At 36.7% G+C, this 144179-nt stretch overlaps 1 protein-coding gene across 3 annotated transcripts; it reads left to right on the forward strand.

The window, feature by feature from the left end:
• Nucleotides 1-13402: 13402 nt before the first annotated feature.
• On the forward strand, nucleotides 13403-63659 carry GPR63 (G protein-coupled receptor 63). Of its 3 annotated transcripts, XR_013992815.1 has the most exons (5): nucleotides 13403-13563; nucleotides 54304-54870; nucleotides 60687-60760; nucleotides 63253-63412; nucleotides 63536-63659. XR_013992815.1 is itself a non-coding variant. In XM_081040973.1 (2 exons), exon 2 carries the CDS (start codon nucleotides 54454-54456, stop codon nucleotides 55711-55713), a length of 1260 nt encoding a protein of 419 aa, XP_080897099.1. In that variant the 5' UTR covers nucleotides 13403-13563; nucleotides 54304-54453; the 3' UTR covers nucleotides 55714-60155. The 3 variants fall into 3 exon arrangements, 1 of the variants encoding a protein (XP_080897099.1); XR_013992816.1 differs by lacking the exons at nucleotides 63253-63412; nucleotides 63536-63659 and having other exon boundaries at nucleotides 54304-56180; nucleotides 60687-60698; XM_081040973.1 differs by lacking the exons at nucleotides 60687-60760; nucleotides 63253-63412; nucleotides 63536-63659 and having other exon boundaries at nucleotides 54304-60155.
• The last annotated feature ends 80520 nt before the right edge of the window (nucleotides 63660-144179 follow it).

The raw sequence follows: 144179 nt of genomic DNA on the forward strand, positions 1-144179 counted from the left end.
TACATATGCAACTATGTTCACTCTTTTTACTGTTTTTCTTGTACTCCTTTTGGTGTTTTTTCAAAATGAGGAGCTGATGTTTATTACTTAATTTACCAATTTCAAATTTTACCTGTGGGCTTGAGAAAAGAGAATTTAATTCAGTACACCCACCCTCCGATTTTTCTTCCATGTTCCAACACAATCCATCACCATCTATTGCCACTATCTACCTTTCTGTGCAGAGAGCACTGTGTATATTATGTTGTCTTTATCTCAGATCGCAGAGCATTGTTATATGCCTTTTTCCTTTATTGTTTTAAAAAATATATTATTCCATATGTAATTATATACCTCTGAATACAGTTTTGACACATATGTGTCGATGCTTAAAAATACATCATTCAGTTCTGCTTTTTTTTGATTCAATTCTGCAGTCTTCCTGGACTCTCTTCTCTCAACATTATGTTTCCAAGAGTAATCAATTATGTGGCATTTTGTGAGTTCATTTTAATGTCTTTATGATATTCTATTATGTGAATACACCACAATGTATCCATCCATTCTCCTGCTGTCTCTATGAGCATTTGTTTTTTTTTCCTTTTTTCTTTTTTTCTTCCTGTTATGTATGTGGAGGTGAAGAGCATTCTTGTGTCTCCTGGTGTGCATATGCTCAGAGTCTATCTTGGGCACATTGTTAAGAGTGGGGCTGCTGGGTCACAGGCTTCAGCACTGTTCAACTTTTAGGGATAATGCCAAAGCAGTTTTCCCTCTTGCCAGTGATGCATGCTTCCATGGACCCAATCGCTCTCCACAACCATGAAATGGTATGCTAATGAAGTTGAACTTCTTGTGTGTTTTCTTCTTTTATGAAACGCCTACTTATATCTTTTGTTGATTTTTCTATTAGATTGATTATCTTTTTTGTATTGATTTGTTGGAGTCATTTATGTATTACGAATACTGATCTTATGTTTGTTGTATGGTATAACCAGTCAGGGTTCTCTCAGGAAAAGAAACTGCACCAGTTATTTGAACAGGGAAAATGTAATATAAAGAATTGTTAACTAATAAAAGGTAGTTATCTATTAAGAGGGTGAAAGATGAACCTAAGAGGTCTAGAGTAGCCGGTGCAAAGACCCTCACCTTCCCCCTGCCAAGGCTGAGATTCTGACCTTTTTGAAGAAGGAAAGTCCTCTTCCAAAGCATGCAAGGGCTGCAGCAGAGGTAGTCTGTTAGAAGCAGCCAGCCAGTGCAAAGGATGTGGTCTCCAGAAGGGGCTCACCATTGCTGGAGGGTGTAGGAGGGTGAGAGCTGGTCTGCAGAAGCAATCTACCATTGCAGATGATATGAGTGATTGGGTCTTAAGGATTGAATAGATTTAGATTAAACATTGTTGGCAAGAGACTACTTCATAGGTGATACTGTATATTTCTTATTTGACCACACCAGGAAGCAACTAATGATAAGTTGCATCACTTGGTTAAGGTGGTATGTCCTAGAAATCTCCTTGATAAGCCCACATTTCCCCCCTTGCTTTTAGATGACCCGTGGGATGAAATTTTGCACTCTAAGAACATACTGTTCTTCAATAGTATTTTATCTAATGGTTTTCAAATTCTCACTCAGAGCAAACAGTACATTGGCATTGAAGAATGGTGATTATTCCAGTTCTACAGTGCCATTTGCATTTATTAGCCTGTATTCTTCTGTAAAGTACTTTCTTTTGATCTTTTCCTTTTTTCTTGTGACAGAAAGTAGGCAAACACCCAAAGACTAATTGGATAATGTCAAAAGATGCAAAAGTCAACCAGAGGAATGCCCTACGGGTCAAATTTGGGACAATTTGAACACCAAAAAGAATGATGATATAATTATTTATAATGTATTCCATAAATAAAAACCATAACTCTATAGCCACACAGAGAAAGATCTTTTAACTATTGAGTTTAATCCATTTACATTTTTGGTTATGATTCCTGATATATTTGGACTTATTTTTACACTTTTACTTTGCGATATCTACTTTTGTTGTATTTTTTCTGTGCTCCTAGTTTTGTATTTATTTGTTTGGGAGAAATTGAGTTTAGTTGTTGTTATTCATTGTTTTTGCTTTTTACTTATTTCATTTTTCCCTTCCACATAGTCTGAATTTATACACTCTATTTTTTTTTACATATTTTATTTTCATTCATTTAATGTTTGTATTTGAAAAATTGCCATTTATAATTAGATTTACAAGTCTAATGATAAACAAATCTGTGCCTCCCTCCTGGACATGCAAAAAACACTAACTTCAAAAACCACACTCACCCCTTACCTGGTATAGTATTATATAGTCCAGCATTTTCATTCTGTTTTATTAAAATTTTTATTTTAAAGCATTTTAAATTAGAAACTACCAGCATTATTACTTTATATAGAAGCCTTTTGTTTGGATTTATATTTACCATTTTATTAATTTAGCATTCTTTGCAGAATCTTAGGCCATCTTTCTGGGATCATTTTCCTTCTTCCTAAATTCCATCTTCCTGTAGCTCCTTTAGTGATAATATCTGGGTAGAAGATTCTCAGATTTTGCTTATTTGCAAATATCTTTATTTCACTTGCTTGCTTAAAAATTTTTTTTTGAGAACTAATCAGAAACAGTTTTGGAGACAAAGAGGAAAAACTGAAGGTTGCTATGGGAGTGGGGGTGGGGATAAGGGGGAAGGTGAGGGGATTAGAAAACAGTCAGTAACCACAAGGTGGCCATGGGGTTTTGAAAATCAATTTGGGGAACGTAATCAATAATGTTGTGAAGATTTTGTAGCATATCCGATAGACACATGTCGCATTTGGGAGACCACCTCAGGGATGATGTAGATGCCTGGATCACTGCACGGTACACCTGAAGCTGAACAATAATGAATGTCAAGTATGATTTTATATGTGTGTGTGTGTGTGTGTGTGTGTGTGTGTGTGTGTGTGTGTGTGTATACTTACAAGAAGTGGAGTACAGCATTAGGAATAGAAACAGTGGAAATGTAATGGCTCTGTGCGATGTCAGAGGAATAGTGGATGGGGGGAGGGGGGTTCACACAGTGTGAGGGATATAAATGATAAACGTCTAAGTATTACTTTGTCTTGTGCACCTGAAACTAATAATAATAATAAAAAAGATATGCATAAAAATAAATAAAAATAAAATACAATTATAAATTTTTTTTTTTTGCTAGGTACCCATTTCTAGGTTGATAATTATTTTCTCTAAACACTGTGGCAATATTTATTATCCCACTGTCTTCAGAATCCATTGCTGCTATTGAGAAGTCTGTTTCATTCTAATTGAACTGTTCCTTTGTGAGTGAACAGTCTTTTATTTCTGCCTGTTTTTAAGATCTTCTTTTTGTTTTTGGTGTTCTGAAGTTCTACTACCATGTGGCTAGGTGTGGGTTTCTTTTGTTCATAATACTTGAATCCCAGAAATCTGTTTTAAAAATCCTTCTGAGATTCATTTATATGCCAAAGTTTGAGACCTAGTGCTATAAAGTTCTGAAAGCACACCGTGTAAGGAGTCCACCATTCTGAGGTTACCATCCTGAAAGGACTATGTAGAGAGACTTCACAGAATAGAGAATGATGCCCAAGGAACCCTAGCTGATCCAGCCCCTGGCTGTTTGATGTTCATTTCTAATGTTTTTAATGCATCTTTGAATAGATATGACTGAGAAGTATGTAGTGTTGTTTGTATGTATGTGTTTTTGGTTGGATAAGTAATATTGTCTTGTACTGTTTCTTACATTTTTGCTTAACAGTATGTTTTCATGTATTTCTCACCATGGCATGGTATTTCATTGTGTGTATATAGTACACTTAGCATTTATTTTCCAAATGATAGGCATCTAGGTTGCCTTCAACTCCCTGCTACCACAAACTGATCAACATCCTCCTACATGCCATGCCCACTTCACGAAGCTAAAAGTTTCCATGAAGGATATACTGGTGGATGAAAACCTAAATTTCCATTTTTATTTAGAAATAATTTTATTAGAGGACAAGTGTTTTTGTCAGAAATTTTAAAAGACTTGTTGGAAGATAGTCAACACAAAGAGCTTTGATATCTATCTATCTATCTATCTATCTATCTATATATATATATATATGTATATATAGATAGATACACACATATATATATATGAAAGCATCAAAGCTCTTTGTGTATATATACATATATATGATGCTTCCATATATATGAATATATATATATACACATATATATAATTGTATATATATAATCACACACAAACACATGTTTCCATATACTTGGTTTTGGGTTGAAACACAAAAAGTCACACAGTGACACATTAATAACTACGATATTTTCCACCGAACTCTACACTAATTGATGCTCTCCTTATACACTGTGTACACGTGAAGCCAGCTGAAGAGTGCAGTTCCCTGTGGGATGTGAATTCCCTAGATGGTTGGCAATAGCATAGTCTTAGTAAATATATCACCAGTTGTCAGTGGAGGAACCATGGGTTAGCACCACGTGCTTTAAGAATATTCATGGGGTTAACTGCTATCTTAACAACAGTCATTCTTCAGACCTTCTGTTGGTATCTGTTATTTTGTGAATTTCTTAAATATTCAGAAACAAATGTTGTTGTAATGTCCTTTGAAGTGAAAACAGTGTATATACTCCATAGACTTCTTGAAAGCACTTCTAGTGTATTATATATTACTTAAATTGTGGGTATCTTGTGCACATGAGTTAAGTCTCTATTACCCATGCTTAAAGGAAAAGAATTAGGAGTAACTGTTGTTGTGAAGTTTCCCCAAATTCCACCACTCCCCTCTCTTCCCCTCTGGTGTTCCCTTGTTGATAGAGTGGTATAAAGAGGGGTAAGCAAAGGAACACTGATTAAGCTCATTGATTAATAACCAGAAGTCTATGTAATACCTCAGGTAAAGATCGTGGTAAAAACAGAGTTGGCTAAGCCAGAGAGGTACCTGTGAAATACTTGAATTGAATATATCCAGGTGCTGGACCTCCTGACTTACCCAGAGGAGGACAGAGGAGGATGTCCAGGACTGATGGGAAAACTGCATGGCAGGTTCACCACAGGAAGCTGACGACTGACCCACTGGTTACAGGACAGGACCAAAGGAAATGATTGGTTTGTTTTTTTCCCTTTAAGGCACAATAACCTTGTACATTAGACAATTGTAGTCTAATGAGGGTCGATCCATTCAATAAGTATTTGCTGAGAATATATTTAACCAGATACAAAGAAGAACACACGTTACCATTAATTTTTTATTTTATTGGGGAATATTGGGGAACAGTGTATTTCTCCAGGGGCCATCAGCTCCAAATTGTTGTCCTTCAACCTAGTTGTGGAGGGCGCAGCTCAGCTCCAAGTCCAGTTGCCATTTTCAATCTTAGTTGCAGGGGGCACAGCCCACCATCCCATGCGGGAATTGAATCTGCAACCTTGTTGTTCAGAGCTCATGCTCTAACCAACTGAACCATCCGGTCGCCCAAACACACTTTATTTTTAAGAGTTCACAAAATAGAACACTCTTTCTCAAAATGTGTATTCCAAAAATCAGGTGCTCAATGCAGAAGATATCTGTGCTTAGGAAAGTTTGAGGAATGCTGGGTTGTTTCGGTCTGCTCAGGCTACTATAACAAAAATGCAAGAGATTGGGTGACTTAAACAATAAACATTTATTTCTCCAGTTCTGGAAGCTGGGAAATCTAAGATTAAGGAGCTGGCAGATTTGTGTCTGGTGAGGGTCTGCTTCCTGGTACAGAGCCTGCTATCTTCTCACTGTGTCCTCACATGGCAGAAAGAGAGTGAGAGAGCCCTGTGAGGTCCCTTTGAAGGGCACTAATCCCGTTCATGGGGACTCTACCCTCATGACCTAATTATCTCTCAAAGGATCTGCCACCTGATACCATCACCCTGGGTGTTAGGATTTCAACATACGAATTTTGGAGGGACACAAACATTCAGTCCATTGCTTGGGTTATAAATGTTAAGCAGGTTGCTTTCGGCAGGACTTTTTAGAGCATTTACTATTCAGGTGACATTGTGATTCTACAAGGGGGACAGAGACTATAGTATTTCCCAAACTGACTGAAATATTAATATTCCATTGGAACACATTTTAGTAAATATGGACCTCATCTACTCTTCTCCCCCTTTCTGCAGTCACAATGGTCTCCTGGCTGTTCTTTGAGTATTCCTAGCTCTCCGCCTGGAGGCTTTGCTTTGCTGTTACCCCTGCCTGGGGTGCTGGGGTTCCCAACAGGCACTGCCCTGACCGCTCTGTGGGGTTTTATTAATTGCTCCTCCAATCTTCTTAATCTCCTTTCCTGTTCTTCAGTGAAGTCATTTTTTATATTGAAGGTCTTGCAAATCTCCTCAGGAGTTAGCTCCTTGATCATATGACATGGTAACAGTCTGGCATGTGACATCAAGCAAACCTTTGAGGTCTAAGTAGTTTGCAGCTAGAATGAGTTCAAAAGTGTTCTTCACTCAGCATTCAGGAATTTTTGGTCCCAAACAGGAATATCAGTCTGTTCACTTTTCTTTGTTCTCAGCATCTTCAGGAGGAGGAGGGTCGTTCATGTAGTGGGTGTGCCACTGAATGACTTTTTTAAATATCGAAAACATTCATGCTGAAAAAAAAGTTCTCACGGTTTGTAATACCGATATGGGATACTGTTAATTATATTTCTCAATAAAAAAATTTGAAATCAGCTGTGTAGTATTCCACAACTTTCTAAAAGTGAATGAGGTAAAAGAACATCCAGAAAAATAAAAACCCAATGTCATTAGTGATGACTGTAACACACATTGACATCCATTTTACATTCAGCACTATGTTAAGTGTTTTCGATGAATATTTTATTTAATCTTCATAACACTTCATTCTTATTCCCAATTTACAGAAGAAGAAACTGCGGGTTGAAGAGGTTAAGTAACTGCCTAAATTCCCACTACCGTGTTGGAGCTAGAAGTAGAACTTGTAATTTTGAAATGCCAAAGGACTTACTTATCTACTATGTTATCTTGCATTTCTAGTTAAGGAATCTGCTGAACTGGGCTAGTAGTGTGTGAACTATGAAGTCTCTTTCTGCTTCTAATGGCAGAATTTCAAAACTTTTAGTCTTATATGAAACACCTTTGTGAATTTTGTCATATTCTCAAAATAGCTGTACTTTTATTCACTTAATATTTTTTTAATTGATGCATTTAAAAAAATCTTAGCCTCATCATAGGAAGGAATATCCATGAGATTGATCTGCCAGTTATATTGTCTAATTCATAGTAAATTAAATAGCCATATTACAGGTTACTCTCTCCTAAAATTCAACAGTGCCAATAAGTGGTCCAGATACCAGTGTTGGAGAATCACCAGACTATCACGTGGACTAAGCAGACTGAATTGCTGCTCTCCATCTCTTTTTTTTACTGGTCTTGGCCATTTGGATTTACCACTGCCGCGTTTATTTAGTGTGTGTATATGTGTGTACATGTGTATGTGTGTGCGTGCTTGTGTGCATGTGCCAGTATTTGCTTATGTGGGGTGTAGTGGGGTAAGGTTGGGGAAGGAAAAGGCCAAGATACCATGTTTGCACTAAGGTTTACAAAAAGAACAGAAGCAACCAGCCAGTTAATCCCTCACTAACAGACTTTACCATTGACATTCTAGGGGGAAGGCATCCAAAGCTCATCATTGGAGACCATCACTGGGGCACAGAGATACTTGGAAAGTGGGCACCTGCAAGACAGAGAACCAGGCATGGGGCGGTTGTGTGCTCTTCCCACAGAAAACTTCACTGATGATTTTCTTGGTCCAATCTTATGCCACTGAAGGGTTCCGCAGAAAAAGGGTTAGCATTAGAGCTTTGTCCTCAGCATCCGGTGAATTGAAAGATGCCCTGAATGTGACCAGTAAATATTGACCAAACATATTATAGTAAAAGACTTCTAAGCCCGAAAGCTTGTTTCTAAAGCTACTTGAGATGCAACCAGGCCCAAACTCACGTGTATTTATCACTGTCCTATCAGCAAAACCAAGAGAAAGACTTTGATAAAACATTAACTAAATATGAAATAGGAAGTTTTTTTTTAAAAAAACTAACTCTACTATGGACCTTTCCAAACATACATAAAAAGAGTGAGTATAGGATGGTAAACCTCTGTGTATCAATCTACCTTTAAAAATGATCAATTTTTAAAAATTGATTCCTACTTCCATTTTTTGCAGGATTATAAAATTCATCAGTATGTACCTCTGAAGATATTGTGGTTTAATATATAACTGTCATGCCACTATCACATCTAACAAAATTAACAATAATTCATTTATAGTATCTAATATTAGCCCATAATCTGATTTTCCTGATTGCCTCAAGGGTTCCTTTCACAGGTGGTTTGCTCAAAACAGGACAAAGTCTACACATTGCATTTTATGATGGTGATTCTTAATTCTCTTTTACTCTTTTACAATCTGCCCCGTTTTTTCATGCCATTGATTTGATAGAAGAACCAGGCCATTTTTCTCATTGAATGTTTGACATTCTGGATTTGACTGATTGCTTCCTTGGGGAAGTTTCAAAATTTGACTCTCTGTCCCTGTGTTTCCCAGTAGATCTGAAGGCTTGATTAGATTCCGATTCAGTTTCTTAAACAAGAAGACTTCATATTGGTTGTGGGTACTTCTGATTTTGTCATATCATGACAGACATATGTCTTGCTGTTAGATGTTTAGGTTTTAGTTTTTTTCTTTCTTAGTTGCTCTGTGACTTTGGTGAGATTCAGAATTGTGCTACATTCATTATCTTTGCCCAACCAAATTAAAAACAAAAGTCAAGATTTATACAGACAAAATGATTAGGCAGATGAGCAGTGAGTGGTTCTGAGTCTCTTAGACTATTTGTATTTGCGGAAGCTTTTCAGGCTTCATACACAAAGGGACTGACGATATAGGGGAAAACTATATATGAACACTTAGAGATTACTGAATGTAAAATTACAAAAAGTACATCACTAATTACTATATTTCAATGCTACACTATTAAAAGTCAGGATGAAAACAGCTGAAATTTAATGAATTATTTGCTAATTAGCTTATGGATTTCCAATGCCATTTGCTTCTAGCCCCTTTTCTCTTCCTTAGGGAATTTTTGGTGGTGTTTTATTGCTTTTTAACACCTTCAGAAACTACTGTATGCTGATAACTAACCATAAATTGTACATGTGAAGAGACACATAAGAGATTATGACTCAGGATCCATGCTGTGTTACTGACTGAGATAAACCATGAGCAGTTTGCACCACAATTGAAGATTTTCAGAGCAGAAAGTACTTAGAATTCTGCTGACTACCTAGCGTGTTATCTATTGCTTGGTAAAGAAATAGAAACATAAATCATGAAGGTCAATGTGCCCACTAAAGAAAGAGACAGCATATCACCATGCTGCTCAGGTACTAGATGTGTTCTGCTATGGGTCTAGCAGAAGGGTTTGCATTCATGACTGCACCTGGAGAGCTTTTAAACTCACTGATGCCCAGCCTCCACCTGAGAAATGAGTCTGGGTCTCTGAGGGTGGGACCCAGGCATGGGATTGGTATTTTGAAAAATCTCTTCAGATGATTCTTATATGCAATCAGGGCTAAAAATCTCCAATCTGGCCAGCAAATAAAAGTCACCATTTATAGGTCTTACTGTGTGCAAAGGATTGTGCTGGAAATCTTTTTCACATAAGGAAATCGATGCTTGGAAGTCGATGTCTTGCTACAAAACAATTTCATACCCAGTCTGTATGGCTTCAGAACCAGGGGCTTTTGAACTTTTCTTGAACATGACCCAACAAAGTAAGACATGAAATTTACATCATAACTTGGAACGCATAGCAATGAAACACAAGTTTAACAAGTGATACTTAATCTTATTAAATATGATGCTCTCTGATATTTTGCTCTATTTAATTAAAAAAAAAATTTCTGGTCAAAACCCACGAGAAATGATTTCATGACTTGCAGTTTGAAACACTCTTCTAAATCATGACAGTATTGATTTCATTTCTGTTCCAAACATATGGCAAGATCTTTTCCCTATCAATGCCTTGTCCCTTTGTTTGTTTTATCATCTGGAAAGTCCATGCTTTTTTCCTCATTTTTGTAAAGGTCATCAAGATGGTTCCTGGCTAAAAAGCATTTTCTAGACGACTCCATTTCGTAGTATCTCTTATTTCAGTGTCTACAGTTAAAGCACAGGGTTCATCACACGATTTTTTAAATACTAAATTATATGATATATTGTGATGCTCTGTAATTATGTCCTACATGGTTATGTCTCCTTGACTAAATTTCACCTCTTTGAGGATAGTGACCGTGTTGTATGCTTTTGCTTCTGTACTTTTCAAAATGTCTAGTACAGAGCTGAGCACATCACGGATGCTAAGAACAGCTGCGTGATCTTAGACAAAGCAATGTTTTTAAGCATTCATTTCTTTTTTTTAAAATTTCATTAAATTTATTGGGGTAATACTGGCTAATAACATTATATAAGTTTCAGGTATACAACTTTATAACACAACATCTGTATACTTCATTGTATGCTCACCACCCAACGTCTAGTCTTCTTCTGTCACCGTCTATTTGACCCCCTTACCCTCTTTGTCCTTCCTGCACCCCGAGCTTTCCTTTCCTCATGCCTGAAATGCAGGGGGATTTTAAGTTAATTATTAGTCTCTTTCATGTTTTGAAGTCTCTTTTTCTATAATAGCTAAGAACTTTTATAAAATACAGAAATGAAGGAAGAAAATATGAAACGTTTTTATGAGCAACTATAAGAAAAGTTCCTGTGTGGGAAGGAAAAAAAACACTGAAATGGTTGGCATTTTTGGTATGCAACGTATAAATTGTGTGCTATCTCTGAAAAGATTAAGAACAACTTATTGGAGTTTGAAAATAAAGCTGGGCCCTGTGTCACTTGGATACTGAAATGTGATTATTCATAGGCCACACTTCAAGTTGACTGAATATATATGCAACAAGTAATTTCCACAGACTCTTATCAAGTTGAATTGATTATATGACAACACAAGGGTTAACAATGAATGTGGGATTGGCGACATGTGGGGCATTAGTATGATTTAGAAAAAAAATTATTGAATACAATTATTGTTTGTTTGCAAGTGGTTTGTTAAACACCCCGGAGGACCTTCCCAGTGGCTTCTGAAGCCAAAGGATGTGGCTGGCTGTTTCAGTTACTTGAAATCCCACAACCATCAGCATTCTCCTGCTCATGAGGCTGCTGGCAGAGGAGACAGAGAGGTAGTCTATCCCTTTGGTGGTGTGTGTGTGTACGTGTGTGATGGGGAGTGAGGGGCTGTGGGGAATGGGTCATCTCTGGTCTTTACCTACTCAATATTCATTTCCTTTTTGTTAACAACACTGATTTTCCTTTGGGTAATCTTCGCTCTCCCACTTGGTCCATGTGGTTTGGGTGTGTATGGGGATGGGGGGCACTATAGCTGCCTCCTTTGACCTTTTTGAGAAATACACAAATAACGCCAACCTGGTTATGCGTATTCCAGCCCATGGTTGTAATGGTTATAAGCATGGTTGTAGATGGGCACAGAATCCAAGTGAGTCCAATGAAACTCATTCTTTGGCCTGCTCTCTTGCTAATGGGATCAATTGCTAAGGAGGTTGGAGGAAGAGATAAGCCTGAGCCTGTGGGTCTAGGCCCAGATTAGAGAAAATAGGTGCAACAAAAGCACAGACATGGTATGAAGAGAAATTGAGCGATGACACTGAGTATCTGGTGAAAAAAAAAGTTTTAAAACACTTTTTTTCCCCCCAGCTCTATTCTTGGGATTTATAAGCACATGAGGTAATACATTCCAATCTCCTCCACTGTAGGTTTTCTTGTCAATTTGAATTGGGTGCCTGTTACATCCAACTCTCCTGACTAAACGGGTTTATCATAAAACCGGGATATCGTCACTCTTGCTCATTGCTCACCTCCTCTCTCATCTTAACATTTGGTCTAGGCAGGACGATGCCTCCTGCTTTTTCAGAGCACAAAGTTTATTTACTCTACATCTTGTAACAGAAGTTGCTCCAACCTTTTACATATTGTCTCTCTGCCCTCTTCCTCCACAAGTCCACATATGTTTATTTCACAGCTGTAGGTGGCGGGAGAGAAAGATCTGAGGTCCAATCTCCAGCTAGTAATGCAAGTAAGTGCCTTTGTACAAATTAGAAGACACCCCTTCCTCTGAGCCTCACTCCACCCCGTTGGAACCCAGGCTGGAACTTCACCTCAATTGCCTGCCTACCTCTACCTCCACCAGAGGACAGTGTGCAGGGTACAAATGACACAGAAGAGCTGCAGCCAAGAGGAGGATAAACAAGCCCTCTGATGCCACACCCACTGTTACCGTGCTCTATTCCTAAGGTGATGAGAACTGCTGATGCTATGTGCACATCCCCACACTGGGCATACCTCACTGGGGCCTCAGTAGGTATCATAAATATTGATGATAGCTGGAAAAACAATATCACTTGTCACTTGAAAGCAGCATTTCCCTGTATCATTTATATCTTAAGGCATATAAATGCTTTTCTGGAGGCCCTGCCTGAGTTCAGTTTGGAGATCTTTATTGTCCCATCTTTGTTGATGAAAGTCAGTCGTTCAAGAAATCCAAGTTGGAGGCCACCTGGCGATTGGTCCTTGGAAGAGATCAGAACACTGGGTAAAGCAGGGCATTTGGCAAGTCTCCCATGCCACATACCAGTGACACCTTCAAGGGTCAGTCTAGGGGCCCCAGCTGGGTTTTAGCTATTCAGTCTCCTGCGCTCCTGGGGGAGACCCTCATCACTGTGTTGGAGATAGAGGAACAATAAGCAAGAAACAAGAGAGGAAACGCAATTCCACTGGGCAGTCGCCAGCAGCAAGTCCTGGTTTTGGGGGCGCGGGCCAAGGCTGCGTCGCGGGGGTAGAGGTGTAGAAGCTAAGATCCTGTGAAGGAGAGGGCGGTTAGGAGAAGGCGAGGTTTGGAGGACCGTCAGGGAGCGCAAGCCATCCGCGAGGGCGGCCCCCAGTTCATGGGTCCGAGCGCTTGCCCTACCTTTGCCCGGGGTGAGGGACAACCAGACCTGGCGGGGATCTGGGCAGTGGCCCCCCCGGAATCACTCCATCTCGGCTCCCCTTGTTCTTAAATTGCCTCGTCCCTCTCTTTCTGTCTCCCTACCCCCTCCCCTCCCGCCCTAAATCGCGGCGGGCGCCTTTAAGAGGAAGCTTTGGTTACCCTGGGGGCGGGAACCCCCGGCAGATCGGGAGGCGGCGGCGCTCGGCCGCGATGCTCCTCACTTTCTGCTCCAGCTCCCGCCACCGCCGCCACCGCCTGGAAAGCCACCACCTCCTCTCTTTCCTCCTCCTCCTCTGCCTAGAAGCGTTGTTTTCTGCAGCGGGGGAGAGAAGTGCTATGTCAGGAAAGTTCCGGGAGGGACTGGATGGGGCCATGCTCGCTGGGCTCTGCAGGCGCCCGCGCGCAGCCCTTTGTATAAGGTGAGACTTGGGGTCCCCGGGCCCCCGGGGCAGGTAGTGGCGGGCAGGGAGTCCTGCGGTCCGCCGCGTTGGGGAGGGTGTGTGTGGCGCGGAAGCAGGCTGGTTAGACCGAAGTTGTGCGGGGGAGCTCGCGTTTTCGGGAACATGTTTGCAGCTGGCTGGAGTGATGGCAGCAGCCAGCGCCACACGGTGGGGACCCAGCGGCGGGACTCGGTTTCCCCGGGCGCCGCTGTCGCCTGGCCTCCCGGCGCCCCTGCCCCATCCCCTGCCCGCCAGAGCAGTTGGGCCTTCTAGGAAAGCGGGCGGCTGCAGGTTGGCTCCCACGGCCGGCTGTCTCACCGCCTGGCACGCTCCTCCAGACGCTAAGTGCTGGGCGTGAGAATCCTCTGGAACTTTTACATTGTGGTCTCGTCCCTGTGTAAGGGAGAAATCCACCTCGATTGCTCCAGTGGGAAGGCTCCTCGCGAGCTCCAACAGTTGTGAGAGGTTGCTTCTTCCACGTAGGTAAGCGTGAGGCTCCGTGTGTCTTTCAGCCCTGGTGGGTTTGCGGCGTCGCCCTGATTGTCGCCTCCCCGCCCCCCCACCTTTTGCTTTTGGGAAATTTCTTTTTAATATCCTGGAGGCTCAGGATGCTAAAAACAAACAAACAAACAAACACCCCCAAAGCAATACAAAAACTACCCAATAATATATCTTTATGGAATTTGTCTCCTCCCGCCGCCCCAGGGCTGACTCAAATTTTCAAAGTGATCATTTAGTCCCTGATTAAATGTTTAGACTTGGTCTCTACGCTAAGAAAATACAGGTATCCCTGTAATAGGTATGCCACTTTTTTCCCGTGAGGTAAGATGATGTTTTAACCACATATTTTAAAAATAGGATTTTCTCTTTATTTGTTGATTTTCATTACGTCTTAGATTAAAAGGCTCCAACAAATTTTAGGAGTAGTATTTCTATGGATCATGAATAAAACCTGATGTTTCTTGCATAATCTGACATTGCTTCTGACAGTTTTACCCTTGGATGAGGTAGGTAATACGTGTAATTATTTGGTGAAACCTAATATAGAAGTACATTTTTACATAAATGGGTGAGTTTTCTTTTTTCATGTGTCCTGTGGGTGAATGAAGCCCATTTTCTAACACCCCCCTGTGTCTACCACACGTCAATTTCTGTTTCTGTCTTTTCCACTTATATTATGTGTCTGATGTCAGCTACAAATCAAAAGTGCTGATGAAAAGTCCCTATATTTTGGAAGTGTTGTATTAGCCAAAATTTTAATGATGTAATTGATTACGCCATCCAGATTATTTTGAAAAATAAAAATAGAATGTGGGAGCTTGTTAAAGAAAAGAGTATCATGAAGTATTTAATCAGGTATATACTGTACATACACTTTTGTGTGTGAAAAATATACTACCAAAATAGGGAATATTGTAAGAAACATCTTATTTGCAGTGGGGAAGTTTTGAAAGAAAACTATTCCAGATTAACCATTAATATTATAACATTTTGTTTGGGATATAGAGTTTCATCTCAACACAGTTTTGTCACTCTGCTGTCAAATATACCAGAATTGAAACTTTACAAAAACAATTCACAGTCTCAAGCATTTTCTGAACATTTACAGCAAACTGAACATTTTGGGGAAAAAAAAATTTGCTTAGAAAAGTTCACATACTTAAAACTCTAGCTACAGTTCCATTTTACCTTAAGTTTGCTGGACTCCAGGCAAGTAAGTACTGCCTTAAATAAAAATTTGGGATCCTAAGGTAGATGTATCTTAGTTCCTAGAATTGTATTGATTAATATGAGTTAATCAATTGAAATTGAGATTTTGTGTATGGTTCATTTGATTTGAGATGATTGCTTTGTAAATGATTCTTTTTGCAACTAAATATATGTATCGCAATATATATCATAAATCCATATCAATCAATAGCTAATATGTATATATCTATCAGGGAAATAATACATAAATATATTATATGTAGCATGTAATATATATATAATAAATTGTATTTATATGTGTGTGTGTATATATATATATACAGGCTAAAATATTTAGACTATAATACACATAGTCTACAAAATCAAAAAAATAGTTACCATTGGAGCTTGTCATTTCTTAAGCATTTTTGTCAATATCAGAAGTTAAAAATACTGTGTTATCCAAACATGTTCTTAGTCTTGCACAAGGCTTGGACCAGGGAGCATTATGCCAACAATCCTAACCACATATTTATTGAAATGGACTAAATTATCCCACCGATGATTGAATCAGACCTTTCTTAAGTTTCAGTAATTTATCTTCAGTAGAGAAATCCCTAGGTAAAATTTAGTCAGTGTATTCTCCTTTTAACATTTTAAAAATGACTTTCAGGGCACTCCCCATTAGTCTGGGTTTAGAGAGTTCTGCACCTCAAAGGCATGGGGACACAAACCTTGGGAAAGTTTTGGTATTCCAATTTGTGAAATGATTTCCTAAGAATTTGATTTGAGAGAAGTACCCATTAATCCCCAGGAAAGTAATACCTATAATACAGTGCTCCAATCACTACAAGCAAAGCTTTGAAATATTTCTTATCACATTGCACAGCTGAAGTTGCTACATTTCAGCATATGTATGAAAATTAGAAATGACATAATTTTTTGTATTGATTTTTGCTTTAATTTGCTAGGCATTTATCAGAAATGTGTTTTTTATTTGCTGCAAATGCTCCTTTATTGCATGTAGCTTTGTTTTTTTGTTTTTTTGTTTTTTTTTGCCACTATGACATGTGCATATTTAGGGTGAGTTTTTAGTGTTTACTTGAAACAGACAATAATATGTTTCCCAGAGTTTATGTTGTGTCTCTTGGGTTCTCAAAAAATACCATTTGAAATGTTTGACTATGAGCCTGGGATCACAGATTTCAGAACTGATGGGATCTTGGTCAATTTATAGTTTCAAGTTTCCTGGGAATTTTCTGTTTAAGGTCAGATGTGGCCCCAAATTGAACTGGATTATCCACAAAATAGGTACTTTTGCAACCACAAAACATGGAGAACATTCTAAATAATTTGCAATGTGGGCAGCCCAACATGATTTAGTGTTTAGTTGGCTTGAGGCAGTGTGCAATGCTTGTAAAAAATGGTTTCTGAAGCATACAGACAGCAAGCTGTTTCAGTCTTTGAATTTGACACATAGGATAAAGTGCCTTTCAGTTTCTATGCCAGTAAATGTGGATGGATTTGTAAAAGTAACTTATTTCCATTTTCTGTCCGTATGACAGAAGATTCAGAAAACTCAAGCATGAAACTCCTGCTTAATATACTGAAAAGCTCGCTCCTGTTCATTACCAATGTAGTAAAGAGTTGGAAGATTGGATTTTAACATACTTTTCAGGTTTTGTGCAAGAATGCATGTACATTCACAGTTAGGAGATTAATCTAGTGGTTACCTATTGAAATTAATAATAACATGATTATTATCAGTATTTCTTTATAGTGATAATGCTAAAGAAATTATATCATCCCAGGCCCAATTTAGATTAACAAAAACATCCCCAGCCAGATACTATGCCAATCACCTGGCATAGATGTTAATCAATTCTTAGACATTTTTCAGTGAAACCATTATGTGTCTTATAGTTGTAAGCTTTGCATACCTTTTGAGGTTTTTGACCAAAGCTTCTTAGTTAACTTCTTTTTTCTCAATTGACTTAAACCAAATCTATATCACTAAAGCATTTGAAAATATTTTAGGTCAATTTTTTATGTGAAAACTTATAAGGCTCTGTCTTAGAGAAGTGGATATGATTATTTTAGCTGTCACCTTTCAAAGGGAGGTGTTGTCACCTCTTCTGATGTTTTTTAAACAAAAATAAATGCATAGATAATTTTAGAGAATGAACATTTGCAGGCATTTAAAGATGCCTGAAGTTTGGATCAGAATAAGAATTTCAATTAAAAGTTACACATGAAACAGTTAACATCTATGCCAGGTATCGGTACAGTATATGGCTGAAGGGTGTCTGCTGCAGGGTTTTTTATCTAACTTGGTCCTGGAAGGACGTAGTTGGAGTGGAAAGGGGCTATTCCAGGTATAGCATCCATTGTTTTCCAGAGGGACAACTGTTTGCCTAAGTGTGTACTTACAATAAAATTTATTCTTTTCATCATTTGAGCTTATTTGTTTTCACTTCCTGCAAGATGTGTATGAAATAGGCCATCTTCCTGCTCTGTTTTGATTAACCTTGCCCAAACTGTGATGCCTTCTAAAGTTTCACACTATTCAGCACTAGCAGAAAATCTGTTCTTTAATTCTTTCAGCTCATTCCCTCCTAATACTTCTTCAAACATTTTTCTTTCTTTTGAATTATTGAATTCTTTAATGATATAAATTTTGAATTTGTTTCTCTCAATTTCCATAATAGGATTTGGGTATATTGACTCCTGCTTATAGGTATAATGATATCAAAAACTTCTCTTTTTTGTTTCCTTATTTCATGTGTACTTGCTGTTGTAAAGTTTTAAATCTTTGCTGTTTATTCTTATGCTATAATAGATGTTTTTTTCTTATTTAGGAAGTAACACATGTTCATTATAGAAAATTTTGAAAATCCACACACGCAAAGAAACCCAAGCCAAAAAGATAGCAATGACAAAAGGAAAATAGAAAAGAAAGAAAAGGAGAATTATGCCAGAGATAATTATTGTTAATATTTTGGCGTATATTTAAAACACTATAATATTTTAATTTCTAAAGATGACATTTTACTAGATATGTTTCTTTCTAATTCTCATACAAAGATGAACCAAATTCCATATCATGGAATGATCTTTTGTAACACATTTTGAATACTGAATATTATTTTATTCCATAGGTGTATCATAATTTATTGGGGATAGCCACCATAATATTAGACAGATTTTCCTTTCTTCTTCTTCTTCTTCTTTTTTTTTTTTTTTACTATTATACAGCAGTAAATATCTTAGCTCGGTTTTTATATACCTCTATTGTTATTTCCTTTGAGTAAAACTCTAGCAGTAGAATTTTTGGGTAGAGATAAAGGGCGTTGATATTTTTCATTGAACTCAAAGCACTTTATTATTCCCCATATAAAATCTATAGAGTTAATCATAGTTTTCCTTGATTACTGTCTACAGTGATTTTTATGTTTTTTTTTTGGTCTGTGTAATATAAAAGATTCAAGTCAGTAGGATTTGAACCCAGACCTGACTGACTAGGGCTTTATGCAAATGAAATAACCCTAGATATTTACAAAGACTCAGCTATAAGTTCCCGCCTTAATACCAGTCATAGCTGTAAATGCTGTTTCCACCTAAGGAGGTACAACAGTTGTTAGTTTGCACTGAGAATGTTCTCCCTTTTTCATTTTCATCTCCTTCCTATATTACCATCTGACCTCCTGCCCACATATCCTGATGTGTACATAATTGCTGTATGGTTGAGTGAATAAATACTGTTTCCTGTGTAGTCATCTCTAAGATTTAAAAATATTCTGTTTTCTGCCCTTTGCTGCCAACTCCTGGACTCTTAATATTTAGAAAAATATTGGAAAATTTTAATTTATAGGATTCAGCTTACAGCCTTATCTGGGCGTATGTGTCTAATATCTACAAAGCTGTATTTTATAGATGTATTTATATTTTTCTCCTTTTCTGTCAAAAATACAAAACTTCATTTTAGCCCCAAATTAGTTTTTGAAACCAAGTAAGTATCCTGGCTACCACACAAACACGATCACTTCTGGGAACAAACTACATGTATAAAATAGACAAAAACCAGGAAAAGGACATATGTGAAAAGTGAAGGACTGATCGTTAAATGTAGAGAGAAATTCTCCCCTTCATTTTATAACTAAAGTTATCTTTAGCCATCAAATATGACCCTAATGAATGCAAGGTCACATTTGTGTTTTCATGTACAGTTTTCTTTTTAGAATTTGGTGCTGGCTGTAAAAGGAAAGAGAAAGTAAACACTCACACAGAACCATATTTTCTGGGCCGGTATTCTTTCTTCAGACATTGTCTTCTCCACTGGCAAAGTCTTTTTTCTTCCTTTCTCTAAGTCAGACTGAGGCTGCATGTTTTCTTAGGACCTGAAAGCTGACCTCTGTTTTAGCACGTGCTATTTGACTTAGTGTCTTTTTCCTTTTATATTTTTATAGCAATATAGGGTTCTCTATAAATTAAGATCTGCTAGGCATATCTTTCTCTACTCTGACTTTCAAGTTGGATCTATGTTCTTACGGTTTTAAATGTGTCTCATAGCTAGCATATAGCTGGATCTTTGCTTTCAACAGGAGAGTTTAGTCTCATATTTAGAATGAAGATTGATATATTTGGATTAATTTAGTATCATACTATTGTGTATTTTTCTGCTTCTGTGTCTTTTTATTCTCCTTTCTTGGATAGATTGATTTTCCACTTTTGTTTACTATTTTTGTTTTGAGTCATATGACTGGCTACAAGCTTTACATGTATTTTTTCGTGGATACCTGATACCTAGGCAATTTTGCTATGCATACTCAGCTTAATCTAGTGTTAATTTAGTCAGTATGTTTGACTTCTGTTGTGAACTGAATTGGGTCTACCCCAAAAATGCATATGTTGAAGCCCTAACCTCCTATGTGACTGTATTTGGAGAGAAGGTCTGGAGGTAATTAGGTTAAATGAAGTCCTAAGAATGAGGCCCTAATCCGATAAGATTGCTGTCCTTATAAGAAGACGAAGAGATTCCAGAGATCTCCCTCTCCCTCTCTGTGTAGTATGCATAGAGGGAAGGCCATATGAGGACACAGTGAATATTTTTGTTCTAGCCCAATTTAACTCTTAATAAGTTAGATATTCCTTTCATTGTGGTATACAGTGCCTATTATATTTAACCATGTATTTATCAATATCTTTTCTAATATTTTATCATGATATTTTATCATTATCTAATATTTATCTAATATTTTAAATTTATCTAATATTTTATCATTAATATTTTATCAAAAGATATTTTATCAATATCTTCTAATATTATCTAATTCTTTTCTAATATCAGACCTTCTAACTGTGATCATTTTTTTCTGCCTGAAGTACATCCTTTCCTTTTCCTTTTGTGTGTGTGTGTGTGTGTGTGTGAGTGTGTGTGTGTGTGTGTGTGTGTGTGACAGAGAGAGAGAGAGAGAGAGAGAGAGAGAGAGAGAGAGAAAGAGAGAGAAAGAGAAAGAAAGAGAAAGAGAGAAAAACAGATTTTGTGACAATTACTTTCTTTTCTTTATATTAGATATTTATTTTTTTCTTTACCTTGATAAGCTCTAAAGCAATGGCAGTAAAGTCTTTAAAATGCTTTGGTCATTTTAAATATTTTTAATTTTTTAAAATTACATTTCAATATTGTTTAAAAAGTTAAATAGGTGTAGAAGGCTTATTCCTGCTCCCTCTTTTGGTTCCTCTGCTGCACACCACTGTTTTATTTTTATATACCCCTAAATCTCTGAATAACATTCTTAAATTAACGCTCTGGGTTTTTCAGTTGTAGGTGATTCCCAATATGAAGGATAAGAGTTAGGTCTCCTTCATCCCAACTGCACTTCCCAGTACCCTTACCCCCACTTCCCAAACACACATAATCTACATCACTTCCTATCCTCTTAATATGGCTAATCTTTTTTTACCTTTCCCTCCCTTTTTGAATTTTTCAATTACAGTTGACATTCAATATTCATTCATATTAATTTCAGGTGTATAGCATGGTGGTTAGACATTTATATAATTTAAGAAGTGATCCTCCTGACTATCTAGTACCCACCTGGCACAATACCTAGTTATTTCCAAATCATTGACTATATTCCCTTTGCTTTATTTTATATCCCATGACTATTTTGTAACTACCAATTTGTAGTTCTTAACCCCTTCACCTTTTTCACCCAACCCCCTCCTGTCTGGCAACCATCAAAATGTTTTCTGTGTCTCTGAATTTGTTTCTGTTTTGGTTGTTAATTTTGTTCATTAGATTCCACATGTAAGCTAAATAATATTGCATCTGTCCTTCTCTGTCTGACATACTCCACTCAGCACAATACCCTCCAGGTCCATCCGTGCCGCTGCAGATGGCTAGAACCCATTCCCTTCCATGGCCGAGCAATATTCCATTGTTTACATGAATCACCTCCTCTTTATCCATTCTTCCATCGACAGACACCCAGGCTGCCTCCACATCTTGGCCATTGTAAACAGTGCTGCAATGAACATATGGATGCACACATCCCCTTCAAGTAGCAATTTGGGCTTCTTCGGATAAATACCCTGGAGTGGTATTACTGGGTCCTTCATTGTCTCTTCTGTAGCCTTTGTTTTAAAGTCTGTTTTGTCTGGTATAGGTATTGCTACCTGCCTTTTTTGTTGTTGTTTTTTTCCATTTTTGTGAAATAACCTTTTTCTATCCCTTTACTTTCTCTGTGTGTCTTTTGATCTGAAGTCAGTCTCCTGTAGGCAGCATATGTAAGAGTTTTGTTTTCTTATCCATTCAGCCCTCCTATGTCTTTTGATTGGAGCATTTAATCCATTTACATTGAAGGTAATTGTTGATAGATATGTAGCTAATTGCCATTTTATTAATCATAATTTTGCGTTTTTTTTCCCGTCTTAAAGAAGTCCCTTTAACATTTCTTATAATACTGATTTGGTGGTGATTAACTCTGTTAGCTTTTTCTTGTCTGGGAAGCTCTTTTTCTGTCTTTCAATTTTAAATGATGGTTTTGCTGGGTAGAGTAGTCTTAGTTGTATGTCCTTGCTTTTCATCACATTGAATATCTCATGCCAATCCCTTCTGGCCTGCAAAATTTATGTTGAGAAATCAGCTGACAATCTTATGGGAGCTCCCTTATGAGTTTCTGGTTGCCTTTCTCTCGCTGCTGTTAGGGTTCTTTCTTTGTCTTTAATATTTGCCATTTTAATTATAATGTGTCTTAGTGTGGACCTGTTTGGGTTAATCATGTTTGGGATTCTCTGCACTTCCTGGGCTTGTATGTCTATTTCCTTCACCTGGTCAGGAAAGTTTTCTGTCATTATTTCTTCAAATAGGTTCTCAATCCCTTGTGTTCTCTCTTCTCCTTCTGGTACCCCTATGATGCAAATGTTGTTACTCTTGATGTTGTCCCAGAGGTCTCTTAAACTGTCCTAACTTTTCTTGAATTTTTTCCTTTTTTCTGTTTTTTTGGGGTGTTTTTTGCTACCTTGTCTTCCAAATCACTGATTTGATCCTCAGCTTCATCTAGTCTGCTAGTGATTCCTTCTAGTGCATTCTTCACTTCAGTTATTGTATTCTTCACTTATGACTGGTTTCTTTGTATGGTTTTATGTCCTTTTTTATGTTATCTATTTGTTGAAGTTCTCACTACGTTCTTTGAGCATCCTTATAACCAGTGTTTTGAACTCTATCTTTGGTAGGTTGCTTGCTTCCATTTCATTTAGTTTCGTTTCTGGAGTTTCCTGCTGTGCTTTCATTTAGGATGCATTTCTTTATTTCCTTATTTTGGTGGCTTCTTTGTGTTTTTTTCTATGTATTAGGGAAATTTGTTATGTCTCCCAGTCTTAACCCAGTCACCTTATGTAGTAGGTGCCCTGTGGGGCCCTGGAATAATCTCCCTGGTCACCTGCTCTGGGTGCTCCAGGAGTGTCCTTATGTGGGTTGTGTGTGCCTTCCTGATATAGTTGAGCCTTAATTGCTATTGGCACATCAGTGGGTGAGATTGATCCTCAGGCTGATTGGCTGTGTGGGATTTGGCCATATTCACAGCTTATGGACTACTATGTGGGGGGCTTAACCCACTGAGTGGGATTTACTCCAGCAAGCTCTGGTGCCTGTTGAGATCGCTCTTTGTGTGTGCTGCTTTTGGCGCTAATTGGTTGGTGCTCTGCTGTGGTCTGAAGCCATCCTCCATGTATGTTGGTTCTGGGGCCTCTTGGATGGCTTCAGTACAGGCTCAGGTCTGTGACTGGCCAGCGGCTACCTGATAAGAGCTATAAAGTGATCCACAGTTGTTTGCTGCCTGTACTAAACCTAGAGGCATGTGGGGGAGGCTACTCTGTGAACTGAGAATGTCTGCCACCAGTAAAGAGCCTGGGGTAGCTCTGGAAAAATCCAGGACATCCCAAGGCCTGTTGCCACCTGCCAGCTTCCTTAAAGTTCACCCGGTGATAGAGACTTATAACTCCAATTTTATAATTTATCAATTTCCTCTGCTGATAAATTTGAAAATTTTGTGTAGGATATTGATGTCAGCACTTTCGCATCCTAAGCTCTAAACTTCATCATATTTATGTTCATTTAGCGTTTAGTTTTGTATTTTGTTCTTTAGGAAGTTAGTGTGGCCATCTTATTTTCAATTATTCGGTTACTCCTCTTTACATCTTCCAGCTTGAAAGACACTGCTGATTACATTTAGTTTTCTGTTTCTTCAGATTTCTGGGGTTTGCCTTTTAAATGATAGTAGAAAATGTGAAAAAGCTACACATGGTCTGCATTGCGCTTATTTATACTCTCAAAAGCAAGTTAAAGATGACAAACTGCAGGCTTTTTCTGGGTAGGTTCACTTTTGTAAAAGAGTAATTCTGTGCTTTTTTCCACATGGTTACATCTTAGTTAACATTTTTAAGAAATGTTTAGTTTTTTTCTTTTGTGATTGTAACATATACAACTGTTTCCCCTTCATCCCTACATCATATAGATATATGATGCAGCATTGTTTGTGATGAACAGTTACAGTAGAAACAGTTTAAGAACCTCAGCTTTTATATCTCTCAATGCTCAGTTGCTGTTGTTGATGAGTTATAAAAACTTAGATACAATGGTAAAATGAAGCAAAATACAAAAAAGAAGATGAATTTACTTGATTACTTCTGGGTAATTATTCCATGTATCGTGATAATTATCCATGTCATAAATTAATCTTTTACTATTTTCTCTGTTCTTTTTATGAAATAATTTTTCTTTTGCATTCTAAGCTTTAAAGTCTGTCTTTTTGTACTATTTCTCCACATCTTGCATAAAGATGTATCAGAATACAAATGATCTTTGAAGCTCACATACTAGAGTCTCATTCTCGAAAGGTCTTTGTTCGTATGGACATTCAAGGTTAGAATAAAGTTCCAGGACAAGATCCTTCAGGTAATTTTTTTTTTTTTTAAGAAAATAGACAGGGAACACTCATATGAAAAACCACATTACATAAAGCATCCATTTAGTTTGTGGCCCTTGTTTAAAAGGGATTTTTAAATATATTTATCTAATTAAACTTGAGACTTGGAGTGATCATTTCACTGAATGCTGCCCCTCCCAGAATCTGTGTTAAATTCAGCTTCTTCTACTCAATTCCAGCATAATAAATATTCTGCATATAAGAAGAATTTTCACATTTGTTTTATCAACGATTAGACAACTCTATATTTGGGCCGTTCAAGTGCAATGATTCTTGCCATTGAATATTGAGTACACACACACATGCATGCACATGTACACACCACTTTCTGGTATCACTTTTTCATAGGCCATTTCTGCTAGGAGAAATCAAGTGAGAAGTAGTCATACATGAAGTATAATAAAACTGAAAAAATTCCACATAAGTATAAGCAGTGGTGTTTATATAGCAATATTTACTACGTTTCTTCCCCTCTCCCCCAGTTTTCTGTGTAAGAGAAAATCCAGGAATAGCAATTCTGACTATTGTGTGTACAGTTGACATTGGGCCAGTGAATTCCCTTGGGTCCTTGGTCTTACCAGCTGTATGTCAGTTGCATCAGCACCTTGTGAACTTGCAAAGCTTTTCCTGATGCTTCGATCTTTGAGCAGAGGACTAGCAGCAGGCACCTGACTGATTGGCAGCATCATTGAGACACTATCAATAGGGAACCCAGTTAGGAACAAGCAGCACAACCTCACCCCAAATTCTTTGTCCCTTGTGATTTTGTGATGCAAGGTAAGAAATTGTTTGGTGTTTAGAATACAGCCATTTTACATCTTGATTCTTTTTTCATTTCTAAAGTTTCAAAGTGAATATTGTAAATTTTCTTTAAAACATTTGTTTACTAAGGCATGATTTTGAGGGGCTAGGAAGCAGGGTGCTTGTTGGGAGATGGTATGTGTAACACTTTCAGTGACAATTACGTTACCCTCTTTACTAGAGCAATTCTTTCCCATTGTTAAATACACTGCCCACTTGATTGAAAATTAAAATTTAGAAATAGTAGAAGTGGAAGTAAGGTTGGGTTACAGGAGATAATCATTTTTATGTACTCTGCTTTATGGCAGTATTTAGTAGAGTCCTTTAGTTAGCAAGCTTTCAAGAAACGTTTTCTTGAATTTAAAATTATTTGTCAACAATTTGATTTTAGAAAACTTTTTTTTCAGGAACACATACATTTTGTAAAATTTTATTTATTCTTTCAATGGAAGATTGTTGCTTTGAGTCTGTATTTCTTTTATTTTACCTCTTACTCCCTATGACCTACTTTCTCCCACCCCTTCCCCACCCCCCAAAAAACAAAACAGAATGTAAAATAAACTACAACTTCAAAACCAGATATAGCAGTCTTCAGCATAATACTTTACGGTTCATCTTAGTGGATAATGTATTGTCATAGAGCATGAGAATTAGAGAACGTTGCAAGAGAACGTATATATATATATATGAGGAATTATGCTTTCTTTGTTTTCTACCTTTGGAGTATCTTGAGTTTTTCTTCCAAGCACACATAGCATGATGTAACCCAAAGGTTATTTTTTGTTTGTATGTGTGTTCATACATGTTTAATATGAGTCGGGATTTGTTAGAGAAACAGAACCAATAGAAGATATATATGAGTGTTTATAAGGAATTGTCTCATGTGATTATGAAGGCTGAGAAGTCCCATGATTTGCCATCTGCAAGCTTAAAGACCCAGGAAAGCTGATGGTATAGTTCTGAGAATTGGAGGGTGTAAGTACCAGTTGAGGGTAGCTGGGTTTGTTCCAGCTCAAACAGTCAGGCAGTGTGCGAATTCCCCTTTCCTCTACCTTTTTGTTTTATTCAGGCTTTCAGTGGATTAGATGATACTCACACTGTGGGGGGTGGAGGTCTGCTTTATTCAGTCTACTGATTCAAATGCTAGTCTCATCCCGAAACACCATCACAAACACACCCTGAAATAATGTTTAATCTAGGCACCCTGTGTTTCACTCAAATGAACACATAAAATTAACCATCACAATGAGTCTCTCCATTAGATTTGTGAGTTATGTAAGATCAGGAGATATATCCATTTTGTTCTTCATTGTATGTCATGTTTATTCAGAAGCTGGTTTAGAGCAAGTTCTTAATAACTATTAAAGGAAGGAAGGAAATAAATTTAAATAAGTGTACAAGGCAAGTTGAAAAGTATATGTCAAAAATTTATATAACATACATGGATAGTGTGGTTGAAGACTGAGTAGTACTGCAAGATATGCAGGTGCCATCAGTTGGCACGTGATGACTCTTGAAATTTCCTTTGTCTTTATCTGGTGACCATTTTGAATAGTAAAACTAAAGTCTTACTTCTTAGATTTTTGGACTCTTAAGTATTTTAAGTATGGCCTTTAGATTTTTCAGAATCTTCTGAAGTTAACTAGAATTATTTTGATCATGTCAGTGAATTAAGGTCAAAAGAGATTTGCGTTATTTCTAAAGTGAGTCAACGCTGCTCTTCAGAAATCCTATTTTAAAATGGCATACTAAGAGCAGAACAATCTTTAAGTCTGCACTGCTTCTCTTATATTACTTTCTAGCTTCCCACTCGTGAAAATATTTAGTACAATAGTTCCCCTTACAGAAGGGGATATGTTCCAAGACCCCTAATGGATGCCTGAAACCACAGAGAGTTATGAATCCTATATATACTATGTTTCTTTCTGTGCATACATACCTATGATAACATTTAATTAATAAATTAGGCACAGTGAGAGATTAACAACAATAACTAATAATAATATAAAACAATTACAACAATTACTATAATAAAAGTTAACGTGAATGTGGTCTCTCTCCTCATAATATCTTACTATGCTGAACTCACCTTTTCACTTAAAGGAAGCACTTTATGGTTTCTCTGGCATGTCTGACATGTGTAGTGGCATTGCCAGTGTCACTACTCTTGTGCTTTGTGGCCATTACTAAGTAAAATAAGAGTTACTTGAACACAAGTACCAAGATACCACAACACTCACTCTGATAACTGAATGGCTACTAAGTGACTAATGGGTAGGTGGCAAATACAGCGTGGATATGCTGGACAAAGGGATGATTCATGTTCTGGGCAAAATGGAGATGGATGGTGCAAGATTTTATCACGGTACTTGAAACAGCATACAATTTAAAATTTATAGATTGTTTATTTGGGGGAATATCCATTTAATGTTTTTGGATCACAGTTGACTATGGGTAACTGAAACCATAGAAAATGAAACTACTGTAATTTCATATATCTTTTATGTTTACTGGAATTTGCTATGGTAAGGAATTACATTTACAAGCACAGGACCAAGGGACCAAGGATTTTAGCATATATATGTATATAAGACTATTGTATACACAACCAGGAGGTTATTTGAGGTCTATGGTGATCTTATTAAGGTCTTTCAATTCCACATTCTGTAAAATTTCTATTATACTACAGGAGAAGATGTATTTGGCTCATGCAGGCGAGGTGAGGTGGTAAAGTGGTGAGGTAGGGAGTCTTATACACTCCCTGTTTATGCCAAGGGAGGATGCTTGAACCATCTTAGGCAGTGATGTTACCCAGATGTGTAGGAAGAAAGAGGCAACCTTGGTGTAAACATATCTATTCTCCACTTGTTTTTAGTAGACATAACATGCCGTATGTATGAATCTCCAACAGCTAGCACAGTACCTGGCACACGGTTGATATCCTAGCCATTTTTGTTGAATTGACTTGGCTAAAGCTCTTAGAGGGCAGTTACAGACAACAGCAAAAGGTATTACTATGAAAAACAACTCAGCTGTACTACAGTTGCATCTGGAGACATAAGAATACACTGCTCACGATTGTAGTGGACTCTTCCTAGAAGGTCTATAAAGGAATATATAGACTTCCACCATGTTTGAAGCAATGAAAGACCATGAGAAGCTGCATCTTTTTTGTTCTGAAAGTAACTTTTCTGAAATAAAAGGGCAGCAACTGGAGTGGAGAAGGTCAGAGGAAGAGAAGCAAAGGTATGTCAAAATCACAGGGTGGAATCTTGAAGTGAGAAACAGGTTTAAATTCAATTTGGGGTGAGATATGGAAAATAGTCATTTACAAGGGTGACAAGAGTAGACTCCTAAGTGTCAGTGAAGTGCTGGTGTAGAGGACATGGTTTTCTTTTCTGGCTGTGCAGAACTACTGGCTCGTACTTACTCAGACCTGATTATCTGTCAGAACTTTGCATTTGCTCTCTCATTTAACCCTTACAACAGCTTCATGAACTAAGGCACACTATGGTCATTTCCATTTTTCTGACCAAGAACCTGAGGAATCCAGTGATTAAGTAACCTGCCCAATGATACCCAGCTTGTAAATGGCTACCAGATCCTCTGACCAAAGTTAGGGTGGACACAGTGGGGGTCTGGAGGAGGAGCATGAAAGTGCTCAATAGAAAGTTTATTGTGGCCCTGACGACTTTACTCACTGCAAAGGACATGCCAAAATCATTTGTAGTAAGAGGCTATAGAGAGGGGAGCACTGGCATTGTTAGAAGAAATACCAGTATGATGGGAGAAGTCTTTAGGTTTTATTAGATAAACTTATTTTAGGGCCCTGGAAGCTTTCATTGTGCTGACTTTATGACTATTAAAGAAAAATTAGTCTAATTCTCATGGAGGTAGGTGTGTGGGATCAGATGGGTCACAGAGTTGCTAAAGGGAACAGGTTTGAAAAATGGAGTGGAAAGCTGGGCTGTACTCAGAAATTCAGATGACTCTAAAGTGGATTTTAAAAAAAAACACACTTGCAGAATAGAAAAAGATATGCAGGTTTTTTGTTTTTCTTTTTTCTTTTTAAAAATTTGCATTGATTCCCATGGGGTGTTTGTGGGAAACAGAAAGGTGATCTAGAGATTAATATGAATAGGAATGCACTGTTTTTTTGTTTTTTTAGATTAGTACATAAATAATTGGAACATGGAGTATTTTTAGAAGTAGTGACAACATAAATTATGGTATTTAAATTTTGTGCTTTTGGGTGTAACAAAATTATATTTTACTCATAAGTCTGTTATGCCCTTTACTGATTAGAGTACATTTCCTGCATAATAATACCAGTAACACTTGCCTAAAGGATAAGGTACATTTGAATAATTCCTCCTGTCATTAGTTTCCAAATTTTAAAATATTGTATTCTGTTCTACCCATGAACGAGAAGCATGATGAGATAGGCAGGAAATGCTTATTTTGCTTCCTTAATGTATTTTCTAAGGAGTAGAGTTTTTTTTAAAGAAGGAATATATATCTTATATTCATTGAAAAGAAACATTAATGTATATATGAAAATGTTCTCCAAAAATAATTTTTGTCGAATATAAGGAAACTACTCAATTTACAAGATTTGGAAAATACAAAAAAGTAAGAAAAAAATGTATCATCAATAATCCTACTAGACAGAAACATCTGTTAATATTTTGATGTGTTTCTTTCCATTCCCTTTTAAGAATTAAAAAAAAAAAGCAAGAGCATACTGTACATACAGCTTTGTAGTCTGTTTTCTTCACTCAACATGCTCACATAATATTGTGTCAATAAAACTCTTCAAAAACACCCTTAATGGGTATACAACATCCCATTATATATAAATTATATAATTAATTCAATCTGTTTCCTTAATGTGAACCTTTAGGTTGGTTCCATTTTCTTGCTATCATGTACATGAACATGTTTAACAGATTTATTGAAATGTAGTTAATCCCTCTTCCATCTCTACTCCCAGAAAACCACTAATCTACTTTCTGTCTCTATACAATTGCCTTTTCTGAACATTTCCTCCAAATGGAATTATGTAATATGTGGTTTCTTGTGACTGATCTCTTTTGCGAACTGTAATATTTTTGAGGTTCATCTATCGCAGAGCATGTATCTGTACTTTATTCCTCTTTATTGCTGAACAGTATTCCATTGTAGAGATATAATACATTTTGTGTATCCATTCACCAGTCGATGGACATTTGGGTTGTCTCCATCTTTTTGCTATTAAGAATAATGCAGCTATGAACATGTGCATGTCTCTGTGTGGACATACATTTTCATTTCTCTTGGGTCAATACCTAGGAGTAGAATTGCTGAGTTGTCTGGGAGTTTCATGTTTAACTATTTGAGAAACTGCCAAACTTTTTCAGTGTTTCCACCATTTACGTTCCTACCAGCAATATACTCGTATGAAGGTTCCTATTTCTCCATATCCTCGCCAACATTTGTTATTGTCTGTCTTATTTATTATAGCCATTCTAATGGGTATGAAGTATCTCACTGTGACTTTAATATGCATTTCCCCAATGACATTGATGTTGAACACCTTTTCATGTGCTTATTAGGCATTCATATATCTTCTTAGTTGAAATGTCTATTCATATCTTTTGTCCGTTTTTTGATTGTGTTTAAATATTAAGTAGTAAGTGTTTGCAAATTCTGGGTACAGGTCTTTTATTTGATACATGTTTTGCAAATACTTTCAATCTGTTTCTTGGCTTTTAAATTTTTTAATTAAGTCATCTGATGTGCACAAATTTTGAATTTTGATGAGGTCCAGTTTGTCAACATTTTCTTCTTTGGACTGTTCTTTTGGTATCATGTCTATGAATTCTTTGCCTAACCCAAATCTGGAAGATTTTATCTATAGCAGTTTGATTACTTGAACTTTTAAAGGATATTTAAGAATATTTCTTAAGGATGGATCCTGAAAAGTAAAAGTTGTAGAATTTGTAATATGTTTATTTTTAGTAAAATTTTTGAAGTATTACATCAAACAGGAAGATGTAAAAATTATAAGAGCAAAGCTCAGCGAAATTTGGAAAAATGAATGCATGTGTATAACTACCCCACAGATTGAGAGAATGTTACCAGCATCTCAAGAAACCCTCAGAACCTCCCAGAAGCACCTTTCCCAGTCATTACTCCTACTTTTCTCCAAAGGTAACCAATGATTACTAACCCCATAGATTAATTTTGCCTATTGAATTTTATATAAATGAAATATTATGTATACATTTTATCCGTATCTTTTGCTCAGTATTACATTTGTGAGATTCACCCATATGGCGTGCTGTAGGAGTTTGTTCATTTTCATGGATGTGTAATATTTCATTATAAGACTATATCACATTTATTAATCAATTCTATTGATGGACATTTTTGCCTTTCCAATATTTGGCTATTTTTAATGGTGCTGCTAGAAATATACTTGTACTTGACTTTTGGTGCACAAATGCGAACATTTCTGTCCAGTGTATACTTAAGACTAGGATTGCTGGTTTATCGAGTAGTCATAAGTACAAATTTACTATAAATGGCAAACTTTTTTCCACAGTTACCATATTCCACTCCCAAAGGAAATTTTGAGAGTTCCATTTACACTCCATCCCAACCAACACTTGCTGTTTTCTGTCTTTTTAATTTTTAGCGCTTCTGCTGGATTTGTGTCTTATTGTGGTTTTTATTTGCATTTCCTTGGTGAGTAGTGAGAGAGAGCACCTTGAGTGTATGAGTTGGTTGTCAGTTATGAAATTGTAAATGCCTTCATCTGTCATTTGGCTTGCCGTTTTATTCTCATGATAATGCCTTTTGGTCAACTTATAAATCTTTCCTTTATAGCTCGTATGTTTGATGTCTTATTTGTGTCTTGAAAATAAACTTGATTTGGAAACTTAATTAAGATTAGGGAACAGAAAGGAGCTAATTAGAGGCTGGTGTTCAGTTGTCATGACGGCTCTTCAATTTCCTGTCCATGTTTATTCCAAGAGGGAAGTTCTTCAGAAGTTGTTTCCCCCATCCTCCCATAAACCCTGAACACCAGCTTCCAGCCCATCTCCTTGAGACATACAGACTCTGCTCTGCTCAGCTTCTCAGCCTCCCAGCTGCCTCTCTTAGTCAACTTTAAGCTTCTCAGCTGCTTTTAAGCCTTTCAGCTGCCACTTTTCAGGCTCTCAGCTTCTCAGCCGCCTTGAGAAAACTTCCAGAGCTGGCATTTTAGAATTGGCTCATGCTTCCAGGGGAGAAGTATCATCGAATGTAGAGCTACTTCACTTTTCCACATTTCCATCTTTCTGAGATCTTGGCCTCTTAGATTCTCACTGCTTTGGTAGCTCTTAAATGCCTTCAAAAAGTTTTATAAAAAGTTATCCACCTTTTTTGGTTGTTCCTGGTGGGGCATTGGTCTGCCACTACCTCTTCTTTCTTTGCCTGGAAAGGAAGTCCCGAGGAATGTCTTTTTAAGGCTATTGACAAAGTTTGTTGAATTACTTACTATAAGGTTGCATTTCCATTGATGGAGTATTAGCTTGCTAGAATTATTTTCATCTTTTTTTAAACCTTTGAAAATTTGCAAGGCAAACAAGAACATCGTAATTTTCTTTTAATTTTTGTTTTTATTCTAGTGAGCCTGAACACTGTTTCGAATGATGGCTGGTCTTTGGTATCTTCTCTTTCTGATGTACCTCTTCATCTTCATTATTTTCCATTGATTTTTGAGAACAGCGTAACATTGCCTGTATTAATAAATAAGAATGTATGCATCTGAAGAAAAAGGATTGTTACCTTAATGAACTTAAAAATAATTGTTTTTTCCATTGATCTTTATAATGTGTGGAGACTTTTGAAGGCAAAGGTTGTATCTCATGTACTTTTGTATTCTTTCTTGGTTATCTAGTGCATGGCATAGTCCACGTGAACATGAAGCAGATTGCATTAAAAATAAAGCAGAGATAGGAGCAATAAGCTCTTGAAGATTGTTCCCCATGTCATGCTACGTTCAGTGATTAATCACTGTGAAAAATTTCTTTAGTTATTGATTTATATTATTTCATTTAGGAACACGGCCTCACGTCTGAGGTCATGAGGCATCCCATTTTGAACTCATTACCTTCTTTCTCACATCTATCCAAATCACGAATGTAGGATCAAATTGCTCTTTCTGATGTACCACAGTCATTGGGGATAAGTATCTGATTTCATAAATCTTCACCAATGTAAAAGGGTAATTAATTCTGTGTTTTACCGCTTCACAGGAAGTTAAATTGTCATTCCCAGAAGCATCATATACATGCTGAACAGCAATCTTATCAGTTGCCTTTTGAAGGAGTTTAAGGGTAAGACAGTTTTAGACTGACTTCAGAATTCTAAAACACACACGTAAAAATTTTAAAAATCTAAAGCATTCTCCATCCACAGAGTTTATCCACCACTAACCAAGTGTTTGGATTTCAAGAAATTATCTAGACAGTTTAATTTTTAGTGAACCTTATGAAAATAATGTCTGAGAATGAGGGGTAGTGGAATTTTCCTTATCATGTTAGGCATACTTTGACTCTTTTAACTGTGGAAATATAATTTTACTCCCAGACATATCCTTGTTTCAGTCATTGCCCTACCTTTTCATTGGTCATTTTAACAACTCTTTATAAAACTTAGTATCTGCTGTCATGCTGCCTCTGGCGCTCAGGGAATGGATTTTTGAAGAAAAATTGAACGCTTTGGGGAAGTCTAGTCTAAAAATAAAATCCTCAAGGTGTTAGACCAGAGGTGTGTGCCAGATCTAGGGACAGCATGTTTCACATTGCAGGTTGCTATATTAAGTGGAATAAAAGTCCCTTTCTCTTTCCTTGGTTGATGAGGGAGGCAGCAAAGTATTTTGGAAAAAGCAGGGACTTTGGCATGAGTTTCCAGTTCCAGCTCCCCCACCAGCTGTGTGACTGGGCATACATGCTCTGGGCCTCCATTTACTTATCTCCAAAATGGGAAAAAATAACTTCTATTTTTGGGGTGGTTTGTCAGGATTAGCAATAATATATGTGAAGGTCTGGTACATGGTGGATGTTTAAAAAATTGTAGCTATAACTGTACATCTTAATTTTTTTCATTCTGGAGTGAGACTTTTTCTTCTTCTTGATGTGATAATGATTCACAAACTAGAGCCAGGTTTTCTAGATACTAATCCTAGCTCTGCTATTTATTAGCTGTATGACCTTGCGCAAGTTACCTAGTTTCTTTGTAGCTCAGCTTCCTCATCCTTAAAAGAGGATAGTTATGATGTCCATCTTCTAAAGTTGTTACTAATATTAGTGTCTGTAAAGTACCAGAATAGTGTCAGGCTAATATGTAAGCATTAGGTTAGTATTTGCTCTATAAAAGTAAACATTCAAAACCAATATTAATTGGTTATTGTCATTAATAAAGATAATAGGATTAGAGATGGAGCTACAGACAGTATTGTCAGATGATAAATGATGGCCCAGAGGTAAGAGAAACAGGCACAAAGACTACATTTAGTGAGATAAAAATTGGTAACTTTGAAGCTAGCACAAATTCAAATGGCTGCTGTTGATCAGTAGGAATACGAGAGTGGTGGAGATATTTACTTTTAGCTCACTCTTATGAGAGTCTGTAGAGACATGTTCTCAAAAGAATGTTTTCTGCTGTGTTCTTCACTGTCAGGAAAGAGACCAAAAGGAAAAGTAATGTGACTTCAGCAGAAAATACTTCCATGCCACATTCAGCTGGCACTGTCACTCAATAATACCATTCATTTTCTCCTTTGGTTGATGAATATGTATATATTGTATGCTTCAGAGATACATTTGGAGGTTGAACAAGTCTATGGATTATTTTCTGAGTACCATTCAATGTCATTGTGCATAAAATATTTTATTTTCATTTTTCATTTGCTTTGAATTAGCACAAATAATACCAGAATTGTCCTCTTTTGTGTTGAAGTTTTATAATAATTTTCTTTTATATCCTACATTTCAGGTAGTGCCAATCTTCACATAAGGCTTTTTTGTAATATAAATTGAGTATCTGATGGATTCATGCAGATGTTCATATGTTGCCATCCTTAATGGCTCACGCTTAGGTTAAAAAACCATAGCTACTGTTCAGAGATAAATCACAGAACAGAAGGCATCTTAAAGGTAAAACAGACTGGCAGGGGAGACTCAAGAATGGGTACACATCTATAAAATGAGAATTGAAATGCTTTTTATGGCAGTGATTTTTTTTCTCCATCTCAAATATTACAGAAATTTTTAAAAGAGAAAGAATAAAAACAGATGAGTTCAGTAATTTCTTAGGATGAACAATGAGAATCTTTTTACCATTGAGGGTTTTTGAATAGTTCACCACACCTTGTTTTCTGGACACTTCCATTGGCCATAATAGGTATTTTAAGTCATAAGAAAGATTCACAGTACTCTGTAAATGCCATGAATGGAGGAAGTAGAATGAAAAGTAAAGGTACAGCCCATAACACAGTTTTTCTTCTACCTGGAACCCTGTAGAATAGAGCAACCTAGCAATTCACCTTTAAGTTGAAATCTAGAGACTTCTTTTCTCAAGAAATGAAAGGAACTCCCTGGGGGAGACTTGAAGCTGATAAGGGGAATGCATGTGCCCCAAGAAAGCCCTTGTCTTCTTGGTATTTGAAGACCTACCCCTGGTCACTCTAAAATACAGACTGTCTTTTGACAAATCCAACATCTCCACACACAGAAGTCCCTGTCAGCTGCCTTATTATAGGAGAAACTATCAGAAAAACAGAGGAAACCAACAGCAACTATAGAGGAAAAAGCCACCCTGTCCTTTATTCAGAAATATCCACAAGATATATGACAAGATACAAGCAGTATCACAAAAGAGTGATAAAACAAACAATAAATACATCTGGAAGAAACAGATTAATTAAGGAATAGAAGAGTATATAAAAGAAAACTTTAGGGGAGTTTCAGAAAGATGCTATCTGGAAAATAACAGGATATAGTAAAATAGGAACAATAAGCACAAGAAAGTACTCTGGAAAATTAGACATTTGTTTGCTGAAATTAAAATAATTCAATGGAAAATTTGAAAGATGACTGTAGGGAAATCTCTTAGAACACAGTGCAAAAAGGGAGGCAGAGAACTTGAAAGAAGGGCAAAGAGACAGGCTCAGTCAAGTTGATCTGATATCTAAATACTTGGAATTCCAGAAGATACAACAGAGTAAATGAAGAATTGAAAATATCAAATAAATAATAGAAATTCCTCTTCTGTTCTGGGAAATAATCCAAATCTTCAGACTGATGAGTTCTGAGAGCCCAGCAAAATGGATGAAGGCAACTTTAAATTCAGACTAATTCTTGTGAAATTTTAAAATACTCAGTGTAAAGAAAAGTCTTAAAAGCTTCTAGAGACGAAAGTGAGGTTGTCAAGTTCCCACTGGTCTTGGGACACTTCTTTGCTTTCTGGTACAATAAGCTACTTCACGTCATACTTTTCTTATCCTAGATCTGGAGTCAGCATTTTTCTAAAGAACTTTTGTTTGTTTTAGTGGTGTTTAGATAACAAAACCTGGGTACTCACTGTAGCTGGAGTTTTGTGGTTTCTACATCCTTTCAGTGGATAGAGCTGAGTGGGGAGGGGACATAAATGTTTATATCCTTTATCATATGACACACATATACAAAATATTTTTACCAAATATCAATATCACTACTAATAACAAATATATTAAGTAAAGTTCAGAATTTCTTCACAAGCTTTTTGCTTATTTTTTGTTTTTGTCTTTAAAATATAGGGCTTTCTAAGGGAATACAAGCAGAGTACTGTGTCAGAAGATGAATTCTTCAGTGTGGTTATAAATTTGATATATAGATTTAGGATTCATTTATTTTTGTACATATTACATTTTGAAGGTTTACATATTTATCCCTTTAATATAATTTTTTGAATATGTAAAATATTTAAATGGTTCAAAATCAAAGCTATTTAAAAATACTCAGAGAGCCTTACTAATGCCTATCTTTTCCATGTTTATACTCCCCCACTCCCCATTTTCAGTCTATCCTTTTCGTAAAAATAAGCAAATACATGCATATACTCATATTTGTCTTTATTTCACGAAGCTAGCTTATTATATATACTCTTTTGCCCTTTGCTTTAATCACTTTACAATACATCCAGAAATCACTATCAGTTTTCTGAAATCATTAATGTTTCTGGCAGTTTCATAGTGTTCTATTGGTGGATATGTAAAATTTATTCATCAAGTCTTCTAGATGAGCAGCTACATTGTTTTCAGTATTTTGCTATTGCAGTCAATATTGCAATGAGTAACCTTGTGCATATGTTGTTTTGTATTTGTGGAGGTATTTCTTTAGGGTAAATTCTTGGTACTGTGATTACTGGGTCAAAGGGCAAATGCATATATGGTTTTGTTGGAATTGCCCAATTACTCTTCAAACGGGTTGTGTTATTTTGTACTCACTACAGTAATATATAGAGTTGACTAATAGATTTACCAATATCGGGTGTTTGAAATTTTTTTCCCAATCTTACGGGTGAGTAATAGTGTCTTTGAGGTTTTATTATTTGCCTTTCTCTTATTGAGAGTGAAGTTGAGCATCTCTTCATGTTTGAGGGCCGTTTGTGTTTTTCCTTATGAGCTGCCCATGTCTTTTGCCCATTTTTCTTCCTTTTGTTTTTTGCTTATGTAGATACTCCTTTTATAAGGTTTCTTATTGTTGCCCAACATGCTCAAACAAGAAAGTACACAAATTTTAAGTGTCTACCTCAATAATTTTTTAAGTCGTACTCAGGTAACCACAAACAAAAATAGAGAAAATGACCAGTTTCCAGGGTCTTTCCGTGAGCCTTCTCTCATTCTTACCTACTCCCACAACCAAGGGATCCACTATTCTGACCTTTATTAACATAGATTAGTTTTCCTGCTTTTTAACTTCATATAAAGTGGAACCACAAAGCATGTCTGGTTACTTCTACTGTTAAGCATAATATTTTTTCTTGTCATATGTAGTAGTAGTTACTATTTTTATTGGTGTATATATTTTGTAGTATGAATATACCAAACTTATTTAATGTTCTGTTGTTAATAGACATTGTGTTGTTTTTGTTCTTTGGATCTCGGAATATCTTGTATATGTGTTTTGGGATATGTGCGTGTGTGTGAGTGTGTGTATTCAAAGTTATGTGTATGTTCAGCTTTAGTAGTACAACCAAACAGAAGTGCTTGTACCAAGCTACATTCCCACTAGTACTTAGTGAGGGTTCCAGCTGCTCCCACTCCTCAGCAGCACTCGGATTGTCATTTTCTCATTAATTTTAGCGGTTTTAATGGGTGGGTAGTGTTTTATTGTACTTTTAACTTGCATTTCCTTAATGACTAATGATATTGATCACTTTTCATATGCGAATTGTACATTGGTATATTTTGTGAAAAAACTATGAAATATTATGCTCATTTAAAAAATAACGTAATGTGTCTGTCTTTTATTTACTGATTTGTTGTCTGTCAATTCTAGTCCTCTGTAATTATCTTCTCCCTGTCTGTGGCTTGCTTTTTTACTCTCAATGATGATTTTTCATGATCAGCAGATGTTAATTTTAATATGTTATTTAACCGTTTTTTTCTTTGAGGGTATTACTTTTTGTGTCTAGATAATGCATTTTTGCTCATTATTCTGATATTGTTCTCCAACATTATATTCTTGTAGGCCTTTCATAGTTAGGTCTAAGATTCCATCTGAAATTGATTTTTGCATATGGTGTGAGTGAAGAGTCAAGGTATGATAGCTAACTGATTCAGCACCATTTATTGAAACACTCTTCCTTTTCTCATTGAATTGCAATGATACCTTTGTTGTAAATCAGGTGACGTTATATTTATGGATTTGTTTCTGGACTGTTATCTTCAGTTATTCTTTTTAATGGCGCCACAATGGAAAATTTCAGGGGCCTTTTAAATTTATGCAATAAAATGTGATGTTTGACAAGTAGTAGTAAATAATACAATCAAAGGTGCATTCTTCTTTGAGCAAAACCCTGTTTCATTATTCTGGTTCTCCCTTGTGTTCTGGGAATATGGAGTTCATTTCCAAAGAGAGTTTAGGGCATTTCAAAAATTTGTTATGTGAGGAGAATCGGTAAATAAATGAGCTAATACCCATTGATCACTCACTGCTCTATGTGCCTGTCCCTCTGCTGGAGCATGGGGAAACAGGGTTGAATGATACAGTCTCTGTTTTCGTTTGTTTTTACTGCTAATTGTCCCTTTGTGGTCATTAAATGACCACAAGGTAGTGTTTTATAAATAGTGGAAGGTGTCTGGAAGTTCATTTCTGCATATTTCTGTGATTATTTTTCTTCTTTCTTTACCTTGCACCACAAATAACATGAAAGATACACATTGGAACTTCTACTTCCATCAAGAGGAAATTGCTCCATTCTTCACAAGTCCTCCTCGGATATAACACAACAAACAAGAATAAGACATCTCAGAAAAGTGGAAAGACGGCCAGCTGCCTAGGACCCTCAGGACTTGAGGAATAATACAGCAATGAGTTTCCTGGGTGTCCTTATTGCCTTTGATAATATCAGAGTGCTGCAACTTGGGCAAAGGAAAAAAACCCAAAAAACCAAAAAACCAAAATCCGGCTTCCCCTAGCCAAAGGATGGAGAAAAGGGTAACTGTACCACTGGAATGTTTTTTTGTTTTGTTTTGTTTTGTTTTTGTCAAAAACCTCCCTACTCCTGTGTTTTTCTAGAGACAGTCAGGCTTATTCTAATGTCTTGATGGAAAAGCACAGGCCCTAAATTAGTTAAAACAATCTTGAATAAGAAATGGGAGGAATCATTCTACCCAAAGCTGTATAGCTGCATTATCAAGGTAATGTGATATTTGTGGAAGAATGAACACATAAAACGGTGGGACAGAATAGAACCCAGAAATATATTCACAAAATAGGCTCAACTAATTTTTGACAAAGAGGCAAAAAGCAATTCAATAGAGGAAAGACAGGCTTTTCAACAAATGGTGCTAAAGCAGTTGATCATAGGCAAAAAAAAATGAACCTCAACCTAAACCTCATATGGTACATAACAATTAAATGATCCAGGGACTCAATGGTTCAGTATAAAATAATAAACCTAAAGGGGGGAAAATAGAAGGAAATCTTCAGGATCTAGGGGAAAACAAATATTTCTTAAACTGGACACGAAAAGTACCATCCATAAAAGAAAAAACTGATAAATTGGACCACATCAAAATTAGAAATTTCTGCTTTGCCTAAGACTCAGTTAAGATGATGAGAAGACAAGCTATAGACTATGAGAAAATAGTTGCAAATCATGTATCCAACAAGATGGTATGTAGATATACAAAGAACTATTGAAACAGTAAAAAACCAGAACAATTCAATTAGAAAATAGGTAACACATGAAGAGACATTTCACTGAAGATGATATACAGATTGTAAATAAGTCCATGAAAAGATGTCAAGCTCATTAGCCATTAGGGGAATGCCACCTAAAACTACAAAGAGATATTACTACACATTTACTAGAACGGCTAAAAAAAAAAAAAAAAAAATAGTGACAATGATAAATGCCTGTACAGATGCAGAGAAACTGGATGACTTATACATTGATGGTGGGACTACATAATGGTACAGCCAGTCTAGAAAACTGGCAGTTTTCTTATAAAATTTAACATGAAACTACACCATGACCCAATAATTGTACTCTTGAGCCTTTAGGATAGAGAAATGAAAATTTATTCTCACACAATAACCTGTATACACATGTTCCTAGTAGCTTTATAGTGTCTATTAAAAAACGGGAACCCACCTACATATCCCTCAGTGGGTGAGTGGTTAAACAAACTGTTGTAGATAGATGGAATACTACTCAGCAAGAAATAGGAGCAAACTACAGATCCATGAAACAACTGGGAGGAATCTCTACAGTCTTATGCTGAGTGAAAAGAAAGGCCCTAAAGATGACATACTGTATGATCCCATTCATATAACATCCATGAAATAACAAAAGTAGAGACACGGAGAATAGATTAATGGTTGCCTGGGGTCAGGGACGACTGTGGGCATGTGGGAGGGCGGGGCAGCAAGACGGATCCTTGTGGTGATGGAACTATTCTGTGTGCCGACTGTCATTTTCAGTATCTCGTCTGGGATAGGTACTATAGTTTTGCAAGAAACTCAAGGAAACTGGATAAATAGGATCTCTGTGTCATTTCTTACAACTGCATGTAAATCTACAGTTATCTCAAGGTCAAAAGTGTAATTAAAAACTACATGTTACTTGGAGTCTGGTTGAGATTCTAACATAAATATAGATGTTCTTAATGCTGGAGAGGATATCCTTAAATTGGAGCGAAAATTCCATAATTGATTTAGAATTCATTTAATATGTCCACTTCTAAGTGTTTTGTTTATTTATCAATTCATATAAAAAACGTGAAGTAGAGGCTGTTGTATTTCCTCTGTGTTTACCTCACCTACGAACCAGTGAGGCCAAGAACATATCATGAGAAAGTATTTTATTTTCTGACTGTTTCCCCTAAATTTCTCCAATTTCTGAACCTTTGTATATTTAAACAATCCAGAAATATAGGATAGAACAGTGCAGCATTGGGTTTTATTGTAACGCATGAGAAAGCAGCTAGCATTTTAGGAATTGCTATTGTTTTCTGTTTCAACAAGTCCAGGCTAGTGCAGAGCTGAGCTGATTTCACCTCACTCGAAACCTCAGGAGCCCTGGGAGAAAGACAGCCCCGTTCCCAGAGTGCAGGTTTGGACAGTCTGCACACCCTCACAGCTCCATCCCTGCTGCTAGACTTTGAGGAATGAGCATGCTTCCTGATTTACCGGTAAGGGGAAGGGCAGGCATAGTCTCTCTACTTTTCCTCAGGATAGAACAGCATTAAATGTGTAAGTAGAACTACAGAGGTTTGGAGACTGAAAACAACCTAGCCAGAGACCCCCCCCTCAATCAGTGCTTCTCTTTAATGAGCCTGGGCATCACCGCAGGATCTTCTTAAAATGCAGGTTCTGATTCAGTAGATCTGAAGCCCATATGCATTTCTGACAAGCTCCCCGATGATGTAGATAGATACTCCTGGTCCCTGGACTACGCTTTGAGTCGCAAGTTCCTAGATAACATTGCAGGTTTGCGACTTTTTCACGAGGCATTCCAGACAAGGAACAAGAGAACAACTGACTTCATGTTTAAGACTTATCCTTTTCTTCAAATCAGAGAGTATCGGTGACATGAGAGGAGATAGAAGAAGACACAGGAGGTGAAACAGGAAAGAGGATCAGCCAGCCAGTGCCTTGGAGGTGCCCTTCCGGGACAATCAGCAGCCTGCGCTGCAGGAAGTAGAAACACGGGTGAGGGAGGAGGCTGAAGACACTTAAAAGCAAGAGGAGCAATGAAAGCCGATGCTGGCAAGTGCTGTTGGGGTGGTGGCAGCTGGCGCAGAACAGCTGCTGCCCTTCTCCGTTTTAGCCAAAAGCACAGGCATGGAGAACCTCCTGTAAATGTGTTCCCCAGCGTGGGCTTCACATTACAGTTCAGTAATCCCCAGGGACAACCGTGTATCCCACTAAGAAAGCCACACCATTCAGAATCTGCCTGTGCAGTCTTTAGGGAGCTCTGAGATGTCCAGTAGCAGACCAGTTATGAAGCAGAGGCCTTCAGCTCCCTGTGGAAATATGTCTGTCACAAAGGTGGTGAAGTTCATTCACTTACTCAGTGTTAGCTGGGTTATACTATATTAGAATTTTAATGAGGCGTGGCTTTATGCTTTCTTTCAAATACATTGAACTTTTTAGGATTTAAATTAATTTTTTAACATTTTCTCATAAAAATAATAAAAGCACTTTAAAATGTAGAAAGAAAAGAAAAAGTCCATATTTCTATGACCATTAACATGTCACTTTCAGCATTGGGGTGATTATTCTGCTGAGCCTGTGTGTGTGTAAAATACTTATAATTATACTTTATATGTTATATTCTATTCCTTCTTTTAAGACTTTACATTATACGTATTTCTCCATGTTTTTCATAAATAACACTTAAAGCGGCTGAATCATGTCTTACTGAGATAACTAGGCCCATAAATATTGGTCATTTGAAAGATTAGTTGAAAGATTGTTAAAGAGCATTGAACGTTTAGAATATACATGGGGAAATAGGAAATAGAAGTAGATGATTAGGAGAAGGAAATGTTCTTTCGTTTTGGTAGCTTTTCTTTCCTCTAAGTTTAAAATTATCTCTAAATCTTAACGTGTGAGACAGTTCTGTTACTTTATTAAAGGGATTCACAGAGATGGGTATTTTGTTTGGTGGGTAGAATGTATTTAATCCAAATGAATCCAGATTACTTTTTAAAATCGGTCTCCCCTCACCACCTGGCCTTAGTTAAAGACCTAATAAAACTTAACAGGTGCAGTGCTCCTGGGGAGATAATGTATCTGGAGCACAGGGCTAACTTGGACATGTGCATGGAGCATACTTGGAGCACAGAGAGGAGATGCTTAGTCCAGTCTGCAGCCTGGAGAAGACTTTCTGGAGAGAATCTTAAAGGAAGGGTAAGAGTGACCTGACGTAGAAATGTGGACGGCCCTGTCGTTAGAGGGAGCAGCAGGTACCATGGGCCAATCCCCAGAATGGTCACTGCATGGAGATGGAGTACTTGGCAGTCACATAACTACCGCCATGGCCCAGGGACCTGTTCTTACCATATGATGGGAGAAGGGACACTAGTCAGGAAAAACAAAAAAAACAAACAAAAAAACAAACAACAAATAGGTGGATAGATTATAACCTAGGAGAGCAGAGAGGAGAGAAGCTTCTCACAACTATACGTGCATACTTTAAAAATTCTTATACCTGTATTTTTGGTGACCATTCTTCAATATCCCCTTGGCCCTTGAATTCTTATCAGTTATGACGTTGTTGGATCCCTTAAGTTTGAGGAGAAAGAAAATTGATCATCATTTTTGTAGTTGATGGGAATCTGTCAAGTGTTTATATAATTAGGATTGTGATTAAAAAGAAAATATTCATCTGGCTACAGTTTGGTGGGTGGATTTAAAAGGGGAGGGCAAGACTGAGGAAGAGAGACTATTTAGGAGGGCTAGAGACATGGTTAAAGGGGTGGGGAGGAGGGGAAACAGTTAAAGAACTTCTTAGGAGGTAAAACTGGCAGGCTAGAGTGACTGGTTTGGTGTGCTGGTAGAGTGATAAGAAGAAATGATGTTTGACTCCCACGTTTTCGTTTAGAGGAAATAGATGGTGAGGTCATTAACTGCAATTAGGAGTCAGAAGAAAAGTAGTAGCAGGAGTAATTTAAGTTAGTATTTTAGCAGGAGTATTTTAGATTAATATCTCTTTTTCAGTGCTTTTATATTTCTTAGCTGAGGTTTCCTAGAAACCATAGCCTGAGGCAAACCTAAGATAATATTGGAAGGTTGCCTTGGGAAGTGTGATCCCAGGGCAGCAGGAGTAAGGGGAAAAGGGAAGTGAGGCAGGGAGGAAAGAATAGTGAATGCAAGGTGGTGTGTTACTGATCTGGCCACAACTTGGTCAAGTGAATTGTCTTCTAGACAGACTTTAAAGAACTCTCCATTGGCCTGGTTATCAATCAGGGATGTAAGGGAGAGTCATCCTTTTTGTTTCCTGTGTCTCCCAGGTCAAAAATCACCCCAAGGAGTGTTGTTCCACTTTCATTCTTAGACTGAGTTAAAGAGCCATTCTGGGCAGCCAGTGGAAAGCAGATCGCATGCCTCACAGTGTGCCTGTAATATGCATTGTGAAGTGTTTGGATGAGCTGGAACCTCGGTGGGTTGTGGGGGGTTGGATTTGGGCAAGCAGCTGAGGTCCAGGGAACTTATGGAGGCCCAGGTGGCAGGTGGGGCTGAGTGACTGTAGAGTGGCATTTAAACATGGTCCAAAGCACTTTCCCAACTTTTCTCAACCCTGCTCTCATTTCCTAGTTTCCTATTTATACTCTGTAAGAGTTTTATAATGCTCTGAATTTTATTGTGGTGTTTTATTTTTGTTACTGCTCAGATTTTAACCTCAGACTCATATTCCCCTAGTTTCTCTGCACTTGATGCCTCTGTTCACATAATTTCTAGACTCTGGTTTTAATATAATTGTGTTCCTCTATTTATTCTTGCCTTAGTCTGTTTAGGCTGCTAGAACAAAATACCACAGACTTGTTGCTGGCTTATAAATAACAGAAATTTATTTCTCACAATTCTGGAGGCTGAAAGTCTGAGGTCAGAGTACCGGCATGGTCAGGTGGGAGCCTTCTTTCAGGCTGCAGATTGTTGACTTCTCACTGTATTCTCTTGTGGCAGAAGGGGAAAAGGAGCTTCTAATGCCTCTTTTATAAGGGCTCTAATCCCATTCATGAATGTTCTGCTCTCAATGACCTAAACATTTCCTGAAGGCCCCACCTCATAATACTATCACAGGGGGCCGTTAGATTTTCAGCATGTGAATTCTGACCTGACACAAACATGCAGACTACAGCAACTCTCTGACTCATTATTTAGAAGACAAAAAACTACCCCGAGGGTCATGACTTCCATTAGGTACATGATTTCATCTAACCCCCTGTATTACTATGCTAATCTCTGTAGCTTGCTTGCCAAATAGACAAGATATCCTAAATGTCCCAATAAAGAAGTAAAATGTAATGCTGTCAAACTCTTTTTTTAAGGGTTTCATAAACAGGAGTTTCACAAAAAGGAGGCATTATGTTATGAAAATGATGACAGAATTTTTCAAGTTAATGACTCGGTAGATTTTTATTGAGTGTATGTGTACTGTATTCCAGGCTCTTACCCGGATTTCAGGATACAGTGCTGAGCAAAAAAATATTACATCTCGACTTTTTCTATGTGACTTTTTCACTTAGCATAATAATCTCAAGATCCATCCATGTTGTCGCAAATGGCACCATTTCATCTTTCCTTATGGCAGAGTAGTACGATTCACTGATATGTGGGATATAAAACTGAAAGCAACAAAGGAACAAGACAAACAAATAAAGAAAGAAAAACTCATAGACACAGACAATAGTTAGTGGTTGCCAGAAGGTAAGGGGGGAGAGGGGCTGGTAGAAGCAGGTAAAGGGGATCACATACATGGTGATGGAAGGAGAACTGACTCCGGGTGGTGAGCACACAATGTGATATATAGATGATGTATTACAGAATTGTACACCTGAAACCTATAACCATTGTCACCCCAATAAATTTTAATTAAAAAAAAAATCACATCTCTGCTTTCCTGGAGTTTGCTCTCTAGTAGAGGCAGGAGGATAGTGGGGTGGGCACGAGCACAAGCATGAATCAAGGGCTGCCAAGGATAATTGTAAAATGACTGCTGACCAAGTGTTATCACAGAGAAGTACATGTTGAAATGAGACAACAGAATAGGGGTGGGGATTGGCTTGGTTAGGGGACCACAAAAGATTCCCATAGTAATGGAAGAGTAAGAAGTCACAAAATGAATGGGGAATGGGATGGGTAAAGAGTTAGCGGGAGGCTGTTTATTTATTTAACAAATGATTTCTGGACATCAACTGAGTGGCAGGCACAGTTGTAGGTGTTGGGAATCCTGTTGTAAATAACCTAGGCAAAACATCCTGTCTTATGAGAGTTGTTGGTAGTTTGGACAGGATAATGTGGATGGGTTGGAGGGAAGTGGCCCCATAGGAACATTATTGAGGAGTTAAAATTTACAGTTCTGGGAGGACGGAATGGATTATAGCTGAGGGAGGAAGAGGACTCTTAAGTTTCTGGCTTTTCAAAGTAGGTGAGTGGTGATCCAGTCACTGATCATGGGAACACTGGTGTGGGGTAGCTTACAGGAGGAGGGGCCATCCCCCTAAGTTTAATTTGGACATGCAGAATTTGAGATGCCTTTGAGATATCCTACTGGAGATGTTAAATGAATAATTGGGTGTATGAGGCTGGAACTCAGAAGTGAGGTTTGGACCATTAAAACATACTTGTCAGGTACCTACATGCAGGTAATTGAAGGAGTGGGCGGGCGGAGATTTGCTTATGGCATGAGAAGAAAAGGACAAAGTTTTAAACCTTTTATGTTCTTTTTTATGTGTGTTTCTAAAATCAGACTAAATTATATTGCTTTTAACTTGCATGCAGATTTCAGTCTGAGTGCCCATGTACTCCCTTAGGTGTGAAAAACAAAACAAAACTTTTCACTCTTGCCCTATACAAATAGTTTAGAGGCAATAAAAGGAGATATTCAAGTTTTAACTGAGCAGTTATAGATCTAGGCAGGATAATGATTTTTTTTTAAGAATCCAGGTTCGTTATCTAAGACTTGGTATTTCTTTCCAAATGTTGAATTTACCCCATGTTTCCCTGAAAATAAGACCTAGCTGGACAATCAGCTCTAATGCATCTTTTGGAGCAAAAATTAATATAAAACCCGGTATTATATCATTGTATTATATTATATTACATTATATTATATTAATTATATTATTATATTATTATATTTATTATATTATATTATACCTGGTATTATTATGTTATGTTATGTTATGTTAATTATATAAGACCCGGTCTTACAGTAAAATTAGTCTGGGTCTTACATTAATTTTTCTCCAAATGACACATTAGAGCTGATTTTTCGTCTAGGTCTTATTTTTGGGGAAACACAGTAGTCAAATACCATTGTGAAAAATATTCTTGGCAGGTAAATAATGTGTCTGAACTGTTCAGAAAGGCTGATGGAATTAAATTGGACTTATTGTCCCAAATAAATTTTCAAGGCAAGTAAAGATTCTCAGTAGAATAGTGACCTAATGAATGTGAGCCCAAGAATAAGAAATAGAAATAGGAGAGAAAAGGAATATGAATAGAATCCATCACCCATAGGCTCATCATTTCTCTTGCTTTTTGTATTTCTAGAAAGGTTCCAGAAGGTTAAGTTTCCATTAGCCACTTAAAAAAATACATTTTTGTAGATTTTTTATTATAATTAATGTACTTTCCTATTAAATACTGATCTTTCTTGCCACTTGAGTTTCAGTTTTGTCATCAGCAGTCACTTAGAATATTCTCTAAACAGAAAATGCGTTTAGTTTAATTTCTTAGTATTTGTGGGGAAAAGTAACATGAATGCAAATAAATCCCCATGCTTGATAATCTAATTTTTAAAATATCCATGGAAGAAGTAAATGTTCTTTTGAACATTCATGAGAAAAATTTATTTTTTGTGGTGAGTGTTCTGGTTGGAATTAGAAATACGTTAGAAATGGACTGGAGGTAGAAATAGAACACTGCTTATGGTTCATACTTAAAATGTGCACACAGCATTTTTCCCTCTAGTTTCGTTGCATATAGGTTTTAAAAAGTTAGATATACCTTGAAAATAAGTGAAATTTTAGGGCAATGATGATTTTCTCTTTATAAAAATAACTTAAAATAAGCCCTTCCTTACCCCACCCACTCCACTTGATTGTTACATATTCTCTTTCGGTTAGTTTATCCAAAGCGTCCTTTTACACTACCTACAGATAAATGAAACATAATTTAGCCAAAAAAAGTAGACATTGATATAGTGATATAAATTTATGTGTAGACTATTCTTTTTTAATTTTAAAGCAGATTGTCCAGTGAAAGTGATTGCTTTTTTGTTTTGTTTTGTTTTGAATGAAATAAAGTTGAAATTTTGTCTACTTCTGAGGTGAAATGCCTGGTTCTTTACTTCTGGTTCCACCTACCTCATATGAGAATTCAGGAGTATACTCAGAGTATACTTGCCTTGATCCTGGTGTGTTCTTTGTCTGATATGCCCCTTTTCTAATCAGAGTCTCTAGACACTGTAGTGAGGGCTTGTCATAAGCAAAGAATATGGACTTTTGTGTTCTACATCGTCTCTTTCCTCTTAGTTTCAATTTCTTTCCTGAATGAGAGGAAAGATAGGGGTGAAACAAGGAAGGCTTTAGGACCAATTGAAATTCTTCTTGGCCGAGAGTTTGGCAAATACCAGAAGAGGACAGTTGTGGGACACCTTTTTTCCTGTAGCACAGCCTCTGGTCCAGAATGGGAGAGAGATGCTCAGGAAGCCAAGAAAAGAGGTGTCCTTTCTCTTAGGCATTTTCCTTTATTTTGGGCTTTTGCTGTTTTCCAGACAAAAGCAGACAGTTTAAGTAAGGCCAATATTTCAAATTCTCACCTGTTTTTATTCTGCTATGTCAGTTATGAATTTGCTAGAGCACTTGAATTATTCCATCTATCCTCTGCTGATCTTTACTGGCAGTCGATTGTGTGTTTATTTTTCTCCTTAATGGACTGAAGAATTCCAGAACAGCAGTTGTTTCAGAGTGGTGCTGCTCAACCCTTTCCAGCAACTTAAGCTCTATGGATTTAAGGCCAACTTTTAGAGCGTGTACAGATTGCTGGGAGATCTCTGCTGGGAGCCTGAGAAGCTTGAATCAAGGGCCTTTGCTTGAATCAAGGGCACAGTAGTCAAGAGGATCCACAAACTGAATGGTTTGCTTCTCTTCTCGATGGTTAAAGGGTGTGATAAGTGGTTATTGCATTTTAAGCATTACTAGAGTGCACAGCTTTGTATTAGGCCTGATAGGTACAGAGAAGATGGGCTGCAGCCTGCATCCTCAAGGACTTTTATACAGGAAACAGGTGAAGAAAATGTGACAGAATAATAAAGATCAGTATTGGTTTAATGTTAAAATAATTCTACAAAACCAGAAGTAAATAATGAAAATAAATTTTGCACCCTTACTTTCACATCAGAGAGGAAATCTTTTTAGTCAGTTTGGTGTATATTCTTCTATTTGTCTCATACATATACATATACATATACCTATGCATATACATGTACATACACATAAATACATCTACATACATACACAACAACAAAAAATGGGGCTATGTTGTATGTCATTCTGCAAGTTGATTTTTTTTTTTACTCAGTGTGTGATGAAGATTCTTTGGTGTCACTATTATAGATTAATTTATTGTCTATGATAGCTGCATGGTAATTTCTAGTATGTGTGTACTATAATTCATTTAACTATTATCTTATTGATAAGCATTTAAAAGGGGTCTGGATTTTCACTCTTCAATAATGATGCAATAAATATCCTTATTTGCATGTTTCTACTATTATTTCTATAATACAGAATTACAGACAATATTTAAATTGCTTATCGTTAATATTGAAAAATACTTCTTGGGTATCTTTTTTAAAAGTGGTACCAGTTTGTACTCCCACCAATGTTGTACAATAAAAATATTGATTGCATAAAGTAGTAGAAGTTCTGTAGGAAGATCATACTTACAATGTGTTATATTTTGATGGCACTTCATGTTTTATCACATCCACATTCAACTTGCCTGTTTGGCCTTACAGAAAACAGATGGATTTTGTAGAGTTCAGATATTGTACCAGATGTAATTTCATTGCTGAAATAAATCAACATATTCCCTAGAATCCAGTATATATGAGTAGCTATTAATCTGACAAATTATTATTTTTTCTTTATATGAGTATGTTTTGCAAAGAACACCTGAGCAGTTTGCCCCCAGCTGACACCCAACTGTTCTACCTCAGGCTCTATCAATTCTCTACTACACCTCCATAATCTAATCCACAGGAACTTTGATTGCCTCTCCATTCCATTAAAATGTCACGTTTTCCATTCTATGCTGACTGAGCAATAAGACATGACTACCTTATACACCTTGGTAAGACACATGTATGACAGAGGGTGGGGAAGAATTCCTACAAAAATTCAAAGGCCTGCCATCTCTGTAAATTTTCTAGGGGTCTTGTAGTGTGTCAAGATACTTCTTCCAATTGCTGGCTCCTTCTACCATTAAAAAATAGGCACAGCATTTAGTAGGCTTTTTTAGATTTTGAAGGCATCATGTACCTTATGTGGGTATGTTATTCTGACCCATTTATCAAGTAGCTTGACAAGCCTACAGGTTTGCATAGGACATTTACTGAGAGAAGGCTCAGCAACAGGTCCATACTGCCATAGAAGCTGCTCTGCCTCTTGGGTTATATTATACAACAAGTTCACTGGTGTTTTAAGTCCCGGTGGAAGACAGGAATTTTGTATGGCATTTTGCAAGCCCGCTACAAGTGAATCAAAACACAGACCTTTAGGATTCTGGAAAAAAGCTATGCAACAGGAGCAGTCCACATGAACTTAGTGCTATGGAGCCTTCCAACGTAAGTTGTATGTGCACAGAGCACATCAACCTTAAGTAGAAGTATATGTATGAAATCAGGCCTGGCGGGTCCTAAGGGCCTGGTTAGGTAACATGAGCAAGTGGCTCAGATTCCCATAGGTCCTATTCTTGCTACACTTATCCTCGCTTCAAACTTCACCTGTGGTCTCCTTATGATCAGTTAACTAAAGTAGAAAAATTCAGGCCCAATGTAAAGATGGCTCTATATGACATGTTGGTTCCCCCGCAAGAGCAAAAAGTTTTAATATGACAGCCCCACTCGGGAGCCCTGAAGGACATAGCAAAGGGAAACCCTCCTGGTGGTGAAAACTGAACAGTACCTCATGGTTCATTTTAAAGGAGACATGCCAGAGGTACAGATCTACACACATTCATGGACAGTAGCTAATGGTTTGGCTGGCTGATCATGTAAATACTCACTAAACAGCAACCTCAAAGAGAAGGAGCTAAATAATCAGGTAGACAAGATGATCCATTCTGCAGAAGTCAATCAACATTTCCCCCCATTCTCGTTCTGTCTCAAAGGGCTCACGAACAAAGTGGCCACTGCAGCAGGAACAGAGATTGCACATGGGCTCAGCAATATGGATTTCCAGTCACCACAACCAATGTGACCACAGCCACTGAATAGTCAACCTGACAACATAGGGCACAAAACTCGCCTTAAAACATTTAGAAATTTGTTTTTAAGTACTCAGAAGCGTAAAGGAATAAACATATCAAGATAATTAGTCCGTACTCAAAGAGAACATCTATGTAACTTTAGAATGTATATGCGTTTGTTTACTTGGTCAAGCACAATTATGCTGTTACATTAGGCTTAGGATATACATTTGTCTACTTACAATTTTTCTATAGAGATAGACTTGTATTGAGGCTGATTTATGTAGCAAGCACAGTCTTTTTCTTCTTTGTGTGTATATTTAGGTAGTTCTAAAGAGACTTACAGTGATTATGGTACACAGGTTTCCAACTACCACTGCCCCCTAATTATTGGCCCATTGTGGTTAATAAAGTTTGAGAGAGTGGCATCTTATCTAGATATGTTTTGCATTTGTAAGTGAATATGTGAAGATGGATAAAGTCTAGTAGGGACAAAGAAATTAAACTATAAACTTGAGAGTAAATAGTAAAATTAGTGTTAGTATTCTTATTCATAAAGGTAGCCCTGACAACAAAAGCGATTAGAGAGAGACAATTATGGTTGAGAGCCCATGATTTGGATACAGTGCTGGATCTTGGGTCTCTCAAATTGGGTGCCTCCACCCTCCATATCCCAAGAAATTAGTAAATCAGTGACTAATTCTCAGTCCAAATAAAGAGCAAATTACAGTGTTGTTTTAAATTTACTGTGCATTTATGTTTTCCCGATCTTTTGGGATTTATTAAAGGCATCTACCCAGAAATCCAAAGAGAATTCTATCTAATTAATGGAGGTTACCTCTGCAGTAAGGAAGGAAGACCCAACACCACAAAAATCGGTTAGTAAGATAGTAGTTTAATAAAGTCCCTTACAGAAAACTCTAGTGTTGCAGAAGTTGGGGTAAGGATAAGAGAAAGGCGATAAGAAACTTTTTGGAGTAAAATAACCAAATATCTAAGTTTTCTGGAATAGATTCTCCTGAATATTTTTCTGGTTACTTCCTTTGGAATTCCTTATTATTTGGTTGACATCTCTATCAAGTTTCCAACAGACAATGAAGTCAGTTTTAGGGAGAAGAAATTGAGAAAATAGAAAGCAAAGAGAGTTTTTGAGAAAGAAGTCTTGAAAATATGACCAAGACTTTTTATGTATTATGTAATTTTTCTTCTCCTCTTGAATAACTTTTCATGGTGATGGTGAGATTTCTGGGAAGAAACACAAAGAAATAGAAAGCCAGGAAACTCTGGGACCTCCGTAGAAAATAACCTATGTAAGTAGTACCTACTTATAAGGGTGTTTTAACAAAAGTATTAAATAGGAAACTGAGTTCAGGGATTTGTCAATTAGTTTTGTGCTAATGTAGAAATGGAATTTAAACTGACACCAAAGAGCTATTAAGAAAAGTATTAGTACTCTCAGGAGAACCAGATAATAAAATGTGTATTAATAGTTACTGTGGAAAGGCCATCCTGCTACTGGAAATTAAAAATAATAATAACAATAAAATTAGAATTTTTGACTTTTAATACATTTTTTCACTTTCACTTCATATATGAATGTCATGAAATTTCTGTTATGGTTGACTAAAAATAAAACAACAGAACACAATATTTTAATGCCGATGAGGCTAGAGTCTTAAATATTTTTAAAGGATTAAAGAAAAGCCAAACTGATCCTTCATGATGAAAGGTAAAAAGTCAAATGTTATTTACAAAGCTCATTTCTCATTTACTTTTTCATGTTTTGGGCTTGTTTTCAGGCAAAAGGACTCCTGTGGAAGATGGAACTCTATGTGTGTTTTCCAGAACATGTTTCCAAGCCCATCAATGAAACATGATACTGCTGCTCTGTGTTGAAATGCTTGAAGAACATCCTATTATCTGCTGGCTACTTCCATCCTACTGAAACCATGGTCTTCTCCGCGGTGTTGACTGCGTCCCAAACTGGGGCCACCAACACAACGTTCGTGGTCTATGAAAACACGTACATGAATATTACGGTCCCTCCACCATTCCAGCAAGCTGGCATCGGTCCGCTGCTTAGATATAGTTTTGAAACCTTGGCTCCCACTGGGATGAGTTCCTTGACAACGGATAGCACAGCTATACCCCCAACACCAGCAGTTTATAAGAGCCTAAACTTGCCTCTCCAGATCATCCTTTCTGCTATAATGATATTTATTCTGTCCGTGTCTTTTCTTGGGAACTTGGTGGTTTGCCTCATGGTTTACCAAAAGGCTGCCATGCGATCTGCCATTAACATCCTCCTGGCCAGCCTGGCATTTGCAGATATGTCGCTAGCAGTGCTGAACATGCCCTTTGCCTTGGTAACTATTCTTACTACCAGGTGGATTTTTGGGAAATTCTTCTGTAGGGTATCTGCTATGTTTTTTTGGTTGTTTGTGATAGAGGGAGTGACCATCCTGCTCATCATTAGCATTGATAGGTTCCTTATTATAGTCCAGAGGCAGGATAAGCTAAATCCATATAGGGCTAAGGTTCTGATTGCAGTTTCTTGGGTGACGTCCTTTTGTGTAGCTTTTCCTTTGGCTGTAGGAAACCCAGACCTACAGATACCTTCCCGAGCCCCCCAGTGTGTGTTTGGATACTCAACTAATCCGGGTTACCAGGCTTATGTGGTGCTGATTTCTCTCATATCTTTCTTTATACCCTTCCTGGTGATACTGTATTCATTTATGGGCATACTCAACACCCTTCGGCACAACGCCTTGAGGATCCATAGCTACCCTGAGGGTATATGCCTCCGCCAGGCCAGCAAATTGGGTCTCATGAGTCTCCAGAGACCCTTCCAGATGAGCATCGACATGGGCTTTAAAACGCGTGCCTTTACTACCATTCTGATTCTCTTCGTGGTCTTCATTGTGTGCTGGGCCCCGTTCACCACTTACAGCCTTGTGGCGACGTTCAGTAAGCACTTTTACTACAAGCACAACTTTTTTGAGATCAGCACCTGGTTACTTTGGCTCTGCTACCTCAAGTCTGCATTGAACCCACTGATTTACTACTGGAGGATTAAGAAATTCCATGACGCCTGCCTGGACATGATGCCTAAGTCCTTCAAATTTTTGCCGCAGCTTCCTGGGCACACAAGGCGCCGGATACGCCCCAGTGCTGTGTACGTGTGTGGGGAACATCGGACGGTGGTGTGAATATTGGAACTCACTGACATTTGGGTGATGGTTGTTCTATATCTGACTTTGAATTTTCTTTTACATGGCTTCTCTACTTACACTTTATGTGTTTTTAACAGGTTTGTGTGTGTGTGTGTGTGTGTGTGTGTTTGCAGTGTAAAGAAAGAATTGTGACTAGTTATAATTCTGTTTCCCAGGATACACAATATGGAAATAATCACAAATGTTACCTCCTGGGTTCAAGAGAAAGTCTAGATTTAGAGTGGGGAGATATTTTTTTGTTGTTGTTCTTTGATTGACTGTGTTTTTTAAGTAGGAATCAGGATTGGGCTTTATTGAGCCTGCAGTTACACTGAATTGTAGGTGTTTTGTATGCTGCTAAGATATGCTTAATTGACTTTATTAATTCTTTTTTTTGTTTGTTTTTCTGGAAAACACTGCTGCTTTTTGCCATCACATTGGAGCCAAAAACCACATACATCTCAGTAAATAAATATTTACTTTTATTAAAAACAAACAAGCCCAAGGGGGTTAGTGACATTTTAAAAGTCATTAATATTTTCTTTGGTGCACTTTAAGAAACAACATACCAACTAATTCAGTCATGTTTTTCAGAATTGATTTTATAGGTGACATGTTATGCTTTAGGAATATTGCATTATCATTTGTAGGAAGATAGTTTTTAAATGTTTTATCTGCATGTACAGTTTTAAAGGAGAGAACATAAACATGTAGAAAATTTTTGAAGCACAAAGCGATTCTTTAGAGCAATAGGGCGAAGCTGCAGACACAGAGCACCCTTGCAAATTTAAATAGGAGGCAGTGAGGGGGTGGCTAGTAGTGCAACCTGTGGTGATTCCTTTTACTCAAGGATTCTCACTGAGTCCAGCAGGGAGAAGGGCTTACCACTTATTGGACACCAACCACATGCCAGGCACTGTGTATCACTTTTTCCTACAGCATCCTGTGAGGCAGGTATTATTTCTTCCTTTTTACAGATAAAGCAAGCAAATTTTAGTCTCAGAGAGACTAAAACACTGCCCAGGGTCAGTGGTGGAGCTAGGAATCTGTTGGAGTCCTGAGACGGCTAATTCACTGGGCCACACTGACATATCTGGCAGGTTTAGATATTTGTAGTCGAGAGGGAACTTTGTATGTCTGTTCATTTCTTTTTTAAGACTAAAACCTTTTAAAAATTTGCTTCATTTTTAATTAGCAAAAGAAATGTGAGACCATTACAGAAAGTCTGGAAAATATAAAAATGAAATCGTTTACAACCACCCTTTTACACTGCAACTTTATAATCTTAGGTAAACAAAGCTATAAGGAAAGATGATTTTTGGTTTGTTTCGTTTTTTGTTTTGTTTTTGTTTTTGTTTAAAAAACAAGTGACTGATGATTATGGAGAAGTTACATACAGCTGCATGTAGTTTTGGCCTTGCAGGTTCGGAGGTTTCCAGTTTCCAGCTGTTTCTAAATGTTCTCAGGCAGAACAGCATTGTGGCCCACTGCTCGCCCATAGCAGAGCTGGAGTTTGTGAATGAGCTCAGTTGGTGAGTGTCCTACAGAGAAGCAAAAATCAGCCCTGTTCCAAGCATAGAGCAAGTTGTACGAGGGCAGGTCTGGGGTTTCAAATTATTTTTCTCTTGCTGTTGATGTGTACTGCTCGGTGCATCTAGACCCTTTGGTTCCCTTCTCTCTGTAACCACTGACCGGCTTTATAAAACAGCCAACAGGGATGGGGCTGCAGCCTAAGGCCATAAGGGCTGAAAGTGTCCCCTCTTGGCTACATCATGGGCGTTATAAATAGGTATGTTAACCGTGGACACTTTCTGGATTTATAGCATCTTTTCAGAACTTTAGTGCTTTGTGAACCAGTGGGAAGAATGAGCCTCTATTTCTTCAATTGTACTACTAGAGTTGGATTAGGTGAATCTGAGGTCTGTCCCAACTCTGGTATTCCTCCATGTGAGAGGGGAGATTTTTGAAGAGCCCAGCTGACAGCAGCATTACTCTGGTCTCCAGTATTACTTCTTTACATTTTATTTCATTAGTTATTTCTTAACATTGAACATCTGAAGAGCATGTGGTACAGTGTCAGGAGTTAGGACTTCAGAAGATAGAGGACATCACAAAAGACCTGGGAAATGCTGCTCTGAGGCAATTGCAATGGTGTTGGAACTCATTTTCCAGTTAAAGAACTCTTTGGGGACTCAAGCATATCATTTAACATGTTGTTTTGGGATCATCTTCTGATGATAGTCACCTACCTCTTTGGTTTCTAGTTTATATTATTTGCAGGTAAAATTACTGTGTCCCTATGGATCTTATAGAACATAAATACTCTAGTAACGCACTGAAGTGTATCATGCTTTCCATTTTCAATGTAAACTGGATTTCAAGCAGATATTAATAAGTATATTGAAATTAGACTTTCTCTAAGGAGAGTCAGCATACTCTGTATTCATCTTACATATGGCAGTGGGTCTTGAGACTCTTGATTGGAGTTGAAACTGAGCTTTATTTTCTTTGTTCTTTTTTTATGAGCAATCCTTCGGTACTTTTGTGCTGCTTAGTAGGCAGTGCATCATTTAGTGAGAGCTGTGGAGTGCCTGCTGAGATGCTCGGTGTTTGTGAAAGAAAAAAAAAAGGGGCCTTTGTGAGTATTCAGCAACACTGAACAGAAGTTCCCTTTACCCTGGATAATCTTTTTTTTTTCAATCTAAGCCACACCTGGTTTTTTTTTAAATTTATTTTTATTTTATTTTATATTATTTTATTTTATTTTACTTTATTATTTTATTTTATTTTATTTGTTTTATTTTATTTTATTTTAATTTTATTTTGGAGCAGTGTGCTTCTCCAGGGCCCATTAGCTCCAAGTTGTTGTCCTTCAATGTATTGTGGAGTGCGCAGCTCAGCTCCAAGTCCAGTCGCCGTTTTCAATCTTAGTTGCAGGGGGCGCAGCCCACCATCCCATGTGGGAATTGAACTGGCAACCTTGTTGTTCAGAGATCGCGCTCTAACCAACTGAGCCATCCGGCTGCCCTTACCCTGGATAATCTTGATCAGATGACAGTTTACAAATCATTTTGAACATTTCTATTATGTATATAATGTGAAAGCTTTAAAAAAAAGAAGTACTATGGGGTACCTTTGAAAAATTTAGGTGCATACTCGTTTGTTGCCTATTCCCCTATATTTTCTTGAGGGGAAAAAAATACCACTACTAATTATCACTGCTGACTGACATAATCAGAAAAGTTTTTATTTTCCTTCTGCTAATAAGTAAGAAGCATGAAAGGAATAGTGAAATATTTGTAGTCAAAAGAGTCTCAAGAAATCCCAATGGTCTGGAGTAGTGATGTTCAAACTTTAATATGAATATGTGTCTAAGTATCCCCAGGGGGCTTGTTAACTATGCAGATGCTCCCAGAGGCTCCCAGGGCTCCCAAAGGGGCTGCGTTGGGCCCAGGAACTCGCACTTTTATTTTGTTGAGCGCTCTGTAGGTTTCTGCTGCAGGTTGTCTTGGGGACACACTTCAAGAAACACTCCTGTCAAAAAATATACCCATTTCAATATTGTCTGTTTTATACAAAGATGTTGGTTTTGTGTTGGAAGCCATTATCTCCTAGTGCATGGGTAATCCACATCCAGAAGAAAAAATGTATGTATCATTGTGCCTAATTTGCTGCCATGTGCGTTAGTGCTGGATCTCGCCAGTGTTAGCTTTACCTTCTTTCAACTGGCCAAACTCAGATAAACCATCTCATTTAACAGTAGAGCAAAAAGACTGACTTAATATTTGAAAGTCATGGCTTCTGGAGTCTAATTCCGATAATACCTTTTTTTCTCTTAGAGAGATGTCTTTATCGTATGTAACCTTCTGAAGAGTATAAGGGGAATGTAAAGATTTATTTAATTCCTACTGCTCTGCTTATGCCAGTCGTATTCAATGGAAGCATGAAAAAAATAAAATAACCTTTTTAATCTATGTATTTTGGTTGCTAACAAAGATGCTCAATTTTTTTCTTGATCTTTGCTTTTGTTTACATAAAATATTTGTGCATATATCACAGAAAGTTTTTCTTTCGCTTGACATTTTATTCTGCCATGTTTTTTAGTTTACGTTTAAAGAACTGCTTATTTCAAATTTATTTTGTCAACCATAGTCCTGTTAAACTGCCTTCATTGAAAACTCAAGTTTTACAATAAAAATATCAAAGCACATGTTTGTTATTATAGGTAAATGGTAATACATTTCTTAGATATATATTGGTACTAGTACTTTATAATTAAAATTAATTTATTTTAAAAGAGTACTCGACCTGTATTGGGGAGAAAAAGCCACTTTGAATTTGGGGTTGTTAACATTTAGAAATCGGAAAGTATGGTTGTTTGTGCATATTCTTATTACAACCAGGAAAAGTGCTCCCAATAAGAAAAATAAATGTTTAATATTTCTAAAAGTGGAGTTTGTTTTTTTTTAAGGACACTTCATCTTATCTTAGAGAAATTTGTCATGAATAATACTTTCTGTTAAATTAAAATCTGAGTTTAGTTTAATGTTCTGCTTCCTTTTGGGTTCTTATTTTCAAATTAGCTCTCAAAACCTGTGTGTGTAACTGTATTCTAGTTTTAGAAGTTCTCAGGATAGTTAAAGATGAAATGAAACTTGGCACGAGATTGTTAGTATTAAGAAACAGTTTTAAGAAATTCTGTCTAGAAGAGTTATGAAAATTTTACTGTTGAATCATTTAAAATAACATTGTCACTTGGCAAAGCAATGGCAGTACCTGTTCCTATTTTGACAAAATGATTTCATACTGTGCTCCCATTTTTAGTCTAAGGCCTATCTCAAATCCACTTTTAAATCTATAGCAAATATTTATTTGTATATAAGAGTTTCAGTGTTTTTCCAATTAAACATGGGGTTTTATTTTCTTTTCCACTCATATGCAATAGCTAAATATATTTCTTCTTTTTTAAGTTACAAAAGAAGGTTGATTTACAAAAGAAGGTTGTCATTGAATCTACATTGACAGTTCCTTCTGAAACGGAAAGGTAAGAAAGATATAGTGAAATAGAAGAACGTGTTGAACTAAAAGCATTTTCATAACTACCATGAAAATAACGAACCCTACTCAACTCATGCATAATAAAGAGAATATTTAGGAGCAATTTCTACCTTAAATATCAAGGTGCAGTTAGATTTAATGCAAAAAGAAAACAGAAAAAATTCCTGGCTCTATCATTCAGTGTTTAACCAGAGAAGAACTACTATGTTTCCCTGAAAATAAGACCTAGCCGGATAATCAGCTCTAATGTGTCGTTTGGAGCAAAAATTAATATAAGACCTGATCTTATTTTACTATAAGACCAGGTATAATAATAATATAATATAATATAATATAATTCCTGATCTTATATTAATTTTTGCTCCAAAAGACACATTAGCCTAATTGTCCGGCTAGGTCTTATTTTTGGGGAAACATGGTATAGGAGAGATTTATTAAGAGATTAATTACAAGAATTGGCTTACATGATTGTAGGGTTGGCTAGGCAAATCTAAGCTGCAAAGAGCAGGCCGTCCCAGCAGGTAAAGCAGGCTGGGAATCACAGGCACAACTGAAGGTGCTGCACAGGTGGAATTTCTTCCTCAAAGAAGCCTTAGTTCTGCTTTTAAGGCCGTTCAACTGATTGAATCAGGCCCACCCAGATTATCTAAAATAATCTCTGTTAATATGGACTGATTATGGACTTTAGTCACATCTGCAGATTACCTTCACACCAACACCTAGATCAGTGTTTGATGCAGTAGCTGGGGACTGTAGCCTAGCCAAGCTGACACATCAAAAGATCATCATAATGATGATACCCAAATTTAAAACATAATACAATTCTTCATGATGCTGTAGTGGTAGTCCAAAAACCTCAATCATGCAAATCTCGGGTTGAGGTTAATACAACGACCAAGGTAAGCTTGTGGCAGAGGATGGGATACACGTTCTGACCACATTCCATTCAGAGTCATGTAATCACAAGGCACAATGTTTATTCCTGGTTTTCACTGTATCTAGTTTGAAAGTTCTCAAAAGGAAATCATAATTGATTAGATGATTATGTAAACCAACTTCCTTTCTATGTGAGCTTTCATTATTTGGGATACTTGTCAAGGATGAAACCTTTTAAGGAATTTGAAAGCATTGATAGTTCTAACATTAACTCTCAGGATAAAAGTATGTAAATCGTAATAATGATGATGGGTGCCATTTTTTAGCTACTTATTGCAGTCGAAATACACTTTATCTCTTTTAATTCACGGTATTTTCTCCCTTTTCCAAATGAGGAAGTTATGTTCCTAAGAGATCAAGTAATGTTTTGAGGCATAGCTTGCATTCAAACCAATGCCTAATGTCATATTTTTCTAGGCCACCTTGATCCCATTATCCTCTGAAGAGAACTGAGAGTCTAGTAAGAAGACCTTTCTAAGCATCATACTGAATGATTATGACTCTCCATGCATTAAATAATAAATAATCATAGCAGCAAAACCTACACACAAAGTTGTAGATGTTAACACAAAGCCTAGGTTGCTTTGTTCTTGGTTTGAACTCATAGACAATACTTGGCTAAGCCAGGAAAGAGGCTGTCAGGCTGAGTGGGCCCCTGGGAGCCTTGGGCACACCGTCTCTAAAGTCACAGAACTTTCATGGAACTTGCTGACTATGGCTGAAATTTTAGGGACACTCTAATTCCCAGACACTTACCTTAAATTGCATAGATCCCAGAACCTCTTTTGGAAAAGCTGTCACCTGGTGCACAATTTGGGTTCAATTATATACTGATTTGTCTGAAGTACTGGGGTTGAATCTTGTAGCCAAGACTACTTGAGAGAGGAAGTGGCGGTGATAAAGTCAGAAGCCCCAGGTCCTTGTGCCAGCTTTGACACTCCTGCTGTGTCACCAGAACTCGTTCAGCCTGACACAAAATGGCAGTGTTTTAAGATACCTATTAACTTTTGATTGGTAAAGGAATCAGAACTGCTTAATCAATTGAATCATTTGTATCAAACAAGACAAAACAAAAATTGTACCAGAAAACGGTTACTATAGTTTATTATATACTTTTGAAAATGATGAAAAATATTTTTAATTGTGTGATTTTTCTTACCATCTGTTCTATGACAGTACCCCTATTAGAGGTTTTCAAATAGATTATACCCTAATAAGCAGACGAAGAAACAGTTTTAGAGCAATTAAGTGACTTGCCCAAATTCTCACAGCAATTAGGAGGTAGAGCTGGGATTCAAACACAGCTTGACAGCTCCCAACTTTAGATCTTTTCCCATTTCACTTCAAGTCAGTGAGGTTTTACTGTCAGAGAGAGAGAGAGGCTGGATAGATTTGGAAAAACCAATAATCAAGTAAACAGAGACCAGATAAATGATCCTGGAAAGTACTGTAATTTAATAGGTACATGTTTATTAGTAGAAAGAAGAATAATAGAACGTTTACATTTTTAAGAAAATGATATTTATTTTTATTATTTTTCAGTTCATCACCCAGGCCCAACCACTGAAAACCAGCTGAGCTCACAGACAAAGGAATATGGCATATCACTGTGACAAGGCCAGGAACTACTGCTTCCCAGTATGTGGGTTAGCAGTTTGTTCTCTGCAGCCTGGACTGAAACTTCTGAGGGGACCTAAGCGAGGTGAGTGTTGCGATCACTTTTGCCCTTCCAGACTTAAAATGGAAGAACTTTTCCTTTTTGGATTCTGGGGACTCCTTGGGAAACTGTCAGTAGCTAGGGCATTTCTTTCACCTCCTCTTCTAGGACTCACCTAATGAGCAAGGTAACCGCAAACAGCACAGGAGACACTTTTCTCCAACAGGAAGAAGGTAAGAGTTTTCTTGTCTGATTTTCCCAAAGGTATGTATAGTCTCTAAAGCTATGATTAGTTTAGATTGCAAGACATCACGATACCTTATGTTCATCCATGTGAGGGCTACTATTGCCAAGCAACAGGTCTATTTGATCTCTTTTGAGGGCAAGGGCTTCTGAGGAAAACAAATATAGAGTACAACAAGATGCACGCTGAAGGGAAATACAGCGATGTAATCTGACAGAGATGTGAGATTACATCCCCAAAACAACACCACCACCACCAAAACACCACCTCAGCTGGGTCTTGATTTCTAGCCTCACCTTTCTTCCTTGATTTTCACGTGTTTCTGTCTCACTAGAAACTACACTCCCTGATAGCAGGGCACTGTGCTTCTTTGTTTCCCCAGCACCTAGCATGATGGGTCACAGAGAGTAGTGATTTCCAAAAGTCTGGAAATGGACATTTTGATGATAGTATCTTGGTGGTGGTAAAAATTATCACAGACTTATCCAAACCAAGTGGGTTCTAAGTGGCAAGATCTGAGAGCAGCGCCCGGGTCTTCAATCTCCAAGTGCAGTGACCTGCCTACTTGACTTAGGCAAATCAATCTGCTTCCTTGACTTAGGGGAGAAGGCAGTCTGGGGGTTCTCTGACACTGCATCTGCCAGTTTGGGGAATGAGTGTGTAGAGCAGCTAGGGCTGCTAAATTTTTATTTGCTACACCTGGCAACCCCAAGAGGCGTGCACATATGTATATAATTTTTTGACTGTATGATGTGCAAATCACATCATGGAGGAAGTCCTTCTGTACCTCCTAATTGTAAGGCTGATATGTGACTACGTTTTGTCTGTCTTCACTGAATGTGCAGGGGTTCAGGCTTCAAAGGGGAAAAGGAGGAGCTGACTCATTAGCTGAGGAGCATAGATACAGATGGACTGATAACGGCAAATAAAAAGCATATTTCTGTCACTGTTTTGTGTAATCTCAGTTTGTTGGTAAATAAATGACAACGGTGATATGGTGGAAATGTAAATCTCCATCAAGGAGATTTAGATGGGAAAAGTCTTCTGTTGCTGGAATTAGACACCCATATGTTGAATGTCATTTGAACACTTGCAATAGAAAAGCAGAGTTTAAATCACGTTCACCATACTTTTGGCAGGACGGCGAACACATTTTTTTTTTTCAGCTGATCTTCCTGATGGGAGCTATAAATAGCTTTGGGGAAGTATATAATTATTTCAAAGTAGAAGCTGAAGATAAAAAGCTGTTTGAGATTTTAAAAGAACATTTAATAGTTATTATTATGTAACATTTATTAAGTATGCTCACTGTGCTCATTGTTTTTGCCACGAAGAAACTTGAAATAAAGAGTCAATCCAGATGTCACATACATAAATAGACCAAAAGGTATGTTAACATGGTGCCAGAATGAAGGGTTGATTCAATAAAAAAAGAAAATTTAGGAGAACAAAAGAGAAAATTTAGGAGAACAACACTTATCTTGCTTCAGCCGAATCACTGTAGTATTGTATAGAAATGAAGAGAACTTATATTTAGTAACAAATCTTTAAAATACTAGCTGTTTAAAATAAAGATGAATGGTCACATAAAAACAGGTATTAATAATATTGTGGTGTATATATGGGGTGCTATGTTTTTTGGCAGCTAGCTCAGACTTTTACATATAAAAGTTTGCTTTGTTCAGCGAACAAATGCTAAGCTTTAAATACTAAATAAAGATTCATTGTTGGCTGAAGCAAGGTAAGTGTTGTCAATAATGATTTCAGTCATCAGCTCCTGGCTAAGACTGTTGTTGCTGTTTAAAGCCTATAGAACAGGGGAGTCCAAACTTTTTCCAACGTTTTTCACCAAAGGCCATATGCGGTAAAATACACAAACGGCCAGTCCACTCAATTGAGGTGAAGTATGTATTGCCTCACCTGGTTTATTTAAGTAAACGAAATATATTTTTGGAATTTGCTGCGGGCCAATAAAAAATGGATCATGGGCCACAGTTTGGACATCTCTGCTATAGAACATTCACAACCAAATAATCATATTAATGGCAGCCATTATTTATTTGATGCCTGCTAGATGATGCAGGTATACTATAGCTAGGTAAATATATACTCTCTGACTCTTGTAACTCTAGAAGGTGGATATTATTTTGCAAATCCTCCAGTGCTCCAAGTGGTGAATTGAATTTTAAGAAGCCATGGGATGCATGAAGTCAACACTTCATGAGACAAGAATTTAGACCAACATCTGAGCGGACACGGGAACTCTAGCCTTTTTTCACATTGTACTATCATCTTACCTATGCTTTCTTGTTTCCTTCACCTTGTTTTTTCCTCCATTCATGAAGGATTTTCCTTTAGAATCTGATTGTCCCATTCAACCTAACTTGTACTTGGTAATTCACCCTGTTTCCTCTGGTCCTGCCTTAAGCTTGTCCTCAACTCTTCTATGGACTCCTGCCCTAAGCTTTGGTGATCTGTCTACATTGTTCATTACATATTCATCTTGAATACTAGGCTCAGTGTTCCTAAACACTTCTCAGCACAGGTAATTTGCATAGATGCTATTGCACAAGATAAAACATGAATATCCTCATTATGGCCTGAAGTCATGTGTTTCTCATTTGCAAGCAGGAAACACAGGAAATGCACCAAAGATCCTTATTAAGTATTATTTGTCCTTGTATCCTCAGAGCACTTCTGAATATAGGGCAGAAATCCTGCAGGCTGGGAGGGTACACAGCTCCCAGAGGCCAGGGCCAATAAGAGACTTTTAAGATCTAAGTAGTCCAAATGATGGTAGTTTCTTTGTGTTGAGGTTCTTCCTAGAAAGATGTACAGACATGGTGACCACTAGAAAGGCAGGCAAGATTTTGGTAGTGGAAAGAGACTCGGAGTGGTGAAGTTTCCACTCAGACTTCTAACCAAAAGGCAGATACCTCCTTCCTCAGGAATGTTAGCTTAGATTATGGAATGTTTAGAGTCTGTGGCTCTTGTTACAAAGTGCTCAAGTCTCAGAAGCAGAGACTCCTGGGAATTTGCCCCTTTCTGCAGCTTGGATGCTCATCTGGGTGCTTTAAATTTAATCCCAGCAAGGGCTGATAAATAGTGGTATTGTGGAGTTAGAGGGTTGGGAATAACCTTAGAGCAAAAAATGGCAGTTCCTTTCTCTTCTGGAAAGAAGCCGTTTATCCACAGTAACATAACACAGCAATCACCAGCTTATGAGAAAAGTTCAAATCTAGTCGTGGATACAGCCAGGTCATGGAAGGAGAGCATGAAAACCCTGTCTGACAGGTTCAGTCCAAGGTTAAATAAAAGAAAGTGGGAAATGAACAAACCCTGAAGAATGAGATTTGCAGGAATGAGGCCAGTGGGTAAAGGCTCCTGGAAGCTAGTGAAGATGCAGAGCTGGCTATTTAAGATGGGGGCTGATGCTTTCTGGATTTGCACAGTTCCTTGACCTGTTTAGGCTCCTCTATCTTGGCACCGGAAGAAAATGGACCTTTGCTACATCGTGTGCTGTGATTGTCTTCATGCTCACTGGCCTCCAACTTGCTTACTGGTCTTCTGGCTCTATTCTCATTACTTTCTTCACAATGGCTTTCTCTGTTCATCCTGACTTTTGGGATGCTTTTCTAGCAATTAGTTTTGCTTTTTTCTTACATTACAATTGAAATTCTCTAGCCATGCTTCCTCAGGTGACCTTGGGTGATTATCTCCTCTGGTCCAACAAATGTGACATGAACATCAATCTGTGTTTATTGAAGTAGCGCTAGCTTTTGTGACAACATTCCCTCGAACGAGTGGCTTAACACAAGAATCATTCATTTCTTTTTGATATAACAACCCAGTTCGGATAGATGTTCCCAGTTGGCTCCCAAGTAATCATTCAGAAATCGAGGATGATGGAAATTCTATCTTCAGCATATGGGTTTTAGGATGCCAATATTCAGCCAGTTGACTGGATAAAAGGGGTGCCATGCCTAGACACCTAGGAGATTTTTATGGTCCAAGTCTGGAGATGGATAGAATACATATTTCATTGGATAGAATCCAGCCACATGCATATACTTTCTTGCAATGGAGACTGAAAACTGTGGTCTATTTTTTTGTCTCAGATAAAGAAGAAATGAGTTTGGTGAAAACATAGTGTTTTCTGCTACAGTAGGGCCAGCAGTGACCCCTTTGTTTCTGACCAGAGTGTCCCAAAGAAAGGAAACCACCTGAGATGGTGGGTTTCCCTTCCTGATAGTGGTCCAGGAGAATTACCCCATGTAAAAGCCTGGCTTGGCTTTGAAAGACTTCCCCTGACACAATCTAGTGCCTCAATTTTCTTATGCAACTGATGAGCTCTCTACCCTGAGCTGTAAATTTATGGGGAGGCAGAATGAGTGACGATCTTGATATCTTGGCAGAGAAGGGAGACAGGTAAATGAACAATCCCACACTCATGACCATCCAGACTCCTCCTGGAGCACCATGCAAGATTTCTGGAAGTGACTCAGGCCATGCCAGGTCATCTAGCCTGGCAGCAACTACCTTCACCACCATCTGCCACCTCTACTGGGTCGTCAGTCAATGTGTTCTTGTGTCTTGGCTTTCTGGTGGCTGGCACAGGTTTTATTTAGAAACAATGAGAACCTGAGTGTCTGACACCTGGAACACTTTCTGGAAACTTACATAATTTATTAGTCTAGACCACAAAATCAGTCGTCTGCACATAGAAGGCTGGCAAGACAACTATGTTGTTCCATTGGCTGAGGACTAAATAAGCTCTGTGAGTAAAGGGTGCAAACACTGCAATACAAAAGTGCAGTCAGTAGGCACATTTATAGTTGTATCCCAGGGAAACCAACTACTTTTCTAAATACTCCCCTCCATCTATTTAAGGTCCCCTTCACCCAGTGGTGGGAAATGCGCGGCCTGCTCTAGTAAGTACAACTGCTAGATTTTTTCCTTCTCTCTTCCTCTGGTTCTTTCTTCTCTTCTCTTCATTCTTGTATTTATTTCAGTAAGCCAGTGGACTTTAGGTGCTCATGGGACTGAGATGGCGGGGCACAAACCTGTAGGATAGTAGTTGTAGAAAATCCTGTTCTCTGAATCCTGGTGCATAGGCCCATCTACTGAGCTGCGTCAAATGTGTTCAAATCTAAGTAATTACCAATGATTACCACTGATGGATGGACCCTGTGGGGAGGCTCATGACCTATGAACATCTGGCTGGAAGACATGGAATGACTAGTGCTGAAGGTCAACCAAGAGACACATAGGCATTCCATATAAAAGTGGATCTTAAACACTTTCGTGTTTCTCATGGCCTTAGCATGTGTGATGACTCACTAATGAGACTCTCCTGCCTTCTGATCTCATTTCTTAATTCTTTCATTTATGAATTCACTTTTCTCCCAGGATCTGATGCGTAGCTGTACATTTCTATTGTATGTCCTTGATTATGATTCAAATTATGCCTCCTGAAATTGTGGCTGCAAACTTTCTTGAGAAAATATTTCATTTGGTCCAAGATTTCCCCGTTTCCTGTAGTTCACCTAGGCCTTAATGTGCAGTCCTCCTGGGGGTCTTGGGCCTCAGGAACCAGAGTTGGTCAGAAGAGACCATTTGAACAGAGGGGACAAACCAGAAATGAAGGTCAATGTCTGAAGTTACCTGTAGTTCAGATTCTTTTACTCCTAAAATACTATATTCTGTGTGTGTGCCTGTGTGTGTAATAAGAATATTTGGTTTGTTAAAAGTACAGAGCCCCAACCAAAATCTACCAAATCAGAATGTTTAATAAACAGTTTGATCCGTATTCTGCTTTCTAGGAGTTTATTTTTCTTTTTTTTCCGATTTTTTTTTTTTTAAACAGGTAGCAACTTTTTTTTTTTAATTACCAAAAAGGTTGTTGCACATTGTTGTGGCATAGAAGTTCTTTCTTGTTCATTGCTTTTTGTGGCTACAACTCAGATGTGTATTGGGGAGAATATATACTTGTATTATCTTGGAGCAGTAAAATTTCAGGGTCCTAAAAGTTGATTTAGAGCTCAAACAAAGCAACTTCCTTAACAGCTTAGGAGGCTTTCCACCGTCCCATCTCCCATTTTCATTCCCTGGATTCCATGGGCTAGTAACCCAAATCTGATATCCTATTCAAGACAGTTTTTGAATTCTGAAACTAGGCGTGGCAATTTCAATCTCTTAGTGGATAGCCTCACCTTAGTCTCACACATCAGCTCATATACTTTGGCTCTAAACTCAATGACTTCCATTTTGGTATCTGCCTAGAGATAAAATTAAACAGTAAGTGTGGTAGGAGTCACCAGGAATTCACCACTTGCTCCTAGGCTCTGTCACAGCTTCTTTGCAAGCAAGTTAGTTGTTCCCCTGAATGCATAACAATAGATAGTTGAGTTGAAAAATATTCCAATTTTGTCTCCTGCAATGGTTCCTCCCTGCCTTTCCTGGCATCAACCTTAACGGACAGCAAAACATTCCATTTTCCAACACCTATTTTCATTTCATTGTATTTTTAGCCATCTCAGATTGCAGGCCACAGGCAGAAATGGTCTCCACTAGAAAATTCATAATTTTTATCCTTTTCTGGTTTCAGATGGGACAATTTCAATCTAAGGTGATCTTTTCTTTATAGGACCTTATAGAAAGCCACAATAAATAATATTCTCTGAACTCCTAACTCTTTTCCTCTCAAGTCGTTTAGTGGGGAAGCTGCAGGATGCATGCGGTCTTGGTCCCAAGATATAAGCAGATTAAATATTTCACTACTCCTTATCAGGGATTGCCAACTTCCCTGCCCAGGCTGGAAAGCCCTTGTTACTTTCTACCCTACTTTTTGCCTATTCAATCTGTTTTATCCATTACTTATTCTATCCCACTTCCAGTTCTGCTTTTTTTTCATTCAGTTAGAGCTGTTTCCATAGTAAGTGACAGAAAACCAATCAATCTAGTTTGGGCCAAAGGAACATGCTCCACCCTGGCGCCCAGAAGTAAGTGGGCTAAAAGTGAGAGGAAGGGTAGTGCATGGTTCTCTAGAGAGACGTTGGGATACAATGACTAAAATGATGGTCTGTGAATATTGGGTGGTCAAAAATCAACAAATTTTTATTGCATTTGGTTTCTCAACTAAGCCACTGAATGCTGCTAGAGACTATTACACAAACATAAATATTGGTGACGTTTCATGCTCATGTTCTCTAACTTTATTTTGACCTCAGCGTTCTCTTGGAAACTTAGTACAACAGAAGTTCTCGTCCTGTTAGACACATATTCAATAATGCAATAAAAATTTAGCTTATATGTGTGTTGCTTTTGGGATAGAAATAATGTGAAGTCGGATTTGTCAGAATTCTTGTGTTTGCAAGGTAGAAACCTTTAGCAGTATTACAAATGACAGGTGTCTGTGTGGAAGCCTCATGTTTTATACATTCTGACCATTAATATTAAAAAATAAATTCTGAGCAATCACTGTGATAATGACTGAATTATAAAGTAAGTGTTTAGAAGAAAAATTACAGGACACAGATATCTTACTCCTTTATTATATGACAGATAGTATCTACTTCCTTCACCGGGATGATTTGAATTCACCATCTCTGATCCCTGTCTCTATTAACAAGAAGCTGTGAATTAATATATGGAAAATAAGGGGAAATAATAGTTTTGCCTTGATCACTGTGTTAGGTGCCTCCAAGGAAAGTTTTACTTGGATTTTCTTTTCAAAAATCTCTCCTTTTTTATTATAAAACAAAGACTTGTTTATTATAGAAAATCTGAAAGATGATTTAGAACAAAAATTAAGAAATATGCACTGACAACACATATATATCTTTTGTACATGTATATTATTGCTATATGAAACAAATCATATTGTAATACCATTGTACTTTGTTTCTCATTTAATAACAGTCATTCACTATTACTTACAGTATACTTAAAAATGACTTTATAGTCTATCAAAGCAATATGCCATCATTTATTTAAGCTGTACTGTTTATTGAACACTTAATTTGTTTTTAATTGTTTTGCTTTTTTCATGTAATGCTGTGATGAATATCCCTAAACATATTTATCCACTTTTGTATTTTTGTTTTAGATAAATTCTAGGAGTGAAATTACAAGGTCCAGAAGGCAGCTATCTTTAAATTTGAGGGGGACTTATTGTCAAATTGCCTTCCAGAAAAGTTGTATGAATTTATATTCATTCTATCAAATATCCTTGTCCTAACTTAAGATTTGACTCTAGAATTAATTTCAATTTTTTTTTGTGAATGAAAAATGGAATGTATTTATTTCAAAATGTATTTCTTTGATTGTTAGTGCACCAAACAATATTTCATATCTTCATTTGTGTTTTCTGTTTCTCTCTCTGTGAACTACTTTGCCCATTTTTCTCTCTGGGCATTTGTCTTTGTTTTAACAATTTGTAAGTTTTCCTGATATACAGAAGACATAACCTTTGCCTCAATTTCTCTAGGCTGTGGCCATCTGCACTGCTTTCAGTTATTTAAACCGATCACACTTGCTGACCTTCCTGTCATCACAAGTTCTGTTTCTCTCTCCTCTCTTCAGGTCATAAGCATTCCTGAGTGGTCTTCTGTAAACCTCCCCACTCCCACTTGTCAACAGATATCTTCTTTGCTAGTGTTTCCAAAGCATAGCATTATATACTTCCTTTTCTGTGATGCTCTTCCCAAGCATAGCTGCTTGTTGAATGCTTGCCTTCTGCAGCAGGGTCAGCTCTATTAGGGTAAGGATTGTGTCACTGGTGTTCATTGGTATTTGACTGGTATTTTGCCAAAGGAACCCTGTTCAGATATCTAACCTGGTCCCCTCCCCAACTTTGCCCATGTTCCTCAGGAGATTGTACTCACATTCCACTCTAAGAGATGCCCTGATTGATCTAATACCCATTTCCTTTGCCAATGAAGTTTTCAAGATTGGGAATGTGATGCATTTTTGGCCAACGAGGCACAAGGAGAAATATAATGGGAGCATTTACTTCATCTCCTGGGGATGCTTCCAAAAAGCTATTCTCTCTTCTCAATATGTGATAGTTGGAAATAAGTCTGATTTCTGATTCTTCCTATCAGACTGAGGATGAAGTCAAAGCACAGAGAAGGGGAAAGCCAAGAGAATCTCAGTGAAATGGAGGTGGAGTCCATGGATTCTATCATTTCTGAAACCCACGTAACTGCTGGACTTCTGGTGTGTGTGCCAATAAATGTTCTTATTTAAGCCCCTTTGAGTGGGATTTCCTACTATTTGTAGCCAAATTCACCATATATAAACTATATGTTCAGCACTCAACTAATATTTATTAAGTTGAACTGAAAAAAATAAAATCTCTCCTACATATATGATACATGTGTCTTTCTTGGTATACAGTTTATCTTTATTTTCCCTTACATTTTTGTTTTGTTTAATTATAAGATAATAAGCGTTCATTTTTATAGTCAAAATAGTATAGAATTATGGAACTAAACTTTAACCTCTTCTTTCTTTTTTCTAATTATACCTTCCCAAGGTAACAAGTGTTAACCGTTGGTTCTGTGTACTTACACATTTTCCTGTATGCTTGTAGAAATTTATAACCTTTTATCATGTTTAGTTTTGTTTGATTATTTATTTATTTAAAAAATAGAGTCATTCTGTATACATTATTGTGCAACATATTTGTTCTTTTGATTATTAGATCATAGCTGTTTTCATAGGTCAGTCTACAGGGATATAATTCATTCTTTTTAGTAACTGCACACCACGACTGTATCTCTTTGTATTTTGATCTGTTTAAATGTTTCTCACAGAGTTTTATTCAAATTATTTTCTTTAAGTATAAGTGTGACCCTGGAACTATTTCCTCTTTGACTCTAATTATGTCTCCAAATTTGGATGCTCAGAAGAAAACGTGTTTGATGGAGTGCCTTAGTTAATGTGAAGATATGTAAACTTCAGAAGCCTTACGTTGTTCAGTATGCCATTTTGAAATATGGTTTGTTTTTCTTTCTTTTCTTCTTTTTTTTTAAAGCAGGTCGTCCTTTCTTTTGCTTATTGTAATAACTGTAAATTTTTTCTCTGTGCCCTTTGCAAGAAACCACACCTGGGGAATAGCTCTAGGGAGACTTCTCAGCTGCAAATAATAAAGTAATGGTTTTATGAGGGATCCAGAAATTAGATGAAAACCAGGAAGATCTAAGATTTTAACTCTAACCCAACAAATAAGGACTGTCTTTGAAATGAAAATTTTAACTCTTAGGTATATTGATTTATTTGTCATCAGTGAAGGTATACATTTTATTTCTAATGTAACTCTATTAGATATTAATTCTTGCTGGCTTAATATCTTGTTGGTAGATATGCTATAGATGAATGTGAGTAGTAAATGATTTTATAATGATTAATTCTCCCCCCCCCCCAAGGTATGGAAGAAGAGAAAACTGATTTTAAACTGAGGGAAATCTAAAATTATGTAGCACACTTATGCTCAAGGTGACATAAAATCAGGAGACTTTTCCTGGTTTCCCTAAGGAGCAATTCATTTTTGACAATAACAAAACTAATTTCAGAGAGAGAGAGAGACAGAGACAGAGAGACAGAGAGAGAGAGAATGATGGATGATATGAACCAAATCAAACAATATAATAAGGGCATGACACAGGTAGTCACAATATTTCCAAGCAGTTTTATCAGCTATATAATACCAAAGAGAACCAAACAGAACACACTGTAGTAAATTAACCTATAAGTCAGATAGACAAAAGCAGCTGTGGTTTCTGTATAAGTTCAAAGCACAGATGAAAATTAGCTCCTCTGGGTATAGTCATTTTAGACTCTAGGAACACTGGTAATTTTCTGAGCTTAGAAATATTGCAAAAGTCTAAAGCATGATTTTTCCTGAGATAACTAGACTCAGCTTGTCTAAGTATACAATGATCCAAGGCTTGGGGAGAATAAACCCTGAGTTGTTCATGAAGTCATTGAAAATGAAAATAGAAACAAACAAAAAAAGATACAAATGAACAAACAGACAAACAAAGCAATGCAAAAGAAAACCTTTTACGTTTTTCTTCGGATAGATATAAACATATTTATGGTTTCTTAGTTTTGATTTTTTTTTTTAATCCCGATGAGCTAAAGGTTTTAATGTTTGAAATAGAGTTGATACTGATGGAATATGCTGGTAGCCTTCCATGGGTGGAGTGATATAGAGAACAGTTTGAGAACAGAGGGAGATTCTCTCAGTCGTACTAATAGTCCTGTATTTATAATTCTCTGAAGGTGAATGGAAATGAGATGTTAAGTATGTACTCTAGGTTACATTTGAATTCTTCTTGATATAATTATATATGTATTTTTTCTGTAACAAGTAATATTTTAAAAAGATGTCCTAGGTACTTTTAGTTTCCTCTTTGGATGACTTCATTGTAGTATATAGAGGCCTATCTATTTCTAGGAAGATTATATTTTGAGCACCGATTTCTACTTTAATTTAAAGATTTCATGTCTGTTAGTTTCAAAGCAGTTATGAACAGAAAACTCTTTTTTAGTAACTTAAGCTTGATTTAATCACATAGTGATTAGCATGCCAGAAAATGACCATAATCTGGAAAGAATTATGATGTGCCTTGACCTTTCTCTTACCAGAGAAACAGATGATCAAAATTTCTGGTGAAGTTTTATAGGTCAGCATAAAGTGAGAAGAATGAATGAAATTCTGGTACAGAAATTTTATAGGTCAGCAAAAAGTGAGAGAACGAGAAATCTTTCTTTACTTACTCATTTAATTTGGTTCACAATTTAGATTTAGTAGAATTCCAATCATGGTGTTTTAACAATGTTTAAAAAATTAAAATGAGGATAAAGTACTTAGAGTGAATATATATTTACACAGGGTAAGGATTGTGTCACTGGTGTTCACTGGTATTTGACTGGTATTTTGCCAAAAGAACCCTGTTCAGATATCTAACCTGGTCCCCTCCCCAACTTTGCCCATGTTCCTCAGGAGATTGTACTCACATTCCACTCTAAGAGATGCCCTGATTGATCTAATACCCATTTCCTTTGCCAATGAAGTTTTCAAGATTGGGAATGTGATGCATTTTTGGCCAACGAGGCACAAGGAGAAATATAATGGGAGCATTTACTTCATCTCCTGGGGATGCTTCCAAAAAGCTATTCTCTCTTCTCAATATGTGATAGTTGGAAATAAGTCTGATTCTTCTTATCAGACTGAGGATGAACTCAAAGCACAGAGGAGGGGAAAGCCAAGAGAATCTACTCAGCAAGTCTCAGCACACTGAGGACAGTTGCTGCCTGCCTGAAGCCCGCAGACTTCCATAGTTTTCCAAGAAAGAGTGCAATGCAGGTGGGGCTGGCTGCTTGTAGAGAAAGTGCCTCAGGTGTTGGGGGAGTTAGGTTGGGCAGAATCCCAGCAGAGCTCACTAGGCCAATCAGATTCAGGTTTGGCTATGTGGTGGGAGGGCTCAGTACAAGAAAGATGGCGTCTGCCTCCTGGCTGCACGGGAGAAGAACTTGACACAGGGAAAATGACGACTGTCCACTATCTCTCACCTTGAAGAGTGACCCACCTCAGACTGCACCCCCATATACCTCGGACGCCCCCCCCGAAATCACCGTCCCTTTGCTGGAGCCCAAGGTGAGTGCCTGTGAGCGAGTGAGTCTGTATGTGAACCGTTTAAGAGAATGTTTGGGTTTCCTGCAGCCTTCCATCCCACCCAGATGGTCGGAACCCCACTGTTTTTCACAACTAGATGTTATGGGGACTCCTCTTCCCGGCACCAGCATTTTGCATCAGGAAGTGTGGTGTTGGGTTAGTGTCCCTCGCTCCTCCTGGGTGAACCATCATGGCTGAGATAGCCTCCCCGATTCTCAACCGCAAATAGAGGTTTGGGGCCTATTTCATGATTCTACTCCTCCTACTAGTCTCGACGTGGCTTCTTCTTTAAATTATTAGGTATGTCACTTCTGTTCAGCTGGACTCCAGGTGGTTCTCCAGGTTACTTGTTCTATAATTTTGTTGTAATTTTTATGTGTTCGCAGAAGGACACAAGCACAGTGTTTATCTACTCTGCCATCTTGGATCCTTCCCTCTCTGTTTTATTTTTAAACTTACCTCTATTATTGGAGCTGGTTGCTTTTCTGTCTCTACTGCTGGACGCTGTAAGTTCCTTGAGGACAAGCAGTATAAAGCTTGGAGATGAAGCACTGCAGTTCTGGACGTGGACTGTAGGGCTTGATCCTCACTGAAACGATGTTTCCTTTTGAAGTCTCAAATTCTCATCTGAAAATGAGGATAATAATAATATCAACTTCATAGAGTTGTTGTGAAATAAAAATATAGTTAAAGTGTTAGGTATAATTGCTTTTCTTATTTTTTTTTATCCTTGTGTTCATAGAGCAATGTGGTAAAATGGATATTACACTATCTTCAAAGTCAGATCTGTGGCCAGATTTGTGTATTCTCGGACAATTTACTTAATATTCCTGTAACTCAGTGCCCTTTTCTCTAAAATGGGGTAATAGTGATCCCATCTAAGGTTGTGTGAGTTTAAAATTGACAATATGATCATAATTTCTGAATTGAAGAAAAAACTCTATAGGCAAAGCCAAAAGACAATTGACAGAGTAGAAGAAATATTTGCCATTTATACCACAAACACTGGTGTAACTCCCCTAATATATAAATAGCTCCCAAAATTCTGAAGACCAGCAACCCCACACAAAAAAAGTGGTTAAAATGCAGGAACAGATAGATTGCAGAAAAATAATAGAAATACCCGTAAGTGTATGAAAAGACACTCTACCCCACTGATGGAATGAGAAATAAAATTGAAACACATGAGATACCATTTCTCACCTATCAGGTTGGCAGAAACCTAAAAGTTTGAGAACACACTCTATCAGTAAGTCATACACTGCTGGTGGTGGCAAATGTAGCAAAATGGTACAACACCTGTGGAAGATTATCTAGCAAATAACTGCCGAAATTATAGATGCATTTTACGCCTTGCCCCAGAAATCTCACTTCTGAGAGTCTATTCTACAGTTATGTTTACAATTACAAAACGGCATATGTGTAAACTTACTCATTTGGCATAGTCTCCAGTAGCAAAAGACTGGAAACATCACAAGTGCCCCCCAATGGGGACTTGGTTCACCACATGATGAAGCACTATGCAGTTGTGAGGAGAATGAGGATATCCATAATATACTGGTGTGAGAAGATTTCCATGATATATTACTGTTAACTGAAAAAGCAAAGTGCAACATTGTCCATATACTAAGATAGCTTTTATTTCATAAAATAAGAAAAATAAGAATATGTATCTTTATATTTGAACAAGGACATTTTGGCATGGCAAACAAGGAACTGATAAAAATGGCTACTTGAAATAGGTGAGGGGACAAGGTGGACAGGAATGGGATGGAACTATGATTTATCAATGTAGACTTTAAAAATTAAAATAGAATTTAATATACTTTATTTTTTGGAGCAGTTTCAGATTCACAGAAAAATGGAGCAGAAGGTACAGAGATTTCCCATATACCTGTGTCTGCACACATGTATAGCCCTCCCCATTATTAACATCCCCCATAAGACTGGTACATGTGTTACAATTAATGAACCTATATTGACATGTCATTATCACTCAAAGTCCATGATTTATGTTGTGGTTCATGCTTTGTATTGTACATTCTATGAGTTTGGACAAATCTGTAATGACACGTATCCACCATTTTAGGTTGGAGTTTTTTCACTGCCCTTAAAGTCCTCTGTGCTCTGCCTATTCATTTCTTTGTTACCCATAAGGCAACCACTGATCTTTTTACTGTTTCCATAATTGCACCTTTTCCAGGACGCCATATAATTGGAATCATACTGTATGTAGTATTTTAAGATTAGCTTCTTTAAGTTCATAATATGAACTTTAGTTTCTTCCATGTCTTTTCATGGCTTGATAGCTCGTTTCTTTTTAGTGCTAAATAATACTCATATTCCATTGTTTGAATGCTCCACGATTTAACCGTTTACCTACTGAAGGATATCTTGGTTGCTTCAAGTTTGGTCAATTATGAATAAAGCTACCATAAACATCTGCTTGCAGGTTATTATGTGAACATAAGTTTTCAGCTCCTTTAGGTAAGGAGTGAAATTGCCAAATCATATGGTAAGAGTATGTTTAGGTTTGTAAGAAATCACCAAACTGTCTTCCAAAGCAGACATGTTCTTTCACATTCCCACCAGCAATGAATGAGAGAGAGCTCCTGTTGCTCTACATCCTTGACAATATTTGATGTTGTCAGTGTTATGTATTTTGGCCCTTCTAATGGGCATGCAGTGATATCTCCTTGTTGTTTGAATTTGCATTTCCCTGATTAACATCTTTTTATATGCTTATCTAACACCTGTATATCTTCTTTGGTGAAGTGTCTGTTCAGGTCTTTGGCCCATTTTTAATTTGGCTATTTGTTTTCCTATTGTTGAATTTTTAGAGTTCTTTGTATATTTTGGATAGCAGTTCTTTATCAGATATGTCTTGTGCAAATATTTTTTCCTAGTCTGTGGCTTGTCTTTTCTTTATCTTGAAAGACTGTTTCATAGAGCAGAATTTTTAATTTTAATGAAATCTATTGTATCTATTTTTTTCTGTCATGCATTGTGTCTTCGATGTTGTACCTAAAAAGTCATTGCCAAATGCAAGGCCATCTAAGTTCTCTCCTATGTTATCTTCTAGGAATTGTATAATTTTGTGTTTTCCATTAGGTATGTGATCCATTCCGAGTTAATTTTTTTGGGTGGTCTATGTCTAGAATGTTTTTTTCTTTTTGCATGTGGATGTTTAATTATTCCAGTACCATTTGTTGAAAAGACTTTCTTTTCTTCATTATGTTGCCTTTACTCTATCATCAAAGACTAGTTGACTACATTTATATGGGTCTATTTCTGGACTTTCTATTTTGTCCCATTGATTTGTCTATTTTTTCACTACTGCCACACTGTCTTGATTACTGTATCCTTATAGTAAGTCTTAAAGTCAGGTAGTGTCAGGCTTCCAATTTTGTCCTTCTCCTTATTGTGTTTGCTATTCTGGGTCTTTTCCCTTTTCATAAAAACTTTAGAGTTTGTTGATACCCACAAAATACCTTGGTGGGATTTTGATTGAGATTGCATTAAATCTGTAGATCAAGTTGGGAAGAACTGACATATTGACAATATTGAGTCTTCTTATGAATGAACATGGAATAATTTCTCTTTGATTTTTTAAATCAGGGTTTTGTAGTTTTCCTCATATAGATATTTTACATATTCTGTTAGGTTTATACCTAAGTATTTAATTTTGGGGGTGATAATATAAATAAATGGTATTCTGTTTTTTAATTTCAAATTTCACTTGTTCATAGCTAGTATATAGGAAAGTGATCAAGTTTTGTATATTAACCTTCAAGGTTGTATCCTGCAACCTTGCTATATATACCTGGTTATTAATTTCATGAGATTTTTGTCAATTATTTTGGATTTATGTAGGCAATCATGTCATCAGTGAATAAAGGCAGTTTTATGTTTTCTTTTCCAATCTGTATAATTTTATTTTTTTTCTTGTCTTATTTTATTAGTTATAGTTTCCATTGTGATGTTGAAAAGCAGTGGTCAGAGAGGACATCCTAGTCTTGTTCCTGATTTAAGTGGGAAACTTTCTAGTTTCTAACAATTAAATGTGATGTTAGCTCCAGGTTGTTTTGTACATATTTTTTTATTAAGTTAAGCAAGTTTTTATCATCAATAGGTGTTGGATTTTGTTACTTTAAAAAATATATTTTGATTTTTGAACCTTATAAAATATTATCTCTTTATAAAACAAAATATATGAACGTTACCTATAGAGTAGTAAGTCCTCTATCATAGAAGTTCATGTCTCCTTCCATAGGGCCCAAGAAAATTTGGCTTAAAATAAATAGTCTATAAATGTATGAAATGCCAAAAATCTTACTTTCTGTAGATTTTACTTTATTTGTAATCAATCTGAGTTTGGAATAATATATTAGAATTTATATAAGTTAAATTTTTAAAAATTAAACTTTTTTTTTTAAATAAAAGTATTATTTTCATTCTAGGGGGTAGCTGGGATCTTCCTAAACTGTTTGAAATCAAATATTATTCCTGAAATCTCAGATTTGAAGTCTTTCTCAGGACAACTGTTATGTCGCTTGAGTGATTCATGTGGCTCATATCATCAACAAAAAATTGATATTATTTCCTGTAAAGCAATAACCTTTGGTGTTCTTACACTTGGACATTCCTTGCCTTGGGGACCATTACAATTGATATTAATCGACTTAAAGAATATCCTGTCTAACTCTTACTAATTCCAAATTTGTTTTCCTAGGTAGAGAATAGAAGGTAGAGCAATCCTAGGGTGGGGTTGAGTGTTTGGGATGGGAAGGCTCAGTTTTGGTCAGCCACAATATCAAATTCTAGAGATTTAGGTTGAAAATTAAGTTTGGCATTTACTTTTCCAGCTCCCTAAATTCTATGAGAGAATGTTTAGCACTTTTCATCAAAACAAACAGGATAAAAATAGGTAATTTGATATTGGGAGTTACTGATTTCCTATAGAGAAAATGGATAAGTTTACCCTTTGTGAACTGTATCTAGGGAGTTTTTCCTTGCAGTTACAGGTTTAGTATGTTCTTGGAATATCCTTTTCAGAAGTAGTAGCACTCAATAAAGATAAGTGATAATAATGGGAAAAGACAGGGAGTTTATTTTAAATTAGCAACGCAGAGGTACTGAAGGAAATTAAGTTTTTAAGACTTTAAAGCCTGCCCATGAACACTCCTCTTTTTCTTTTAACAGACGCTACAGGTTTTGAAAGATACTGTTTTGTAATTAGGGTGGATGTCTGAAAATTTGTAGTCATATTCATTGTTCTTGAAACACTGTAAATCCAACCAAAAATCCCTCCACAATAAGCCTTTTAAGGCTATCTCTCTTTAACAAGGATTTTCTAACCTAGGAACAATATGACCATCTACACTTCAAAGACCCTTGAATAAGTAGAAAGCTATACTAATTATCCAGACACTTGTTCAGAACCTTTTTTCATTTTTTTTTTTTTATCACAAAAGAGCAGTAATTTGTTTAACACATTTGTGTTCTTATTGTGGCCCAATGGCATTTAGTTCTTGTCAAAATTGTGCTTATTAGCAGTGCTTTCTAAAATTACTGAAGCATGACAGAAAGGATTAGCTTTTCTCGGAGAAATTATTTTTAAAAAAATGAATGCCATGATGACTTTAGTTTTTCAGTGAATCTTCTGCTGACTTAGTTAAAATATCTCATAATGGAGATGAATATCTGATTGTATGTGTAGAATAACTTTTCTTAGTAGTCATAATTTAATTTTCATCATGCTAAGTCTAAAAGTGAGAAAAAATGGTTGTGCCTTTGTGGGTTTTAAGGAACAGTTGTAAAAATGTGCATTTATATATTCCCAATGGCTTTTAAATAATAGCTGTGGCCTTAACAGGTAGAGCAGAGCAATACCTTTGGTGCTTTCTCACCCCAGAAATAGAAAGTATACTATATTTTTATTCTAGGATCCATCTGTTTGGGAGGAAATAACACATATAGCCATATTCTTGAGGAGGCCTAAAAGAGGGTATGAAGGCTTATGTGGATGGTTTGCTTGCTGATTTACGGGTAGACAGTGGGACACACACACACACACACACACAAATTAATGATAGTATATTTTTAAGGAAATGTACTGTGTATACACACACACACATATGTACTGTAGATCTGATATAGTATGAGGAAATCACAGGAAACTCTTTACAGTGTGGTCATTTCATCTCACATGAAATTTTGTATACAATGGTATGTGGATGAGGGAAGCTGTAAGCTTTTGCGTCTGGGGTAGATTGGAAATAGGGCAAAGAATTAATTGGGCAAGTTGGATAGTAAGTTGCTAAAGGGAAGCATGCTGACCACCTTGCTCTCCTCAGTCTTCATAGACTTATATGTAGGCATCTTTCTCTCCATTAGAATTACTCATAACTTATGAGAAGAAGGGTTTGGGTAGAGCAAATGGTCATGTTTGTTTTTGTGTTATTTTCCTTCTATTCCTAGTTTGTTGAATATTTTTAACATGAAAGCATATTGAATTTTGTCAAATGTTTTACTGCATCAATTGAGATGATAATGTGTTTTTTTTCCCTTCATTCTTTTAATATGGTGTATTACATTGATTGATTTTTATATACGGAACCATCCTTACATTTCAGAAATAAATTCCAGTTGGTCATGGTGTATAATCCTTTTAGTATGCTGTTGAATTCACTTTGTTAGTATTTTGTTCAGAATTTTTCCATCAATGTTCATAAGAGATATTATTCTGTCATTTTCTTGTAGTGTTTTGGGGACTTTGGTATCAGGGTAATGCTGACTTCGTGGACTGAGTTAGGAAGTGTTCCTTCTTAATTTTTTAATTTTTTTACTTTTTAAAGTTAAAGGAGAATTGCTATTAGTTTGCTAGAATTCACCAGTGAAGCATTAAATTTTTGATTATTGATTAAATCTCCTAACTAGTTATTTACTACATCTAGTTATTAGCTGGGTCTACTCACATTTTCTCTCCTGGCCCAAAGTCTGGAAAAAAGTTGATTCTAAAAAGGTAGACACTGAAAAGGAACTCTTCCTGGTTGTCCAGCCACTGTCCAGCATCCATGGATTAGATTGGAACTCAAGAAGGTTTGGTGAGTGTTGGGTGTGCTACATTCAGCACACCACAAGGACTAGTCACCTGACAAATGTGCTTTGAGAAATATGTAGCATCGAAAGAGAGAGATTTCTCATTGGAAAATTTGCACTTTAACTTATCCAACACAAAGATACTTGTGGATAAGTGGACAAAGGGGCATTAGCCTTGGGCTAAGCAGCCAACTCCTACTCACATTTATGCAAGTTCCCCTCAGGATCAATGTTTGCTGGAGCCACTTCTTTTTTCTCAGCTTGAGCCTTCTGCTTTTCTTTTTGATAACCTTTTTCTTTCCATGAAGTCTTCTTCTTAGGCTAGCTCTTTGCAAATTTTTTAGCATCAGTTAGGCCATATTTAATATGAAATTATAAGAGAGTTACAACTCCTTCAAGAGCATTCAGAATTGGGTTGGTGTTTACAGGAAAGAAACCAGTGTTTGGTATTGGGAAGGCCTGGGAGAAAAAAAGGCTTCAAGAACTAAGCGTTGAAGTACAATAAGATGTAGCCAATGGTGATCCTAGCTAGTGAGTCATATTTACCCACCAGGAAGGTCCTAATGCTCACTCACGTGAGCCTCTAGCAACCCCATTTGACATCCTCCTTTGCACTCTCTGAGGTCTGCTTATTGAGGTTCAAGGGGGCCAGGTGCTGGAGGCCTGGGGGAGGGACAGTATTGCTGCCAACAAAACACAGCTACTCATTGCTCAGCTAGGAGATCTGCTCTTTGCTCTCAACCACTCAGAATCTATCACTGCCAAATGTTATAACATCCTGGGAATAAATTTGCAGGGAATTCAGGTGAGAGGCTAGTTTGGCCAAAGTGAATTGTGGTCATGCTGAGAGCCCCACATTACTGAGTGGTGATGATGGTCTTGAGACTCATGGCTTGTTTCAGGATTTGTGCACGGGGCCCTGCCATCATGAACCTGCTGGAAAAGGGGGCCACCTAAACAATTTTGAATGTAAAGAGCTGACATGACTTGTTGATGGATTAGATGTGGGCTTTGTGAGAAAGAAATCAAAGAGAACACTTAGATTTTGGGTCTCTTTCAGCTTTTTAAATGTTCTACTTTTATTCTCTAAGTGAAGCATCTCTGTATTTGGTGAGACACATATTTGCGGATAGTTAAGCTTGGGGGTTTGGCAGAAGCAGGGTCTCATACACTTTTCCATTTGGACATTTCTAGGAACAGACTAATTCCTTTTTTTTCTTGTCTGGAAAACTCACTTTGTAAGCCTTTCAAAATTGGTACATAAACTTACAAAATAAAATTCTGAGACTGATAGCCCTTTACCCACTATTGATTTCTCACTGCAGTACAAATGCCAAATGTGCCTTTTAATCTTTCCCAGTAAACTGAAATCGTATTTTGGAAACTCATGGAACAAGTTAATGAGATTTAGATTGGTATGATCTCTGTGTTGTAATTGAAGAGTGATTGAGATCTTGTGGTTTTCCTGTTACATGAACATATAAAAGCAATGAGATATTAAAAAAAAAAAAACCTAGGAAATTCGTCAGATGGTGTGAAGTTTGGAATTTGTTGAAATTAAAATATGTAGGTGGCTAACACTATTCTATCTGTTCTCATGAGTCTAAAACTTTTTTTTAAAAAAATTGCTTCTTATGGACATTTTCTCCAACTTCTCTATGTGATCGTACCTCAAAGCAGGTGTTATAGGGCAGAGTTTTTGGAAAGTTTGGGTAAGTAAGGGACATTTCCAGAAATAAATAGGCTAGGGATTTGGCTGGAGCTGAAAAATCCATAGCCCAAAAAACATGACTGTGAAATTCTAAATTTATTTAAACTCTTCTCAGACGGGTCTGTTGAAAATTTCCCAGAAGCCATTTGAATAAGAATGAATGAATAAGACCTTTCTTTTTAATATCCATATATTAAAACTTCCAAGTAAAAGTCATTGTCATAAGAATGTATATTACTGAAGGAATATCTGTGACAATCCTTTATTTACAAAAAAGGTTGATATTCTATGTGAATAAGCTTCCTCAAGAAATATGGGAATTAATTTAAGGGTATACGCATATGTGCCTTTACAATTATAGAACAGCTACTTAAGCTTACCATGTGCTAAACATGAAAAGAAGGCTTTTTAGGACTCGTGAGAAGAATTGTGATCTCATAACTTACCCGAACACAGTATACCGCTTTGTTACATTTTTGAACTTCATCTTAAAACTATTTTAAGCTTAGCTCATTGGCAACTTTAATTTGGGTGTCTTTACTTTGGTTTTTTACTAAATCTTTTCTCCAAAAATGCTTTCAAATTAAGCAGACTTTATCATCATTAAACCATTATAGGTAACTTTTTTGGGATAAATTCAAAAAGCATGATGTAAAAATGAGAGGAGTGTATCTTATTGAGGCAGCAATAAACCAGGTGAAGAGTAAAGTAGCTATTTAGGATTCATTGAAAGAATAAGGAACAAATCCTTGGGTGGTTAAAAACAGTTTTAAAGAAAACTATTGTGTTGGAGCTCTTTTCATTCCTTTTGCTCAATTACATGTCTTCTAAAAAATTTGATTCACTTTCAGAAGTGAATATGAGATGTTTAAAAATATTTCCTTTCAAAATTGCTTCCCATATTCCCAAATAAACTGAGCAAAATTACTAGTGTGATTGTGTTATGAATGTAACCACTGTAATTTTATTCCTGTTCTTATATTTATTCTTTGAGACATACCGTGTTTCCCCGAAAATAATACCTAACTGAAAAATAAGTTCTAGCATGATTTTTCAGGATGACATCCCCTGAGCATAAGCCCTAATGCGTCTTTTGGAGCAAAAATTAATATAAAACCTGGTCTTACTTTCGGAGAAACATGGTAGTCGCACTAGAGTTAAGCGGTTAAGAATTATTGGCGGTTAATTCTTAACGGTTAATTAATTAATTAATTATGGTTAATTAATATATGGGATTTTAACTGTTCTTAACAGTTAATTAATTAATATATGGGAAATGAGGTTGTGGTTCCTTAATCAAGAAGTGATCTTTTTTACCTGTGTAAAAGGCAATTCCTCCCACTCAGTCATCCTGATTTTTTCCAAGCTTACCTAGTCTCTATAACTGAGAAATTGGATGTTCAAAGTGTGGATTAGGGCTATTTATATTGCTTTTGCCCTTTTATCACTTTGACTGGTGGCGTTTGAGTGATGGTCAAGCATTGTCTACATATTTCAACCTAGAAATCATACCTGTGCCATGCTGTGTAACTTCAGCATTTTCATTTAGTAGATTAAATAACTGTAGCTGGTATTTTCTTAAAATATTTATTGAGAATTTATATTATGTAACATATTCTGTATTAGACATTTCAAACTAAATTATTTCATTAAATGTTTACAATACACTTATGAATTAAATGGGAGGGGTGTTCACATTTGTGAGATATTCCAGAATGGCTGCTGGGCTAGTTTAATTTACCAACAGCTTATTCCATTTACCCAAGTGTATATTTCAACAAATTGTGCTCTTTGAACACCAGATGCCAGAAAAGAGAAAAAAGACCGCACCTGCTAGCTCCTCAAGCAGGGGGCTCTTCTAATCTGGACTTTCCTTCCCTAGACCAGTAGTGCTGGAGGTGGGCAGATCACTGAGCGCTCCTGCAGAACACCGCTTGCTTTCTTGGCGCTCCATGTTCAGTTAATTTGGAGCAGTCGTAAATTGAGTTTCAAAATTCTGCCTTCCTACAGAGCCATGCACTGAACAACTGTCCTCCTGAGCATTTATGTGACATTACATGAGTGAGTGATTACTCTTTATTGATTTATTTCTTCCTCCACATCGAGTTGGAGGAATGAGGGTTCAATGATGTGTGGCTCCTCTGTGTCCATCTAACTAAAAGATAAGTTTAGCAATTGTAAAACTCAAAACATTTTTTACCGGGACATTTTGAATAGTTTAAAACTGATCTTTGATTTGTGATACATTTTGAGCCAAAATGTATAAGGAACCCTAGATATTAGTACAGATTGGACTTCTATTTTTCAAAGGGAAGAAAAAAATAGTATTCTTCCGTAAAGGAAAAGCCTTGTCACATAGATTGATGTCAGTTTTACCCTGTGATCCAAACTTAGGTAAGTTATTCACAAACTTGAGAAATATCACTCAAGTTTGTGAATAACATCACTCTATCCCTGCCAGTACCAAATGTCATATATATATATATATATATATATATATATATATATATATATATATATATATATGACACACACACACACACACACACACACACTTATATATATAATCATAGTCTTCTCTCGTGCAAGTGTTTTACTCTCTCCACATTGACTGCTTCAAAGAAATCCAACTCCTTTTGCAGGTTGATGTCACTGAGAGATCCAGGCCCCAAATCTTTTATAGGTACCCAAGTCTGCCTACTAAATTGAACCATGCAAAATTTTCATTTTTGTATTTCAAAAGTGGTCAAATAACTAATTTTATGATTCAGCATAATAAATGCGCGATTTGTAAAAACAAGTGTGTGGCTTTTTGTGGAGGTGTGAGAAGTTTTTATGTCTAGAGAAAGAGAGATTGATAAAAGGTTGACAGTGGCTTTCCTGTCCTCTGAAACCCATCTTGGTTCAGACTTGAACTTGTAAAGCAGGAAGGGAGCAGTGGATAGACCTCCTTCAAAACAGATGTGACATCAAATATTGGAACATGTTATGGCTTCAGAAGCATTGCTAGAGGACCCTACCCCTGATAGTTGAGAAAAAGATTAGTAGATTGAATTACATAGATATTTGAAGCTTGTGGTGACTAAATGCAGCAGAATCAAAATAGGCAAACTTAGAAAAGATATTTTCAAGAGTTAATATTATTAATACATAAAGAAAACACACAAGTCACTAAAAAAAACCCACAATTACCTAATGGCCAATAAGTGTTAAAATATATTTAACTTCTGTAATAATCCAAGAAATTTAGAAGTAAATAGTTTGTTTTTTCTTGACTTTGTTTTGGGTTCTTTTGTTTTATCAGCCTCATTAAGTATAAATGATATATAAAAACTGCACATATTTGAAGTGTGTAATTGATGTTTTGACATATGTATATATCTGTGAAACAACTTTATAATCAAGAAAATAAACATAACCATTACCCCTGAAGTATCCTTTTTGCAATTCCTCCCATAACTTTAAAAAACCAAACAAGTGTGGCAAAAATTAAAAATATTTATAAGAACTGGTGTTGTTAGTGAGAGTGTCAGGAAACAGGCCATTTTATATTTTATTAATGAGTCTCTAAATTGATGTAGCCATTTTGGAAAAAGATCTGAAAATGTTTAGCAAAAGTCTTTACATTAATCATCCCTTTGACCAAGAAACTGCAATGTAGGAATTCATGAATAAAGTGCTTAAAAGTATTGTAAGAATGTTTATTAAAGTATTATAATAGCAAAAAAGAAATGTGTAAACTAAATCAAATTATAATATGGATTGCTTAAATAGATAAGGAAAATATATTATTAAAAAATACATACATGAAATAAGGTAGAATATATGTATAGACACCAAAGTATTTTAGTAGTGTAATAGATAAATAAGATGAGGAACATTGTTTAAAATTTATTCAGTTTTTGTAAAAAAATTTGTATAGATAGTATAAAGCCTGAAGTTATAAAGGAAAATATTAGTGGCTATTTTCAGGTGGAAACATCAAGGATGACTTTATTCTTTATAGAATTCTGTATTGTATGGACCTTTTTTTTTAAAAAAATGAACATTTATTATTTTATAATCTCAAAAGAGATAAAGCTGTTTTTATTTTGAATGAGACAATAATCTTAGTAGCCAATCTAGGGATTTTTGGAGAACCATTACAATCTATGAACTGGTATTTTAGCATATTTGCATGGACTTAAATTTTTTTGATCTCATTGCTTAATAATTCTATTGGTAGATAACATGGTGTTGGTGGATTAGTTTGTTCTTCAAGACACATAGGTCTAATTACAAAGTTGCCCACAGCACTGCTATAGCAAGCAGCTCATTTCGAAGAGGCAATAACAGAATTAAAATGATTAGCTGCAATTATACCTAAATTTTCAATTTAAGAATTAATTTTTATGTAATGTGTAATGTCAGTACATACTAATATTTAATTTTCAGAATCTCAATTAAAGAACCTCCTATTTACCATTATCGGCCACAGTGGCCTAGAATTTAAGAACAGTTACTTTACTAACTTCTAGTCAAATAATTAAACACATTTTAGTTGAATTTACCATTATTCTAAGTGGAAAAATAAAGTATTCTCCTTCCGTTGAGCTTCTTTCATTGGAAATATCTATTGTAGTCAATGAAGTGCTGAAATAAACCATTTATTTCCCTTGGCCGAGTTATTAGGAAAATAGCTACTAAAGAAGTTTGTACAAGTATGACATCAAAATGCAATTATCTATTCATATTTCCACTCATCTTTAAATTAAAAACGGAAGTAAAATATTGCCTTGGTTTAAAAGAAAAAAGATTTCTTAGTAGAGAAATATACCCACACATGTGATTTTTGTATTTTTTTATGTTTGAGCTTTTCATTAGATCATTCGCTTTTTCTTTGGATGAGGTAGACAGCAGAAGACATGCTCTAAGAATATGTCGCAATCTATCTTTACATGACTGTGATCAGAAATAGTATAGATCAATCAGGAATAGCACAGCATTTGTATATAATGAGTGTCCTAAGCAGGCAGCAACCTCAAGGTGGTGTGGTCAGTTGTTAAAGCTTTTCTGTCACCAATCTGATGGTGATAGAAAGATGTTAGAGCCTTCATGTAATCACATCACAGTTTGACTTTTGGAAACATCAATCATTAAAGGTAACATAATTATTTCTTTCTATACTTGTTACTTAATTAGACTGTGAGCACCTTTAAAGGAAGGACTGACCATTTTTTATCCCCAGCACCTAACAGAGGCCCCCACTTTTTTTGTTGTAAACAAACAAGAAAAGTTGGTTGGGTAAAGGATGAAAGAACATGGAAAAATCATAGTATTTTGAGTTTTCTCTTTCTACTAAGTCATACCTTGAACTTTAGCTGAAGGATTAGCAGTAAAATCTGAAGTTCAGAAAACAAACAAAGCAGCACTTAATTTGTGTGACATCGTTAAAGAAATGAGATATCATGAATAAAAGCTTTCCTTTTCAAAGCTTAACTATTTTTGATGAAAATCTTTCTAAGATCTAGCCCACACTTCCTTACTCTGGTAAAAATATTTTTGGAGAATTAAATGTTTTTTGGCTTAAAAGTTGCCATTTAAAATCCATTATTATTATCCATTATTATATTGAACCTACAGGTAATGAATATTCTTGCTCTTCTTTTGAGTCTCAATTTTGACTTCTCTTCATTTGGAAACCTTCCTTTATATCCCGAGTGTGGGTCTCAGGTAACATCCATACCATCCTATACTTTTCGTTTTAAAACTTCTTCTTGATTATAATCATCTGCTTTCTTTTATGATTTTCCTAATACATTGTAATTTCCATGACAATAGCGATTGTCATGGTCTTGTTTACATGGAACAGTGAGCAATATATAGTAGGCAGTAAGTAAATGTGGCAGGTCTGAATAGTATTACATTTTAGTAAGAATATCACATTTCACTATTTGAAAAAATAAGATAACTCTGTTTTGAGTTACTTTCTTTCCATTCCTGGCTCACAGGATATTTAACCTAAGTCATGAATGAAAAGTTTCCTTCCTTTATCTACAGTTGTGCAATGATGGTAAGAATCTTAAATTATGTGAAACACTTAGGAAAGATCACAGTGGTGTCCAGTCTTCACTGCTCACCTTTGATCCATACATTTTTCCAAGCTCCCCAAAACCTTCAAAGGCATGAGAGTCCGTTGCTTCTTTGCCTATCTTGGGCGTGGGGTTCTTTGTGAAATCTCATGTCCATTGTCTCTATATGTACAATGCAGGCCCCCTCCTCCCAGTTCCTTCATCTCCTGGTGGAAGGTAAAATGTTAAATAAGCTTCTAGCCAGTCTCACAGTTTAAGAATGCTCCTTCAAGAACCTGAAAGCCATCGACCGGAAATGTAATCATCACAGAAAGTAATGCCCTATTTCCCTGTCTCCTGGGAGATTATGCTGTCACCTCACTCCAAATTGCAAACCCTACCTTTAGTCACAAAGATAGGAGAAACTTACTCATTTTATCTTTCAAACAAGAATGTCATGGCATGTATTCGTTTAGCTACATAAAAGACTAAGGTTTGTTTTCCATCTTTGCCATCCATTCAATGGATTGCCTGTGATGAGCATCCCCTTCAGGTCAAAGCTTATTCAATAATAAAATTATTTTCTTTCTTTTCTGTCTTTGTGGAGAAATTTGCTGAGTTAGGAAGAGATTTTGTTTTTTATTATACTTCCCTAACACTTGGAACACCATGTCAACTCTGGTTCCAGCTACACGTGAGACACTCTAACATCCAATCCTTTGTCCAGTCTCTGAGTAAATGAGTATATGACCCTCCTTCCTTTTGGCAACTGTCAACTGCTGAGTTTTGCCAGGCAGCATAAAAGTCCCAAGGCAAATTGATACAGGAGAGTTAGCATGTCCCTAGGTAGGCAGGGAAGTCCCTGGTGGAATAAACAAACAGACAGTCATGTCCTAAAACTTCAGGTTTTGAAATCACTCCTTTGTTCCAGGACATAATGTAACAAGACCTTGAGGTTAATCATAAAATTCATTTTGGCCTGACAAATGGAGCAGATCTGATAGATAAAGAGTGGGTTACTTTGCTCATTCCTTTAGGATGGGCAAGCAGAACAAACCTGGTAGATGAATTTCATTAGAAGGCGCCAGTTCCCTTCTTCAAACAGTTCCCTTCTTCAAACAGCTCCCCTTCCCCAAACAGGCAAGCGATGCTATAAAAGTAAGAGCTTTTGCCTCAGTCATGGGGCACTCCTCCCATTTGGGACCCCCTCCTGCTCCGGAGCTGCAACCTCTTCTCCTGCCTCTAATAAACTATCCTCTTTTTAAAACTTTTTGCCTCTCCCTGGTCCGTGTTTCATTTCTTCGGTTTCACGAGACACGATCCCGGCCCACACCCAGAAACTGCCGGCAGATCCGACATCACCTACATAAATCTGAACGGGAAGTGATGAAGACGTGACTTTGAAGATAAAATTCAAGTCTATATGACAGTGAGAAGACACTGGAAGATAACTGGAGTTTGCGTTAAGGGGTTTTCACTTAAGGACAAATAAAAATAAAAATTAAGAAGTATAATTCCATTGAAAATAAAGAAACTTTTCCTTCCTAATTTTTTTAAAGCATTTACTTTAGAAAATTGCATTGTACAATAAGTACGATATTTCATTGTAAATAATTCTTCCTCTCTTTGAAATGTATGCCTATTTTTTGAAGACTAGATAGGGCTTTTTTTTCAGCTATAACCCAGGAATGTCTTTCTCTAGAGTCTAAGAACCATCTCTTTGAAATGTAAACATCAAGGGACATATAGCTCCTTCCCAGTCTCTGTGGGAGGGCAGGCGCCCAGCTTTAATGGGTACCTTGCTCCAAGTTATAAAATTACCTCCTGAGATAAAAGTATGAGAAGTTTTTTTTTTTTTTTTTTTCCTGGACAAAGTGTTTTCTTTCTTCCATCTTTGTGGAGAGGGTTTCTGTGTTGGGAGATTTGATTTTTAATTATATTTCCCCAATACTCCCAAATACAGCTTAGTAACCCATATGTAGTAGACCCTGAGTAAATAATATATATATATATATAATATATATATTATATATATATAAATAATAAATAATATATATAATATATATATATTATATATATATATATACAACTACCAGTGAGGATGAAGCTGATATATATATATATATATATATATATATATATATATATATATATATATATATATATTATACACACATATATAGTAATCAACTTCTAAACATCCTCACTGGTAATTCCTACATGTCTTTGACATCTGGGTCACTTAATTTCTTGTTTTCTTTTTTTTTTAGTTAAAGTTTATTGGGGTGACAAATGTTAGCAAAGTTACATAGATTTCAGGTGTACAATTCTGTATTACATCATCTATATATCACATTGTGTGTTCACCACCCAGAGTCAGTTCTCTTTCTATCACCATATATTGGATCCCCTTTACCCTCATCTACCACCCCCCTCCTCCTTTACCCTCTGGTAACCACTAAACTATTGTCTGTGTCTATGAGATTTTGTTTCTTTGTTTGTCGTGTTCTTTTGTTGTTTTCAGTTTTATATACCACATATCAGTGAAATCATGTGGTTCTCGACTTTTTCTGTCTGACTTATTTTGCTTAGCATAATAATCTCAAGATTATTATATAGTCACAAATGATACTATTTCATCTTTTCTTATGGCTGAATAGTATTCCATTGTGTATATATACCACAACTTCTTTATCCAATCATCTATCGGAGGACACTTTGATTGTTTCCATGTCTTGGCCACCGTAAATAAAGCTGCAGTGAACATTGGAGCACACTTGTCTTTATGGATAAATGTTTTCAGATTTTTTTGGGTCGATACTCAGGAGAGGGATTGCTGGGTCATATGGTAAATCTATTCGTAATTTTTTGAGTAACCTCCATACTGCCTTCCATAGTGGCTGCACCAGTCTGCATTCCCACCAACAGTGTTTGTCTTATTCTATAAAGTAATTAGGCCACTGCTAATAATCAACTAACGACCAGATGGTATATAGAAAATTCTTATACTATTGTTGTAATATTTTTTTCTTTAAATCAATGGTTTTATCCACTCCAAAGATGTTGTAGATGTGTGAATTCAAATGTAATTTTGAGCAGTGGGATAGCAGCAGTAGTGGGAATTTAAACAGCTATTTACTGGGGACATTTTATGTATAAGTGGGCTCTAAGACACCTTTATTATTATTGTGACAAAACATTCTACGCTTCCAAGTGAATAATAGTCATTGCAATAGCAAGTAACCACTAAGGAGATGTGAGGGATGATCTTAAAATGCACTGTGTTCCTGCTCTAAGGCTCAGAATGTAATAAAGTGGTGGCCAGTAGAATTCCAATTATCTCTAAATATTTTATCTATGTTTCTTACTTAAAGAAAGGCATCACTGCACTTTTTAGACAAGTCGGGGGATTGAGGAGGAATAGAAGGCAAAAATAAAAATGAAGTCTGGTCTGATAGATGAGGGTTTTAAGGGGAATGCATTTGTGATTTCTATCCCCCGCCACCCACACCCTGGGGCCTTGAATAATAGAGTATCTGCCATTTTAAACTAATCTGATTGTTGCTGATAATAGTTTTGCAAATCTATTATACATCTCCTCCCCATTGTTTTCTTTGATATTGGAAGTAAAGATGGACTCTATCAGGACTTTCTGACAAGAGTCAGCATCGTATTTGAAGATATTCTGTTATAAAATGGATATGTTGTAATTGTCTTCAAATGAGTGTTAGATGAATGGCTGTTTATCACTTTATTCACAGACTCTATCTGAGGAGCTAATTTCTCAGCCTGCTGATATCATGCACTGTTGTAATGGGTAGCCTGAAAGCAACCGGGCAACTAAGAAGGCAGATTCCCAGAATACTGCTTAGCTTTAGTCACCTCTTTCTTTACAAGTGCTTTTGTTTCTAAGCACAATTTTGTTTACATAATAAAGAAAGAAGTCAAAGTTAATTTCAGATGTTTATTAGCCTTATTTAAATCATAATCCACTGATTAATGCCTATGACTATCATTTAAAATTGGAGACACCTAGCTCTTGTATTTCTGAATAAAAGCAAAATGTTTCGTCAATGACTCACACTATAAAGTTAAATGAGTAAAATATTTTGCAACTGTATAAAAGGAATAATATGATTAAGAAATAATAATAATAGCTGTTGTTGTTGGAAATAGTGTTTTACCAGGCAAGTCATCAGAATTTTGCTATTTTACTTGTCAGAGAGGGGACGAGCATTTCTTCTTGGCTCAAGTTTGCCTATTGTGTTAAACTCAGTTTCTGGAACCTCCAGACTATCTTATTCTCCCGAAATATCTTTGTTTCATTTTTATTCAGCTTTATTTGCCTTCTCGCATCTCTCCATGTTTTTTAATGTGAATAACAGCTCTTCTATTAATCCAATTCCCTTTTCTCATCATTAAAATAAAACAAAAACAGCAAAACAAATAAACCAAAACCAAACAAAAACCTTCACTGCAATTTCTGCTTTTTCTCTCATTTACATATTTAAGTTCAGCTCCTAAAAGGAAGGGTTCTCAGCTATGAAAGTTAATGGATGTAAGGAGCAGGAATATTCACACTTTGAGTCTCAGTGGTTTGGGAGACCCTAGTGGTTTTGAAAAGTTCTCACAGAGATTCTTTTTTTTAACTTCTCTTATTTTCAGTGGACATATTATGCATTTTTTCAGTCAACATAAATCAAGAGATTTCTTATTGCCAGCTCAGTAAGATCTACACTATTCTCTCTTCCTAATCTCAACAAAGTTTTTTTTTTTTTTGACTGGTTTCATGTTTTTGATGCAGATGAGGTAGAAAAATAGAGTAGGTATTAGACGAACTTTCCAATGGAAAGACATGGAACCCTCAAAAGACACCAGTCTCCTCTCATAAGTATTTGGTGAACTTATCAGAAAATGGCCGTTGGCCTTGAAGGATTAGAAACCTGATTTATCAGTACTCCAAGAATAGGTCAGTTTTTCAGAGATGAATGTGTAGTGATCAAGCCCATTAGAGTGATATATAACCAATGATTCCCCTTCCTTGAGTTGTAAAATGAATTATAAGCGTCATATATTCTAGAATGCTCCTGTCAGCATAACTTTTACATTTTCCTTCACAGTCGAGGCACCTGGCAGGTAGGTACTAAGTATCCAACAGTAATATGATCAACAGGAGAGGGTTGCTCGTATACTTTTATACTGGTTTTAAAGTTATCTTACTTCATAGGTCCATGTTATTGAGTTGTTTTTGTGTGGCATTTCCAGGTTTATATGCAGGAAAAAAAAAAAGTGTGGCAATAAAAAGGAGTATAGGGAAAATTGGCAACATATAGCCTTTAAGGGTGGTAGTAATTTAAAACAGATGGAAGACTAAATATTTAAAGTCGTGCTTTTTAATGACAAATAAACATTTAAAAATAAGATGATTACATTTTTTAAATTATGATAAAACATTATTTTTAAAGATTTGAATTGTTCTTAAGGTAAATGTGGTTTTTGAAAACCCTATGGAAAAAAATGTTCTATAATACAGGAAATTTTGTCATTTTGGTATTTCAATTACAACTTCCCTGAGAGACAGAGTTCTTTGTGCTTTTCTAAATATATAAACATCTTGCTGACACACACATCAGGTTCAGCCTCTGGACATCAACACTAAATAAATTGTTGCCTGACTGACGGAGAAAATGGGTGAGGTGATGTAGAGAAGTTTGAAAGGATTTTTTAAATAGCAAGCTATAGAGTTCCTAAGTAAAAGTAGAAGTTATAACATAGTTACGTAAATTTTTTTTGTTTTTGCTCTTTTTCCATATTAATTGTATACGTCAATGGGTACACCTACACCAAATATATTTAGGGAGTCTCCTCTCAATGCTAAGATTGCTCTGAGTCTGCTGTCACAGCTCAACAAATATAGTAAGAAGACATTTATTCACAATATGTCTCTGCATCTTACTGCCAGCAGTCTCAGTGACCAAGAGTGCATGTGTTCAGAATTGTCTTAAACAAGGAAATGGTTTCTCTCTGGGTAATTTTTCGTTGTAGCCAAGTTCACTTAAAATCTTTTACTATTACCAGTTTGCAGGCAGGAAGTGCTATTTTCTATTTCATCTAACATCTATTTTAAAAATGTCTGCCTCATATATGGCATAAAAATGATAGCCTTATTCAACCTCTCTGGATGTACATTAAATAACTTCTGGAGAGCTGGCACAGAGCAGTCAGTGGGGCCAAATCTTGTGCTTATACCTGCAGGAGGACTTTCAAAACAATTACTGCCCTTCAGCTGGATGCAGGCTTTCATTCTCTTTCTTCTAATCTTTCTCTTCATCTTCCCGACACCTAACCTGGCTTTCTCAGTGTATGATTTCTTTGAAAAGGAGTGTTTAACTCTAATAATAATTCTTCTACTTTGTCCCAAACTGTGCTCCATGGATAGCGCATTTGTCCAGAAAGATGTTAGTAGGTATTCTGGGAAGTAAAGGGTTTTAGCTAAGCTTTGTCAGTTTGAGCATGCCGCTGGCTGAGTCCCAGCTTGGAAGGCCCAGATATCCAGGCCTCTCTGCCCGTCCAGCCCTCAGAGCTGCAGCCAGCTTTGTACAGGCATCAATCACCCTGACAGAGCATTACACTCTCTCCTGGCACTCTCACATGCAATCTGGAAAGGCCAGGGGTTAGCCCCTTGGAGGGCCACACTTGGCCAACCCGTCACTGGACCCAGAGGATAAAGGCCTTCCTCTTCCACTTCCTGGGTGGGGTGTGCACTGCTGAGGCCCAGTCTATGTTGTTCTACTCGTAGCTCAGTTACCCACTGCGGTGACTGACCTGGTAACAAACCCTTGTATTGATTTCTTCCTTCCCTGTGTTACTGTTTCTGTCCTTCTCTCTGGTTCTCTGAGATCACTTACCAAAATCGAAGCCCATTTTCACGCAGATTTTGCTTTTGACAGAGGGAGAGGAAGGCTAAAGCAATCACAATGAACATTAGCTTATTGAAGTCCCCTGAGAACTTCTGCAATTACAAAAAATAAATAAACAAGCACCCAAATAAAAACAAAGGCTCTTTCAGCACTGTTTCCCACTTTATTGCTGTGAAGTTTTTTTTCCTTTTAATTTTTTTACTACCAATGTTACTGACAACAGAGTATCTTCAAAATCCTGGACAGGATGGGCTTCATGGCTGTGGATTCTGTGCAGTCACATCCGCCCTGCACTTAGAAGGGCCCTGCACTTGCTTTAAATTTCTGATGCCAACTTTTCGAAGTTCTTAGTCATTTGTGAAAAGGGGGCCTCACATTTTATTTTGCACTGGGTCCTGCAAATTACATGTAAATTAGCTGAGCTAAATTGAAAGGAATTCAAACCTCAGACTATGGTCTTAAGGAAACTTTAAAAAATCCTATAGTCCTTGCAATTGAAAGAAACCTGCACTTTTTAAAAACGTGGGTTTGTGACCCTTTCTTTGCTGTTTTTCACTTTATGCAGATGGGTTTGTGATTGAACCCATGTGGGCTTCAGTTTGTCTGCTAATGACAAGTGGATGAGATCAGCAGCTCTCAACCCTGACTGCTTTGAGCAATATAAAGTCGGGGTGGGACTGTCAGTAGTGTTTTAATGCTCACTCCAGTGGTTGGAGTATTGAGTCAGGGTTGAGGACCCATGATAGGATGATGCCCAAGTTTCCATCCAGCTCTGGTTCTCTATGTATAATGTTAGTTACAGTCTCAGATTACACAAGCTTCCACAATGTTCATTTTATAATGCGGAGTAAATTATCAACAGTACATTGAAAACTATTTGTATCACAGTAGTGCTACAGAGGGAGAAAAGTTTAATTTTCATAGGACATTACTGTTGGAAAGTGTCTTGGAAGTTTATAGCCCATTCTCACACCTAATATAAATATTATTTATAATACTTCAGCTATACATACAGTGACATGATAGAGAGTTGTAGGAACAGAAAGCAGAGTTTAGAAAAAAGGAAATCCAAATAATTCAGTATGAAGAATCACTCCAACATGTTATGAAAACAAACAAATAAGCAAGCAAACAAACAAACAAAACCAGTTGCTGGCCCACTCTTCATTTCAAGGACAAAACCACAGCTCCATGCAGAATTATCACTGGAACCATCTGGAGGTTTGCAGAGCTTTGGAGAATAGATTGGTCTTATTTGGGGAGAGAATAATTCTGAATCAAATTCAAGGCTGAAGAGAAAAGGAAAACAATCTTGTAAAAATATTAATTAATTAACTGCCTTCAACTAGAATGTGGAAAACTCTAATTGATATACAAAATAGACTCAGAATGTTATTTGATTGGTAGAAAATAAGCATCTGAATTCTTTCCCAGATTTTTTTCTAATAATATAGAAAGAAATTGTTAATACTTTGCTGTCTGATGGAAGTTGGAGTCTTTTTAAAACCTAGCTTTTACATTATTATTATTATGTGCTTTATTGTATTCCCCCCAATTATTTTGTGGGAAAGAAGAAAGTTAGTTGCCTGCCATTTTGCTAACAAAATATGTTGCCATTTTCTCCCCTGAGGATCTCTGGACACTTGATGAAAGGAAAACAGCTTTTATTATCACTCACTAATTTTTATCTACTTAAGTTCAGAGAGCACCAATGAGAGGTCTATAAAAATAAATTTCTATTTTCTTTTCTTTTTAAAAATAATAATGTAATGCCTTCACTTGCTGGATTCTGCATGAAATGTAGTCCTGGATGATGGTGTGTCACTCTGTGCAGAAAATGTTTACTCAGAACAGTGCACGTACTCATCGGCTGTCATGAGCACCTGAACTTTTTACTCTGTCATTTCAGTCTTTTTCAACCTCAGACATTTTAGTCCTTCTTTTGAAGCATAATAAGATCAGTGTATTAGATGACATCATATACAAATCTTATGCAACTTTTTTTGCCTGCCTGATTTGGTAACAAGGTCTTCCTCTGCTTTGGCCTGTCTCTCAAGAAAGTTTGAAGCTTTGAGTGAGCTCTTTGTACCCTCAAAACACTTTGTGTCCTAAATCTAACTTTTGTTTGTTACAGTGAAGTTTTCCATGGGCTTTCTTAAATGTCGGTAAAAGAAGTGAGGTTCAAAATTCTAGCTCCTGTTGATCGGTAGGATGGACTTTAAAAATTAAAGAAATGAGAAAAGAATGGATCACACAGCTTCAATTTTCATTTTCGTAAAATCTGATACAAGACTTCATTGATATCCTGTATACTTAGAACATATGTCAGTGGAACAATAGGCTGACATGATTACAATGTGTAGAAAGAAAATTATTCCGAAGGAATCGAGGAATCTTGATGACTTTCCATTCTGACTTAGCTATATTTCATATTTTATAGTTTTGTAAAACTAATAATAAAAGAGCAGCATATTACCACTTAAGATTTATGCACTGTATCTTGCGCTACCATATGTGTTATGCCCATCATTATCTTAAAGCATTATAGTACTCACATGTATTTTATAGATTCAGAAACCGGGGTTCAGAAAGCTTAAATTTCTTGCCTGTAGTCACTTCATCTGGAACTCATAAGTCTTTTTAGTTCATTATTTGCCGAGTTAATCACTCTGCCTTTCAGTTAGTTTTCGAATCTGAGCCATTTTAATAGGTGTATATATTTTTTAAAAGCCCACAGAGATACTTTTTACACCTATCATACAGAGAAGCGTGTAATCTGCCTGCCATTGAATGTGTTTTTATGATGATATACTTAACTGAAAAAAGTATAATTGTTAATGAATTTTATAATGACCAATAAAATAACTTGTATAAAAGCCACTTCCTTGAGTATCTGCTAAAATGAGTCTTAGATCCATGTGATATGTAATCTACTTCCTCATTAGTTCCCTTTGGAATTGATGCAATGTTTTTATAGCATAGGCCTTCGTTTGAACTCCCAAATGGACATCTGTTCCTTACTTAAAGCTTAGCAATTCTTGAGATAACAAAAAAAGTTGTTTCTTACATTTGGCAGGCTTGTTAGAACAACAAGAACTGCTTCCGGCCTTGGAATTTTATAGTAGGGATTAAGATGACCATCTTCTGAAATCACAGTAATTTTGGTGTGTTTTAAACAAAGAATTATGTAACTAACATGCACAGAAAGCAGTGATGGAGAATAAATTTTACACACATGAAAAGAATATACCTTAGGAGGGTGACCATATACCAGTCTGGTTATTAGGGATAAACATAAAATTAGTAATGAGTAATATTTATACTATAAGGATAACAAAAATAAATATCCAGTCTTTTTTGATATGTATATTTTTCAAAATATCCATTCTGGCTTGTTCAGATTTTTTTGCACAGGAATGTACTAAGAAAACAATATTTTACTATGGAGTCCTTAACTGGATGATCTCTGGGTGCTAATCTAAATCCTACCCCTAACTCACACATATCAAATGTTAACAACTACCTTGCATTTGTCATCCTGGAGTTCCATTTGGGTACCCTTTCTCTTTGATTTAGTTTTTTGCTCTCTGTTTATCTCCTCCTTGGGAAATGTTCTCTTTCTCTTGGACTTGCTTCTCCTCTTTACTGTTTTTCAGCCTGCTCTATTTCTTATTTCCTTCCTGGACCTGCTTAGTGGCTATTCCCTAACTCAGTCCTCAGCCTTTTATACTTTCTTCTTTTCACTCCTGCTCTCATTCATGTACTTGACTTCAACTCTCTCTTCTGCCTCTGTAGGCAAATAATGCTTTTGAAATGACTTCCAATGGATTTTTCCTTCTCAAACGTTTCTTTTTCATTACCTGCCGTCTACTCCCATTAAGGCTAAGTTATGAGATCAAGACTTATTGCTCTAAGAAAGGAAAGAAGATATACTATCTATAACCAAGATGTTATTGCTCAGCTTTGAATTTCCAATCTGACTTTTTAAAATCCACAACGAGACAATATGTTTAAAAGCTAAGCGGAAGTTTTTAAATACACAGACATATTTGGAGGATTCAGGATTTCCAAAGGCATAGCCTGAGGGAGCCTGCCTGACTCTCAGAGAAGTCCATATTGAACATTACCCATCCTAATGTGGGAATGGTTGAGTAACAAAGACAAAAGTAGGTGACCTAGGCAGTTGGGCTTGATGACAACTTTGTATCTAGCACAGGTCAGAATGATGCAGGGAAATCAACTGAGACTTCCAAGGTCTCTAAGAGATGGGGGACGTATGGAGGAATATAAGGGGCCTTGGATAGGAATGAGATAGCTGCACCACCTTGCAGCTAGAGGCCATGGCAGCTGCAGGGGTGCCCGAGCGATGCTCAAATGGTCACATGGGGCAATCTCAATTTAGCAGACATTGGTGTAGGACACCCAGAGACCAGGTGGATCAAGGCATAGTTCAGCAGATATAACAGGACCCAGAGGACTGCATAAGGCCTGGGCAAGCCTCCCCATGAAAAACACATAAATATATATGGTTTCTGAAATCCAGATGCAAAATTGGAAAGAGGAAGAGGAAAGATCGCTTAAGAGTGAGAGAAATCTGTACAGCTAGATACTTACCCCAAAGAGTCTGCTTTAAAATTAAATGTGTTTGCAATACATTCCACTGGCAAAATTAAATATTTTCTCAATCCACAGCCATGTCCTTAGCAACTGCTAGGTGCAGTGTGCTGTGTGTGGATCTGTAAGTATTTAGAAAAGGACTGTTTTTCTACTTTCATGGAGTTCACAACAGTTAGCAGTAGTTCCAAGCCATCTTTCTCTCTCTAGTAGTGCACTCTCCACTGACTAATGGAGATGACCTCAGCATGCTCAACTCATCATGTGCAACACTTAACTCATCATTTTCCTTAACATTAACTATTCCACCTGAACTCTCTATTCTCTCAATTATACTTATCACACTCATAATTTAGGCATCCTCTTTGAATCTTCCTTTTCCTGAGTTCCTCAGATACAATCTCTAGGCATTTCCCCTTGGTTCCTTTCTCATTACTGCCACAGTAGTTCAGAAAGCTGTGAATAAATGTAAAAGTGTGATTCATCTTAATGTGAATTTATTTCCATGCACGCTTAGAAATATTCAATGCGTGCAGGAACGATTCCCAATTATTTAGTATGGGCCTCAAGTTTCCTGATGCACTGATATACTATTATTAAGGTACAAATAACCACAAATGGAGTGGCTTAAAACAACACAAATTTAATCTCTTATAGTCTCGGAGGTCAGAAGTTTAAAATCAAGGTTTTGGCAGGGCTGCATTCCTTTAAGGGAGAATCGATTTCCTTGTCTTTTCAGCTTCTAGACGTCATCAACATTCCTTGGCTCATGGCCCCTTCCTAACATCATTCCAACCTATTGCTTCTTTCATAATATCTCTTTCTTCTACTTATTTAGATATCCTGACATCCTCTTCAAAGAACACTTGCAATTACATTGTGCCCCCCTGTATAATCCAGAATAATCTTCTTTCAAAATCCTTAACTTAATCACTTTTGCAAAATTCCTTTTGCCATATAAGGTAACATCCAGAGGTTCGAGGGCTTGGACAAGGATGTCTTGGGGAGGCCATTATCACCTATTACACCCCTCAACTAGGCTATCTTCAATCTTTGCTGTAGTTGGACTCTTCCAATTGCTGTCTCATGAATGGAACTTGTACATTTTCATCTCAACACCTTTGCTCTTGACTTTTCCCATATTTGGAATGCTTTTATGTATGGACACCAGCAATAAAATTCTAGTTACCCTTTAGTTCTTAGCTTCTTTTCCTCACTACACTAGTCCACTGTGATATTCCTCTCATGACCTCATCTAATTGTTATTTTATATAGCATATGAGGAGAAGGGTATTTACTATATTTTATCTTGTATTGTTATCATAATTATGAAAAATTTAAATTAGAGTCTATTATGGATAAAGTATTAATTTTAGATGTTAAAGAAAATATACATATATGTGAAGATGATTCCTGACTTAACTTTATTAGGTAATGAGAAATTTGAAAATTATTATTAAGTCAATGTGATGGGTTTGAAGGGAAATAGATTTTTGAACCATAATATACTAAGTTGAATTACAGCTCAAACTTGGGGCAACTTATTTATTTCCACTGAAATATATAAAATGGAGATATTTTTATTATAACATTGATTCAAAATGAAAATAAATTATAGTTTATTAAGTACCTGGTTCACCATGTAAATTCAATAAAATTTCCTACATGATTTTTGATATTAAAAAAAAAATCTATGGGCATTCAGAAGACTGAGAGAGAAGAACATCCAGTCAAGGAAGACTTTATGGAGAAAGCGGGAATTGAATTAGGCCTTGAAATCTGGATATAATTTGCAAATTGGTGGTAGAAAAGAGGATCCTGACCATAGGAATTTGGTCCCTAATGATATATATTGACACCCAATTTGGGGGAAGAGTTATAGATTCCTGCAAGGAAGACTTAAAATACAGGCTGCAGAATTTGAAGACTAGGCTAAGGGTTCATCCTATCATCAAAAGAGAGTGATTCATTGATAAGCCTTTGTCTAGGCTTTCACCATTTCTTACCTGTGCTAATATTGAAAGTTCTATAATGATAGGAACTAGGTCTGTTTTGTTCATTTCTGTGCTCTTAGCATCATAGTGGGTCTTGGCACATATTAAGCATTCAAGAAATGTCCGTTGAATAAACAGAGAAGCACAGAAAGATAAATATGACCACATAGTTCCTTTTTTTTTTCCTCAAGAAGAATAAAATTATCTGAAGACACAGATATCTTATACACAGTTCCAACGTTTAACTCTTTTCTAAAAAATCTGCAGGACTATAAAAGTGAGCAGATAAATTATCTGCTGTGTTGGAATCTGGAAACACCTACAAGCACTTGAATGCTTTTAAAATACAATAATCAAAAGTATCTTGAATTATAAGTCTCAAAGTCACTTCTGTGAACAACTATTAGTTGTTAATCTTATGCATATGATTCTGCAACTTTGATTGCCTTGGTAATTTATGGTGATATTTTTGTGTTTAGACTCAGAAGGATGGGTTTATTAAATAATTGAAATGAATAAACAGATTCGATTTGCTGATGCTTTTTGGTTTTTAAACAAATTTATATTTTTGTATAATTCATACTCTCTCACCAAGTTTCTCTGTTCCCCGGAAGTTATAATGACTCTATGATGCATAAAATTCTTATTCCTTTGAAGATTGATTGCTGTAGCTGATGACCATGGACACAAGAGAAGAATCTGTTAAACATCAGAGCCTAAACTGGTTTTACAATATCCAAACTTTGGATATTACAGTCTGTTAATAAACTGAAACCTCTTTTCTGGTTTCAAAATATGCGTTCTAATGAGCATAAGGAAGCAAGTTTAATCATTAATAGGTAGATAACCATGGCAACATCATAGTTACACTGCTATAACCAGCATTATTTTTTATCTGAGCTAAGAATAGCATATCATGTTGAGAATTTTACTTTAAATATGATTTCTAAGATGGTGGTTGGTAGATGAGAAGGTTTAAATGCCACTTTATATTTGTTCAGCCAAAATTTTGCATTTTCTCACAGCTCATGGGAACAAGTTATTGAGATGTCAATGATATGTACATCAAATATTAGAATATTTCTACCACATCAGGCTACATCTTAAAGGGAGGTATAAAATTTTTCATTAATAATTTTTCTACTCTAATTTTTCTTCTAAGCATCCACTCAGTTAGTGAAAAAAAATAAATGAAACAAGGTCACAGAATTGGTGGAAAGTAGAAACCTATTTTTTGATGTATGTGGCAGAGCTTGCATCTAGAAGGGACCACCAGACCAGTTCTAGACCATAGAATATGAGAACTTATAAGTGTCATCATCCAGGCTGAGATGGTCCGACTAGGTGTCCCATCCTTTCTCTTATAACTTGTCAACTGTCTGGATGGAGAGGATCTAACAAAGGAAAGATGGGGGTACCTAGATAGAAGGATCTGCAGTCCTGAGGTCATTTCATAACTCAGGACCCACCACCCACCCTCATTGCACTATTTCATGAGCAAGAAGTATTGTGTTAAGCTGCTGCAGTTTAGGCGTTGTTTGTTTCAGGGAGCATCCTGCTCAACATGGATAGAGAACTTTGAAAGTCAAGCAGTCTCACCTTCTCTTGGCTCAGGCTCAGGCATCAGAACACATTCACAAGAACTCATCGCTTTTTACTTTGTCCAGTTGGCAATGGCAGGGACTGTAGATGACATGCCCTTCCTGTCTCTTCACCGCACTTTTGCAGCGCCTGTTATCAACAAGGGCCACAACCACATGCCTTGCTTTGAATGCATGATATAGAGCTGCGCTTGGTTGAAGTGTATTGTCAAAGCCATTACGTGTTGACAAAGTAATTAACTTTAGTTAAAAGTTGCTGCTTAAAAATCCATTAGCACTGTCTTTTTTGCTAGTAAATATAATGCCAGTATAAAATAGCTTAATTGCTTTTCTTATTTATGAGTGTTTGAATCCCCATATTACTGTTCTTTCTATATGGTATGAAGGAGATATTGATAAACTCCTTTATGAAACATGGATTATTTTTATATAATTTCTTTAGTAGTGTATCTGATATTCAAGTATGAAAGAAATAAACAACTTTTAATTTAGAGTGTAAATTTTTTGACATCTGGTAGTTCTAAGTAAATCTTAGGAATATTCATCCTCATGTATGAATATGTTAATTAGCCAAAAGATCTTTGTTTTACTTTTTAAAAGATTTCTTCAAGAAACTTAAAGTGGAAAAGGAAAGTCATATAATCAATCATCTGGGTCTTGGATCACCTATTTTGGGCTTAAATTTAAAAATAAAATATGGTTTCAGCTTTCTCTTAAATGCTGCTGAGAATATTTGTAAGAAAGTGACCCACAGGAAAATGACATATTGGATGCTTTCAAAGTAGCTCTACTCTATAAAAGCTATGTCCCATCTCGTTTTTGGATTTGTGTCTATTATCTTCTTGGTTCATAGTAAGAAGGTTGTGTAGCTCCAAATCAGGGCATCAGACATAGGTGCCTCTTGCCTTTTGCAGAACTCGGAGTGACAGATGATCTTTGATCAAGGCTACTGAAAAGCAGAGAAGAGGAGGGCAAAGGCAGACAGAGTGTGTGGGTGCTGCCTTCCATCTTTCAGTGGTTTCAATGATATAATCTTTTAATATAAACTTTGGGTGCCACAGTGAGCCCCAAACATGTCTGGTTTGAACGAAATGTATTCTTTAAGAATTAATTATATATTTTCTTCAGGATTGATTGTTCTTAAGATGCCTGAGTAGTTTCTCACCACCACCACAACAAAGTGGTGTAAGAAAAAAATCAACAAAAACAATATTTTCTTTTCTTTTCTTTTCGGAACAGGGCAGATAATGAATGCGTGTATGCCTGAATGTGTGTGCAGCTTGGGAATGAGGGTGGAGTAGATAAATAGTGTTTTTGTGGCCAAGCATATTGGGAGTCATTCCAATTATCTCTGTCAGTATAACAAATCACATGTACCCCCCACTTAGTGGAATAAAAGAACCACCATTTTATTATGTTCATGCTTTCTATGGGTCAGGAATTCAAACAGGGTATGCTTCCTGCTCCCTGATATCTGGGGCCTCAGCTGGGATAACTCAAATGCCTGAGGCTGGACCACATATCTGGTGCCTCTCCTGGGGATTGCTCTCATTCTGGGTCTGTTGGCGTGATCCCTTACGTGTAGCCTCTCCCTTGTGGCCTCAACGTAGTTGGACTTCTTACTTTGCAAGTTAGGGCTCCCAAATGAGGTTTGCAGCAAACCAGGCAGAAGTGGCATGGATTTTTATGATTTGTCCTTAAAAGACACATTGTGTTCCTTCCTACATACACCATTTGTGAAAGAAACCACAGCCTACCAAATTCAAGAGGAAGCAACACAGACCCCTCACTTCCTCATGGGAGAAGGATAAAAGAATTTGTGGCCATGTTTTAAAATGGCCACAGGAGGATTAAATGCAGATAAATCTAACTCCAACAAATTATTTAGATTTTCCATTATTCTGAATCCAAATGTTTGATATTAACTTTTCTCCTTTGGCCCACCCCCACCCCACTTACCTCTATATTTTGGGTTCTTGAGAATGTCAATTTAATTTATTCCTGTGATTTTCTTTTTGTTCCTGAGCTTTAGCAAATACCTACTAAGTAACACTAAACACCATTTCCTCTGTATTTAACTGGTGACAAGTCTCCTTACCAAGATAAGAGGAAGTCTTGCCTGGGGAGTCGGACATAGCATTGATATAGCATTATAAATGCCCTGGAAGGAAGGGAACACTTGCACTGATCTAACTCTAGGAAATCTCAGTTAAAAATAACGTGTGACTCTTTTCCTTTATCTGCTTAGCTGCAGGGACTGTCTTCCCCTATATAGAAAGTAATACAGATTGAATGGTGGCATCCAGCTGCCTTCACCTTCAAGGAACTAAATTGATGTGCTTTTCCATTTATCCCTGCCTTTGTCTGCTTTTGATTTTGTACTTCTGCTTTTTATCTAGTTTTCCAGAAATATGCTCGAAGCCTAATCATTGGTTCCATCACAGAGACGTCAGATTTGCTCGCTTTCCCTGACTGTGCTTATACTTACAACCCTCCTTGTGTAGGTGATGAGTCAGCCGACTCCTGGATCCTGGTGTCTCTCTGTTCTCCGTCATACACCATAGTTCTGTTGGATGACAGGCCATACCTTCCTGTGAGATAAGCACTACCTTTTCTAAAACAAAAAAAAGCCTAGTCTTACTTTTTTGATTTGCTTGGGAAGAGTTGGGTTTATTATTTATTACCAGAATTGGTTTAAATCACTTGTATTTGTTATTGTAATTGTATAATTTAAGTAAATAATAAGGAAAGTGAATGAAATGGGAATGCAAAACAGAGAGTTGTAGCTTTTTGGGAAAAAAAATCAATGCATTAATTGCTTTGTTAAATGTGTGTGTGTGTGTTTTTTTTTTTGAGCAAAATCCTTGTAAAATTAAGTGAAGAAGAGATAAATCTGAAAGGTTGTAAAGTAATTGTAAAAACATAGAAGGATTCTGCACTAAATTTGCTACCTCATCTGATAGTCACCAAATACTCAATAAATGATAGAGTTAATGTATTGTTTTGAAGAATGAATAACCAGGTAGACAGAGAGTGCTTATTAGGTTTCTTTTCTTTTGTCATTGCATTGACACCTGAAACAGAATTTGGCTGGGAGGGGAGAAAGCTGTGTTTTACTTTCAAAGCATTAAAAAAGTTGTGTTTCTAACAAACATATTCTAATTACCTTCTTAGGAGGCTGTGTTGATTCTTTTAAGCTTTGATGGGCATAAACCATCAGATGGTGATTAATTATATATCTGCTCAAATGATGATATATCAAGGAGATTTTGAAATTTAAATTTGAACAAAAAAATTTCACATGCTACAGCCCCATTTCTGTAGGTAAAATTGTTACCCCACAGGATACAAGTGATTAAGTGGCATGCAATGAAGTCCTCCCCAACCACCCTACTTAAAATTACAACCCTTAACTCACTCTTTGTCTATAGTTTCTCCCCACTCCCTTTCCTGCTCTATCGTTTTTTGCCATAGCAATTATTGCTGGGAAGCCCCAGGCCTCCCACGTTGAGCTGCCCCTTTAAAACTTACATCAAAGAGAAGCAGATGAAACAAGTGCATCCCACTCTTTCTATAGTGGAGGGACAGGATTTGGAGGAAGAGTGAAGCTGTACTTGCCTTGTTCCTTATCTTAAATTCACCAATCAGTCATTCCTCATTCCTACTGGCAGAAAGAGTGTGTATGTGTGTGTAAGGGGAGGGGTGGATGGGGGTGTTGAGGGACCAGGACTGTTAGGCAGTGGAGCTCTCTTCACATAGAGGGTGCTATGGTCTGAATGTTTGTGTCTCCCAAAGATTCATATGTTGAAATCCTAATCTCCAAGATACTGGTATTGGGAAGTGGGGTTTTGAGGGATGATTAGGTCATGGGGGTGGTGCCCTCATGATTAGGATTAATGTCTTTCTAAAAGAGACCCCACAGAGCTCCTGAGACCCTTTGGCCATGTGAGGATGGATACAGGAAGAAGTCTGAGACCTGAAAGAGGGTGTTCCTTCAAACATACTGGCACTATGATCTTGGTTGGACTTCCAGCACCTAGAACTGTGGTCAATAAATTTCAGTTGTTTATAAGCCACCCAGTGTGTAGTATTTGGTTATAGAAGTCCGAATGGACTATGACAGAAGGAAAACAAGAGTGGGAAGTTGCGTTCCTCCACTTACAATTTAATAAAGAAAACACAACAGTGCTGATTAGACAAATGACAACAGCAAATACAAAATTTTCTATAGAAAATTAGGCTAAAGACATATATAATACAATTAACAGAAGAAATCCAAAGTATAAATAAGCAGCTTAAAAACTGTACAATTCCACTTGCAGTCAAATAATTCAAATTTACAATAATGAGATACCATTTTTTCATCAGAGAAGTAAAAAAAATATACAAAATTTCCAACAAGTATTTCAATCAATATCTTAATGTATTTCAATATCAGTTCTCAAAAATATAGCCTAAGTAAATGATGATAATGTGGATAAATATTTAAGTACAATGATGCTTCCTATAATATTTATACTAGCCCAAAGTGGGATCGTAGCCTCAATACTCAACTGTGAGAGATCGGTGAATTAATGCAGGGTATTGGAGTATTATATAGCCATTAACATTAATTTTGAATACCATTTTAAAACTTGGAGAAATGCTCATGATTAAAGTTTAAACAAAAAAAATCAAGAAACAAATCTATGTATATATATGTATAAAATGATGCAAATTTTTTTGAACATGTATATGCTTAGAAAAATGTGGTTGGAAGAAACATAAAACATAATCCTAGCTTGTTTAATTTTTTATTTTTCTCTTTATAGTTTTATGTATCTTCTAATTTTCTGAAATAAGTATATATTACTCTTTTACAATTAGGAAAATATAAGCATTTAAAATAAATCATGAATTTTAACACAGGCTAGCCCACACTCATCAGTCGCATCCATAAAGAAAGAACCACAAGAAGTTGAGGCTTTGGAGGAGCAGCAATCAGGAAACCATAGAGCAGAACTGAAGTGACCTGAGGGCAATTCAGTACCAAATAGTATTACTTAGCTGCCGGCATCATTATAATCACAGTGAGTGTTCATTTCAGTCTCAGTGCATCCCATGCATTGTTCTCCGAGCCTTCCGTGCATTAACTTATTACATTCTCACAACTCTGTGAGAGAGGTACTATTTTATGATTCTCATTTCATAGTTGATAAAAGTATGGCTGAGGGAGATTAGTTAATCTACCTGAGTTCTGACAGCTGGTAAATGCAGAGAGCAAGATATGATTCAGGGCAATCAGATCCTAGCGTCCATGCTTTCGATCCTGATGGTCCACTTCCTCCACGCTGGCATTTGTTCACCCATGTTATGGTCCAAAAAGGGACTTTTAAAACAACAGGTGATCCTGTGGGAGCTCTCAATCCAATAGTGACTTTATCTCCATATTAACACTGTGGCCCCAGAAATTTGGCGGGAGTCACTTCCAGGATATTTGAATCCAAATATCATGTTCTTCCTACCTCAGCACACAGAATACCAGGGAAGCTCTTTCTTGTTATTCTAAGAATGAATCTTCTCATAAGAAGGAGAGTTGCACTGAGAGGCCAGCATTGCTCTGCAACTTGGGTGGCATCTTTGTACACATGCTGCTGGTTATTCAAGACAATATTTTGATTCATTATGAAACGTTTGTGTTTTATTTTCTAGGTGGGTTAAGACATAATGCTGTAGCCTAATTAGAAGGCCAAACTATGTTACGTTAAATATTTTTATTTAGCTGGGGGGTGACATTGTTCAGACAGACTAGGAGACAAGAAAATCAATTCCAAAATTAAAGGAGCACATATCCCCACCTACCTCACAACTAAAAATAAATTTGTTATCAAATTTTGTAAATAACATCTATAGATTAAAATAGCACAATGAAAAACATGACCTCTTTCAGTATCTTGAGCTTTCATATGCCTCTTATTAAAAGTACTTAGATATGCCATTCAACTGTAGTTTGAAAATAAAAGATTTTTCTTTTAATTGTGTCATAGTAGATATCAGCTTAAAAAACCCCTAAAACACTGTCAACACAGAATGATTTAAGAATAATTTGAAAAGCAAAATTAATGACAGTCCCGTTATTCCCCCTAATTAAAACAAATTAACTACAGCTACTTGCTGTCAGAAATAATGCAATACAAGGCAGATGAATATAAACTATTTAAATAGCTCACTGATTGAAAAGAAATTCAGATTATATGGCATTTCATTAAGGAGTATTAGATACTTAAAGTCATTATTACGACTGATAGTTTCATACTGTGTTCTGACCCTATTTAATATTTTTTCCCAAAATATTTTGTTTTAGTGAAAATTATAGGGTTTCCAGTGTTGTAAATACAATCCATGGACCAACTGTCGTACTCCAACTCCCCCCTCACATCCTAATTCATGGTGTCAATTCTCAGCCATTCAAAGAAAGGAAATAACTTTTATCATGCACTGAATGGGTTTCCCCTCAGTCTAGAAAAGGAGGCTGCTATTGAATAAACCCATTCTTGAGAAAACTTTAATTTTGAAGATATTGTGTTAGACAATTTGCAAATAGATAGATTTGATTAAAGATCAGCCTGGAATAAATCCATTCTACCAGATCCCAACATGGAGAGATGATATCAAAAATCAGTCGGTGCTTTCCTCTCACCCCATACCTTATACCCTATCAGAGCACAGATGTAATTGGAGGGAAATTAAGATGAAGTTTCTGGTACTTGGAAGGCTAGAGGCTAAAAATAGTAGTTACATAAAAAATGAAATTTACATTTGTTTTGTATGTAAGTTTGAAGACCAGAGAAAGACAGTAAACAGATTTTATGCACGTGCACACACACGTTTATAATGCTCCAGAATGCCAAGAGACCCCTTCAAATTATGTAAGCAAGAAAGGCCTGTCAAAGGAGATAGTTAAGCCAAAACTTGAAGGGTGCATTGAAATGGATCACAACAATATGTGGAATTAAAAAAGGCAAACTCATAGAAACAGAAAGTAGAATGGTGGCCACTAGGACCTGGCAGGTGGGGGGTGGGAACTGGGGAGATGCTGTTCAAAGAATACAAACCCACAGTTAAAAGATAAATGTGTCTTGGGGGTGTAATGTCTGGCATGGTGACTGTGGTTAACAATACTGTATTATGTATTTGAAAGTTGCTATGAGAGTAGATCTTAATTGTTCACACACATATGCACACACACATACAAATGGTAGTTAGTTATGTGAGGGATGGAGGTGTTAACTAACCCTGTTGTGGCAGTCATCTCATAACATATATGTATATCAATCATCATGTTGCACACCTTTAATTTACACAATGTTATATGTCAATTATATCTCAAACATGAGAAAAAAGCAAAAAAAGGAAAAATGTGGGCAAAAGATCATTCAAGGCAGAGGCTGCAGCACAGGGAAAGTCATGAGACAGAAAAGAGCTTGTACTTGGAGGGACCTGCAAGTTGTGAGTATGTGTGTGTGTGTGTGAGTGAAAGAAGATGTGAGTTATGCAAGGTCAAGTAGAACAGGTAGACAGAAAACTCATTCCCTTCTCAAAATACCCCACCCACCTACAGTGGTGGGAGAGGTCAATTTAACTTAACCAGACCCATGACCTACCTTTAGTCAATCATTCTTGCCCTTGAAAGTTCAGAGTTGAGAACAGGCTGAGGCTCTGGAGGGCAGCGGGGAGCTGAGCCAAGAGAGTCAGAGCTACATGGAAGCTGAGGTCATTAGAAGCCAAAAACAGGAGTTTTCAAGAAAAAGATGTTTTTTGTAGAAAGGACAATGGAACAGATGCTCAAAGAGAAGCAGAAATGAGATCACTTGTGGTCCTAGAGACATACCATAGAGAAAATGGCTGCCTGACAATTTTTCAGTCTTGGTGTAGTTTTGCTCTTCATTCCCCATGTGAGTCTGTGGTGAACACCTACCATTTTTGTCTGCTCAACACTCATTTATCTCTTCCCCAACTATGGATTCTGGTGTGATTGTAAATTATATTGCCCTTCCGGTCCTTTGGCCCATTGAAAGTTGTCCCCAGAGATTTGGTTATGGATAGTAGGACAAAAAGTATCTCTTTTCCTTTTGAATCATGAGCTATGAAGGGTGAAGTTTCCCAAAGGTGCTCATACATGCCATGTGTTGAGAGATTGCCTATGGTAGAAGAATAAGACCAAAACACAAAGAGAAGCAGAGAAAAGCCAAGTTGTGACAGACAGCCCCACGACACTGTTAGAGCACTTAGATCTAACCCATGTTAATATCTTACCCTTCTACTTGAGCTATTTTAGGAGAACTTCTGTTCTTTGCAAATAATTCATCCTAACTAAGATAATATGGGATCATTGAATTCCACTTTTTCCTTTCTCAAATGGGAATGTTAAGGCTCAGAAGACTCAGTGACTTCCCCATGACACTCTATCACGACCAGTAATTGTCTCCCAACCATAACCTCAGGGCCTGAAGAAAGTGCTTTCCAAAGAGCTTCTAGTTAGTGACCATTTACATGCTATTTAAAAACATATTTACAGCATAAGTAAAATAAGTAGGACTTCACAAGATTAAAAAAGTCCCAAATCAACAAATAATTTACTTAAAAATATATAGTTAGAAAATTCATAGATAAGTACCCATCTCACTAGTATCAACTAAATGCAAATCAAAATAAAAAGGTACAATGTTTTACCGATTAAATGAGTTTTTCCTCCAAATTAACAATATCTAACATTGGAAGCGGTGTATTCAAAGGTTTATTGTTCCAGAAGACCTTGGCTAAATTTCTTTTTTAGATTTGAAACATCCTTAATACTTACAATATATTTAATTATTTTCTCTCTTTCTTGGGAAAAGAAAATTTAAGACTTTTGTTTTATTCTCAAGTAATTTCCAAAGATTTCAATGCATCTTTCAGAAAGATAGGTTTTGCATAATTGCAGCAATAAGCACTCAAATTTTGCAATGCTTGCAAAGTTTCATTGAAAAAGCATTGCTCAAAATATTTACCAGTTTGTGGTTTAAAGATGTCTCAGTTGATATAATATCTTTGCTGTCAATAACATTTGCTAGGAAAATTTTTAAGAGATGAGAAAAAAATCCCCCAGGTTGTAAGAGGAATCCCAATTTTGAAGGTCCAATTATGTTTGAACATGTAAACAAAACAAACAAACAAAAAGGTCAAAATCAGCTTAAATCAATGAAGTAATATTTACATGCTGTTTAATATTGTTTTGTGTATAGAATAAAGGAACAACTAAATAATCCTTTGATTTTTAAAAAAAATACTTGAAGCTTTGAAATGTCTGTCTCATTGTAGATTTTTCAAAAACAGTGGCCCTGTTTGGGCAAATATGCAGTAGTATTGTATACAGCACATCCTTTGACAAAAATTTTCTATGTGTGAATAACTAAAAAAAAATCATGGCCATGAATCTATCAAATAAAGTTAGTATAAATTTTGGAAAAATTTAAATGGATGAACTTGTCCATTTTCACAGTGTTTATAATATTGACCAACATATCTACTAAGATTTAGGCATTGTGCTAAGAACCTTGCAAGTAGTATAGCTACTGTGTGCTATAAAGTAGGCACTATTTTATTTCATTTTGTAGGTAGGGCAACTAAGAATTAGAGAGGTTGCATTTGTCATGGTTTGCTAGAAGGACAGGATATCCTTCTGTCTGTCTGTCTGCCTGCCTGCCTGCCTGCCTGCCTGCCTGCCTGCCTGCCTGTCTGTCTGTCTATCTATCTACCTACCTACCTACCTATCTGGTGAGATTTAAGGAATTGGCTCATGTGACGGTGAAGGCTTGACAAGTCCAAAATCTGCAGGATGGGCCAGCATGTTGGAGATCCAGGGAAGAGTTGCAGTAAAAGTCTGAAAGCCGTCTGCGGGCAGAATTCCCTCTGTACATATATGTCCTAATCTCTTCTTCTTAGAACTACAACAGTCATATTGCTTTAGGATCCAACCTAATGACTTCCTGTAATCTTAGTTACCTCTTTAAAGATCCTATCTCTATCTTCAGTAAAACTTTTTAAATACTGGGAGTTAGGATTTCAACATATGAATCTGGGGGGGGGGCATTATTCAGTCCATAGCAGAGGTTTATCCCTGTGTTCAAAAAATACTGACTGAGAGCTTACTATGTGTCTCTCTGTGTGAGATTCTGGAGAAAGATTAAATAGCATGTTTAAGATCATGCAGCTGATTACTGGTAGAAGCAAAGTTTGTGTGACATCAAAGAATGTTCTCTTAATCATTCTAATGCCTTACTGCAAGAATTGGAAAACGAACTAATAATTAATAGAGTGCTGTATAATCTATTGTTCAAATGTTGTGTAGCTTGCAAATGTGGATTATGAAGGTAAGAAATGTGGGAAACTGTTTTTGGCAGAAATAGAAAATGGAGGTTATAGATTTGGACTGCATCTGTGTACAAATGCATAGAAGAAAAGGTTAAAAATAAATGCATCAAAATACTAATAGTAGTTTTATTGGAACAGTAAGTACTCTCAGTATTTTTGTTTCTTTACTTTAAAAAATTTTGGTAATATCACATACTTTTCCAAAATATCTCTAAGAGATTAACCAGTTTAAAGTGATTATTTTGTTACTTTATAAGACGCAAGGTTGAATAAATAATTTGACATGGTCAAATCTCTTTTTGGACATATTGGTTAATCAAGGAACCATTAGTATAAGAACTGGTATATGAATACCAGGACAGTTAGTAATTTAATGATACTAATAGCTGCCCATTTTATGAACTGTCAAGACTCACTGTCACCAATATCTAAGTGATCTAATGGTGTCATTGACCAAAAACTCATTTATTTCATTCTTCAGCTCTATTTACTTTAAATGCACTTTACAACTTTCATGTATCTGGAAAGTCCATGGTATTTAAAAATATATATATTATTTATATATTTTTCACTTTTAATTATGGAAACTTAATGAGGTCTTTGGGAGATAATGGGTTGGTTAAATGGAAAAATGGATATGTTTTTTTGATTCCCATAAATGTATTCATGTTGCTCTTCTGTAATGGCTAATTAATCTTACTTTGATAGTCTAGTTACAAAGCATATATCCTTCGAAACATAAACTATCCTCATTGTCCTTCTCCAGGCTTTTCCAGATTAAATTACATTATGTTACAGCAAAGTAAAAAAAGAAAAAACAAAACAAAAAAAATCCACAAAAAACCACACATTATTTAACCTTCAATAAGCTCATACAATGTTCTGACCACTCCATATTTTCCATAGCAAGATAGCCAGTGCATTGGGCTAAATTTCAGCATTCTAGCTGATAACAACAGCCTGGTCCCTTTCCTTTAGCTATTCACCAATCTTCACCTAAACACCAAACTCAACAGAGGGCTGATTTTAAGTAGTCAGCTTTAATAAGGGTATTATAGTATAGGATACTACAGAATACAACAAAGAGAAAGGAATGTAAACATCTTTCAAATATATATATGGGGGAATGACTATGGTGCTTATTTTGTTCCTTCCAACAATAATTTTCCTCAATGAAACCTATTTATAATTATTAAATAATCCTTTGGTACCTGAAAAAAGTCACAGTTAAGACCCTATGCCTTAGTGTGGAAAAATCTTCTGTGTAACACCAGAGTTGAGGCAGAACATGAGATCAGAGGAGAGGAACTAACCAGAGAGAATGAGCTGGCAAACATGGAGGACTGATGATGGGTAATGACAAGTGATCCTGTTACGGACAGAATGTTTGTATCCACCCAAAATTTATATGTTGAAATCCTACTCCAGCAATGTGATGGTATGTTATTAGGAGGTGGGGACTTTGGGGGGTGCTGAGGTCATGAGGATGGAGCCCTCATAAATGAGATTAGTGTCCTTTAAAAAGAGAACCCAGAGAGCTCTATAGGCCTCTTTCTGCCATGAGAGGAAGAGAAAAGATAGCAGTCTGCACCCTAGAAAAGGACACTCACCAGAACTCAACCATGCAGACACCCTAAGCTCAGACTTCCAGCCTTCAGAACTGTGAGAAATAAATTTCTGTTGCAGATAACTCCCCCAGCCTATGTCATAGCTGCCCAAACTGACCAAAACAGATCCCTACATCACAAGAGTAGCTGGTAGTCGACATTATTCCAGCAAGTGTGGACCTTGTAGAGGGAGAGAGGGAGAGACGTATGCTTTAAAATGTCTTTCTCTATGCCAAGTGGAAAGAATGACTAATAATGTTGCACCATCAATGCAAAAACTAAAATTAATTTCTCTATTTTAAAGTGAGGCCTACTGGAAGTTAGACCTGGTGTTTGTGAAGGTTGGAGGTAATCTAATAGAAGAAGCTGTCTCTGTAGGCTTTGATCATGACAGTGACTCACACTGTGCCACTAGGGCCAGCCTAGGAAAATAATGTGAGCTAAGGTACCTTTATAGAGGATCGCATAGGTTTTTACCTCAGTGCCCTCTGGATTCACTTTTAATCTTTGACTGAAGTTCATACGATCCCTATTGTTTCTGACAGAACCTTTTTTCTACCAGTAATCAGTTGCATGATCTTAGACAATAACTACGGAAGCCTTGTTGTACCCCCCACAATAAGAGTATGAATTTATATTGGAAAACTTCAGAAAGGGGAAGACATCAATAATCTATGATCAAATCTGAGTATAGGGTGGGGTGGGGGTAAAAGCAGAGAAAATGGTGGATATTGCTTGAATGGAAATGCAAGTTTTCCTTCTGTTTGTACTCAAATTGAATGTTATGCATTGAATTTTAGTGTAGTTGAAAAGTCAGAACACTATGGCAACAGCCAGACCTGTGTGTGACTCTGTTCTGCCTGGGTGACTTGGGGCAATTATTTAATCTACCATCTTCCTTTCTATGGCATAATATTATGTACTTTATGCTTGAAGATTGAATTAGATGAAGTAGGTAGGACATTTAGCAGAGCATCAGACACACAACTCTCAAGGAAATATTTACTGATTTCATTATTTAGAGGAGGGTCCCCCCAGGAATATTTTCCTGAAGAACTATTATTGTAGGCAAAATAATGCCCTCAATTCCACTCAAGAGTTCTGTGTCTGAATCCCCAGAACCTATGAATATATTACCTTACATGGCAAAAGAGACTTTCCAAATGTAATTAAGAGTAAACACCTTAAGACAGGAAGAGAATCCTGTGTTAATTAGCCAGGTGGGCCTATTTTAAATACATAGTTAGAGAGAAATGTGACTACAGAAGGAGGGTGAGAGAGGGATTTGACATTGCTGAATTTGAAGGTGGAGGAAGATGGCAACAGCTAAGGAATGTGTGTGGGCTCTAAAGCTGAAAAAAACTAGGATCGTATTCTCCCTTAGAGCTTCCAGAATGAAATGTAGCCTGCTGACTTATTTTTAGCCCTGTGGGACCCATGTTGGACTCTGGGGAGGTGTTGTCAAGCTGAGAGCCTGAGCAGGACCACCCCGGGTTGGAGGTCCTCAGGAGGACTGCCTGACATTAGCTGCTCTGAGCGAAGAGCGCTTATACCTGATGGTACTTTCAGTTTCCATTCATAAGAAAGGAAGAATCCCAGCCTAAGCCCCAGCCGTCTCCAAGACTGAGTTTCAAACACATCTGGAAATCTCTAAAAGCTGATGGGGGTAATATGCCAAAGGTGCCACTGCTGAGAGACAGTCAGTGAGAGACACTCAGTAAGGAGCCTTGGGGTTCAGAGGGGTGGCAGGTTCTGAGCACAGTGGTGCTTCCCAGAATTGTCTGAGTCCTATGGCAAACAGAGGGCTAAAATGAAAACTAAGAAAGTGTTCGCGTGTTTTATAGCTCCAGTTTATTATACCCTAGAGTGGGGAGACAGACTTTTCTCCCAGGGTCTCCCATGTCCCTTTCAAGCTTGACACCATCAGAGAGTCCAGGGCCTAGGCAGAAGGAGGATCTGGTGACACGGTGGCACCCACTGGAGGAGGCAGAAAAGCAGAGGGAAAAACATGGATGGCTTGTGGTAAGTGACAGGCCTTGGCTATGCCCAAAGACAAGACTTCCCCAGGGACTCCTGAGAATAACTAAGGAGAACTTAGGAGAGGGAGGGGGGTCACTAAGGAGTGAAGTTCTGCAACCTACAGATACAGTTCATAAACATGCCACCTGCATGTTTGTCAAAAATATATACGATTTATAATAATGTTGAGTTTTAGAAATTAATTAGACCTTTTCCAAGAACATCATGTGAAGAGTGACTGCCACCAGAGAAAAGTAGTCTGTCCAGTATGGAGATGATGGGTTAACAACAAAGGAAACAGGATATAGCCACACAGTGACTTAAGCATTCATTTCAGGGTTTAACTGAAAAATATCACTTGCAAGCTGGCAATGCTATATTACTTTGTTAAAACAGGTCAGTAAAATTCCCATATTATCAGACTATTATTAGGATTCCCTTATCATTTACTCTAGAAGTAATTCCTAAGACAAATAAATTATGATTGAATGAATAAATGAACAAATAAATATTAGCAAATTCTCAGGGCAATGAGCATACAACTGTTTACATTTTAGAGTTCCTCTATTAGCTTTCTATAGGTAGTGACTTAGTATTGCCTCATGATGACCAAAGTAGCAATTATAAGTTATCAAGCACCTCTGACAGTCCCACATGTTGACTCATGGCTACCTCCTGAGTTGTCGACAGAACGTTCATTGTGGTTGGACTGTAGGTTAAAAAGAACATCCGAAGGAGGTCAAATTTAGTCTTGGTTGACAGAGCCATCCTTATCTATGATTTGGCTAAGAACACATTCAAAATATTAACATAACATACACATAGAAAACTTTCTAAAATGACACATGCTAATATATTAATAGTGGTTATTGCTGGTAAACCACAATATATTATGACTTACTTTAATGTTCTTTATAGTATCTGTATTTTTAAACTTTCATTATAATGATATATATTACTTGTATAATAAGAAAAAACTCTAAAGTCCTTTTAATATGAAAATTCATGGCTTTTAAACAAAAAAAATATTTGTAAAGTATATTCTCAGCAGACATTCATTCAAAAAAATGTATTATGTTCCTCTTGCATACAAGGTATGGTGTAAGGTATGGTAACATCACTAGAAAAGAACAAGAATGAAAACAACCCACATCTACATATTCTGCTGGGAGAGAGATATGGACATTTATATATGAGCCAATCAGTTATTCAAGCCAAGTGCCATAGGGGCACAGAAGAAGAGGAACCAGCTGGTATTTATGAAAGAGTTTTGGAAAAGATAATCAAGGCAAACCTTGAAATATTTCAACAGATATAGAAGTGAGATGAAATTAGTCAAAGAATTAGCATAGAGGGAGGTTGAAAGGGTACTGCATATTCACCGGGGGCAGTGCCTATCGCAGAGAACTGGAGCGGAGCACGTGGGGGTGGGAGAAGAGAAAAGCAGAAAGTGATGCATCCGTGAAGACCGGATGGAGAAGCAGCATTGCCCACCAGAAGGTGTACAGCTCTGGGGTCAAAGAGACCATGGTTGAAGTCTTAGGGTTGAACTCTCAAAACATAATGAAAAGAAGAAGCTACAACTCTGTTCCCCTCAAGTGCACGTCTGCAATCTGATTCAGGCCCTCACAGAAATATATTTTGGCACTAATGGCCTCAGAGGATTCATTCTAGTAAGTTCTCCTATAAATGGCTCACTGCGTAAGGGCCCTTTGCGAAAACTGAACAGGAAAACACTGACTTGACTATTTCTTTAAAAGAGCCTTAAAAGTAAGGTTTAGTCCATTATTCCTTATCCTGTTTCCTATCCAAACCTCCCCAAATGTCATACTTCCAAAGATACATTTGAAAAGCCAATCAGAATTAAAGATCTCCTTTCTTTATCCCTTGCCTGGCATGTATTTTTCTCATATAAGTCAGATGCTACCTATGTGATTCCTTTCCAGTGCAGTGCCACCAACTGTGGCCGAGAGGACAGTTGCAAACCCTGCAAAGTGAGAGGATGTGGAGTGTGGAAAGCCAATCCCCAGAGGAGTCTTTTGGCACCTAATACAGTGTCCTGTGAGATCCAGGCTCCAATTTAGCAGCTCAGACATTTCTGTTTTTAGTCTTGTGCCATTCCCTAGTGAAACTTGCAAAGCCACAGTTACATGCAAACTAAGGGTACAGACCCTCCAGACTGAATGAGCCTCCAAACTGAAGGCAAAAAGTGAAATGTAGTCTCCGGTTGAAATAGCTATGAAGGGCCTTAGATTTGAGATATCCTGAGCTGTTCTACAGAGCAAGATTGTTATTTTTCTCTGGCCCAGTCTATGTCATGGAAGTTATAAATGTAGATGCCAATCACTGGAAATATTTGGAAGGAGGAATTTAACTGTTTGAATAATTGAAGTGATTACTGGCACTTAGGGTGCACATTTGCAGAGCATGCAGCATCCTAGTATCCCAGTGAAATTCCTCTTTCAGTCTTTCCCTGGAGCTCACATCCTTATCATACCCAACATCTCTTCCTGGAGACAGCCTAATGCCTACCTATGACTTCCTGATGAATCTTCCCACTGATGTGTTGGACTCTGTAGGAGACAGATGCCCCCAGGGGATCTGGATGGAATATAGTTGCATTCAATCACTGGGACTTTATCAAGAAAGAAAGAGAAAAAAAACAACAACACTTCTCTTTCTAAAACAGGGTTTCTCAAAATGAGTCTTTCCCAGGGCTGCATGAGAATCTCCTAAGGAATGCTTGTTAAATGCTGATTCCTTCTCAGACACATTGCATCTTCAGGGGGTGAAGATCTGGAACTATATTTTTAGAAAGCGCGCTGGGCGATTTCGTTAGGCACTAGCGTTTGAGAACCATTGCTAAGGCAACTACCCTCTTTTTGCTCTCAGATTGCCTTATAGTGAACATTTTTTCCCTCATCAGTGTAGCCTTTGAAGATGTGTCTTAGTCCCTTCAACTGACTGTAACAGAGTACCATAGACTGGGTGCTTTATAAACAGCAGAAATTTATATCTCATGCTTCTGGATGCTAGGAAGTTCAAGAACAAGGTACAGGCAGATTTGGTGTCTTGTGAGTTCTTACCGCCTGGTTCATAGAGAACTGTCTTCTCGCTGTGTCCTCACATGACTGAAGAAAGGACAAGGGTGCTTCCTGGGGTCTCTTCCATAGAAAGGCTCTCCTCCCATTCAGGAAGGCTCCGCCGTCATGACCTAATCACCTCTTAAAGGCTTCACCTCCATATACCACCATGCTGGGGATTAGGATTTAGTATATGTGCTGCTGAAGCGAGCACGGGGGAGATTAGAATTTAATGAATGGAATTGGGGGGTGGGGACACACACTTTCAGTTTACAGCAAGGTACATCTGAGGAAGGTTGGGGAGAGGTAGGTGGCAGGGAAAGAGCAAGAAAATTTGATGAAAATAGACAAAATTCAAGATACCTCCCTCATCATATTCTGACTTCTGCAACTTCAAGCATATAAATTCCACCATGGACATTTTTGAAGTGAATATTCTTAACTTTAGCACAGAATTATAGTTGTCACAATTCTGATGCCTCTGATTCCTGGAGAGAAATGTATTGGGGGTTGAAGATGGAGAGTGCAGGATAAAGGCTACAGTCCATTAAAAAACTGTGATATTTATTTCAGACCAAATTTGGGATATAGCTGGTTGATTGCCCTTGTTGCGTACACTTTAGGGAATATCAGGATTCTCTGCAAATATACAGTACACTAATGCCCATTTCAATCACTTATGTGTCAGTTCAGTACCCAGCCAATTGTGAATACTAGGTGTTCGGTACATAATTTAGTGAATGTGTGCTCTTTGTTATGTCTGTCATTTATTTGATGCTGAGTGGTTGAGCATGAATATAACCTCAATTTATGTTGCTGAAAAGATAGGGTGGTATTGTTAACCCCCAAACAAAAGTCCTTTCAAACAAAGAGGCAACAAGCATTTACTGAGATCAATAAGAATTGCTACTTGGGAATCATTAATTCAGAAGGTAGCCCAAATAGTGTTCCAATTAGGAGATAAAAGCAGTAGGTATTGATGAGAAGGAGAAAAGTTACATCAGTAGAGGGAAGGCATTTCTGTTGGTGCAGATAACATAACATAGCGATGTTAACTCTAAACAATGTTTTTAGTTTTCAGTCCCATAGTCTAGTAGTCATCATAACTGCTTTCTTGTTATCTTTGCAAACAGTTATTCGGAGCATAATGGCGCCCTAGGCCCAGTTCAAAGGTTATTTTGTCCTGTTTTAACATTCCAAAGATTTGAGGCAGAAGACTGCAAGGCAGTTCCTCTGGCTTGGCAGTTCTGACTCTATTTTAAAGTGGCTCCGTGTGTATTATTGTTTACAGTATAATGGAAGGGGCTCAAACTTTGTTGACAGAGGATTATGCTTAACATGAAACAAGAGTTTTTAAAACTGTGTATCACACTGTTGGATGCATAATCAATGAAAAATAGCATTTGGGTCCCTTTAGCCCAGTCTTAAGGAGAACTATGATTCCCATTATAGCATATGTTTCTTAAGCGCATCTGATAGAAAGCAGAGAGTTTAGACAGACTGTGAAGAGGTGATAAAAACTTCTGTGGATACTAAGGCTTTCGTGCTGGATGTACAGATAGCGTGAAGCTCAATGACCTTTACGAACAAGTGCAAAAGGAAGACAGACAACTTTGAAGAGCATAGTTCCCACCTCTCCTGTGTGCACAGACATGACAAATAGAGCTAAACACACAAATAGCATGCAAAAGATACACACTTTAGAGACTGTCTATGCAGGTAATTTTCTTTTATTTATTCACTCCAGATTACAAACCAACCTTTGTACATAATTTCTTTCCCACTGATTTTTGGATAAAAGTCAAAGTAGAAAAACTTGATAGGAAATTTATGTGGACAAACTGATAACTAGCATGTAAAAATAACCTGAAAGTAAAAATCCTTTAGTAAGTGAAAGAGAACCGTTCACCTGCTGTTTGACCCTAGACAATTTATTTAGTTTCCTTTTAAGCCTTAGTTTACACATCTGTAAAAAATGGGAATAATAATATCCAATGGGATTTTGTAACTATGAAATAAGAATGGATATAAAGTGCTTAGCACAAAGTAAATGATCAATGAGGCGGAGCTATTTATGTTAAATGGTATAATACAAAATGACTAATCATAAACAGAAATAAGTTATTAAAATATGGCCCTGAAAATAAGAACTGGGGAGAATGTTGACTAAAACTGCATTTAGTTTGACGAATCTGCAAAAATTTCTACTGTGTCATGCTACTGTTAATCACCTTATTCTTCCGGCTGACACACAATATTTTTTAAATGCTGAAGTAGATTTTAAAAATGACTCAAAGAGGGATGCTTGGCTATCTTTCTGAAGTTACTGTAATAATACCCATGAACCCCTCCTGTTAGCAATGTTCTTTTATCTGAAGAAATTGCTTTAGTGAGTCATATGTAAATTTTCAGCAGTAAGCCGCACAGAAATATCTATCAATATATTTTATGGGAAAAATTACACATTTGGATAATGAAGTCTTTTCCTCATAGATACACAATTTGCAATCAAATTTCAGACCATGGTTAGAATTATACAATTGCTGTGAATCAATTAAACTAGCAGAGGTGAATAAATGAGTGGGCTTTTCTTTCTTTTTCTTCTTTCCTTCCTTCCTTCCTTCCTTCCTTCCTTCCTTCCTTCCTTCCTTCCTTCCTTCCTTCCTTCCTTCCTTTTTTCCTTCCTTCCTTCCTTCCTTCTTTTCTCTCTCTCTCTCTCTCTCTCTCTCTTGTTGCCTTTTGAAATATATACATAAATAAAATGTAAGAGTAGGAAAAATATTTTAAGGTTTTAAAAATTATTTTATATTCTTGTATATAAGGGTAGGAAAAGCTTCAATCGATTAAATGAGCCCATGTGTTTATTGCATTGGCTATGATAAAAGAATTAAAACAGAATTCCCACGCTTCAGGAGTTTATATAAAGCAATGAAACTAATAATAGAAATAATATTTTTAGTAAAAACAAATGAGGTGTGTGAAGTGCTGTATGTGGAGTACACAGGTAAATTTGACCTGGGCTTTGGTGGCTCCGAAGAATTTGTATTCTAGATATGGACATTCCAGTCATCAGAAAACGTACAGGAAAAGTCAGAGTGAAGAAAATACATAGCAGATTAAGGGAACAAAAAAATTAAATATCTTGGCTAGAGCAGGGGGTGCTGGAAATCATATGTAGTAAGTCATGTTGGTAAGCTAAGGCCAAGTATGAAGTGTCATAACATCAGGAATTGTAAGCAAATGAATCATTGTGTTGAAAGGTAATTGTTCATGTGAATAGTGGTGGAGACAATGAACACGTTAGTCAATGGAAATAGTTGGCTGTAGTCAACAGGAAAGCTGATTGTTTCTAAGCAGAGAAATGATAAGATCAGAGAGGTAAGAGTCTGATAACTGACTAGACAAGACAAGAGGAAATGAAGGCAAGTATCTAGTTACGCACTGAAGTCAAACACATGAATTGAACCTCTGCCCTCTCTCCCAAACAAACTACACCAATATGACAATAAAGAGATTTTAGTTTTTAAACCTAAAAGAACAAATGGAGTGAAGAGGAGCCAATCCCAAACATTGTGAACTTGGCAAAGGAGATGGATGAAGAAAAACTGAATTAGCAGACCTGAGATAAGTGGAGAGCTGAAAAATAACCCAAGTTACATTGCAGAATTCTTAATGGCTGGGGAATTCATGGCATCAGGTGACTCTGGGAGTACAAGTGAATTTAGGGCTATAAAGAGAATTAATTGAGAATTTGTTTAGGTAGAAGATAGTGTTGTAGGAGAGGCAAAATTTTACCTCTACCCATTTTAGGTTTTCAGCTGGAACTCTTTAACCAACTGAAACACTAACAAGAGAAAAACAAGTTTACTAACATGGGCTGTGCACATCACATGGGAGAAACCTAAACTAGAAGTAACTCAAGATGGTAGCCTATACAGCATTTTCAACAAAGAACAGTCCATCTGTAGAGAAATGACATGACAAAGAAAGGCAGTTTTAAGTTTCCAAGAGCAGCAAACTATAGGAAGGTAAATATATGGGCGAACACTCATGGAGAGAATTTTGTTCGCAGATTCCTTTACTGCCTTCTCTGGGCTGATAAGTCTCTCTCTAGTACAAGCAGAATTTATATCTCCTTTAAGGCAGAAAAGTGGGAGCTTTTTCTAGTCTGCTGCTTTTCAAATTTTTTTTTTTAAGATTTTTAATTATTATTTTTTTTTAATTGGGGAAGGGGAAAGGACTTTAATGGGGAACAGTGTGTACTTCCAGGACTTTTTCCAAGTCAAGTTGTTGTCCTTTCAATCTTAGTTGTGGAGGGCGCGACTCAGCTCCAGATTCAGTTGTCATTAGTTGCAGGGGGCACAGCCAACCATCCCTTGTGGGAGTCGAGGAATTGGACCAGCAACCTTGTGGTTGAGAGCCCGTTGGCCAATGTGGGAATCGAACTGGCAGCCTTCGGCATTAGGAGAACGGAGCTCCAACTGCCTGAGCCATTGGGCCAGCCTAGGTCTGCTGCTTCTTAATTGCCATTAGTTCAAAATAATTTTTATGTCAAAGAGGCATATTTTTAAGGTAGAGTACTCTGATTTCTTTTATCCCTTCTATTCTTTCTTCTATGGGATAAAGCCAAGACAATCTCCCTCTTTGGTAGGAGACCAGAGATTTGTTCTCTGAGGATTGTTAAACAAAGGGTCTTTGAACTGGGCTACAGCAAGCAGATTTGAAGGCGTGAATATTGTATGAAAATAGGCACATTATGTGAAAATTTACTCTTGACTCTGAGACTCTCAGCCTTTCCCCCCTCTCATTTACCATAATGCTGGTAGCTAGGCTAGTACCATACATGCAGAAATTGGAGATTTTTTTCCTGGGGAGTCTGATCAACCAAAAAGAAAAGTTTTAAAGAAATTGATGTCAGATGTATCTCCCCAAATCCAGTCTGGCCTTTGAGATTACCTTTTGGCCAAGCTCCTCATTGACAGCCCCACCTATTTATTCAAGGCTTCCAAACAGCCCATTTAGTGAGCAATTCTGAAATATACGCTGACACCCCAGGAGTACCAGATTTGAATAAAACCTCTGACATAGGAGATAGAGACCAATACAAAAACCTTGAAAAACAGACTGTACAGGAAGAAGAAAATCTTGGAGAAATCAATCATTATTGTCGTCTGAAAGGCAAAAAGAAGATGGTGTCACGAAACAGAATCAGTACTATGAAATGGAGCCAAGACCAAAAAAGGAACTCCTGGAAATTTAAAATATGATAGCAGGAATGAATAATAATAATAAAAAAAACTTCTTACAATGACTGGAAGTAAAAGTTAAGAAAATTTCCCAGAATACTGAGGAACACAGGAACATTCCAGGCAGTTATACATATAAATATTAGGTAATTCAGAATAAAATAAAGAACGTATAGGGGAATAATTTTCAATGATATATATTTCAATTATATATAATATTTCAATTATTTTATAAATGCTGTATATGGTAAATCTATAATAGATGTAAATCTATTATACATGTTACATATAATATGAATGCATATTTACACATATATGAATCTCACTATTAAAAGACATAAGTTTCCACATGGAAGAGCTCTCTGAGTTGAGTGCTCAGGAGAATGGATGGAAATAGACCCTGACTAAAGCACAACACTGTAAAATTTTAGAACATTGTAGACAAAGGAAACATCTTGCAAGCTTCCAGAGAGGTAGCAAAACAAAAAGCAGCAGTAGTAGAAGGAGGTTCATACAAAGGATCAAGGATAAAAATATCACAGGCAATAGTAACACTAGAGATTAAAAGATATTGTTTTCTAACCTAGACTTCTACACTCATGCATTATCTTTTCAAATGTGAGGATAAAGTTTAACAATTCTCAAGAAAATGTACCTCTTCTGCACCTGTTCTTAGGCTATGTCAGTAAAATGAGATGATATAACTAGAAAGAAGAAGACATGGGGTCTGGAAAACAGAGATCCAACCCAAGAGTTGGAAGAAGGAAATCACCAGTAGGATGGTGAATGGAGACCTAATATGGCAGCAGTGCAGTGGCCTGGGGTGGGGCTGGGGGTGGCTCCACAGTCTTCATGGAGCAGGTCGAAAGTTCCACTGAGAGATGTCACTGAAATCAAGTTGAAAGGACAGCTGAGCTGTTTGAATGTATTGAGAAGATACTGACACAATAGGGGAGAATTTGTAGTTGAATTCATGACAGAAAAGTTAAGCAAATGAAACTTCAGAGGAAGCAAACTGTTCAGAAAAGGGAAAGACATCATATTATGCTACAGAAATCAATAAAATCATTTACTTAGTCAAAACAATGTAAACACTGATACAACCAAAATTGCAATTTATCTATATTTGAAGAAGGATGAAGATTGCAAAATATGTGGTGAAAGCTGGGGAGAAAGAGAGCTAAATCTTCACCTATTGTGAGAAATTGATAGTCATAACTAATATTAAAAATTCAAGCAGGAATGATATACACAGATTCCTTAAAGTCAAGGACACACATATGCCAAAAGAATCACTCAGAAGAGCTGAAAATAGTTGGCTCTGGAGATCAGGGAAAGGAAGTGGAAGGGAGTCTAAAATTAGGTGAGAACTTGAGGTAAGACAGGAGCAATGAAGAAAGGAGATGTAGGACTAGATGAGAGAGATGTGGTTAAATTAAATCTAGAGGACTGGACAACTGGTGGATTAAGGAAAAAGTCAGAAAAGGATGACAGGTTTCAGCCAGTGTAACTGAGAGTACAAGGGAGTCATTAACAGAATTAGGAAATCCAGGGGAGACAGGGGTTATAATGGGAGGCAGGAAAAAGGAGATAATCGGATATAACAGAAATGTAATGGCCTGGAAGCATAAAGATCCTGATTCTGCCACTTTGCCTATTGGCCTTGGGCAGAGCACCTAACCTCCATAGGTTGCAGTGTCCTTATCTATAAAGCAGGAAAAACAGTAGAGCATAGAGGTGAAGAAGCCAGGCTCTGAATCTGGATTACTCAGGTTCAAATACCAGCAAACCCCATGCTCCCAACCCATTTACTAGCCATGTGGGCGTTGGCTGCAAAAAAAAAAATAGTAGTTCAATACATGTTTGTTTTATTGAATGCCCAATTACTCTAAATCCAAAAACATTGATCTATGTACTTGAGGATACTGGCGGGGGGGCGGGGGGGACAGTAAATAACAAAAAAGAAAAAACAAATACAACAGAGTCTTTGGGCTAGATTGGTTACAGGAATAACCAACTACAAGTTAGAATCTGACAATATAGATTTACAGTATTTATTATGGCATATTAACGATCCTATTGCAATCAGCATCTTAGCCTTTCCTTTCCATTTGATCATTTCGTGCTTCTTCAGAAAATATTATAATATGTCATCATTCAAAAATGTTATATGTTAGAAATCAAGTACAAGTCATCTATTTTACCCTCCAAAATGTTCACGTAATCATAATTATGGGCTTTGAAATTGTGCATTTGCAGAACTGGGGAGAAAAAAACAGAAAAATTTTCATGTCCTACCAATGTGCCACATTAAATGGGCCAATCTTAGAGCAAAAGACATGCAGACAAAAGGAGGCACTTCAAGTTTTATTGCCCACCACAAAACTAAGTTCTGCTTCCAGTAAACCATAGTGAAATACCAAGGTATGGAATTTATGCTCTATTTTATACTCTAGATTTGTGGCTTCTGGCAAGGATGCATCTGGTTCTAGGTATTAAACCGATACTGATTGGATTAAACCAATACTCAGCACTAATGATTACTAATCATTAAATGTGTCGAAGAGATGTGGCCCAGACTAAGTTAGTGAGTAGGATTAGAGTGTCCTCCAGTATGAAACAATATTTTGGTTATTATTCCAAGTTTTTTTGCAGTAAATAATGAATGGGTTATGTCCAGCAAAGCACATGCAGCATGCTGGGGAAACGGAGCATTGGCTTTGGAGGTAGAGAATTCATCTGCTTGGTGTCTCTGGCCAATACTTAAAGCATCAGTTTCCCTCATCAGTAGAACGAGGATAATAATACTTTTCAGGGTTATTGTGAAGCCTAAATCATTAAACAAACAAACAAACAAACGAAAATGGACCCAACTCAGAGTCTGACATATATTTACAATTCAATAAATTGTACTTATTTTGTCTATTTCTCTGTGAATAGCAAAGAGAAACAGTCTTAGACAATGACTACGGAACTGATTTTTTTGTCTACCTGAAAGTGGAGAGGAGCTTACCTTTGTAATCACATCAGCCCTTTTCCATTATGGCCAGAGAGGTAATCATTGCATGTTGGCAATGATCACCATTGCATGTTGTCTCCATAATCATTTTTTCTGGCAGAGGGCTGAGAAACACCATCTTGGTAACATGCCAGGCACTCTTGCTTGCTCATTTGATATTAATTAATCCTCAGTAGCAGCATTTTGGCAACAGATCTTGACTTGTGTGACCTTTCATGCTAGATTAGGAACTACTCTCCGATGATTCCTTTTCTCAGCCAAGCCCTTCGAAACCTTCTTAGGCTGTTGGCAGAATTCCATTTTACAGTTTCCTGAGAAGTCTGAAGTTGGCACCTTAAATGTGTTATTGCTAAATAAGTGGAATGTGAGACATTACATATCCCATTTTGGTGATGGAAGATACCCAAATAATTGTTGTAAATATGCCAAAATTCTCACTCCGAGCTCTGCGAGGCGCAGGAGGGTGGATTCAGGAAATCGTCTCCTTCCTGCTGCCTCCAATCACTCACAAGACCTGTGGTTACTCTGCGGGTCCACTTACCGTGACAAGGGTTCCTGCTGGCAAAACAACTGCTTCTCTCAGAGGATAAGCAGCTTAAATTCTGTGCCTTGGGTAGCATTGGCTTTACATTAGTATTTAGTGCCCTCTCACTTTTTCTCCTGCTGTTTATGAAAAGGTTTCTGATTATGTGATTTTATTCTGTATTTGAAATGAAAGCAACAGGAGTCACAAAGCTGAACCCAGGAGCTGACACTTCTAGCCCTACCTGGGCCTCTTTCTGCCCAAGGTGCCAGTGTCCCTGCACTATTTGTGGCAAGGAAGGAGCACGGGAGGTTCTAATCATTTTTTGCATTCCTACAACTGCATTTTCTTGTATAAGATATTTAATGCAATTTAAAAATCGACTGTGAAGATAATTCTCATGAAGTTGGTATTAATAGTTATTATTTTGTAATTGGAGAAACTGTTTCTACTCTTAGGTTGTTGCAAAAGTAATTGCGGTTTTTGCAATTATTTTTAAACTTTTAAACCGTAATTGTTTTTGCACCAACCTAATATTAATGCTATTTCTTTCCTGGAACTACACAGCACTTACTACAATGTGTTGAAATGGTCAGTTTACTTTTCTCTCTTCTCCACCATATTATAAGATTTGTTTCATTATCCCAAGCATCTGGAACTGTGACTGGTACAGAGTAAGCCATTCAATAAATATTTGCTAAATGAGTGCATGATGAGGTCTTATGCAAGTCGTGGGACACAAATGATAGTGATGTAGCCCAAAATTTAGACTGACTTTGATGAAAATTTGTATTTTTCGCATATGTTCTCCCCGCCTCCAACCTGCTCTTGGTTAACTTGGTTAACTTCCTTCAGATAAGGTGTTTCTCAGGGAAGCCTTTTTTTTTTTCATGCTCCTTATCTTTTATGCTTTATAAATACAGAGATCATGGTTACTTTTGTTATTTCTGTCCAAAATTCTATTGAGAGCCTTGTATGTTATAGACACACAACTATCGTATTTCTTGAAAACTACTCTGCTCTGACTGCTCCTCTGTTTTCTGCAACCGATCCAATTGTGTGGGCACACATCATGCTTCCTTTCGATCACTTCAATCATCTTCTTGCTGGACTTCCTACATCCACCCACTCTCCATTAAAATTGGTACTAGACACAGCTGCCAAATAATTTTCACCAAGTTGTGCTTAGGCCATAAACTTTCTTTCCATGCATTCCTTTCAAATTATTTCTATTTATCAACTTATAAATAGGGACTTTTAAGTTTTACACCAGTTGCTCTCCACAATCTTTTAAATTCTCATTTCTCCATAGAAATTCTTTCTGTTGCTCAACCCATTTTTGCTTTGTCTTTAAGTTTATACATCCTTCTCTCTCCCCATACCCAGTCTTTTGCCTTTCCCTCCATCGTGAAGGAGGGAAGTTTTAGGTCTCAAAGTCATGTTTATAGTGCATATTCCATGTGCGTTATATGTGTTAAAAAGACCTAAGAAATAATTTATTGTCTATGGAAGGCGAACTCTGCATGGAGGTAATATAAAACAGCAAATAATATGAGAAATAAACCACACAGAGTGATTTGAAATTATTGAATAATCTGAATGAAACTATAAAATAAGTGTATTTAAACTGATCATAGAAATAAATAGCTTTCCCTTGCAGCAGGGAAAGAGGAAAGAAGGAGGAATCATGGTGTAGGAGCCCCCACTGTGCCGTGTCACTGCTACCTCACTGATTCTCTGAGCTGGAGTAGAGCTGGATGGAGGTGTGAGTTTTGGAAGTGAGTGGGAACATGTGGGGGTTAGGGTGGTAGATAGGTAAGTAATGGCAGATAAGGATACACTCAGTAATGTTGGTGGCAGCATTGATTTGCTGCTGGAAACAAGAGGACCAAAGCGTGGTGAGAATATACAACCATAGCAGAAAGAAATCAGAGGTCTCGTTTAGTATAATAATCTCAAGATCCATCTGTGTTGTCACAAATGGCACTGTTGCATCTTTTCTTATGGCAGAATAGTATTCCATTGTGTATAGAACTCGGACGGAAAAAGTCGGGAACCATGATTTCAGTGATATATGGAATATAAAACTAAAAACAAGACAAACAAATAAAGAAACAAAAACTCGTAGACACAGACAATAGCTTAGGGTTACCAGAGGGTAAGTGATGGTAGATGAGGGTAAATGGGGTCAAATATATGGTGACACAAGGAGAACTGACTCTGGGTGGTGAACACACAATGTGATATATAGATGATGTAATACAGAATTGTGCACCTGAAACTTATACAACTTTATTAACCATTGTCACCCCAATAAATTATGATTAAAAAAAGAAATCAGAGGTCTGTCCTTGAAATCGTGGAAAATCTCTCAGTCAAGCTATCTTACTAGAATTGAATACTGCTCAAAATGTGTGATGATGTCCATGGTCTATAATATTTTTTGCTCTTTTGAGATAGTAGTTTGCCTTCCAAAAAACAACTATTGCTATCTTGAGTCTATAAGATGGGAAAGTACACTTTTCATTCACTGGGGAATATCAGTGTACTGTTAGTCTAAAAATATTAACTATCCAGATAGTTTTTCTTTTCAAAGGAAATTTTAAATATTAATAGAATTTATAAATTTTATAATGAATGTAAAAGAAGATACAATATTGAGCCATGAAAATCCTGACTGTGTTTCCCGAAAATAATACCTAGCCGGACAATCAAGTCTAATGTGTCTTTTGGAGCAAAAATTAATATAAGACCCAACTTATTTTAGTATAAGACTGGGTCTTTAATATCATATCATATCATATCATACCACATCATATCATCATATCATATCGTATCAACCAGTTCTTATATTAATTTTTGCTCCAAAAGACACATTAGAGCTGATTGTCCAGCTAGGTCTTATTTTCGGAGAAACCTGGTGAGTAGCTGTTTACAAATGTAGTTACCATTGATGAGAAAAATTTCAATATTATGACATTTTTAATTACCAAATCTTTGAAAATCTATGACGTAGATTCAGCAAAACATATAATCAACTTATGTACCAGATCAAATTCTTTTTGTGTTTTTTAGTTGGTGGTCTCTGAAAAGTTTATTAATGAACTTGAATTTAATGGATTATTGACATTAGACACAAGGTGTAGGAGTGAGTTGGAAATGCGACTTTCCCCCATCTCCATAGAGCTAAGGTTCTTGTGGTATATGGCATTATTGTTCCTAGCTTTTCACCCCTTTATATATCTAGGCCCTTTGCCATGTTGAAACCGGATGAAGGGCAATCATCATTGTGGCAGGCTTTTGGCTGTGAAAATCAGGATTTCTTTATAGATCAAGCAATTTTCTAGTAGGCTGCGAATATATTTCATTCCAGTGGACACATTGATCTCCTAGGCATCACCAAACATCCCTATGGGTCAAAATATTCTAACCACTACTAGGTGTCTGAGCCCTTTTTATTTAAAGTATCTACCTTGTCTTTGATAGTAAAGTGCTGACGTTTTATCTCTGCTTCATTGGAATCTCCCATGTAATGAGGGAACCCATCTCAATGACGTTATACCAAAGGTCATTACTGGTCTAGAAATGAGAGAAAATACAGATTTTTAAAATTAGTTTCAGGTGTGCAAACAGTATAATGGTTAGACATTTACACCCCTCACAAAGTGATAACCCCCACCCCAAGTCTACTACCCCTCTGACACTGTACATAACTATTACAATACTATTGACTATATTCCCTATGCTGTGCTTTACATCCAATGACTATATATATAGTATGTATATATACAGAGGGTGCCAAAAAATGTATACAGATTTTAAGAGAGGAAAAAACTGTATTAATATATACCAATAACAAAGGATGAATACAAGTCATGTTTGACTTCTGCAGTTACAAGAGGTGCTCATAGTGGTTACCATCCACATCCAGACACTTCTAATTATGGCGAACTACTGCTTGAGCAATGTTGACCAAAGTGTTAACATCTCTTAAAATGTGTATACATTTTTTGGCACCCCTGGTGTGTGTGTGTGTGTGTATATATGGTTGACATACAATTTTATTTTATGTTAGTTTCAGGTATACATTGCAGTGGTTAGACATTTATACAATCTGTGCGGTGATCATCTTGATAAGTCTAGTATGCATTTGACATTCTACATAGTCTTTACAACATTATTGACTATATTCTCATACTGTATTTCACATCCCCATGACTAGTTTGTAACTACCGATTTGTACTTTCTAATCCCTTCAACTTTCTCACCCATACCCCAACCACCCTCCTATTTAGCAACCATCAGTTTGTTCTCCGTATCTACGAATCCATTTCTGTTTTGTTTTGTTTGTTCATTTATTGCAAATACAGATATTTTTAAGGACATCCTCACTAATATATTTCTCAGAGTTGGTGACAGGAGTGTCCTCTGGGTCTTCTCACAGGAAATTGTTGGTGTGTGTGTGTGTGTGTGTGTGTGTGTGTGTGTGTGTGAAGCTTATACAGGATAAGTCCATTACAACATTTCTGTCTTCCTCAGTCTGTGTATTCCTTTCCCTACTTTGTTCTGGGAAAACACTGGCATTTCAATTTAATTAAACACACGCTACCACTGAGTCCAAATTTCAGTCAACCAATTAAACATTTTAGCTGTACAATCTAACACATTAAACTCGATATCTCTAGTAAGTGCCCTCATATCAAAGAATTCAGCATGATATAGTATTACAATCTGTCCTCCTTGGAATAACAAACAAAAATTTATTCACATACATATTTTTCAGTATTCTCCAATATACATTACCAAAATATTGCAATTATTTTGGTATAAAACTGCTTCCTTTTGGGTCATACTTATATCCGACCCCCTGGAATCTATAAGTTTATATTTGAACCTAGTTATGGCTCTTGGGGCAAAGGGATGGTTTGGGTGCATCTTGAGTAGGACAGACATCGCTAGGAAGACATCTGTCTCAGGTGAAGTTATTGCAGGGTTTACAAGCAAAAGAAGGATACTCAGGCGAAGCAAGCTCATTCTCCTGATAAGAAAGGATGACTGGCTCAGGCTTTGAAGATTCTGAGTTTTGTCTGAATCAATCCAGATACTACCATTCACAGTTTCAAGGTCCCATTCTTTACTAAACAGCGCCCCAAATTTTACATGAGACACTTGGCAAAGCTTCAAATTAAACTATTTTTGTAATTTTGCAACCCACATATTACATTTTATATGTAATTTTAGATAACAATTATTTATGTTAAAATTTTTTAGTTCAAATGACAGGTGTGATCTGTGTCTCCTGACCAGAACCTAACGAATACAGAACATAAATTATGAAATCATTTGCTAAAACACTGACTTAAAGTTAATGTCAGAATCCATTTAGAAGGACGTTGTATTGGTAATGATGACAAACAACATTGACTGAGATATGCGATAAATTCTGTTGCATCCACTGAAGTTTTTACATAAAGCAAATGTCAAGCTCAACTGAAGTCACAGTCTGAGGATGAGAGAGTTCCGTAGCATTCCTAAAAGAATCTTTAATTTCTTTAAGTTACATAGTAGATATTGCTGGAAAAAAGTCTCTCTCCTGTAGTCTCATATTTTCCCCTCTAACATTCACTATTGGCAGAGCCGAACATCAAGTCAGCTGGCAAGGAAGAAAAGTGGTATGCAGATTTCAAATCCAGCATTATAAAGTAGGGGAAAGAGCTGGATTTGGTTCTGAGAGCCAACCAGAAAAGGGCTTATAATACAAACCTATAATAGTACAGGTAAGCAGCTTGAACTTGATAGAAGTAAATCTAATTCTAACTGAAAAAAAAATTTTCTCTGTGATTCATGAGCTTCAACATTTGTGTAGAAAGAAATAAAGAAGAAATTAATCATTTAAGCACTCAATTTTCTAATTATTTTTCTTTTTAAATTTATTTTATTCTTTTAATTAAAATTTATTGAGGTGATAATGGTTAGTAAAATTACATAGGTCTAAAGCGTACAATTCTGTAATATATTATCTATAAATCCCATTGTGTGTTCACCACCCAGAGTCAGTTCTCCTTCCATCACCGTATGTTTGACACCCTTTACTCTCTTCAATTATCCTCCCTCCCCCGTTACCCTCTGGTAAGTACTGAACTACTGGTCTGTGTCTATGAGTTTTTGTTTCTTTCTTTGTCTTGTTCCTTTGCTGCTTTCTGATTTATATCCCACATATCTGTGAAGTCGTATGGTTCTCGATGTTTTCTGTGTGACTTATTTCACTTAGCATAATAATCTCAAGATCCATCCATGTCGTCACAAATGGCACTATTTCATCTTTTCTTTTGGCAGAGTAGTATTTGATTGTGTATATATACCACATCTTCTTTATCCAGTGATCCATCAAAGGACACTTTGGATGTTTCCATGTCTTGGCCACCGTAAATAAAGCTGCAAGGAACATTGGAGCACATATATCTTTATGGATAAATGTTTTCAGATTTTTTGAGTAGACCCAGGAGAAGGATTGCTGGGTCATATGGTAATTCTATTCGTAATTTTTTGAGGAACCTCCACACTGCCTTCCATAGTGGCTGCACCAGTCTGCATTCCCACCAACAGTGTATAAGTGTTCCTTTTTCTCCACAGCCTCTCCAACACTTGTTACCATTTGTCTTGTTGATGATAGCCATTCTGACTGGGGTGAGGTGATATCTCATTGTGGTTTTTATTTGCATTTCTTTGATGATTAGTGATGTTGAGCATCTTTTCATATGTCTATTGTCCATTTGTATGTCCTCTTTGAAGAAATGTCTATTCATGTCCTCTGCCCATTTTTTAATTGGATTGTTTGCTTTTTTGTTGTTGAGTTATATGAGTTCCTTATATATTTTGAATATTAGCCCCTTATCAGAGGCACTGTTTGCAAAAATCTTCTCCCATTCAGTTGGTTGCCTCTTTATTTTGTCGATGGTTTCTTTTGCTGTGCAGAAGCTTTTAAGTTTAAGTTTGATATAGTCCTATTCATTTATTTTAGCTTTTACTTCCCTTGCCTTTGAAGTCAAATTCATAAAATCCTTTTTGAACTCAATGTCCATAAGTTTAGTACCTATGTTTTCTTCTATGTAGTTTATTGTTTCAGGTCTTTTATTTAGGTCTTTGATTCATTTTGAGTTAATTTTGGTACATGGTGACAGAGCAGTCGAGTTTCATTCTTTTACATGTGGCTTTCCAATTCTCCCAGCACCATATATTGAAGAGACTGTCTTTTCTCTATTGTATGTTTTTGGCTCCTTTGTTGAAAATTATAAAAATTTTACCCTTAATAGTAGTGATACATATAGATGACCACTTCATGGAATTTCAGAGATGGAAAATATTTTTTAGTTTTCTAGCCCATCTTGTCTTTCGCATGCCTGCATTACAGGTATTGATATTAGCTCACTGTATTCAAGCCAAATTCTTTGTTTGTTTTGAGAGAACATGCCCATATGAGAATAAAATAGGACCTAATGAGAGGTTAATTAAGTCACTTCAGTTTTTGTTAATATTTATCCACTAGCTGGCTGTTTTTTGGGACCAAGTATATTGACATCTTTGGCTCTTGGTTTCTTTATCTGGTAAATGAAAATTTTGAAGTCTACTACCTTTATGACTCCACACCTATGAAAGTATTTTAGAGGATGTCCTCTCTTTCCTCTGGGATTAGAGGAGGCATCTCTAACAATAATGAGTCAGAACCACATTTCCAGTTAACTGATTTACTGTCAAGTGGTAAAGAGAAGAAAAATTATTTTCAATGACCTATGACAACCTTTGTGTTCTGAGAAAGCACAGATGCACCAGTGTTTGTGGGTTTTATGGTCATGAGTCAGACTATCATGTGTTGGGATTTTTCAACTGTCAATTTTAAATGTATGATAAATGCTACTATAGCAGAATTGGAAAGCATTTAGTTCATTAAAAGACAGAAGGAACAAGATACTAAATTTCTTTTTTTAGATTGAACTGTAGCATTTGTGGATTTTTAAGGTTTCAAACTTGACTGTTTGTACATCCATATTCATGATGCTGTGTTTTATCTGTAAGTGCTACCCACTAGGTTTATTTTTGATGATCTTGTTAACACCCTGGCAAACAGTGAGCTTCCCATCTATGTGATTCTGAAATGTGGAACAAAAGATTTGGTGTGGTAGGGAGGGTGGTAAAAAGAGGAAACAGAGGGCGAGGGCTTCTATTAATGCTCCAATATCTGCATGAAAAGATTTCAATTGTCATAAATGAGTCTGAAATTTGGGAAGAAAAATGGATAAGATACTATAGCAATTGGGGTATAAAATATTTAATTCACTGTGTTAAATTTAGTTATTTCAGAGTACAAAAATATTTTCAACTATATTAGAGGTATATTTCTCAAAGATTGTTTGGGTACGTTAAAAGGCTGCATTTGACTCTTTATTTAAAAAGGTATAAATCTGAGATCACTGAATGATCAGTTATCACTCTTTTGACCTCGGACTTTAGTTTTGGTTACATTATTTTCTACCATTCTTGTATAAAGAAAAACATTTTAATATGATGGAAATATGATAACGAAGAAATTGGGTTTTGGTGACATTTAAGATTATCTCTTCAGCATATTGTGAATTCAGAAATTCACAATAATGACACGAGTGCTTGCAGCAAATTTACTAATTACTAAGTAATTACTTATTAATTTAATTTTTAATTTATTTCTGATGTTTAGTCATCTTTTTTTTTTCCTTTCAAAATGCTGGAGTCTGGGGTATATTGTGTTTTGCTGTAAGGAAGAGAAGAAAAAGAAAATATGTTTTTAAATATTGATCATAATCTATAAAATAATTAGTTTTTTTTTGGAATTCAATAACGTTAGTAACATTTTTTTAAAAAGTACATTAAAATGTATCTAATAAGAAATATGTCAGTGAGGGATTATATCATTAAATTGCTCACTAACTTGCTAAAAATGAAGTTTGGATCTTTCTTCCACCACTTTGTATTATGTTTGACAGAATAGATGTTGCAGGTGTAAATTATTTCTATGTTCAATTTGAAGAGTGTGCTGGACCTCTTTTTCCAGATAGCCCATAAAGGCCTACTACTGAGCACTTCTGGTTCTATTTTGAGACTGAGATTGTAGAGTTCTTGAGAAAATAAATGAAGAGTGAAAACTTGGTGTAGAGACTTCTGATTTCAACATTTGTCATTCAAAGCATCCGTTGTTCTGACCAATGTAAAATAAAAAGTCCATACCCACATTTATTCTGCTAATCATTTTCTCCACTGAGTCAAAAGAGTCTCATGGAAATTGAATTTTTATGGTAGCCTCCAGAGGTACTGAAGTGACAATGATATCTGTATCCCAGATAAGAACATCTGTTACTGGCAAAATGAATTACTATGACTAAAACTCAAATGAATCTTATTTCTACTTCCTCACCACCTTCATAATACTTATCTCATTTTCTTCTTATTGCTTGTTTGATTTTCTGCCTATGACAGTGTAAGCTAAGTAAGGGCAAGATCTATACACAAGTTGTTTTACACTGTTTTCACAGTACTTATTTCAATATCTGATTCATGGTAAATTATTAACAAGTATTTGTTAAATGTTATGTCTCGGGAATAAGTAGATGAATAATGTTATGATCTCAACTGCTTAAACAAAGCACTACTAAATGGGAGGCAAATTTTATTAAATAAGAGAACTAAAGTGCACAGTAAGAATTATCAAATTATCCATCCTCGACCAAGGGTCAATGGCTGAGCCAGTAATAGTCAACCTACTGGAAAATTCTAAAACTTAGTAATTTGTTAATCATCTTTTGAAAAGCACTTATTGAACACCTGTTATGTACGAGTTCCTGGAATAAGCTCTAGGACAACAATTCCCAATAGAAGCAGTATCACCTCCCTCCCTGGTGGTGTTTTGCCATTTATGGGGTATTTTTTGTTGTCACAATCATGTTATTTAGTGGTCAGGAGCCACTAATTCTAGACATCTTTCAATTTATAAGACAATCCTTTAAAATGAAGAACTGTTCCACAGGATTTCTAAATATTTTGTACATTTATGTACCATATTTTATTCAATATAAGATGCCATTGATTTTTTTAATGGTTTAATTTCTATTTTTATTATTGAGGTTTAAATAAGTATTGCAGGCACTCTTTTCATCACACATATTGTACACCAGGAACCAGGAACTGTTGTGTGGCTTTATGCAACTTACTTCCTCTCTACGCCTCGTTTTTTTTCTTTTTTTTTAAAATTAAAGTTTATTGGGATGACAATTTTTAGTAAAGTTACATACATTTCAGGTGTAACAATACTGTATTACATCATCTATAAATCACGTTGTGTGTTCACCACCCAGAGTCAGTTCTTCTTCTATCACCATATGTTTGATAACCTTTACCCTCTTCAGTTATCTGCTTTCCCCCGTTACCCTCTGGTAACCACTGAACGATTGTCTGTGTCTATGAGTTTTTGTTTCTCATTTGTTTGTCTTGTTCTTTTGTTGTTTTTGGTTTGTATACCATATATCAGTGAACACATATGGTTCTCTGCTTTTTCTGTCTGACTTTTTTCGCTTAGCATTATAATCTCAAGATCCATCCACGTTGTCACAAACTGTCCTATTTCATCTTTCCTTATCGGCTACATAGTATTCCATTGTGTATGTATACCACAACTTCTTTATCCGTTCATCTATTGAAGGACACTTTGGTTGTTTCCATGTCTTGGCCACCGTAAGTAAAGCTGCAAGTAAAGCCACACTTGTCTTTATGGATAAATGTGTTCAGATTTTTTTGGGTAGATACCCAGGAGAAGGATTGCTGGCTCATATGGTAATTCAATTCTTAATTTTTTGAGGAGCCTCCACACTGCCTTCCATAACGGCTGCACCAGTCTGCATTCCCACCAACAGTGTATGAGGGTTCCTTTTTCTCCACAGCCTCTCCAACACTTGTTACCATTTGTCTTGTTGATGATAGCCATTCTGACTGGGGTGAGGTGATATCTCATTGTGGTTTTTATTTGCATTTCTCTGATGATTAGTGATATTGAGCATTTTTTCATATGTCTGTTGGCCATTTGTATGTCCTCTTTGGAGAAATGTCCTTCAGGTCCTCTGCCCATTTTTCAATTGGATTTTTTTTTTCTTGAGTTGCATGAGTTCCTTGTATATTTTGGATATTAGCCCCTTATCGAAGCCACTGTTTGAAAATAATCTTCTCCGATTCAATTGGTTGCCTCTGTATTTTGTCGATGGTTTCTTTTGCTGTGCAGAAGCGTTTAAGTTTCATATAGTCCCATTTGTTTATTTTAGCTTTTACTTCCCTTGCCTTTGGAGTCAAATTCATAAAATGCTCTTTGAACCCAAGGTCCGTAAGTTTCGTATCTATGTTTTCTTCTATGCAGTTTATTGTTTCAGGTCTTATGCTTAAGTCTTTGATCTATTTTGAGTTAATTTTGGTACATGTAGACAGATAGCAGTCCAGTTTCATTCTTTTGCACATGGCTTTCCACTTCTGCCAGCACCATTTATTGAAGAGGCTGTCTTTCAAAGAAACATTGCATGTTTTTTTCTTCTTTGTCAAAAATAATCTGTTCATATTCATGTGGCTTTATTTCTGGGTTCTCAATTCTATTCCATTGGTCTATGTGTCTGTTTTTCTGCCAACACCGTGCTGTTTTGATTATTGTAGCCCTGTAGTACAAGCTAAAGTCAGGGAGTGTGATAGCTCCAGCATTGTTCTTTTTTCTTAGGATTGCTTTGGCTATTTGGGGTATTTTGAGGTTCCATACAATTCTGATGATTTTTCTGTTCTATTTCTTTAAAAAATGCCATTGGGATTTTGATGGGAATTGCATTAAATCTGTATATTGCTTTGGGTAATATGGCCATTTTAACTATGTTGATTCTTCCAATCCATAAGCATGGAGTGTCTTTCCATTTCTTTGTGTCTTCTTCAATTTCTTTTAAAAATGTC

This window comes from Rhinolophus hipposideros (genome assembly GCF_964194185.1).
Source record: "Rhinolophus hipposideros genome assembly, chromosome: 3".
NCBI classification, from domain to species: Eukaryota; Metazoa; Chordata; class Mammalia; order Chiroptera; family Rhinolophidae; genus Rhinolophus; species Rhinolophus hipposideros.

Coding starts and splice junctions, on each gene's coding strand:
- GPR63 (XM_081040973.1), top strand. CDS start 54,454: ATGGTCTTCTCCGCGGTGTTGACTGCGTCCCAAACTGGGGCCACCAAC.